The following is a 144,179-nucleotide window of genomic DNA, read 5'->3' as shown; positions in this document are numbered from 1 at the left end:
TGGATCCGAGTGTTGTGACTCACAACATACCCATGACATCGGATGCAACGCCGATCAAGCAGCGACCGTACCCCATGAATCCAAAGCACGCTCATATTGTGAAGGAGGAAATCGACAAGCTGATGAGAGCTGGATTCATTTACGAAATTGAGCACACAAACTGGATGTCACCCATAGTCATTGTGATGAAGAAGAACGGCAAGATTCGAGTGTGCATCAATTACAAGAAGGTGAACGCTGCTACAAAGAGAGACAACTACCCCTTGCCGTACACCGAGCACATGCTTGAGAGAGTGGTAGATGCTTATGTGCACCATATTCAAGGACATGCTTCGCAAGGAGTTGGAGGTCTTTGTTGATGACCTATGTGTCCATTCAACCTGGATTGAATATCTAGACAAACTCCCTACGGTCTTTGAACGGTGTTGCTTATATCGCCTCTCCCTAAACCCCTTGAAATGTCAGTTTTGGGTGAAGCACGGATGCATCTTAGGACACGTGGTGTCAAAGAACGGCATTGCCACGGATTGACCTTCCACCCCCAAGTAATTACAAGGGAGTTCAATGCTTCTTAGGTCACACAGGATACTATCGGCGGTTTGTACTGAACTACGTGCTGATCACTAGGCCATTGTACAAGCTACTAATCGTCTTTGAGTGGACCGAAGAATGTCAACGGGCGTACGAACAACTGAAAAAGGCTCTAACAACAGCACGATTCTACGAGCCGCGGACTGGACCACTACCTTCCACGTACACATTGACGCCTCTAAGTTTGCCGTGGGAGCAGTGTTGTGCCAACCGGGTGAGCATAACTTGGACTACCCAGTGAGCTTTGCTAGCAGGTAACTCAGTGAGATGGAGATGAATTATTCAACAACAGAAAGGGAAGGACTAGCCATGGTGTTTGCCGTGAAGAAATTTCGGCACTATCTACTGGCTACACCTTTCATTTTCTTCGTGGACCATCAAGCCGTGCTCTACTTGGTGAACAAACCTTGTGCTACAGGACGCATAGCTCAATGGCTCCTCCTGATCCTAGAGTTCGATTTCTCCGTGGTGGTACGAAAGGGAAAACAACATTACATGGCTGATCACATGTCCCGTATACCCACAGGAGAAGCAGCTGGACAAGGCATCATTGACGAGTTACCTGACGCCCACTTATTCCACCTGTCCAGAGAGAGAGACCTATTTAAGACTGATCTGATGCCATACTGGGCAGATGACATAGTCCAAGTGCTCGAGCACGGACTACCTGAGCGACCAATAGAAAAGGCACGACTCAAGCGCTTGATATTGAAGCTCCAGCCCTACCAGCTGATTGCAGGCCAACTCTATAGGTTGGGGCAAGATGGATTGCTGCGAAGGTGTGTGTGTGAACATGAGATGCATGATGTGCTCTCAGAAGCGCACAGCAACATTGCAGGTGGACACTTTAGCGGAGACACGACAGCACGGAAGGTGTTGTAGTCCCAACTATGGTGGCCCACACTTTTCCGCGACGCCAAGCGATTTGTCAAGCATTGTGACGAGTGCCAGCAGGCAAAAGTTCCGATTCGTAAGGATCAAATGGAGTTAACCCCAATTATTGCTCACCAACCCTTTGAAAATTGGGGAATTGACTTCATAGGACCAATAAGCCCCGCACCGCAGTACTCGCAAGCCAAGTACATCGTAGTGGCCACGGATTACCTCATGAAATGGGCAGAGGCAAGAGCAACACGAAAAAATGACGCTAGAACGAATGTCAAGTTCTTATGGGAGCAAGTGATCTCGCGCTTCGGTTGCCCCATCGAACTGGTTAGCGACCAAGGCACACACTTCATCAACGAAGTGATAGCACATCTCCTATCCACCTTTCTTATCATCCATCCCAAATCCTCACCATACTACCCTCAGGCTAATGGCCAGGCAGAATCAACTAACAAAATTCTTATTAACATCCTGAGTAAGGTGGTCTCAGCCTCGAGAAGCGACTGGGACAACAACTTGATGGCAGCCTTGTGGGCGTACCACACAGCGTATAAAATGGCCGTCGGTCAAACCCCCTTTAGGCTGACCTATGGGACTGAAGCAATTCTACCGGTAGAATACTTCGTCCCTAGCCTGAGAATAGCACTCCAAGAACGATGGGAAGGGAAGGAAGCATGGATGCAATGCTTGACCGAGCTGGAACGCATGTCAAAAACTCGTCTTCTAGCCACCCACGTGCTCATCTACGAGAAGGCTCGACGAAAGATGTAGTTTGACAAGCATGTCAAGCGGCAGGACTTCGAACAAGGAGATCTTGTTCTACTATACTCAGTGAAAGGACACAAACACAAGATGAAGTTCCGAGGACTAGGCCCTTTTAGAGTACGCATGATTGGTAGAACCGGGAATGTTGAGTTGGAGACACTTGGTGAAGGAGTAGGCTTTTTTAATGGCAGCCACATGAAGAAGTACTATCCTCCTTCCCATCCATTACATGAGCCACCCATGCTAGAAGCCCCGTTGAACATCCGAATGGCAACTGTACCGACCTTACGGATCAGGACGAGGAAGCAGTAGCATCGGCGTATCTACGAGTCACAGTCACAGTAGGCGTGGTGTATTCTTTCGACGCCTTGATTGATGAAGGGGCTGACTAGAACATCTTGACGCATGACCATTGGACACGCATTGGTCAACCAACGCTACAGCCCACTAATGCCAACCTCACCCCATTTCGGGGTGCTGCCTATTCACTCCTACGGAAGTGCAAGGCACTTGTTTCCATCGAAACTGAAAGTTTACCAGCCTTCTTCCATGTGTTGCCTAACACTAAAGAAGCCGGTAATGTGTCACTATTGGGTCGCACCTTCAAGAAGCTAACGCACTGTAATGTGGATTACAACCTAAACCGCATTCATCTTGCCATCGGCAACACCCATATAGTAACGACCTTCAGGAAGGGCTGTCATGATTCCTCCATCGTCACGACGCCACCGGTAGAAACCCGTAGGACCATGCCCCAGACCCAGTCTAAACGGGAGAAACCTATGGCTTCGTGCCACGCACTCGACCCAAGGCCCAAGTCCACCAAGAATTCTCACAAGGCCAAGGAGCCCAGACTTATGTGGGTGCCAAAACGGCAGGAACTGTATTCGGGTACACCACCCAAACGGGACCCTAACCGCCAGAAACGTCAGTCGTTCTGGCCTAAGAGGCAGTATAGATGCTATTGCCATAGATAAACAACCATGCTGCGATGGATTCGTAAGGATCTCTTGCGGACACATGGATACTACGAGGGCAACCCCTGCATTTGGGTGCCTAAAAATGGCCGGCTAAAAAGCTCATCTACAAGTGATGTCGCCCTAGAAAGGAAGGCTTGCACACGGGGTAACCAGCACATAATCAGCACGCCATTGCCAGCAACGGCTAGTAAGCCTCAACTTATCTATCGACCAAAGAAAATGCCACAATCCTTAAACCTGCTTAATCCAGAGGGCTTAAAAAGCCCTATGACTGCTCACTCAGAACCCAGCCCAACCCCCAAGCCCCCAGAGCTTCCTGCAGCACCTCCATGTGCTTTTGCGTACAAAGCCCAACCTATGACACCAAGGAAGGAGTCACCACTATCCAAGTCCAATTGCACCATCCCCACTAGCAGGTCTTAGACCCTCGTACGCGGTCCGACCTTTCCTCTCCTTGGCTAACGACCTTACTGCGACCTCTGGGGATGACTTAATAACCTGCATTAGGATGTTGGACGACGCTTTCACCACATTTGCTAGAAGCTATGAGAGGCTAGACCTCAGGCTCCTTGATAGAATCCTTGCTTCGGAGGTTCATGCATTACCATGCACATGGAAGGAATACGAACTTATAACTACTAAACCCCCCAAGATCGCTGCAGAACTCATAGCAAACGATGAAATCTCAAAGGGGCAAGCGAAGCTCAGACGCCTAGTCACTTCATATCGAAAGCCTCCCCGCTCTATTCCTGAACAAGAGATGCAGGAGCTCATGCAGATGGTAAGCTTGCCCTCCACGTTCTTACAGCAGTGGTTTGCTCTGCGAATCCAATGGGAGAAAAAAGGTTGCCGAATAATGACCAATGCTGAGCAACGCAGGGCAATTAAAACCATTGAATACGACCCCACTTATGTGGCACCCATCTCGTTTAGGGTCTTGGCCATCACCCGCAATCAGCAATTGGACGATCATGTGCTCGCCCACCCCTATATTGATCAACTCCTCACCAAAGAGGAATTACATGTCGCAAACCGCCTTAATACTAGGGATCTCTTTCATGATGTCTTGACCTACATCTCCCAGGTCTCTATCCAACCGGCTACTCTCGATTGTCATGCGCAACTAGAATACAACCCACGATTCTACACGTGGCTTCTTCATACGTAAATTCCTACCCCAACAGCACCAACGCCACCCTTTAACTCCCAATCCTAGGAAGGATTCTTCTCTCAGCCGGAAGAAAGGTGGTATGTACGTGGGAAACCCGGTAAAAAGAAAAGTGGGAAATACGGTGGAAGGAATTAGATAGGAAATGAAAAAAAAGGGAATATGGTAAAGTAAAAGTAGTGAAAGACATAAGCATTAGTATGAGAAAAATGGCTTCCAAAAATTCAGTTAAGAGTTTAAAAACATCAAAGTGCTATGTGGAAAACACTAACGGAAGTTATGAATTATGGCAGGAGCAGAAAATGTCGCAGCAAGACCGCGCCCATCGACTCCCATTCACTGACGAGGAAAGGGAGCTATATTGCATCCAATTGGAAAACTGCCCCTTCGACCAGTTGAAGTTCCGAACCATCCACAACATCTGAGTTGTGGTGGCGAAGGAGGAGGCAGCCAGAAGGGTGGTGGAACAGTGCAACCTGACAAAATATATTGAAAATTTCTCGCAGGAGCCTGATCGCTTCAAATGCGTGGAATTCCTCAGGACATACAATTTGGACCAGGAAGCGGGCATTGTAACAGTAGGCCGAGGAGAGGGCGCAAAGAAGGTACCGGTCCGATTGGACCCTGTCTTGGTGGAAAAAGCTCTGGGATTGGCACCTAGGACAGAAAGCCGACAAAAAAGGGATGTTTACGCCTTGCTAAAAATAAAGAAGAAAGAGGTACTTACGAACGACGGCGTAAGCATCCAGGACATCCCCGACACTGACGCCAGGCTGCAGGCCAAGTTGGTGCACGTGCTCTTCTCCAGCCAATGATACAACTCCTTAATGCATCGGATCAGTGTGCCCATGCTGGAGAATGTAGCAGCCCACAGTCTAGATGAGGTGGATTGGAATGGCTACGTGCGGAAGACTATCGATCAAGCAGCCAAAGCACTAGCTCTGGGAAGTGCAGGAGGAGATTCTCTTGCTTCTAAGGTGACAGAAAGGAAGAAATCCTCCTCCAAGGCCTCTTTCATCGGCTACGGAGGGGTCTTAACTGCACTAATTCAGGAGGCAATAAAGGCAACACAAGAGCCGGAGGAGGAAGAAGGAGAAACGCCGGAGAAGTCACCCCCTCGACAGGACAAAGACAGGTCTACCGACAGAACAGAAACAGAAGAAGAAGGGGAAGGACCAACTAGTAAGAGGGCAATCAGGACAACGAAGAAAAATGCAGCACAGGGGAAGAAAAAGGGTGATGAAGGCATGAAGAAAGAAAGGGAAGACTTGGAAAGGGCAAAGAAGGCATCCCTGAAAGAAGCAAAGGAGAGAGAGAGGATGAAAAAGCAGGAGGAGCAGAGGGAAAGAGAGGAGTTGCAGAAAGCCAAGGAGGCATTCAAACAAGAAGCTGAAGCAGAGAAAAGGAGGGAAAAAGAACAAAAAGGGAAAAAGTAGGAGCAGAAGAAAATGCAGGAGGAAAGGAAGAGGAAAGCGGAGGAAGAAGAGGAGGAGCTGCGAAGGAAAGAGGACCTGGCGGAGGCCACACGACGGTCCATCAAACAGCAGTGTCGAGCGGATGAGCTAAGGAGCCTGAGCCCATGCAGAGAAGATGGGCCTGGATCCAGCACACAGGTGCCAAAATTCGTGCCACCCCCAGTCTCCGAAGGCAAAGGCAAGGCCCCGCTTCATCCGATCTCTACCCTCCTGATACCTCCCGTGGAACTCACCACTGTCACCCCCAGCATTCCCACTAGTGCAGATGTGTCGAATTTCGTGGCATGGATGCAGTATTTTATCAACAAAGAAATGGGCCAGGGGCGGAGCACGGAAACTACGGCCACAGGACAGAAAAGGCTAACTCGGATGCAGAATCCAGGCAGGAACCCAAAAAGCAAAAAGTCGAAGCCTCCACCTCGCCTATTCATGCAACGATGATGCCACCATCTAATTACGATGAATACGTCGCCGAGCTGCTCTCCCAGTTGGAGAGAGTGAAGGCGGAATGCAAAATAGCCGTGGCTGAGTTGGCAGCCGAGAAGGAAACCATGGCTGCCTTCCAGTTGGACAAGACAAGAATGGTAGCCTTGCAGCAGCGCGAAATTGCAGAGCTGAAACAGGAGCTGAAGGCTAGGGATGAGAGGGAGGAACATTGGAGGCAGCTAGTTGAGAATGAGACACAAGAGTTAGTAACCATGCAAAGAGGGCACAAGCTTCTCATAGGGCAGTACCAGGAGCTTGCTGCAAAAGCTGCTAAGGTGGATGCACTCAGGGAGGAGCTAAGCGCTAGGGACAAAGAAAGGCAACGAGGCATGGAGGAGCAGGAGGAGGAGCTCAAGCGCCTAACCGATCAGCTGACCTCTGAATGACAAGAACAAGAGAGGATGGTCAGGGAACTAGAGGATTATGGACAGAAAATCATGATGTTGACCTTGAGACAAGGGGAAGGCCTAGAAGTGATGAACAAAAAGGCAGAGGAGTGGGCCGCGCATAACGAGAGGAGGGTGAAGACACTGGTGCGCCGCCTTGCTTTAATAGAAAAAGAGAAAATCATTGCGGAGAGCAAGACAGAGGCAGCCCAAGTGGCCTTCAATGCTCAACAGAAGATCTTCCTTGACAACATCTTGGACACCACCCACACAGCACAAGGGGAGCCACTGGAAGCAGTACAGAGGAAGCTTGGCATGGCAAGAAGAGCCCTACACGCTGGACTCCAGATGCCACCACTACCGGCGGAGGTTAGGCTGGGTCTGGAGGAACAATGGAAATACCTGACGAGAGCCGGCCTAACCTCCCAGGAAATAGATGCCCTCGGGTTCGAGGAAGAGGCAATACACGTAGAACGGCAGGAGGAAGAAGCCGAGCTGGAAATCGATGTGAATTGCTTCAGGGAAGATGTGGTCCCGCAACCCCCCTCGCCACAGGCCCAAGATCCACCACAAGTAGACCCAGCTGCAGAAAGAAAAGCCATCTCTAAAGAAAGGCGAAAAAAGCTGGTGGAGGAGGCCAGACAGAAGCTGAGAGCCAAACCAGCCGTGCTACCGTCCGTGCCTCTCCCTCCGTGCTCAGATGATCTCCCGGTGGGATTCCATGCAGAACTGGTTATGTGGGAGGTGCAGGAACTAGGAAAGGAGCCATTCTCCTTCAGTTTCCTCCTACCCAACAGTCTGCGGAGGGTCCTACCCCTCAAAGTGATGGACGAGGTGATCGCGGTCAGTGGCCGGTTGTGGAAAAGATGGCTGGAAGAGCGGGAAAAGACCCCAACCTCTTGGGGCACCGAAGCGGCCGACTACTGGCACGATAAAGTTTTTGAAATCCCCTACACTGTACAAAACTATAGGGACCAACCCTTGTGGAGGAGACGAGTATGCGATATAAGCATGCTCGCTTGGATGGCTTTTTGTAATACCCTGCCGTTCGAGCGGAATGACCCTACTTATATGGCGTACCCTCGAAGGGTAGGCGTTGTCAAGATTGTGGGAGAGAAGGAAGGAGTCTCACTTGTAGCTTTCTTGCTTGCACAATGGGGGAATACACACAGAGGTGGAGGTTGAAAACAGTTTTCCTCTTCTTAGTTTGTGTAAGCCACAAGAGCTCTCATACAAAGAAATAGAAGAACCCTATATATGGGTCTCAAACCAAACTCAAATAACTAAGGTGGCATACTAACTGAGCCACAAACTAGAGTAGATAAGGATAGCTGTCATCTAGCTATTATTCATGGGCGGTGTACCAACCGCATATGCAACTGACACGTCGGTGATATAAATGCACAATGGTCACCGTGGCATATCACGAGTGGAGCTCGATATCTCAACACTCCCCCTCGAGCTCAATCCCAATTCCTGCACACCAAGCAGGTCTTTGAACTTACGCAGCTTCTCTGCGCCCAATGCCTTCGTAAATATGTCAGCTACCTGATCCTCTGTGCTGACATAAACTAGATCAATAAGACCTAGTAAAACCCTCTTCCGCACATAGTGATAATGCACCTCAATGTGCTTTGTTCTAGCATGATAGACTGGGTTATTTGCCAAGTGTATACTACTCATGTTGTCACAATAAATGACAACTGGCCCATCTGTAGGCTCATGCATATCATAAAGTAGCTTATGCAACCAAGCTACCTCACATGCAGCCATTGCTGCACCCCTGTACTCAGCCTCTGTGCTCGACAAGGCAACTGTAGGCTGTTTCTTGCTGCTCCAACTGACTGTAGCACTCCCAAAAGAGAACACATATCCACTGGTAGATCGTCTATCAGAAATACTACCAGTCCAATCAGCATCAATGTATCCATGAAACTGTATCTAAACCCCAGTCTCATAAAATAGTCCATACTGCAATGTGGACTTCATATATCTGAGTATGCGTCTAGCTGCATCCAAATGCGGTTTCCTTGGAGCCTGCATAAACTGACTTACCAATCCAACAACATAGCTTAAATCTGGCCTGGTAATAGTCATATAAATCAAACTTCCTACTATGCGTCTGTACATAGTAGGGTCTTCCAGAGCTCACCTGCATTTGCGCTCAGCTTCACATTTTGCTCCAAAGGAACTGAAATAGGCTTACAGCCTATCATCCCATATTTGGACAGCATGTCCAATCCATACTACCTCTGCAAGAGCCGTATTCCACTTGGTGATCTAATCACCTCAATGCCCAAGAAATAACGCAGCTCTCCCAAATCCTTCATCTCAAACTTCTGCTTCAATAGCATTTTCACATGAAGGATATCTTCATCACTATCACCTGTCATAATCAAATCATCAACATAAATGACAAGTAACATAATACCTTTCTCTGTTTTTCTCACATAAAGTGAGAAATCTGCCTTGAAAATCTGAAAGCCAATAGTGACAAGATACTATCCTATCTTGTCAGACCATACTCTAGGTGCTTGCTTCAAGCCATACAAGGCTTTCTTCAACCTGCAAACAAACTCAGGATGAACAGCATGCACATAACCTGGTGGCTACTCCATATAGACCTCTTCTTGCAAATCACCATGCAAGAAGGCATTCTTTACATCCATCTGATGTAAAGACCATCCCTTTGATGCAGCCATAGCAATGACTGCTCTTACGGTTGCCATCCTTGCAACCGGACTGAATGTTTCTTCATAGTCAATGCCATATGTTTGTGCATACCCCTTGACTACTAATCTTGCCTTGTATCTGTTCACAGAACCATTTGCATTGTGCTTCACCTTATAAACCCACTTACAGCCAATTGGATTCTTACCTTTAAGCAAAGGTACCAATTCCCATGTAGCATTTGCTTCCAAGGCATCCATTTCTTCATCCATGGCTTTCTCCCATTTTTCTTTTCCCATGGCTTGCTCAAAAGAAGTGGGTTCTGGTTCCTGTATCACTTTGACCATATATGCATAGTGAATGGCTGTAAATCCATCATATTTCAGCCTATCCACAGGATACCTAGCTCTCATAGACCTGCGCAAAATAGGTTCACTCCCAGGTGCTCTCAAAACATCCCTGGTATTCCTTACTCCAGGTGTAACAATAGAAGGAATACCCAACTCATCATCAATGCTCTGTTCTGAGCCACTGGATTCACCATCCACATAAGAGTGACCTGCATTCACATCAAACATAGGCTGATCAACCTATCAGGATTATGGGAGAGAAGGAAGGAGTCTCACTTGTAGCTTTCTTACTTGCACAATGGGGAAGACACACAAGGGTGGAGGTTGAAAACTGTTTTTCTCTTCTTAGTTGTGTAAGCCAAAAGAACTCTCATACAAAGAAATAGAAGAACCCTATATATGGGTCTCAAAACAAACTCAACTAACTAAGGTGGCATACTAACTGAGCCACGAACTAGAGTAGATAAGGATAGCTATCATGTAGCTATTATTCATGGACGGTGTACCAACCGCATCTGCAAATTGACAAGTCGGTGACATAAATACACAACGGTCACCCTGGCGTATCACGAGTGGAGCTCGATATCTCAACACTCCCCCTCGAGCTCAATCCCAATTCCTACACACCAAGCAGGTCTCTGAACTTGCGCAGCTTCTCTGTGCCCAATGCCTTCGTAAATATGTCAGCTACCTGATCCTCTGTGCTGACATAAACTAGATCAATAAGACCTAGTAAAACCCTCTCTCGCACATAGTGATAATGCACCTCAATGTGCTTTGTTCTAGCATGATAGACTGGGTTATTTGCCAAGTGTATACTACTCATGTTGTCACAATAAATGACAACTGGCCCATCTGTAGGCTGATGCATATCATAAAGTAGCTTATGCAACCAAGCTACCTCACATGCAGCCATTGCTGCACCCCTGTACTCGGCCTCTGTGCTCGACAAGGCAACTGTAGGCTGTTTCTTGCTGCTCCAAGTGACTGCAGCACTCCCAAAAGAGAACACATATCCATTGGTAGATCGTCTATCAGAAATACTACCAGCCCAATAAGCATCAGTGTATCCATGCAACTGTATCTGAACGCCAGTCTCATAAAATAGTCCATACTGCAATGTGGACTTCACATACCTGAGTATGCATCTAGCTGCATCCAAATGCGATTTCCTTGGAGCCTGCATAAACTGACTTACCAATCCAACAGCATAGCTCAAATCTGGCCTTGTAATAGTCATATAAATCAAGCTTCCTACTACGCGTCTGTACATAGTAGGGTCTTCCAGAAGCTCACCTGCATCTGCGCTTAGCTTCACATTTTGCTCCAAAGGAACTGAAATAGGCTTACAGCCTGTCATCCCATATTTGGACAGCATGTCCAATCCATACTGCCTCTGCAAGAGCTGTATCCCACTTGGTGATCTAATCACCTCAATGCCCAAGAAATAACGCAACTCTCCCAAATCCTTCATCTCAAACTTTTGCTTCAATAGCATTTTCACATGAAGGATATCTTCATCACTGTCACCTGTCATAATCAAATCATCAACATAAATGACAAGCGGCATAATACCTTTCTCTGTCTTTCTCACATAAAGTGAGAAATCTGCCTTGGAAATCTGAAAGCCAATAGTGACAAGATACTGCCCTATCTTGTCAGACCATGCTCTAGGTGCTTGCTTCAAGCCATACAAGGCTTTCTTCAACCTGCAAACAAACTCAGGATGAACAGCATGCACATAACCTGGTGGCTGCTCCATATAGACCTCTTCTTGCAAATCACCATGCAAGAAGGCATTCTTTACATCCATCTGATGTAAAGACCATCCCTTTGATGCAGCCATAGTAATGACTGCTCTTACGGTTGCCATCCTTGCAACCGGACTGAATGTTTCTTCATAGTCAATGCCATATGTTTGTGCATACCCCTTGACTACTAATCTTGCCTTGTATCTGTTCACAGAACCATCTGTATTGTGCTTCACCTTATAAACCCACTTACAGCCAATTGCATTCTTACCTTTAGGCAAAAGTACCAATTTCCATGTAGCATTTGCTTCCAAGGCATCCATTTCTTCATCCATGGCTTTCTCCCATTTTTCTTTTCCCATGGCTTGCTAAAAAGAAGTGGGTTCTGGTTCCTGTATCACCTTGACCATATATGCATAGTGAATGGCTGTAAATCCATCATATTTCAGCCTATCGACAGGATACCTAACTCTGGTAGACCTGCGCAAAGTGGGTTCACTCCCAGGTGCTCTCAAAACATCCCTGGTCTTCCTTACTCCAGGTGTAACAATAGAAGGAATACCCAACTCATCATCAATGCTCTGTTCTGAGCCACTGGATTCACCATCCACATAAGAGTGACCTGCATTCACGTCAAACATGGGCTGATCAACCTTCTCTTTTCCTTTTCGTGATACCTGCATACCCCTATCTGTATTACTTTGAGAAGATTCTCCTGATCTCAATCTGCCTGTCCATGGCGAAGAATGTGAACCACTGCTAGAGGACGCTCCAGGTCCACTAATATTTTGTGACTGCTGCTGTGAATTCTGTGCAGCATTACCATTTTGTGCATCTACATCATCAATCACATTTACTGGTTTATACCAGCGAAGGGCGTCTCAACCTGAGACAATGCACTCCTGCAATTTCCGGCTGTGCTACCTGCAGAGATCTGCTCCCAAAACAGAAAATGAAAGCAACACTGCTCCTCTTACCAGAACACCGTGAGCTTGGCTTTCTTTCTTGAGCTCCTTACCATGAACAAGGATCTGATACCATGTCAGGATTGTGGGAGAGAAGGAAGGAGTCTCACTTGTAGCTTTCTTGCTTGCACAATGGGGAAGACACACAAGGGTGGAGGCTGAAAACTGTTTTTCTCTTCTTAGTTGTGTAAGCCAAAAGAACTCTCATACAAAGAAATAGAAGAACCCTATATATGGGTCTCAAACCAAACTCAACTAACTAAGGTGGCATACTAACTGAGCCACGAACTAGAGTAGATAAGGATAGCTATCATGTAGCTATTATTCATGGACAGTGTACCAACCGCATCTGCAACTGACAAGTTGATGACATAAATACACAACGGTCACCCTAGCGTATCACGAGTGGAGCTCGATATCTCAACACAACCTTCTCTTTTCCTTTTCGTGATATCTGCATACCACTATCTGCATTGCTTTGAGAAGATTCTCCTGATCTCAATCTACCTGTCCATGGTGAAGAATGTGAACCACTGCTAGAGGACGCTCCAGATCCACTAATATTTTGTGACTGCTGCTGTGAATTCTGTGCAGCATTACCGTTTTGTGCATCTACATCATCAATCACGTTTACTGGTTTATACCAGCTACTCATCTCATCAAAAGCAACATCTTTGCTCACTGTAAACTTACGAGTAGAAGGGTTATAGCATCTATACCCTTTCTACTGCAAAGAGTAACCAATAAAGATGCACTTCTCAGCTTTTGGATCCAACTTGGATCTCAAGTCATTTGGCACATGAACATAGGCAATGCAACCAAAGATTTTCAAATGAAAAATATCTGGTTTCCTACCAATATACCTCTCCTCTGGAGTCATTCGATGTATGGCTGCAGTGGGAGTGCTGTTCATTATGTAGACTCATGTAGCAACTGCTTCAGCCCAATAAAAATCTGGCAGGTCTTTTTCATTGAGCATGGCACGAGATACCTCTCCAATATGCCTGTTTTTTCTTTCTGCAATTCCATTTTGTTGTGGGGTATGACTGCATGAATATTGCTCCTTTATATCATGCTCCTGCAGGAACCTTGCAAACTCATTTGAGAGGTACTCTCCCTCTCCATCTGACCTTAGGCATATTATTTGCAGACCTGTTTCTTTTTCAGCCATAGCTTTAAGAGTTTTGAAATGCCCAAAAACTTCACTTTTCTTTTTCATAAAATACACCCAAACTTTTCTGCTATAGTCATCAATAAAAGTGACAAAATAATGACAGCCTCCAAGAGATGCAGCTTTACTAGTCCACATATCAGAGTGGATTAATTCCAATGGCTTCTTACTCTCTTGAACATGTCTAGGAAATGGTTTCCTTGCCTGTTTTCCAAACTGACAGGCTTCACATACCTTATGCATTTCTGCAACCTTGAATTTAGGCAATCCTGCAACAATATTTTGGGCCTGCATTGATTTAAGTCGCTGTACATTAACATGACCAATGCGTTTATGCCAGATATCAATATCTGCAACTACATCGGTCCCATGTGCAAACATTGCTGCACTCAATTCAGGCATGTCTGCATCCAACGTAAACATTCTGCCCTTCTTCTTTCCTTTTGCTGTCAAGCGACCTTTATTTTTCATATCCTCAACAAACATCCATGAGGATTAAATCTGACCTGCAAGCCCTGCTCAACCATTTGATCAACAGAAACTAGATTCTTGGTGATATTCAGGACATGAAATAGATCGGACATGTATTTCTTTTTCCCATCCTGCATAGACAAAGGAATTTTTCCAATCTATACAATAGGATGTGCAGTATCATCACCAGTCTCCACAAATCCTGGTTTTTCCATTTTCCTTGCATCCTCCATCCATTCTGCATGACCTGTCATGTGGTTTGATGCACGTGAGTCAACATACCATACATCATTGCTTTCTTCTACACTTGTCACAGAATTGTTCATGTGCTGCACCATAAACAAATGCAAAAAGTTCTTGGCATAGCTCATGATTCCCCTTTCTCAGGACATCCTGGCTATGCCAAGACTCTCAATGCAGTTAGGAAGAGCTACCATTGGGAGAGGCTTAAAGGTGACGTTCTCAAATATGTCACCGAGTGTTTGTCTTGTCAGCGTATGAAAGCCGAATATGTCAAGATGCCGGGGAAGCTGCACCGCTTGACATTCCCCAAATGAAATGGGAATTCATCAGTATGGATTTTGTTGTTGGCCTACTCCAAGTCCAGGGAGGATACAACTCCATCATGGTTGTGGTTGACATGTTGACTAAGGTTGCATACCTTATTCCAGTAAAGACAAACTATAAAGCCTCAGACATTGCAAGATTGTTCATCAAGGAGATATTCAAGCTACATGGACTACCAAGGAGAATCGTTAGTGATGGTGATTCTCTCTTCACATCACACTTCTGGAGAGCCATCTTTGAAGCCATTGGAACTAAACTCTTTTTAGCACAGCTTACCATCCCCAAATGGATGGCCAAACAGAGCGAGTAAATCAAGTCATCGAGGATATGCTTAGGGCATACTTCTGTCGTGAGCCGAAAGGTGGATTCAATACTTGCCTTTGGTTGAATTTGCCTACAATGCTTCTTATCAACAAAGCATTCAGATGACCCCTTTCCAAGCATTGTATGGTCATGACTACAGAAGTCCTCTAAACTTCTCAGATCCAACCTTGAGGGTTGAAGCTTCAAGGCAGATGTTGGAAGAGATGGATGACCAAATAAAGTCAATAAGATAGGACATCCAAGCTACCAAGGATAGACAGAAGGCATAAGCGGATTTGAAGCGTCAAGATAGAATCTTCGAGGAAGGAGATATGGTCTTCATTCACATACGCCCACAGAAGAGTTCCCTATCCTTAGGAGATTACAAGAAGCTAAGTCTAAGGTATTGTGGACCGTACAAGATCCTCAAGTGCCTAGGACCTAATGCTTATAAACTGCAACTCCCTGAGAACCTAAAGGTTCATAATGTATTCCATATCAGCCTATTGAAAAAGTATGTACCTAATCCTAACCATGTACTTGATGACCAACAAGTTGTAATGCCTAGTCAAGGAGTCCTTGAACTAAGGCCTGACAGGATCTTAGATATTAGGGAGAGAAAACTGAGATCCAGAACCTTGAGAGAATTCCTCGTCCAGTGGAAAGACTATCCCAAAGAGAATGCCACTTGGATAGATGAAGGCACTCTCAACCATCAATATCCCCAACTTATCTCGAGATGAGGACATCTCGATTCCTCCAAGGGGGAGAGAATATAACAACTCTGTAGTAGAAACACCCATTCCACATATGAATTCCCTCTTGGAAAGGGGTCATAAGGATAGTCATAGGGATACTATTTTTTTCGAATTAGATAATGGCAAAAATCTTTTTTTTTTTATTTTTCCTTATCCCCCCCCAGCCGACTGTCGTGTTGGAGGGGGAGGGGAATAGAAGGAATGACTAAATCTCCTCGGTGGAGCTTGCAGGAGACAAATGGCCATGGCCGCTGCCACGCACAAGAGGGAGGATTCCCCCTCCCCTTACCTATATAAATGGGGGGGGGGGTGCAAGCGGAATGAGGAAACTGTGTAACTGTGGGAGCTTTCGCTCAACCGCCAAGACCCACAGACCGCTTATTGTTTCAAGCATTCAAAGCGAGCTCTAATGGCTATCTCTCACCTAGCCGAGGCGCCGTCGATCCTACGAGTGAAGTGAGCTTACCTTGATGCTCGATCGAGTACCCTCCTCTCTCTTGCACTCCGGTAGCTCCACGATCCTAGATGGTAGCGCAAGGATCCTCAAGCCTCCTCCATCTCCAAGCTCCATCCTCCATAGCCGCGCGCGCAAGAGAAGAGAAGGGGAGAGAAGAGAAGAAGAGGAGAGGAGATGGTAAAGAGCTTCACCCTCTTGATCACTCACCCTCACACACACTCACTCCCTCACACTCATACTCCCTCTCTCAAGAGCACACACAAGTAAGAAGGAGAGAAGAAGAGAGGAAGAAGAAGACTCCTTTTGCCACACACCAAAGAATGAGCTTCTCATTCTCTTTTCAACTTTATATATAAAACCCTAAATCCCTTTCGGGCGGTCATCCCCTTTTCCCCTTTTACATGGCCGGCCGTAGCCTAGGCCCTCTTTCCCATTTCCCACTATTCTAATTTATCCTATTCCCTCTAATGCATACACTTTGCACAGGAGCGAGCCTGGCACTCTTTTTACACAGATTTGGGGGCGCTCCCACATTTTAATGGTGCGCCTTTTCCTCTTTCTTGCCGTGGCCCAACACCGAAGCCTCTTGAGGGTTGTGTCCGAACATTTGAATTTTTCAGGGATTGGTTGTCAGTCAAGGTGCCTTTTTTGCTCTTTTTCCTTCTTCCCAGTTTCCGCTCCTCTGTGCTGCGATAACGTGGTCGGAAACACGGTAACATTACCCCCTCCTAGCCAAGTGCCAGTCCCATGGCACTGTGGTGGGACAAGGGGGCAAGTGAGGTTGGCTGGTAGGCGGAACAAGTAGGTGGGTGGTTAGGGATGATGACCCGGAGCGAGTCCGGCATATGGTAAGCTCCATGGAGACACTCGGCATCTGTCCAAGGTTGTAGCCGTTTGTCTTGTGAGTAGGAGAAGTGCTTGAAGCAATGTAATGATGGTGTTGGGGGAATTTATTCTGGTAAAACTGCATGAACTCAATTTGTCTTGAACCTTGTGGCTTTGATTGAAGATTTGTGCCTTGGATTTGAAGGTCCTTGGGCCGGTGGAATCAATAAGCTATCCGTGGATGTTGAGGCATAGGGCATGGATCGTTGGACGATACAGTTCCAAGATCTATGCCAATGGCAGTCTCACCTTGAGCTGGTTCGATCATGGTGGCCATCATCACCAGGCGGGTGGCTGGAGGCCGGCACGCTTTGAGTCCTTAAAGGGTGCCAAGGGTGACGGTCTTCCACGGGTAACCCACCCCTGAGAGTCGATATAACCTGCAAGAAAAGTTGTGCCCTCCTTATGGGGTGTGCTGCTTGCCGTGTAGTGTGTTGTGCTCGTGTCAGTGGAACTGGGAGATGGGTCTAACCTTGGGCAAGCCCTTGGTAACGTCCCATACTTGAGGACCCAGCTTGTGCTTCGTTGGTGGTGCGGTGTGAGCCTTAGGGTGACAGGTCTGAAAGTCCTGCCCTTGATGTGTCCTAGACGTGGAGTGGAGGAGGGGGCTGTCAAGATTGTGGGAGAGAAGGAAGGAGTCTCGCTTGAAGCTTTCTTGCTTGCACAATGGGGGAAGACACACAAGGGTGGAGGCTGAAAACAGTTTTCCTCTTCTTAGTTATGTAAGCCAAAAGAACACTAGTACAAAGAAATAGAAGAACCCTATGTATGGGTCTCAAAACCAAACTCAACTAGCTAAGGTGGCATACTAACTGAGCCACGAACTAGAGTAGATAAGGATAGCTATCATGTAGCTATTATTCATCGGCGGTGTACCAACCGCGTCTGCAACTGACAAGTCGGTGACATAAGTACTCAACGGTCAGCCTGGCGTATCACGAGTGGAGCTCGATATCTTAACACTCCCCCTCGAGCTCAATCCCAATTCCTGCACACCAAGCAGGTCTCTGAACTTGCGTAGCTTCTCTGCGCCCAATGCCTTCCTAAATATGTCAGCTACTTGATCCTCTGTGCTGACATAAACTAGATCAATAAGACCTAGTAAAACCCTCTCTCCCACATAGTGATAATGCACCTCAATGTGCTTTGTTCTAGCATGATAGACTGGGTTATTTGCCAAGTGTATACTACTCATGTTGTCACAATAAATGACAACTGGCCCATCTGTAGACTGATGCATATCATAAAGTAGCTTATGCAACCAAGCTACCTCACATGCAGCCATTGCTGCACCCCTATACTCCGCCTCTGTGCTCGACAAGGCAACTGTAGGCTGTTTCTTGCTGCTCCAAGTGACTACTGCACTCCCGAAAGAGAACACATATCCACTGGTAGATCGTCTATCAGAAATGCTACCAGCCCAATCAACATCAGTGTATCCATGCAACTGTATCTGAACGCCAGTCTCATAAAATAGTCCATACTGCAATGTGGACTTCACATACCTGAGTATGCGTCTAGCCGCATCCAAATGCGGTTTCCTTGGAGTCTGCATAAACTGACTTACCAATCCAACAACATAGCTCAAATCTGGCCTGGTAATAGTCATATAAATCAAACTTCCTACTATGCGTCTGTACATAGTAGGGTCTTCTAGAAGCTCACCTGCATCTGTGCTCAGCTTCACATTCTGCTCCAAAGAAACTGAAATAGGCTTAAAGCCTTTCATCCCATATTTGGACAGCATGTCCAATCCATACTGCCTCTGCAAGAGCTGTATCCCACTTGGTGATCTAATCACCTCAATGCCCAAGAAATAACGCAGCTCTCCCAAATCCTTCATCTCAAACTTTTGCTTCAATAGCATTTTCACATGAAGGATATCTTCATCACTGTCACCTGTCATAATCAAATCATTAACATAAATGACAAGTAGCATAATACCTTTCTCTGTTTTTCTCACATAAAGTGAGAAATCTGCCTTGGAAATCTGAAAGCCAATAGTGACAAGATACTGTCCTATCTTGTCAGACCATGCTCTAGGTGCTTGCTTCAAGCCATACAAGGCTTTCTTCAACCTGCAAACAAACTCAGGATGAACAGCATGCTCATAACCTGGTGGCTGCTCCATATAGACCTCTTCTTGCAAATCACCATGCAAGAAGGCATTCTTTACATCCATCTGATGTAAAGACCATCCCTTTGATGCAGCCATAGCAATGACTGCTCTTACGGTTGCCATCCTTGCAACCGGACTGAATGTTTCTTCATAGTCAATGCCATATGTTTGTGCATACCCCTTGACTACTAATCTTGCCTTGTATCTGTTCACACAACCATCTGCATTGTGCTTCACCTTATAAACCCACTTACATCCAATTGCATTTTTACCTTTAGGCAAAGGTACCAATTCCCATATAGAATTTGCTTCCAAGGCATCAATTTCTTCATCCATGGCTTTCTCCCATTTTTCTTTTTCCATGGCTTGCTCAAAAGAAGTGGATTCTGGTTCTTGTATCACCTTGACCATATATGCATAGTGAATGGCTGTAAATCCATCATATTTCAGCCTATCCACAGGATACCTAACTCTGGTAGACCTGCGCAAAGTGGGTTCACTCCCAGGTGCTCTCAAAACATCCCTGGTCTTCCTTACTCCAGGTGTAACAATAGAAGGAATACCCAACTCATCATCAATGCTCTGTTCTGAGCCACTGGATTCACCATCCACATAAGAGTGACCTGCATTCACATCAAACATGGGCTGATCTACCTTCTCTTTTCCTTTTCGTGATACCTGCATACCCCTATTTGCGCTGCCTTCAGAAGATTCTCCTGATCTCAATCTGCCTGTCCATGGCGAAGAATGTGAACCACTGCTAGAGGATGCTCCAGGTCCACTAATATTTTGTGACTGCTGCTGTGAATTCTGTGCAGCATTACCATTTTGTGCATCTACATCATCAATCACATTTACTGGTTTATACCAGCTACTCATCTCATCAAAAACATCTCTGCTCACTGTAAACTTACGAGTAGAAGGGTTATAGCATCTATACCCTTTTTGCTGCAGAGAGTAACCAATAAAGATGCACTTCTCAGCTTTTGGATCCAACTTGGATCTCAACTCATCTGGCACATGTACATAGGCAATGCAACAAAAAATTTTCAAATGAGAAATATCTGGTTTCCTACCAGTATACCTCTCCTCTGGAGTCATTCCATGTATTGCTGCAATGGGAGTCCTGTTCATTATGTAGACTCATGTAGCAACTGCTTCAGCCCAATAAAAATCTGGCAAGTCTTTTTCATTGAGCATGGCACGAGATACCTCTCCAATATGCCTGTTTTTTCTTTCTGCAATTCCATTTTGTTGTGGGGTATAACTGCATAAATATTGCTGCTTTATGCCATGCTCCTGCAAGAACCTTGCAAACTCATTTGAGAGGTACTCTCCCCCTCCATCTGACCTTAGGCATTTTACTTGCAGGCCTGTTTCTTTTTCAACCATAGTTTTAAGAGTTTTGAAATGCCCAAAAACTTCACTTTTCTTTTTCATAAAATACACCCAAACTTTTCTGCTGTAGTCATCAATAAAACTGACAAAATAATGACAGCCTCCAAGAGATGCAGCTTTCGTAGTCCACACATCAGAGTGGATTAATTCCAATGGCTTCTTACTCTCTTGAACATGTCTAGGAAATGGTTTCCTTGCCTGTTTTCCAAACTGACAGGCTTCACATACCTTATGCATTTCTGCAACCTTGAATTTCGGCAAACCTGCAACAATATTTTGGGCTTGCATTGATTTAAGTCGCTGTACATTAACATGACCAATGCGTTTATGCCAGATATCAATATCTGCAACTACACCGGTCTCATGTGCAAACATTGCCGCACTCAATTCAGACATGTCTGCATCCAATGTAAACATTCTGCCCTTCTTCTTTCCTTTTGCTATCAAGCGACCTTTATTTTTCATATCCTCAACAAAGCATCCATGAGGATTAAATCTGACCTGCAAGCCCTGCTCAACCATTTGACCAACAGAAACCAGATTCTTGGTGATATTTGGGACATGAAATACATCGGACAGGTATTTCTTTTTTCCATCCTGCATAGACAAGGGAATTTTTCCAATCTGCACAATAGGATGTGCAGTATCATCACCAGTCTCCACAAATCCTGGTTTTTCCATTTTCCTTGCATCCTCCATCCATTCTGCATGACCTGTCATGTGGTTTGATGCACCTGAGTCAACATACCATACATCATTGCTTTCTTCTGCACTTGTCACAGAATTGTTCATGTGCTGCACCATAAACAGATGCTCATTTCTGTCATCACCCTGTCTACTAGAAGATGCATAATTCCCTTGTTGCAGTTTTCCATTCATGATGTCATTCTGCTTTTTATAGCAGTCTTTAGCCATATGACCCATTTTACCACAGTAGTAGCATTCAACATTACTGTTTGCATTTTGGCCTCTTTGCCATCCACCACGACCTCTTTGGCTCCCCCTGCCTCTAGAGTTACCACGTCCTCCTCCATAGGACTGGTTTTCTTGAGTTTGCTGCATATTCTGATTTCTGCCACGGCCTCCAAATCGGCCTCCTCTACCTCTGCCTCTACCTCTTCCAGCATTTGAGTAGAAGACAGCTTCTTTTGAAGTTCCTCCTGAAGAAGATGCACCACCATTTCTCTGCTCCTCAGAAATTAGAAGAGTAATTAACTCCTCAAAGTCAGGAAATCTTTCACGAACGGAAATGGATGTTCGAAACTGTGCATAATCCTTTCTTAGACCATTCAAGGTCACGGAAACTAAATCATCATCTTCCACTGGCAACCCAATGGAAGCAAGTGCATCTGCAATCTTCTTCACCTTCATGTGGTAGTCATTGATGCTCATATTTTCTCTTTGCACATTGTGCAACTCTTGCTTGAGCTATATTTTCCTGGCTTGCGTATTTGTGCTATACATTTTTGACAAAGTATCCCATGCCTCCTTTGGCGTACTTGCATCCTGAATATGCACAATCATAGAGTCTGAAATGCTGATAGACAGCCAGTACATAACTTTCCTGGCTCTCTCATGCCATGCTTTGAATGCCTGCATTTGCTGTTGATTGGGAACATCAGGAAGAACTGGTTCTTCTTCATTTCCTGCAACAAATTCCCAATATCCTTTTCCCATAAGGAAATTCGTCATTCTAAACTTCCATGCCTGGAAGTTGTTCTTGTCAAGCTTTTCAGTGACAATCTGTGAAAGAGAATCAGACGCCATTACAGAATACTGCAAGAAATTCTGTTACTGCAAAAAACACAGCTTCACCCTCACAAGGGCAAATCTGCAAAACTGGCGAAAGCGGTATTTGACCACACAGTCACTTCCTAGTGACGATTTTGCATAAACAGGAACCAAGGATGATTCTGAAACTCCCAATGTCTCTACGCACAAGCATACGATGCAATTTCTACAGTAACTTTTCACCGACCTGTAGAACAGTGGCTGCACAGCATAAAACTGAGCCTTTTCCTGAGTGCGTGCAGAAAACTTCCGTCTGCAAAACAGGCCCTGAAATGGCCTCAAATAAAAAAAACAAGGTCGCCGAGGCTAAAGCCCTATCCCGCAGCATATACTGCCCTCTTGCTTCACCGCGAAGGGCGTCTCAACCTGAGACAATGCACTCCTGCAATTTCCGGCTGTGCTACCTGCAGAGATCTGCTCCCAAAACAGAAAATGAAAGCAACACTGCTCCTCTTACCAGACCACCGCGAGCTTGGCTTGCTTTCTTGAGCTCCTTACCACGAACAAGGCTCTGATACCATGTCAAGATTGTGGGAGAGAAGGAAGGAGTCTCGCTTGAAGCTTTCTTGCTTGCACAATGGGGGAAGACACACAAGGGTGGAGGCTGAAAACAATTTTCCTCTTCTTAGTTATGTAAGCCAAAAGAACACTAGTACAAAGAAATAGAAGAACCCTATGTATGGGTCTCAAAACCAAACTTAACTAACTAAGGTGGCATACTAACTGAGCCACGAACTAGAGTAGATAAGGATAGCTATCATGTAGCTATTATTCATCGGCGGTGTACCAACCGCGTCTGCAACTGACAAGTCGGTGACATAAGTACTCAACGGTCACCCTGGCGTATCACGAGTGGAGCTCGATATCTCAACAGGGGCTAAGGAGATTCCTATGTGCTTTTTTTTTTTGTTTGGAGATGAGACATAGGTCCAAGTACGTTAGTCGGAATGAGGAGGAGAAGGTGGGCGGAGAGACTTGCTAAAAAATTGGCGACTCTGCATGTAATTCTTTAGGTTCATGCAGACATGTAGGGAGGTAGTGGAGAGGAAGGGGTGGTTGCATCTAGTGAACTGGCTGTCGTTCATGTCCTCGAGGAGGGCTAGGCAAAAAGAAGGGAGGAGAGTGGCCCTCATCATGAGACGAGCCATGGCACAATTATCTATAGCATTCGGGTCGAAGAATAGGGGAGGCAGGCCACACTCTTGTGGAGTCGAGTCCTGCTTAAGGAGTAGCCTAAGTAGCCTAAGATAGTTACAGGTGGTTAGGAAGGCAAGGTCAGGACATGAGGAAAAGTCCGCAAGGAAGCGCATCATAGATTCGTCTAGGCTTTGTGCGGTAAAAAGAAGGGCGTTGTCGAAGGACGCTATAGTGGAGTTATAAATGACGGGAAAGTCATAGCGCCCGTGGAGGGTGGCATTAAAATCTACACCTGTTGAGATATCGAGCTCCACTCGTGATATGCCAGGGTGACCATTGTGCATTTATGTCACCGACGTGTCAGTTGCAGATGCGGTTGGTACACCGCCCATGAATAATAGCTAGATAACAGCTATCCTTATCTACTCTAGTTCGTGGCTCAGTTAGTATGCCACCTTAGTTATTTGAGTTTGGTTTGAGACCCATATATAGGGTTCTTCTATTTCTTTGTATGAGAGCTCTTTTGGCTTACACAAACTAAGAAGAGGAAAACTGTTTTCAGCCTCCACCTCTGTGTGTATTCCCCCATTGTGCAAGCAAGAAAGCTACAAGTGAGACTCCTTCCTTCTCTCCCACAATCTTGACATGGTATCAGAGCCTTGTTTGTGGTAAGGAGCTCAAGAAAGCAAGCCAAGCTCGCGGTGTTCTGGTAAGAGGAGCAGTGTTGCTTTCATTTTCTGTCTTGGGAGCAGATCTCTGCAGGTAGCACAGTCGGAAATTGCAAGAGTGCATTGTCTCAGGTTGAGACGCCCTTCGCGGTGAAGCGAGAGGGCAGTGTATGCTACGGGAGAAGGCTTTAGCCCTTGGCGACCCTGTTTTTTTGATTTGAGGCCATTTCGGGGCTTGTTTTGGAGGCGGAAGTTTTCTGTACGCACTTAGGAAAAGGCCCAGTTTTATGCTGTGCAGCCACTGTTCTACAGGTCAGTGAAAAGTTACTGTAGAAATTGCATCGTATGCCTGTGCGCAGAGACATTGGGAGTTACAGAATCATCCCTGTTGCCTGTTGATGCAAAATCGTCACTAGGAAGTGACTGTGTAGTCAAATACCACTTTCGTCAGTTTTGCAGATTAGCCCTTGTGAGGCTGAAGCTGTGTTCTTTACAGTGACAGAACTTTTTGCAGTGTTCTGTAATGGCGTCTGATTCTCTCTCACAGATTGTCACTGAAAAGCTTGACAAGAACAACTTCCAAGCATGGAAGTTTAGAATGATGAGTTTCCTTATGGGAAAAGGATATTGGGAATTTGTTGCAGGAAATGAAGAAGAACTAGTTCTTCCTGATGTTCCCAATCAACAGCAAATGCAGGCATTTAAAGCATGGCATGAGAGAGCCAGGAAAGTTATGTACTGGCTGTCTATCAGTATTTCAGACTCTATGATTGTGCATATTCAGGATGCAAGTACGCCAAAGGAGGCATGGGATACTTTGTCAAAAATGTATAGCACAAATACGCAAGCCAGGAAAATGCAGCTCAAGCAAGAGTTGCATAATGTGCAAAGAGAAAATATGAGCATCAATGACTATCACATGAAGGTGAAGAAGATTGCAGATGCACTTGCTTCCATTGGGTCGCCAGTGGATGATGATGATTTAGTTTCTGTGACCTTGAATGGTCTAGGAAAGGATTATGCACAGTTTCGGACATCCATTTCAGTTCGTGAAAGATTTCCTGATTTTGAGGAGTTGATTGCTCTTCTAATTTCTGAGGAGCAGAGAAATGGTGGTGCATCTTCTTCAGGAGGAACCTCAAAAGAAGCTGTCTTCTACTCAAATGCTGGAAGAGGTAGAGGCAGAGATAGAGGAGGCCGATCTGGAGGCCGTGGTAGAAATCAGAATATGCAACAAACTCAAGAAAACCAGTCCTATGGAGGAGGACGTGGTAACTCTAGAGGCAGGGGGAGCCAAAGAGGTCGTGGTGGATGGCAAAGAGGCCAAAATGCAAACAGTAATGTTGAATGCTACTACTGTGGTAAAATGGGTCATATGGCTAAAGACTGCTATAAAAAGCAGAATGACATCATGAATGGAAAACTGCAACAAGGGAATTATGGATTTGTTTATGGTGCAGCACATGAATAATTCTGTGACAAGTGCAGAAGAAAGCAACGATGTATGGTATGTTGACTCAGGTGCATCAAACCACATGACAGGTCATGCAGAATGGATGGAGGATGCAAGGAAAATGGAAAAACCAGGATTTGTGGAGACTGATGATGATACTGCACATCCTATTGTGCAGATTGGAAAAATTTCCTTGTCTATGCAGGATGGAAAAAAGAAATACCTGTCCGATGTATTTCATGTCCCAAATATCACCAAGAATCTGGTTTCTGTTGGTCAAATGGTTGAGCAGGGCTTGCAGGTCAGATTTAATCCTCATGGATGCTTTGTTGAGGATATGAAAAATAAAGGTCGCTTGATAGCAAAAGGAAAGAAGAAGGGCAGAATGTTTACATTGGATGCAGACATGTCTGAATTGAGTGCAACAATGTTTGCACATGGGACCGGTGTAGTTGCAGATATTGATATCTGGTGATCCGGGTCTTTTACAACCCGGATTATTACCACAAAATTTTGGCCAAAGCCCCTATCAAGAGCTTACCATATTACTTTGGGTTTACTCTTCAAGCACTAGGTATGCTACATTGCTTCTCGATTATGATAACTCTAGCAAATGGAGGGAACAAGTTCTTAGAAGGCATGTCAATGTAAAGGGTAAAAGGGATGGTTATCTTAGTGAAGATGAAAATGGATTACACCTAGGAGTTGAGTGAATGCATAGATTTTTCAAAGGACTAGCCTCCAACTATATATGGGCTCCGTCTACATCACTAAGATTTGGAATCTATCACGATCATTAGAGGACACTCACCCTAGCACACAAGTCAATATCCACATCATGGTGTCATTTGGATCTTACACAAAAGCTTACAAGCATGGACCCCTTTTGTCACATGCTTATATGTATTTATATACATATGGGGGACTAAAGTCAAAGTAGCTTTTGAAAGCCATTTTTTATAATCTCAATAACTCCCAAGAAAAAGCGAATTTCAAGAAAATTCTCGCGAAACCCGATCGGTTTCGACCTGGTCTACAAAGTTGCAGAAGAAATTTTTTTCAAATTCCTCACGGATTTGAAGTTACGAAGGCGCAGACTGCTGGCTACATGCAATTTTCTTCTCTCTTTCACCACACCAACTTTTCACTCTATCCTTCTTGTAAATATATTATAATAATGTGCTTTGGGCACCCACCTCTTGTAATCTAGCTCCATTTCTCTATGTTGTCTACCACCTGTCAAGATTGTGGGAGAGAAGGAAGGAGTCTCACTTGTAGCTTTCTTGCTTGCACAATGGGGAATACACACAAAGGTGGAGGCTGAAAATCAGTTTTCCTGTTCTTAGTTGTGGAAGCCAAAAGAACTCACGTACATAGAAATAGAAGAACCCTATATATGGGTCTCAAACCAAACTCAACTAACTAAGGTGGCATACTAACTGAGCAACGAACTAGAGTAGATAAGGATAGCTGTCATCTAGCTATTATTCATGGGCGGTGTACCAACCGCATCTACAACTGACAAGTCGGTGACATAAATGCACAATGGTCACCCTGGCATATCACGAGTGGAGCTCCATATCTCAACACTCCCCCTCAAGCTCAATCCCAATTCCTGTACACCAAGCAGGTCTCTGAACTTGCGCGGCTTCTCTACACCCAATGCCTTCGAAAATATGTCAGCTACTTGATCCTCCGTGCTGACATAAACTAGATCAATAAGACCTAGTAAAATCCTCTCCCGCACATAGTGATAATGCACCTCAATGTGCTTTGTTCTAGCATGATAGACTGGGTTATTTGCCAAGTGTATACTACTCATGTTGTCACAATAAATGACAACTGGCCCATCTGTAGGCTGATGCATATCATAAAGTAGCTTATGCAACCAAGCTACCTCACATGCAGCCATTGCTGCTCCCCTGTACTCAGCCTCTGTGCTCGACAAGGCAACTGTAGGCTGTTTCTTGCTGCTCCAAGTGACTGCAGCACTCCCAAAAGAGAACACATATCAACTGGTAGATCGTCTATCAGAAATACTACCAGCCCAATCAGCATCAGTGTATCCATGCAGCTGTATCTGAACCCCAGTCTTATAAAATAGTCCATACTGCAATGTGGACTTCACATACCTGAGTATGCGTCTAGCCGCATCCAAATGCGGTTTCGTTGGAGCCTGTATATGACTTACCAGTTCAACAGTATAGCTCAAATCTGGCCTGGTAATAGTCATATAAATCAAGCTTCCTACTATGCGTCTGTACATAGTAGGGTCTTCCAAAAGCTCACCTGCATCTGCGCTCAACTTCACATTCTGCTCCAAAGGAACTGAAATAGGCTTACAGCCTGTCATCCCATATTTGGACAGCATGTCCAATCGATATTGCCTTTGCAAGAGCTGTATCCCACTTGGTGATCTAATCACCTCAATGCCCAAGAAATAACGCAGCTCTCCCAAATCCTTCATCTCAAACTTCTGCTTCAATAGCATTTTCACATGAAGGATATCTTCATCATTGTCACCTGTCATAATCAAATCATCGACATAAATGACAAGTAGCATAATACCTTTCTCTGTTTTTCTCACATAAAGTGAGAAATCTGCCTTGGAAATCTGAAAGCCAATAGTGACAAGATACTGTCCTATCTTGTCAGACCATGCTCTAGGTGCTTGCTTCAAGCCATACAAGGCTTTCTTCAACCTGCAAACAAACTCAGGATGAACAGCATGCACATAACCTGGTGGCTGCTCCATATAGACCTCTTCTTGCAAATCACCATGCAAGAAGGCATTCTTTACATCCATCTGATGTAAAGACCATCCCTTTGATGCAGCCACAGCAATGACTGCTCTTACGGTTGCCATCCTTGCAACCGGATTGAATGTTTCTTCATAGTCAATGCCATATATTTGTGCATACCCCTTGACTACTAATCTTGCCTTGTATCTGTTCACACAACCATCTGTATTGTGCTTCACCTTATAAACCCACTTACAGCCAATTGCATTCTTACCTTTAGGCAAAGGTACCAACTCCCATGTAGCATTTGCTTCCAAGGCATCCATTTCTTCATCCATGGCTTTCTCCCATTTTTCTTTTCCCATGGCTTGCTCAAAAGAAGTGGGTTCTAGTTCCTGTATCACTTTGACCATATATGCATAGTGAATGGCTGTAAATCCATCATATTTCAGCCTATCCACAGGATACCTAGCTCTCCTAGACCTACGCAAAATAGGTTCACTCCCAGGTGCTCTCAAAACATCCCTGGTCTTCCTTACTCCAGGTATAACAATAGAAGGAATACCCAACTCATCATCAATGCTCTGTTCTGAGCCACTGGATTCACCATCCACATAAGAGTGACCTGCATTCACATCAAACATGGGCTGATCAACATTCTCTTTTTCTTTGCGTAATACCTGCATACCACTATCTGCATTGCTTTGAGAAGATTCTCCTAATCTCAATCTGCCTGTCCATGGCGAAGAATGTGAACCACTGCTAGAGGACGCTCCAGGTCCACTAATATTTTGTGACTGCTGCTGTGAATTCTGTGCAGCATTACCATTTTGTGCATCTACATCATCAATCACATTTACTGGTTTATACCAGCTACTCATCTCATCAAAAACAACATTTTTGCTCACTGTAAACTTACGAGTAGAAGGGTTATAGCATCTATACCCTTTTTGCTGCAGAGAGTAACCAATAAAGATGCACTTCTCAGCTTTTGGATCCAACTTGGATCTCAACTCATCTGGCACATGTACATAGGCAATGCAACAAAAAATTTTCAAATGAGAAATATTTGGTTTCCTACCAGTATACCTCTCCTCTGGAGTCATCCCATGTATTGCTGCAGTGGGAGTCCTGTTCATTATATAGACTGCCGTAGCAACTGCTTGAGCTCAGTAAAAATCTGGCAAGTCTTTTTCATTGAGCATGGCACGAGACACCTCTCCAATATGCCTATTTTTCCTTTCTGCAATTCCATTTTGTTGTGGGGTATGACTGCATGAATATTGCTGCTTTATGCCATGCTCCTGCATAAACCTTGCAAACTCATTTGAGAGGTACTCTCCCCCTTCATCTGACCTTAGGCATTTTATTTGCAAACCTGTTTCTTTTTCAACCATAGCTTTAAGAGTTTTGAAATGCCCAAAAACTTCACTTTTCTTTTTCATAAAATACACCCAAACTTTTCTGCTATAGTCATCAATAAAAGTGACAAAATAATGACAGCCTCCAAGAGATGCAGCTTTAGTAGTCCACACATCAGAGTGGATTAATTCCAATGGCTTCTTACTCTCTTGAACATGTCTAGGAAATGGTTTCCTTGCCTGTTTTCCAAATTGACAGGCTTCACATATCTTATGCATTTCTGCAACCTTGAATTTGGGCAATCCTACAACAATATTTTGGGCCTGCATTGATTTAAGTCACTGTACATTAACATGACCAATGCATTTATGCCAGATATCAATATCTGCAACTACACCGGTCCCATGTGGAAACATTGTTGCACTCAATTCAGACATGTCTGCATCCAACGTAAACATTCTGCCCTTCTTCTTTCCTTTTGCTATCAAGCGACCTTTATTTTTCATATCCTCAACAAAGCATCCATGAGGATTAAATCTGACCTGCAAGCCCTGTTCAACCATTTGACCAACAGAAACTAGATTCTTGGTGATATTCGGGACATGAAATACATCGGACAGGTATTTCTTTTTCCCATCCTGCATAGACAAAGGAATTTTTCCAATCTGCACAATAGGATGTGCAGTATCATCACCAGTCTCCACAAATCCTGGTTTTTCCATTTTCCTTGCATCCTCCATCCATTCTGCATGACCTGTCATGTGGTTTGATGCACCTGAGTCAACATACCATACATCGTTGCTTTTTTCTGCACTTGTCACAGAATTGTTCATGTGCTGCACCATAAACAAATGCTCATTTCTGTCATCACCCTGTCTACTAGAAGATGCATAATTCCCTTGTTGCAGTTTTCCATTCATGATGTCATTGTGCTTTTTATAGTAATCTTTAGCCATATGACCCATTTTACCACAGTAGTAGCATTCAACATTACTGTTTGCATTTTGGCCTCTTTGCCATCCACCACGACCTCTTTGGCTCCCCCTGCCTCTTGAGTTACCACGTCCTCCTCCATAGGACTGGTTTTCTTGAGTTTGCTGCATATTCTAATTTCTACCACCGTCTCCAAATCGGCCTCCTCTACCTCTGTCTCTACCTCTTCCAGCATTTGAGTAGAAGACAACTTCTTTTGAAGTTCCTCCTGAAGAGGATGCACCACCATTTCTCTGCTCCTCAAAAATTAGAAGAGCAATCAACTCCTCAAAATCAGGAAATCTTTCACGGACGGAAATGGATGTTCAGAACTGTGCATAATCCTTTCCTAGACCATTCAAGGTCACGGAAATTAAATCATCATCTTCCACTGGCAACCCAATGGAAGCAAGTGCATCTGCAATCTTCTTCACCTTCATGTGGTAGTCATTGATGCTCATATTTTCTCTTTGCACATTGTGCAACTCTTGCTTGAGCTACATTTTCCTGGCTTGCGTATTTGTGCTATACATTTTTGACAAAGTATCCCATGCCTCCTTTGGCGTACTTGCATCTTCAATATGCACAATCATAGAGTCTGAAATGTTGATAGACAGCCAGTACATAACTTTCCTGGCTCTCTCATGCCATGCTTTAAATGCCTGCATTTGCTGTTGATTGGGAACATCAGGAAGAACTGGTTCTTCTTCATTTCCTGCAACAAATTCCCAATATCCTTTTTCCATAAGGAAATTCGTCATTCTAAACTTCCATGCTTGGAAGTTGTTCTTGTCAAGCTTTTCAGTGACAATCTGTGAAAGAGAATTAGACGTCATTACAGAACACTGCAAGAAATTCTATCACTGCAAAGAACACAGCTTCAGCCTCACAAGGGCAAATCTGCAAAACTGACAAAAGTGGTATTTAACTACACAGTCACTTCCTAGTGACGATTTTGCATAAACAGGAAACAAGGATGATTCTGTAACTCCCAATGTCTCTGCGCACAGACATACGATGCAATTTCTACAGTAACTTTTCACCGAAACGTAGAACAGTGGTCGCACAGCATAAAACTGGGCCTTTTCCTGAGTGCGTGCAGAAAACTTTCGCCTCCAAAACAGGCCCCGAAATGGCCTCAAATAAAAAAAACAGGGTCGCCCAGGGCTGCCCCTCCCGCAGCATATACTGCCCTCTTGCTTCATCGCGAAGGGCGTCTCAACCTGAGACAATGCACTCTTGCAATTTCCGGCTGTGCTACCTGCAGAGATCTGCTCCCACAACAGAAAATGAAAGCAACACTGCTCCTCTTACCAGAACACCGCGAGCTGGGCTTGCTTTCTTGAGCTCCTTACCACGAACAAGGCTCTGATACCATATCAAGATTGTGGGAGAGAAGGAAGGAGTCTCACTTGTAGCTTTCTTGCTTGCACAATGGGGGAATACACACAAAGGTGGAGGCTGAAAATCAGTTTTCCTCTTCTTAGTTGTGGAAGCCAAAAGAACTCACGTACATAGAAATAGAAGAACCCTATATATGGGTCTCAAACCAAACTCAACTAACTAAGGTGGTATACTAACTGAGCCACGAACTAGAGTAGATAAGGATAGCTGTCATCTAGCTATTATTCATGGGCGGTGTACCAACCGCATCTACAACTGACAAGTCGGTGACATAAATGCACAACGGTCACCCTGGCATATCACGAGTGGAGCTCGATATCTCAACACCACCACCCTTGGCTTCTTGCATGATGACCAAGGTGGGGACTTGTCCCATTCACTATGCTCCATATTTTCAAAGATGCCATACATCATCTAGGATTATATTAATCAAGAAGATTATCTTAATCTAATCCCTCATGGAGGCTATATAAAGAGCCCATGGATAATGAAGAAGGGGGAGGAAGGACAATGACAAGTCCATGAGAGCATTCTAGAATACCCTCATCTCTTTGAGGGAAGCTATGAGTGAGTTCTTTTATTATGTAGCATAATGGCAAGCTTCCTCTACCTCTTCTCCTATTATCTCCCTCTTTTCTCATCTTCTCATTCCATGTAGCATAATGGCAAGCTTCTTCTACCTCTTCTCCTCTTGTCTCCCTCTTCTCTCATCTCTCTCTCTCTTATATTTCAATATGGTGTCTAGTACATATATTCTCTCTTGTAAATTTGTGTCTTGGTTCTCTTGATCCTCTTTGAGAAAATGGATGTCCTAGCCCATCCTCCCTTTGGCTAGGTGGTGCCCCTCTTTAGTTCTCTTAGAGAGGATTGGAGGTTGGATGGGTAAGAGGCAACCCGTTTATCATTTCAGCCCTCATTTTTGGTGCCCCCGCTGAGGACATTCTCAACCACAATTCTCTACCTCCTTATGTGGAATGATACAACACATGGTAATGCATCCTCTACAACAAGTTCCCCAAGTGGCTCTTCCTCAACGCCTTCACCAACTATTTTTGAAGCTAGTCGAAGTCCACGACTCCCAGAATTGTCTCCTAAAGAAGCTCAAGAAAGAAAGTATGTCTATCGGATGACGGCACGCATGTGGGTAAAAGGTGTTCACTTTAGAAATTCCATTATCTCACAAGGGAAAAAAATATGTTGCCATCAATTGCTAGGTTCTCATAATTGTGGTGAGTGTTTTGCAAACAAAGTGAAAGCCCTTCCGAGAGGTCCTCGTCTCCAAATCATCAAATCCCTCTCTCTCTCTAGCCTAATCCACATCAAAGGAGGACAACTATGCATGAACGGTGTGGAGTTTTGTAGAAGTGCAAAGTATGGAGACTACCTTCAACTGTTGTTAGCTCGAAGGTTGGGTGTGGTTGAAAAAATGGCCATCACACCTTATGAAATATATGTCGCCGAGGATGGACACACCAAGGCAAGAACAATCACTGGTGAGCAAATTCTTCGTATAGCAAAGTTGGTGGGTTCCAAAAAGAAACACTCTGGGAAAAATCCTTCATAATTCAAGAAAGTGCATTTTCTCTACTCCCTTAAGTAGTCTCCACTCATGAATAATAATAATGGCCCGAATTTCTACACCTTCTACTCTGTACAAAACATCCGAGTTAATGTATGCATCAGTAGGAATATTTTCTTCCAGCAGCGTCTTGTCATGTACTTTGGGGCTGAAAGATTAAGGGAGATTCTTGTATCACCAGAACCTATAATCTTCCCAATGCTAGACTACAATGCATCCTTCAATGTACATGTATTTATCCTATTATAATAGTTTCTCATGAATCAGAACGAGTTGTATGGACCTATCCGTCCACTTGCTATGCAAACTGTGCATATTGTAGCTAGCACAAAGCTTAGATTCCAAGGTATTATTAGAAGCATAATGGGGCCTAGACGTCTTGCTGAAATCAATGCATCTGTGAACCCATTCATCCTTCCCCTTATAAAATACAACTTAAGTCTAGACGTTTTCATCTTCATACTCTACTAAGGCGACATGGCATTTCCAAGTTTTTTTGGGCACAAAGGGGAGAAAGCTCTAGACTTTTTGGATGACTTAGAAATGGCCTTCCTAGTCACAGGCCGGGATGATGAAGCAACCAAAGTACGGGCCTTCTCTTTAGTTCTAAAGGGTGATGCTCGAGTGTGGTATCAAGCTCTCCCGGAGGCTACAAGGGGTAATTGGGAGAATCTCAAGACCGCATTCATGCACAAGTACCAAGATACAGAGCCACCTGAAGATATTTGGAGACAACTCTTAGATCTTCGCCAAACCGTAGCAGGGGAATACCAAACCTATGAAGGCATATTTATAAAATTGTGGGATAAATGGACAGCATCTTTAGCCGAGGGAGAAAGAGTACCTGATTGCCTTAAGAAAGATTGTTTTCTGGCCGGACTCCATCCTCTACTAAGGGATAAGGTCAAAGGAAAGTTTCCCACATCCTATGAAGAATCAGTCACTTATGCGAGGGAGAAAGATAGAAAATTGAAGTATCAAGCCCAATTGAAGGGGGGAGTTGAGCCCATGCAGGTTTTACCAACCATGCCAAGGCCTAGAGAAATAGCAGAGGCCCCACCTGAACCGGAGATACCACAGCAAGAGCTCCTACAACGCATTACTAATCAACTCGAAAGCCTTTCATTAAATTTGGTGCAAGGAGTGCGGCCCCCTCTCCTCATAAATGAAGGCAATCGAGGTCTAAGAAGACAAGAAAGAGAGTATGTTTGCTATAATTGTGGGGAGACTGGCCATGATACGTATTTTTGCCCTCATCCTAGGCGTTTTCTAGGAAATGGGTTCCAACCAAGAAGGAGGGGACAACAAATGACACCACCTAGGGAAATGTTTGTTCCACCAAATCCAGGCCCTCCACCACCAGTTCAAGTTCTCCAGCATCCTCGACCACTTGCAGAGGTGCCGCCCTTGCCTGTTCAACCGCCAGAGAATCATGATGTTAGGATAATTAGTTTAGATGAGAGTGATGTCAAAGGGAAGGCCAAAGTAGTAGAGGTTGAAGCAATGCCGGTGAAGAAAGCCCGGAGAATTGAGAAAATGGAGCCTATACCACCAAAGGAGGTTGAAAACATGGAAGAGGAGGCAGAGTCGTCAATGGCTACAAAGACACGCAACAGTAAAAAGAGGAGGGCTCGCTCACGCCGACACATTGAGCCAGATGATTTTTCCCTGGGTAAAGGTACTAGAGCTTATGATTTGCTTGCTGATGTGAGGAATCAAGGGCCAAAAATTTCATGGCCACAATTACTACATCTATCTCCAACAGTGCGGCGACAATGGTCAAAGATGGTAAGCATTAGACCCATGAAGAATAGAATGTGAATGCAATCCAGGCTAGAAAGATGAAAGATATTGTGCCTCTAGTGGAAGTCGAAATCAATGGACAGAGAGTGTCAAAGACATATGTGGATGGAGGTGCAGAGATTTGTGTCATGACGGAAAAGTTGATGCATCATTTGGGATTACAGGTAAATGAAACTACTAAATTTGGGGCCAAAATGGCTAACAATTTAGTAATAAATTATTTGGGAGTTATAAAGGAAGTCAAGGTAAAGGTGTGTGGAGTGCAATTGGAGCTTGACATGTATGTGATGCCAGTGAAGGGGGACGGCTATCCGCTCATTCTTGGGCGACCATGGCTAATGGGAATGAAAGCCAGACAAGATTGGGAGACAGGGGCTTTAGAGCTAAGGCCACAAAAGGGGCTGCATAAAAAATGGAAGAGCACTATCTACAACATGAAGGAGGGCCGACAGGAGGATCTTGTGTTAGAGACCACCGCTGATGAATGGAGTTCCAGCGAGGGTTGGTCATCTATGACAGAGGGAGAGTCTTCTAATGAGGAGGAAGAAAGCTCTCTAGAAGTGATGGGGATTACATTAAAAGGGCCTTTTGGTAGTGAAATTCCGCAGCAGCTTCCAAAGGTCGAGAAGGAGGGCTTAGAAAAAATGTTGGCTAAGGATCTATCAGTTGAGGAGAAGGGAGCCTACATGGAAGTGGTGATAAAACACTCTGCACTTTTTATTTCTGATTATGAACACATCACAGGTATGACAGCAGTATAACATCACATTAATCTAAAAGAGGGAGCACGGCCAGTGGTGCAGCGACTATGACGATTGGGAGTAGTTCAACAAAACGCTCTACTCACTGAGGTGCAACGACTTTTAAAGGCAGGCTTTATCTATCCAATAGGGGATTCAGAGTGGGTTTCACCTGTGGTGGTGATACCCAAGAAGAATGGAAAATGGAGGATTTGTGTGGATTACAAGCCGCTAAATGCTGTAACTAAGAGAAATCACTTTCCTCTTCCCTTTCAGGATGAAATACTCAACGAGGTGGCCGGGCATGAGAGATACACTGTTTGTGATGGGTATTCACGTTATTTCCAGATCCGAATAGCTGAGGAGGATCAATAGAAGACCACCTTCATTACACCTTGGGGTTGTTTTTCTTACAAAGTAATGCCATTTGGATTACCCAGCTACCTTCCAGCGATTCACGAATTATGTCTTCCAGCCATATTTTCGGAAATCCATCAGGGTCTTTATTGATGATTTTTGTATTTATAGTTCTAAGGCTTTACATCTAGGAAAGGTGGATGAAGCTTTCAACCGCCTTGCACAAATGTGGGGCAATTAAACCATAAGAAGTGTCGCATTGGCGAAAGCAGTGTAACTTTGTTAGGGCATGTCGTAAGTGAGAGGGGCATTGAAGCAGATCCAAACAAAGTTAAGGCCCTATTGGCGGTGCCATCACCATCTTCTGTGAAGCAACTAACCTCTTTCATTCAGAAGGTGCGATATATGGGGCGGTTCATTCATCTCCTCTCCCAATTAATATTTCCACTACAACAGCTAACCCACTCTGAGGAGCTCCTGTGGAGTGACGAAAGCGAAAGGTGCTTTCACGAGGTGAAGAAGGCTCTTAGCACCCTTCCTAGAATTTTACAGCCTTGTTGGGATCAAGAGTTTTTTGTCAATCCGAGTTTTGGGGAAGATGCTCTAGGGGCAGCACTAATACAAAAAGATGCTAAAACTGGATTAATGAGACCGGTTTACTTTTCTAGTAGAGTAATGACAGCATCGGAACGAGGGTACAAGATGGTCGAGGTGATGGTTTTGTCTCTAATGTTTGCTATAAGAAAGTTTCATCCTTATCTTCTCCCTAGGCCATTCACAGTGATCACGACAGAAGAGCATTTTCCCTATGCCTTATAGCACATGGATGTTTCAGCTAGAATCGCTAAGTGGGTGATACAACTCCAAGAGTTTGACTACACCTTCAAGGTGGAGGATTCTACTCGAGCTTGCCTAGCTGATTTGTTGACACATAGATGCCATCAAAAGAAGGAAAAGGAGAAGGGAAAGGTAAAAGAGGAGACACCTCCTCTTGAGGAGCCGCCACGGGTGGAGAATGCCCATGCCCTCTACTTCGATGGGGCCTACAAGCGTATTAAAGACAGAGCGGCAGCAGGAATAGTTGTGTTCAGTCCCGAAGGTGACAAACTTTATGGAGAAGGTATCAGCTTGGAGGATGTCAACCATTCTAACAATGAGGCAGAATATCAAGCCTTGCTTTTAGGTTTGAGGTGGTGTCTTTCACATGGTGTCACTCGACTTAATGTTTTTGGGGATTCTATGCTAATTGTTAAGCAAATGAAAGGAATCTGGGCTTGTAAAAATGATAACTTAGTAGTGAAAATGAGGGAAGCTAAAACTCTCATGAGAAAGCTACAGAAAGCCCAAATCTATTTTGTGCCAAGGCGCACAAATGGCGACGCAAATGCTCTAGCAGCTGAAAAATTGAAAGAGGCAATGGTGGGCATTATTGCAGTAAAGCTTCCCTTGTTTCAGGGTAAGTTTCAACTACAAGATTTGCTTTATTTTCTCGAGCAAGGTGAGGCACCTACACATATGAGTAAAAGTGAGAAAAGGTGGCTAGCTACTAAGGCCACTAAATATCGCTTGATAAATGATGTGTTGTATTGCAAAGGAAAGGATGCAGTGCTTAGAAGGGTGCCAACAGCAAAGGAGATTATAGATGTGATTAAGAGCTGCCATGAAGGGGTTTGTGGTGGACATTTTGCTCAAGAAATAACCAGCAGGAAGATTCTCCAAGCCGGTTTTGTGTGGCCTAGTCTACATCGAGATGTGCAACATTGGTGCCGCACTTGTGACGATTGCCAAAAGGCCGAACCAAGGAAGCTAGTGCATGAGGAACAAAATCCCATAACTACATATGGTCCATTTGAGAAATGGGGGATTGATGCAATAGGGCCACTCCCACGAACTCAATCTGGCAAGGAATACATCATAATGGGAGTAGACTACATGACGAGGTGGGCAGAGGCTTCAGCAACTAGTAGGATCACAGCCCAAGAAGTGGAAAAATTTGTGTTTGAAAATATTTGTTGCAGGTTTGGTACACCTTTGGAAATTATCTCTGATCGGGGTCCTGATTTTAGGGCGAACCTAGTAGGGGAGCTAATGGAAAGGCTAAAAATCAAGCACAGGCATTCTACTCCCTACTATCCACAGTGTAATGGTTTGGTCGAAAAAGTGAATGGGCTGATTTGTAAGATAATTACCAAGCAGGTACACATGCACCCCAAGCACTGGGATAAAAAATTGAATGCAGCTCTTTGGGCCTACAGGACTTCATTCAGAACCTCACTTGGCTATACTCCATTTCACCTCGTCTATGGCCAAGAAGCTTTGCTTCCTATAGAGGTGGAACTGGCCAGTTTGCGTGTTTTAGTAGCCAGTCAAGAGAAGAATCAAGATAAGAAGTTAGAGGAAAGGATCTTGGATCTAGAGAGGATGGAGTTAGATAGAGAAGCAGCAGTCCAACACTATTCCATGCAGGCTGAAGAGAGGAGGAAGACCTTTAATAAGAAGTTGGCTAGCAAACACATAAGGGAAGGATCACTTGTGCTATGTTATGATAATCGCTTTGATAACAGAAAGAATGCTAAACTTGTGTTCAAGTGGGAAGGGCCATTCATGGTCATAAGGAGATATTCAAATGGCAGCTATAAGCTCGGTGACATGGATGGGAAGGTTCACAAGACAAGGGTAAATGGATGGCGATTGAAGCCTTATTTTCAAAGAAATATGAACACTTTGGAACAGTCATTCAATGAAGAGCCACCAATGAGGGGGTGCAGTCCTCCTTGCTCTATTGGACCATCATTATCAAGCTCGAGACATGAATACCTCTAGCCTAAGGGGAGGGCTAATGATCCGGGTTTTTTACAATCCGGATTATTACCACAAAATTTTGGCCAAAGCCCCTATCAAGAGCTTACCATATTACTTTGGGTTTACTCTTCAAGCACTAGGTATGCTACATTGCTTCTCGATTATGATAACTCTAGCAAATGGGGGGAACAAGTTCTTAGAAGGCATGTCAATGTAAAGGGTAAAAGGGATGGTTATCTTAGTAAAGATGAAAATGGATTACACCTAGGAGTTGAGTGAATGCATAGATTTTTCAAAGGACTAGTCTCCAACTATATATGGGCTCCGTCTACATCACTAAGATTTGGAATCTATCACCATCATTAGAGGACACCTCACCCTAGCACACAAGTCAATATCCACATCATGGTGTCATTTGGATCTTACACAAAAGCTTACAAGCATGGACCCCTTTTGTCACATGCTTATATGTATTTATATATATATGGGAGACTAAAGTCAAAGTAGCTTTTGAAAGCCATTTTTTATAATCTCAATAACTCCCAAGAAAAAGCGAATTTCAAGAAAATTCTCGCGAAGCCCGATCGGTTTCAACCTGGTCTACAAAGTTGCAGAAGAAACTTTTTTCAAATTCCTCACGGATTTGAAGTTACGAAGGCGCAGACTGCTGGCTATATGCAATTTTCTTCTCTCTTTCGCCACACCAACTTTTCACTCTATCCTTCTTGTAAATATATTATAATAATGTGCTTTGGGCACCCACCTCTTGTAATCTAGCTCCATTTCTCTATGTTGTCTACCACCACCCTTGGCTTCTTGCATGATGACCAAGGTGGGGACTTGTCCCATTCACTATGCTCCATATTTTCAAAGATGCCATACATCATCTAGGATTATGTTAATGAAGAAGATTAGCTTAATCTAATCCCTCATGGAGGCTATATAAAGAGCCCATGGAGAATGAAGAAGGGGGAGGAAGGACAATGACAAGTCCATGAGAGCATTCTAGAATACCCTCATCTCTTTGAGGGAAGCTATGAGTGAGTTCTTTTATTATGTAGCATAATGGCAAGCTTCCTCTATCTCTTCTCCTATTATCTCCCTCTTTTCTCATCTTCTCATTCCATGTAGCATAATGGCAAGCTTCTTCTACCTCTTCTCCTCTTGTCTCCCTCTCCTCTCATCTCTCTCTCTCTTATATTTCAATATGGTGTCTAGTACATATATTCTCTCTTGTAAATTTGTGTCTTGGTTCTCTTGATCCTCTTTGAGAAAATGGATGTCCTAGCCCATCCTCCCTTTGGCTAGGTGGTGCCCCTCTTTAGTTCTCTTAGTGAGGATTGGAGGTTGGATGGGTAAGAGGCAACCGGTTCATCATTTCAGCCCTCACTGGCATAAATGCATTGGTCATGTTAATGTACAGCGACTTAAATCAATGCAGGCCCAAAATATTGTTGCAGGATTGCCTAAATTCAAGGTTGCAGAAATGCATAAGGTATGTGAAGCCTGTCAGTTTGGAAAACAGGCAAGGAAACCATTTCCTAGACATGTTCAAGAGAGTAAGAAGCCATTGGAATTAATCCACTCTGATGTGTGGACTACTAAAGTTGCATCTCTTGGAGGTTGTCATTATTTTGTCACTTTTATTGATGACTATAACAGAAAAGTTTGGGTGTATTTTATGAAAAAGAAAAGTGAAGTTTTTGGGCATTTCAAAACTCTTAAAGCTATGGTTGAAAAAGAAACAGGCCTGCAAATAAAATGCTTAAGGTCAGATGGAGGGGGAGAGTACCTCTCAAATGAGTTTGCAAGGTTCCTGCAGGAGCATGGCATAAAGCAACAATATTCATGTAGTCATACCCCACAACAAAATGGAATTACAGAAAGGAAAAATATGCATATTGGAGAGGTATCTCGTGCCATGCTCAATGAAAAAGACCTGCCAGATTTTTATTGGGCTGAGGCAGTTGCTACAGCAGTCTATATAATGAACAGGGCTCCCACTGTAGCAATACATGGGATGACTCCAGAGGAGAGGTATACTGGTAGGAAACCAGATATTTCTCATTTGAAAATTTTTGGTTGCATTGCCTATGTTCATGTGCCAGATGAGTTGAGATCCAAGTTGGATCCAAAAGCTGAGAAGTGCATCTTTATTGGTTACTCTTTGCAACAGAAAGGGTATAGATGCTATAACCCTTCTACTTGTAAGTTTATAGTGAGCAAAGATGTTGTTTTTGATGAGATGAGTAGCTGGTATAAACCAGTAAACGTGATTGATGATGTAGATGCACAAAACGGTAATGCTGCACAGAATTCATAGCAGCAGTCACAAAATATTAGTGGATCTGGAGCGTCCTCTAGCAGTGGTTCACATTCTTCGCCATGGACAAGCAGATTGAGATCAGGAGAATCTTCTCAAAGTAATGCAGATAGTGGTATGCAGGTATCACGAAAAGGAAAAGAGAAGGTTGATCAGCCCATGTTTGATGTGAATGCAGGTCACTCTTATGTGGATGGTGAATCCAGTGGCTCAGAACAGAGCATTGATGATGAGTTGGGTATTCCTTCTATTGTTACACCTGGAGTAAGGAAGACCAGGGATGTTTTGAGAGCACCTGGGAGTGAACCTATTTTGCGCAGGTCTAGGAGAGTTAGATATCCTGTGGATAGGCTGAAATATGATGGATTTACAGCCATTCACTATGCATATATGGTCAAAGTGATACAAGAACCAGAACCCACTTCTTTTGAGCAAGCCATGGGAAAAGAAAAATGGGAGAAAGCCATGGATGAAGAAATGGATGCCTTGGAAGCAAATGCTACATGGGAATTGGTACCTTTGCCTAAAGGTAAGAATGCAATTGGCTGTAAGTGGGTTTATAAGGTGAAGCACAATGCAGATGGTTCTGTGAATAGATACAAGGCAAGATTAGTAGTCAAGGGGTATGCACAAACATATGGCATTGACTATGAAGAAACATTCAGTCCGGTTGCAAGGATGGCAACCGTAAGAGCAGTCATTGCTGTGGCTGCATCAAAGGGATGGTCTTTACATCAGATGGATGTAAAGAATGCCTTCTTGCATGGTGATTTGCAAGAAGAGGTCTATATGGAGCAGCCACTAGGTTATGTGCATGCTATTCATCGTGAGTTTGTTTGCAGGTTGAAGAAAGCCTTGTATGGCTTGAAGCAAGCACCTAGAGCATGGTCTGACAAGATAGGACAGTATCTTGTCACTATTGGCTGTCAGATTTTCAAGGCAGATTTCTCACTTTATGTGAGAAAAACAGAGAAAGGTATTATGCTACTTGTCATTTATGTTGATGATTTGATTATGACAGGTGATAGTGATGAAGATATCCTTCATGTGAAAATGCTATTGAAGTAGAAGTTTGAGATGAAGGATTTGGGAGAGCTGCGTTATTTCTTGGGCATTGAGGTGATTAGATCACCAAGTGGAATACGGCTCTTGTAGAGGTAGTATGGATTGGACATGCTGTCCAAATATGGGATGATAGGCTGTAAGCCTATTTCAGTTCCTTTGGAGCAGAATGTGAAGCTGAGCGCAGATGCAGGTGAGCTCTGGAAGACCCTACTATGTACAGACGCATAGTAGGAAGTTTGATTTATATGACTATTACCAGGCCAGATTTGAGCTTGTTGTTGGATTGGTAAGTCAGTTTATGCAGGCTCCAAGGAAACCGCATTTGGATGCGGCTAGACGCATACTCAGATATGTGAATTCCACATTACAGTATGGACTATTTTATGAGACTGGGGTTTAGATACAGTTGCATGGATACATTGATGCTGATTGGGCTGGTAGTATTTCTGATAGACGATCTACCAGTGGATATGTGTTCTCTTTTGGGAGTGCTGCAGTCAGTTGGAGCAGCAAGAAACAGCCTACAGTTGCCTTCGAGCACAGAGGCTGAGTACAGGGGTGCAGCAATGGCTGCATGTGAGGTAGCTTGGTTGCATAAGCTACTTTATGATATGCATCAGCCTACAGATGGGCCAGTTGTCATTTATTGTGACAACATGAGTAGTATACACTTGGCAAATAACCCAGTCTATCATGCTAGAACAAAGCACATTGAGGTGCATTATCACTATGTGCGGAAGAGGGTTTTACTAGGTCTTATTGATCTAGTTTATGTGAGCACAGAGGATTAGGTAGCTGACATATTCACGAAGGCATTGGGTGCAGAGAAGCTGTGCAAGTTCAGAGACCTGCTTGGTGTGTAGGAATTGGGATTGAGCTCGAGGGGGAGTGTTGAGATATTGAGCTCCACTCGTGATATGCCAGGGTGACCGTTGTGCATTTATGTCACCGACTTGTCAGTTGCAGATGCGGTTGGTACACCGCCCATGAATAATAGCCAGATGACAGCTATCCTTATCTACTGTAGTTCGTGGCTCAGTTAGTATGCCACCTTAGTTAGTTGAGTTTGGTTTGAGACCCATATATAGAGTTCTTCTATTTCTATGTACTAGAGTTCTTTTGGCTTACACAACTAAGAAGAGGAAAACTGTTTTCAGCCTCCACCTTTGTGTGTATTCCCCCATTGTGCAAGCAAGAAAGCTACAAGTGAGACTCCTTCCTTCTCTCCCACAATCTTGACATCCATCGAGAAGGATGTCTAGAAAGCTTTGCTCGGCACTCCCATGGAATGTTACAAGTTTTGCGATCTAGGAATTTCCGCATCTGCCACGTAGCGGAAGTATTCCGGCCGTTCCCACTTAGGACTGACCTGAATTAGGGTTTTGCTTATTATTCATTTCTTAATGGCAACTAGCATCGAACCCAAGCGAACTACTTTACGCAAAAATGCTAGGTCCGAAGCGGATTCATGCTGCACTTAGTTCAAGGAGAATGGGAAACAAGAGGGATGCAAAGCTCAACCTCTCTGCCATAAGGCATAGTCCCATTCTGTTCCCCTAAAATAGTGTAAATCGGGATTAATTATAACTCTAGGTCAACGCTTTAGTTGTTCATGTTCTTTGACGATCTGTCCATCTTGATTGAGAAAAGCTTCCGGCCAACTAGGACCACCCATTCGTAGGACGGACCTATGGCCACATCCACCGCACTCTCCACGGGTTGTTTTAGATATTTAATTACCTAATACATTTAATTGGACTTGTATCAATCAGCTTCCTTAGTTAGCCTGTTAGGCACTGGTTCTTTCATGTAACCATAGCACTTGACATATAAAAGCAACATCAAACAAGTTCCTTTTTAATAGGTTATCATATTTTATCTTTGAAATACATAAAGTCCAACCTGTATGCTTATCTACAATCCGCTCGAAGGCTATCCAGCAATCCACAGGGATCACTAATCCAAGATTCTGCCCATAGACTAGTATGCGGGCCTCGAGATGCAATCGCGAGTCATGTTAGCCTCTTGTGCAGGGCCCGGAAGGCGAGGGATTTATGGCCAGAGCCCCCCCTGGCACCCAAGCATCCTCCTGCTCCAAGTAGCGCTCAACGGAGAGTCCTCTCGTGGTGGGTTCGGTCCACCTTCCCGGCACGGTTAACAACCCCCTTGGTTAGGGTCAAGCAGGCAGTCGGGGGTAACTAAAGGTGCCTCTGCCTTCAGGCCTTCAACTTGAAGCATTAGATATCCATTTATCCTTTAATTCTTTGATCAAACAAAGAAAAATAGTGCTCTTAAATCTGTAACAAGCACAAACATTTTCCATTGGTCGTTGTTGTTGGCCAAATGCTAAGGAGTGAATCCTTCTTTTCGAATGCATCCAACACTCGATCCGGGATGACTTGCGACTCGGCAAGATCCCCTATATCCTGGGTTAGGGTCGTACCCTATTAACCCGAGTTGGTCAATACCTTAAGTTCATATGTTATTCCACTTTATTGGTTTGTCCTTTGCTCTAAGCAATTATCTTTACCCCAGAAAGATACTATATTAGGACGATTATTCATCCTCTTGCAAGATAACTTGCGTAAGAATGTGCCAACCTCATTCCGAGAATTGGCCATTCCCTTGTGATCCAATCACAAGATCATACGACTTTGCACTTGTTGCACAAGTGTCGCATCGAACTATGGGACTATTCTACCCATCAAATGGAGTCACAAAACAATCTGTTCCTGATTACATTAGGCTGACATTGTCAGTCCTAGGGTTCCAAGTTCCATCTTTTTAGCGAAATATCCTTAGGGACAAACCGTGGATCACTTCCCAGTTATGTTCTGCTATCCCTACATTCGGTGAATGTGGGCAAGTTTTTAGGGTATAGGAGTTTCAGTTTTAGCAATACGTGCGACTAGGTCACGTATTAAATCCTAATGAGATATTTGGAATTGAATTAACTCTTTCTAAAAACAAGTACTCTGTGGGTTTAGGTGTTTAGGTTTATGCCAATTTGATTAATTCTTGAAGATAATTACACTATCATTTCCATAACACATGACTCATTGTCTACGCGTAATTTGATTTTCAACCCTAACTTATCGATTTAAGATCAAGCATAGGTTAGGTTATAACCTAATTCCAATTAATCATCCTATAACTTGCGAACAAGATTCATGCTAAACAAGCAAACTTTTACTAATAATTATGCAGTTGAAAAATAATAATTGATCAATTTATGCAACTTAGGAATCATTTCATGCCTTGCACTTTCCTATGGATTCTTAGCACTTCCCATGATGACTCATTGCGAAGAAGATATGGCCTAATAATACGACATGATTTTATACTTCCATGCTTAAATGGAGTGCATTATCTAAATTCGGTTTTGTAAATATGGACAATAATCTAAGATCAATTCATTGAATGCACAAAAACTACTTGCTAGGAATGCATATCAATCTTCTGCTCACTTTATTTTGTTCATTTTATTAGAAATACTAATGACTAAATTCCTCCGTCGTGAGTTAATTTTTTTGTAAAGCATTAAGACAAAAAATGCATCCTATTTCCAAAAATCATCTACGCCCAATTGAAATGTAATGACGTAAAATAAAATTTGGAAGAAAAACCTAGACTTGTGGTGAGATGTCCACGTGGATGCTAGGAGACAATCCTCTTGCGGGGCTGCGCCTTGGGTTTTCTTAGGAGGCATCGGGAATGCAGCCTTTCCGTCGTGGATGCAGCTTTGTGAACTCTCTTTTTGAAATACCATCGTCCTTTATGAGTCTTCTCTTCTTTCCTTTCGTAGAAGCTCTTTGAAGGGATACTTGTGGAGGAGGGAAGAAACCACGGAAAGGGTTCAAAATCGGGAAGGGTGGGTTTCAAAATCCTCCGCGAATAAGGCCTATTAAAGCCATGGGAAAGGCTTAATGGCCTTTTAAAGACTCACAAGAAAGGGGAATAAAAGGTGTAGAAATCCTTATGAGGGCTTTTATATGGGGAAAGAAGGTGTGAAAAGACCCTTAACACCCTCTTTTCTTTTTTTACGGGGATAAAACAAAAGGGTATAAGAGGGTCCTTAGGGAGCCCTTAGGAGGGAATTATTGCTAGGGTAGAACAAAAACTTAAGGGTCCATATGAGGGCCCTTCACGGCAAAAGTCGGGGGGAAGAAAAAGGCCGTAAGGGATCCCTTAGGGAAAATTTGAGGGGGGGGAAGGCTTAAGGGCCACTTGAAAGCCCTTTAATGGCAAATCTAGGGGGGGGGAGGGGGGAAGGGCCTAAGGGAGCCCTTAGGGAGGAATTTTTGAAGGGGTGGGAGGAAGGCTTAAGGGTCATGTGAAGGCCCTTTTAAGATAAAGATTTCTTAAGGGGGGTAAAAGGGGGCTTATAAAGCCCCCCCTTAGAAGCTTTAGAAGCTTCTGGATATCACGTGGAGGGCCTTGACTATGTGATGGCGGCGGTGACGTGTCGAAAGGGAGGCTGACGGCAGCTGCTGGGACTGTGCGGCATGAGCAGCTGCTTCTCCGTAGTGAGGGCGTCTTCAATCTCTCCCTCCCTCACAGAGCCTCACTCTCTCCCTCTCTGAAAAGTCAACGACATTCCCTTAAGGCTTCACGGAAGCGCCTCTGTCCTCATTCCGCTTGCACCCCCCCCAATTTATATAGGTAAGGGGAGGGGGATCCTTCCTCCTCTGCGTGGCAACTGTTAGAAATGCGGGATCTAGAGCATGACATAACCGGAAGCTATGGAGGATGGAAGGAGAAGTGTAGACTCATGATGGAATGGACACTGTTTGTTACACAAGTGAATTAGGTTCCAAGATTGAGACTTGGACTCATAAACACAATCTTGTGTATGTGGACAATGACATTGACACTTTACTTAAATGAAAAGAGTACTATCATTGCATTAAGAAAGGAAGCAAGTACAATGCTTTATAGGAAAGTAGGAAACTGCAGTAGGCACTATTGTGCATATGGGATAAGTTACCTGCATATCCTTGACCCTGAGATTCCATACAAAGAGGCTGTTTGAGTGTGATTGCTGATTCTCAACACCCCTCCTCAATCACAACTAGGAAAGGCACAAAGTGTGTAGAGGCTGTAATGAGAACCACCTGCAAAGTGTGGGCATACCACAGACATGGCAAAACACCAGAGGCTGTTGCAGAAAAAGCTAAGTGTGGGTACCATAAACATGGTGGACATCCAGAGGCTGTAACAGGGGCCTCACAAAGTGTACAGGGACTGTAATGCCAAGTTACATAAGGAGTTTACAAAGCTTATGGCAGGAAACATTAGGGCAAGGAAAATACAAGGCTATTAAAACAGTCTATCAGAATTATGAGAGTACAAGGACTGATGAGTCTTGTCCTTCCGATCCTGGTGGTCTTCATCTTCATCTTCTTCCTTTGCTTCATTTTCTTCTTCTTCTTTGACTGCGACTAGATAGGCCTTTTGGGATCTCTTTCTTGCGTGGCAGAACTTCTCGGTGTGTCCGGTCCTTTTGCAGAAGTCACAAAAGAGCTGATCTTTCTTGCCTTTGTACCTGTTGCCAACATATAATGCATGCTCATCTCTAGAGGTACTTGGTTCTTCTTTAGTTTTTAGCTTCTTTTCTTCTTCTAACAGTGATGCCTGGATATCAACAAGTTCAGGATTTGGCATGTTGATTAAAGTTGTTGATACGTTATTATATTCAGGAGGCAAGCTCTTAAGTAGAACACCGATGCAAACATCTTCATCCATTTTAATGTTGATTCCTGCAAGTTGGGTTAGGAGTCCTTCCATGTAATTAAGATGTGTGGCAAGTGATGTGCTGGACTTCATTTCAAGCCTGAAGAATTCAATTAGGAGACCATACTTTGATGATTTAGATTGTGCACCGAACAGGGTGTCAAGTCTTTTCCATGTATCCTGTGAGGTCTCACAGTTATCCACGTGATGGATATAACTGTCATCTAGCTCCAATTTGATAATGGCCTGGGCTCTGTCATAATTCTTTTGCCAAGTAGTTGCAAGGTCCGCGTCCCGAGGTTTCTTTTCTTTGCCATTTGTGATGGCCCAGAGACCCTTCTTCATCAGGATGAGCTTGATACGGGTTTGCCAAGTGTGGAATCCGACTTCTTTGAATCGAGCATTTGGCGAGTCTTTGCCCATGTTAGATTTATGGGAACAGTAGCAAATCAACTTCAGACTTTATTAGATTTGAGCAACAGAAGAATTGATTGAGAGACACAAGTGCTAAAAAGCACTAACTGAGTGTCAATGAATACCAAATCTGCAAAAGTCTTTTACTCCAAGTGATCTTCCCCTTCTTGATTTGATGCTGATGTCGTCAGAACTGAGTGACAGTACTTTAACGAACTTCAGAGAGTATTGCTCAGTGATTAAAATCACTGTTGATAACTTCAGTGAGAGAAACAATGAAAAATGTCAAGATTTTGAAGCTTTTGGCTATGGTGGATTTAGGGTTTCTGAGACAGGGGCCTGGTTTTTTGCTTATTGCAGGAGCTACAGTGCATCATTTTTAAAAATTTTTACATATCTAGGAAGCTTATGTCATGGGCTACCAAAGCCCCATGAAGATTGTGCAGATCGTGGTCAGTATAAGGCGCGCAGGTGCCGCGGACAGCGTGGTCGAATTTCTGCAATGCTGGAGCCAGGGAGCATCAATGTCATTGATTGTTGTGCCAACATGAAACGCCTTGAGCAGAGGAACAACTCTCCAGAAGAAATCGTGGGCTGAAATGGCCTGGTTGAAGAGTTATGGAAGCTCCAAGCAAGGTAGGTCCTGTCTGGCTATGGCAGACACAGAACAGAGATTTGGGATTTTCACAATGCTGAGCTCCAGATGGTCCAATGTCCTGGATTGATGTGATACAGAGAAGCTTTATGAGTTGGGGAATACTTTTCCAGAAGGAAGCTGTAAGAGATTTGACCTGTGGAGTGAGATATAAGCAGTTCAATCTGATAGGGTGCTGCTGGCTATGGCTGCCATGGAAGCTTCAGTGAGAGTAGAGTTGGGAGATGAAGTCATGAGCTGACATTGAGCTGGATGGAGGTTCAGAAGAATCAAGAGAGGCTAGAGAAGCAATGCCATGCCCAACTGGGCTCTGATACCATGTTAGAAATGCGGGATCTAGAGCATGACATAACCGGAAGCTATGGAGGATGGAAGGAGAAGTGTAGACTCATGATGGAATGGACACTGTTTGTTACACAAGTGAATTAGGTTCCAAGATTGAGACTTGGACTCATAAACACAATCTTGTGTATGTGGACAATGACATTGACACTTTACTTAAATGAAAAGAGTACTATCATTGCATTAAGAAAGGAAGCAAGTACAATGCTTTATAGGAAAGTAGGAAACTGCAGTAGGCACTATTGTGCATATGGGATAAGTTACCTGCATATCCTTGACCCTGAGATTCCATACAAAGAGGCTGTTTGAGTGTGATTGCTGATTCTCAACAGCAATGGCCATGGCCATTTGTCTCCTGCGAGCTCCACCGAGGAGCTTTAGTCATTCCTTCTATTCCCCTCCCGCTCCAACACGACAGTCAGCTGGGACGGGATAAGGAAAAATCAAAAACAAGATTTTTGCCATTATTTAATTATAAAAAAATAGTATCCCTATGATTATTCTTATGACCCCTTTTGAAGAGGGAATTCATATGCGGAATGGGTATTTCTACTACGAAGTTGTTACACATTGGCTCTCGTTTTCATTCGAATGTATGTGGTCCCATGCTGTGCAAGTCATTAGGTGGCATGAAGTATCTTGTTACCTTCATTAATGACTATATGCATAAGGTCTGGGGATATCCTATTAAGAAAAAATCGGAAGTCTTGGCTAATTTCAGTGTTGGATTTCTTTGGTTGAGAATCAGTTGGGGTATAGGCTAAAATGCCTAAGGTCACATAATGGGGGCGGGTATGTCTTTAAATCCTTTGAGTTGTTTTTTGATGAGAGGGGTATTAACTAAGCGTCAATTGATTGCCCCGTACACCCCACCCTAAAATGGTATGGTTGAGAGTATGAATAGGAAAATTTAAGAGCGAGTACATTCAGAAGGTCCCCATGTACTGCTCTTAACTATCAAGTTGCAAAGAAGGTATGGCCTAGGAAACCCCCCTCATACGCACATTTGTGTATCTTTGGTTGTGAGGCTTTCTGCCATGTTCACAAGGACAAGCAGAATAAGATCGATCCTAAGTCTAGTAAATGCATCTTTCTTGGTTATGGTGATGCAAATGAGATGGGTTATTGCCTATGGGATCTGCATGCTCAAAAGGTTATCCATAGCCATGATTTTGTTTTCCATGAGGAGAAAATGCATAAGCAGCCTAAGCATGTCATTGAGGTACACATGGTAATATTTCAAGAGGGGCCTCTTGCTATTGTATAGCCAACTAGATAGTCTATAGCAATGGCTAATGCTCTAACAGCCCAAGTTCCTAATGCTCTATAGGATGTACAAGTCCCACATCCTATCTTGAGGCAATCTACTAGAGATAGATGACAACATGTGCAGCTTAAGCCCTCTATGGATTATGTTATGGTGACAGATATTGGTGAGTCTCTTACTTATGATGAGGCCATGTGCAGAGGTGATATTCACACTTGGGAGAGGGACATATAGTCAGAGTATGACTTACTCTGACTATATAGTCAGAGTATGACTTACTACAAAAAAAATCATACATGGGATTTGGTTCCTTCGCCTAGTGGAAGGCGTGCTTTGCCATGCAAGTGGGTATAGAAGTTGAAAAGTACCACTCAATACCCTAAGTTGGCATACAAGGCTAGATTGGTTGCTAAGGGTTTCAAACAAGAGCATGGTATGGACTTTGATGAAGTGTTTTCTCCTATTTTGAAGATGATTGCCCAACATTTGGTATTGGCTTTGGTTGCTTATCTTGACTTGGATCTTTATCAGATGGATTTCAAGAAGGCTTTTCTTCATGGGGACTTGCATAATGAGATTTACATGGAGTAGCCTAAGGGCTTTGCAAACCATGGCAATGACCACCTAGTCTGTAGATTGAGAAAGAGCCTTTATGACCTCAAGCTAGTACCTAGGGAATGGTACCATAAACTTGATGCTTTTATGCATTCACATGGATATTCCGGTAATGATTTGGAGCTATGTTTATACATGAAGTAGGCTTGTGATGGCAGCCTTATGATTTTGATCCTCTATGTGCATGATATGTTGATTACTGGGAGTGCTCATGATGAGCTAGATGCCTTGAAAGGTCAACTCAAGAAGAGCTTTGAAGGACATGGGACATGCCTCACATATTCTTGGAATGCATTATACACACTCACTCTAAGGGGCTCCTTTACTTGTTATATAAGGAGTACATTCAAAAGGTCCTTGAGTGATTTCATATGTAAGACGTTATGCCTGTTGGGTGCTTTTCCTCTACATTCACATATAAAGGCCAATTGTCTGCATTCTGATGTGAGCAGAGGACCGAGATGGCCAAGATCCCTTATGCATCTATGGTGGGCAACTTGATGTATGCCATGATAGCCACTCGTCCTAACGTAGCATTTGATGTGGAAGTTGTGTCAGGCTATATGGATACACTTGGAAAATGGCATTGGGATGCCATCAATGGTATCATGTGGTACCTAAAGGGCACAACAGTTATGTGCATATATTATGGTGGCCATGATACAAGAGTCATGGTGTACACTAACTCTGATTATGGAGGGACATGTAGATAGTAGTAAGTCCACCTTTGGCTATGTCTTTACTTTTGCTAGAGGTGTTGTTCCTTGGATGTCCAGGGTGTAGAAATACATAGCTCTATCTACTACGGAGGTAGAGTATGTTGCAACCATTAATGCTTGCAAAGAGGATCTCTCTGGCTAGGTTGTCTGGTGGAAGACCTTGGCAGCATTACTAATGTGGTCCCTCCACTTCATTCAAATTCTATGACTATTATTCAGTTGGCTAAGAATCCATCTTCCATTTCAAGACAAAACACATTGAGATGTGTTACCACTTCATTAGAAAGGCCATTGAAGACCTATCTCTTGACCTTGTCAAAGTCTCAACTCACCAAAATCTTGCAACTCTGCTCACTAAAAGTCTCAGAGGAGAGAATTATGCCTTTCTTAGGAAGTTGATGGGTGTTGGATGAGATGATGTTTTTCCTCATCTTGTTGTACTTATGTACATATGTACTTTGTCACCTTTTTCTCATTCTTTCCTCACTAGGGGCACATTCGCCTTTAAGTAGGAGATTGTTGGGGATAAAGACAGCAGTGCCTAGTTGCCCGTGTATTAGTTACATTGACAATACCTGCATATGTGCACACATATACACTACAACTGGTGGGCACCCATCACAGTCACTTCATTGTTTATTCTTTCAGTGACATTTGAATAAAGGGAAGGCTGATCACACATTGTGACTATTGGAGTTCCCACATCTAGTGTCTCTCTCTCTTTCTCTTACTCCTTCCATCATAGCTCTTGCTTCTGCTCCATGCTTCCACTTCAAGGAACACTTTTTTCATCTTCATTGTAAGTGTGTGTGTGTGTGTGTGTGTGTGTGTGCTCACTTATGATTCTTTTACTTCTCTTCTTTCATATTTATCTTCATAGTATTGGAGCCTTCCCATGGCTATGTGGAGCTCAATTAAAGGCTAAGATGAAGGTAATGGAGTACAAAAGTAAGCAAATAATAGGTAAGAATCTTTTTATCTTGTTCAAATTACTTTAGAATACAGCCACAACTCGGGGGGTTCACTATATGTAAACCCTTAATTCCACATATATTCAATGTCTAATTGTAAATCCCTTATTTATAGATTTATCTTAAATAAAACCCATGGCCAAGGCTATAATCTCCAATTGTAATGAAACTTATTGAGCATGAACAATGGTGGATGGACTATGAATGTGCTTTTCAAGGTTTTTAATTGTGATTTCTATCATTTCAAGTCCTTTTGGCCTCTGTTTTGGCCCTACAAGTGGATCAATAGTAGTTTTAGCATAATGTAGTTTCAATCATACTAGTTAGTCAATGGTGCAAAGGTTATACATTTTTTATTTGTATGGCTTCAAGTGTTTAATGGTTTGTAGCCATAAAAGGCATCTACATACAAATTACATATTGCAGCTATTATTTATTGTCCAATTAGTGGAAAAGCCTATGTGCTTCATTAAAATGTACCTACTATTAGTTGCTATATCATCTTGATTCTAGATTTTAGTTTTTATGTGTTTATTTCACTTTTTATAGTATGTTTGACAATATCAACTAGATTGTCACTAGGATGCATGATAAAAACAAATATCTTGCATGGAATTTTAGATAGCAAATATCTTGAAGAAAAAAGGTGTATGGAACTACATAGAAGGAGGCAATGTAATGTTACCCAAAGTTTCTTTGAGAAATACTACTACAAAACAAAGAAAGACTAATAAAGATTAGAAGCAACCATAGAGTAAAATAATGTATTTACTATCTATGAGTGTCACAAATCGCATGATGGGCCATTTGCTAGAATCTCAAATTCCCCCACCCCCCTCCTTCCCCCTTTCCCATTGTATAAAAGAATCTAGAAAGGCTATTTGAGGCTAGTACAAATGACAAAAAGTTAGAACTCAAGTCAAAGGTGACTTAGATTAAAAGAGGAAATCTATCTATCAATGATATGTAATAAAGATCAAGTGTATTGTGGAAGATCTTAGATATATCAATATAAAAATTGATAAAAATGATGTTGTCTGTATAGGTTTAGATGAAATTGGAGACAAATATATGAGCTCAAGTCATCTACGAATAGATATCCATGGCTTTGCATATTTGATTTCTATATTGATAGTTGAGAACAAAAATCATAGCCTACATTCCTCTTCTTCTCAAAGCAATAACAACTCTGAACAAGTATTGTAATCTATAAGTACAAGTAGAGATCTTTGATAAGGCCAAGGTGGTGTTTGTGGTCAAGGTTATGACACGTGACAATATGAAAGAGGAAAACTCCAAGAAAGGGGGAGCCAAAGATGGCAAGCTGTAGGATCTAATAAACAATAGAATTTTAGTGATAACAAGGAATGCTAGTATTATGGTAAAAAAGATCACATTTGCCAACAATTATTCACATTAGATATAGAGAAAGGTAGCAAGACAATAATGCTTCTACTGGTAGATACAATGACGATAGAGTGAGCTATTATTTGTTCGTAGCATTTCATCAATACTATGATTGGTGAAGATTCATCTAAGAATAATATATGGTACCAAGATTTAGGTATCTTTGAGCACATGACATCTCATGGAGAGTCTAGAGTCTCTAAGCTATGTGGAGACAAGGGATGATATAGCTTATACCAATAAGGTTATTTTGAGTATATAAGATTGTAGAATAAAATTATTCAAACATAACCAAGAACTTCATTGTTATTAGTCAAATTGTAGAATAAGGATTATAGGTTCGATTTATAAATGATGGAAGTTATATGTAGACTTTGGCAATGGTTACATGTGATGGAAAAAGATAAGTATACTAGCAAATTGTTTTCCCTTGATGTGAGTGTGCTTGGAATTAATGCTACTATGTTTATTAAAGTTCAAGTATCATAGGTGATATTGAAATTTGGCATAAAAATATTCATCATGTAAATATGCGACATTTGAAAAATATGCAAGAGAAAAAAATTATGGATGGCTTGCCAAATTTTAAAGTTGATGGGATGCATAAAGTATGTGTAGCATGCCAATTTAGAAAGCAAATAATATATTCATTTTTGCATGAAATAAATGTACACAAAATACTTTAATATGTGGAGACTACAACTATGTATGGATGCAAGTATCATGTCTCTCTTCCATTGTTGATCATGCTAAAAAACTATGGGGTTTTCTCATTAAAATTGTAACGTGTTCGCTCCTCAAATCACGGGACATGTCTTAGCAATCCATCGAGAGACATATCTAGAAGACGCTGCCCGTCACTCCCAAGGAATGACACGAGGTTTTGCCAACTAGGGTCTCTCGAGTCTGCCCCGCAACAGAACTTATCCGGCCGTTCCCACTAGGATCGACCTGAAGTCCAGGTTCATTGTAATCGGATCTTCCTAATAGCCTTCTAGCATCGGTCTGCAACTGCTCTACTTTGTGCAGATACAACTAGACCATACCGCACTTGGTTCAAAGAGAATGGGAAACAAAAAGATGCATCGCTTGACCTCTCTGCCCGTAGGGCATAGTCCCACTCTGGTCCCCTAAAACGGTATGAATCTGGTTTTTAACTTTCAAGTTCTAAGGTCCCTGTCTAACTAATGTTTGCATCAAATAAATTCCATTGAGGAAAGCTCTCGACTAATCGAGACCACTCTTCTATAGGATAGACCCATTAGTCACATCCACCATGCTTCCCTCGAGGGTTGTTTTAGTTCTCTATTTACTTACCACATTATGTTTGAAACATACAAGTAGCTTCCTTAATTAACTTGTTTATCAGAGGTTCCTTTACGTAACTTAGAGCACAGACATGAAGACAAGATAACAAGATCAAACACTTAACTTATCTTCAGATTGATATTTGTCTCCCACCTATATAGGAGAAATAAGTGTCCCTTTCTGCCTCCGCAGAAAATAATCCTTGCGTATCCTGGAATACATCAAGTATCATGCGTGAAGGCTGTCCTAGCAATCTATAGAATTGCTGCTCCAAGTTCTTCCCGTAGACTAGTACACGGGCCTCGAGATCCCATCTGGAGTCACGTCGGCCCCTTGTGCGAGATACGGAGGCAAGGAATTAATGGCCAGAGCCTCCCTTAGCACCCAAGCATCCTCCCGCTCTAAGGAGCACCCACGGAGAGACCTCTCACGGCGGGTTAGGTCCACATACCTGGCGCAGCTAACAACCCCCTTGGAAAGGGCCACATAGACAGTCAGAGGTAACTGTTCTTGCCTCTCCCTCCTGGCTTTTAACCTGAAGCATTAAGTGGTTTTTCTTGAATTAGTTCCTTGAACAAAGGAGATTAAATAATGTACCTAAGTGTACAATCACAAACATTTCGGAGGCCATTTTTACGACCAACTGCTAAGGTGTGATTCCTTTTTCTCGGATACTCCCAGCATCTGATCCTGGACCTTTTTTTCGGATGCTTCCAGCGTCTGATCTTGGATCGTTCACGACTTAGTGAGATGCCAATAATCTCAAACAAGATCATGCAAGCAAATGTTCTTGGTAAGTTAACTTATTTTGACTTACTCTTTTCCTTGGGTTTTACCTTATGGTATCTTAACCCTAACACAAAGCATTAACTGGTCAACAAAGGCAACAAACATGCCTTTATTCACAACCCAACCAAGGGTCTTTTGTTCTTCCAGTTCTAACCAAGTTCAATTAACACACTAGGCAATGCAGGAATCTTCATCTAGGCCTTCAGGATACAGTCTAGATGCATGCGTCCCTTCCATTTCTCCTAGAGTGGTACTAAGCAGAGTTTTCTAAACATCCTTACCCATCATGCACATGGTGTGTTTAGTATATTTGTACATCCTAAAGGACCTTTAACTTTGGCAACGAATACTTATTCCTAATGCACCGGATCACATGTGACTTGCATATATGGAAGTCTAGGTTTTTACCCATCGGTGCAATCGCATCCTACGAAGGGAAACTATCATTTCATGTGTTTCTTTTAGTCATGATCACGAAGCATGAATTCTAAATGACTATTCATGCACTGAACTGGTTTAAAAGCTATTATTTTATGTGAAATAATGTGAAAACCTTAACATGCTATGTGTGTAAAAGCTACCATTTCATGCATATAAACTTATGCAAACTCCATACTCTACCATTTCACACCTATAAGCTTATGCGAACTCCATACCCTACCATTTCACGCATGCAATCTAGCGCTTAGAGTAAACAAAAATCCTAAGACTCGTTCTTGTTCCATGCATGTAGCTAACCCCTTCATTTCTTCCACAAGAAATAATACAGAATTAATTATAAAGCTTAAAGAACCTGCGTTTGATTTGTGATTGTAGGGGCATTTGTTGCGTTGGTCGTTCTGCTCACCTCTCCCCGCATTACTGGTACCAATGGTAGATTTGGCACTTACGCTTCCTGTGACTTTCTTTTTTGGAGCCATTGGCCACGCGGAGTTTGGATAGACCGGACCTTAACGGCCTTGAAGATGATAGGCCCAGGTAGGAAAGGTTGTGAGAAGGTGCCCTTCGCCGATGAGGGGGGGTGGGCTTGGAAGAAATGGCTTCTCGAGCGCAACTCCTCAACACGGCCCTCGACACCTCCTCTACTCACCGATTCTCACACACTCTCTCTCTCTTTCTCTCTGTCTCTCTTCCTCTTCTTTCCCTCTTCTCCTTCTCTCCTATCTCCCTCTTCCTCTTCTTTTCTTCTCTCCTTCTCCTACTCTTCTTCTCCCTCTCTCTGCTTCCTCTTCTTCTTCTTTTTCTCTTCCTTCTTCTCCTACTCTTCTTCTCTCTCTCTCTCCTCTTCCTCTTCTTCTTCTTTTCTCTTCTTCTCCTTCCCTCTCTCCCTCCTCTTCTTCTCCCTCTCTTTCTTCTCTTCTTCTCCTCTCTCTCTTCCTTCTCTTCTCTTCACCCCCTTCTCTCCCTCTTCTTCCCTTCTTCTCTGCTCTCTCCCTCTCCTTCTTCTTCTCTTCTTCTCCCTCTCTCTCTCTCTCCCTCTCCTTGTCTTCTTCTCTCCCTCTTCCTCTTCTTTTCTTCCCTCCTTATCCTACTCTTCTTCTCCCGCTCTCCTCTTCCTATTCTTCTTCTTTTTCTCTTCCTCCTTCTCCTACTCTTCTTCTCTCTCTCCTCTTCCTCTTCTTCTTCTTTTGTCTTCTCCTCCTTCCCTCTCTCCTCCTTCTCTTCTTCTCCCTCTCTTTCTTCTCTTCTGCTCCTCTCTCTCTTCCTCTTCTTCTCTTCACCTCCTTCTCTCCCACTTCTTTCCTTCTTCTCTTCTCTCTCTCTCTCCTTCTTCTTCTCTTCTTCTCCCTCTCTCTCTCCATCTCCTCTTCTTCTCTCCCTCTCTTCTTCCTCTCCTTCTTCTTTCCTTCTTCTCCTTCTCTCTTCTCTTCTTCTACCTCTTCTTCTTCTACTTCCTTTTTCTCTTCTTCTCCTTCTTCTCTTCTTCTTCTCGTTCTTTCTTCTCTTTCTCTCCTCTTCTTCTTCTCTCTCTCCTTCTCTTCTTCTCTCCTTCTCCTTCTTCTTCTTTTCTCTTCTCTCTCTCTCTCTCTCTCTCCCCCTCTCCTTCTCTCCTTCTGTTCACGTGGCGAGGGGGGGGGGTTGTTAGATGAAACGAGGAGAGGGGGGGTTTCAGAAAAAATGAGAGGGGGGGGGAAAGATTGCTATCGAAAGCCTCCTAGGGGGGCACTGCAATCCACTGTGAAGCTGGGGGCATACTGATGGGGGCCCGGGGGGGTGCACTGATGCAATGGGAGGGGGGAAGAAGGTCTGCTTGCTATGGAATGAGAGGGGCGGGCACTCACTATGTGTCCACGGGGGAAGGAGGAGGAGGAGGGGAGGAGGGTGGCATGGCTGCCATCCCTCCCACTTGAGGGGCTGCATACCCCCCTATGACCGCACTTCACTCCCTCTCTCTCTCTCCCCGACATACTGTCAATGAGGAGAGAGAGGGGGAGTTAAAAATATTTGCACTAATTATAAAATTTTTTCATAAAGTGGAGGGGAGTTCCTATGGGGGAAAAGGCACAAGGGCACACAAGGGCGGGGGGGAGGATGTTACATCCTCTCCCCCTTAGAGGAATCGAGATGTCCTCATCTCGAGAAGAAACTGGGAAAGACAAGAACTACTGGACCTTAGAGCCTGTGGGTTAGGGCCCATCCCGCTTTCACTGCGCTACTTTGATTACTCAGATTGTCAACTTAAAATAACAACTTGTCACAACTCATAGGATTTAATAGGATCTATTCCAAGTACAAGACTTATTACCTCAAGAAGATCTTCCTAGGATATCTAGTCATCCTCAAAGGTTACAATAGCCTCCAAGCCTTCATCATCATATGATTCATAATATGAGCCAAAAGTAGAGTTTAGACGGCTTCGTTTGACCGCACGATCCTGATTCTTAGGGTCCAACTCACAACAATCTGTTTGGATGTGTCCTAGCTCATTGCAGTGGGAACATCGGTGGTTGGGGCATCTCTTATGGATGTGTTTTAGCAATCTTTTTTAAAAATTATTTCCCCTCTCCTCCAGCCGACTGTAGAGCTGGAGGAAGAGGGGAATAGCAAGAGAGGCAAGCTCCTTTCTGGAGCTTGCCTAGGCAGTGAGGCATGCCCGTCGACGCATGGGGGAGGGAGGATCCTATCCCCTCCCCCTATATAAACCATGACTGCTAGTGGCTATGGTAGCTTGGGGGAGGAGGACGAGAAGGAGCCGGAGACGTTGTGAGGAAGGGAGAGGTTGAGGCGTTGCCGCCGCTATGAGAGGGAGAGGAATAGTTGAGGGAGAGCGCTGCAAATCGACGCCAGGAGGGTGCTGTCTCCTATCCGCCGCACCTAGCCGCCTGGTCGTTGCCGCCATCTGAAGGCCTCCAAATCCCCCCCCACATGGAGATCTGAACCTCCCCCTCCACGTGGTCGTGAGTTTCTGGAAGCTTAGAAGCCTCCAAGGGGGGCTTCCTAAGCCCCACTTCCTTTGGGCTTTGGGGTTACCCCCCTCCCTCCAATTCTTTTTAGGCCCCTTTCCTATAGCTTTAAAGGCCACTTTTTTCCCCCATTAAAAACTCCTCCCTAAAGGCTCCCTTAGTGTCTCTTTTCCCCCCCTTGGAGTTTCTCCCTTAGGATTCTATAAGGCCCTTTTTTCCCCAAGAAAATTTTACCTTATCCCTTTTTCATTTCCCCCCTCAATTTTCCCCTTGGAGCTTTATAAGTCCTTTTTCCACCAAAAGATGTTACCTTAAAGTCTCTTCCTTCCCGAATCTTAAATCCCTTTAAGGGCCCCCTTAGGCCATGCAAAAATAACCCATCTAGCTCTCCCATACCTTGTTTTTTCCCCCACACTTAAAAGAAAGGAGAGTGTTGAGGGTCTTTTGACACCTTCCTTTCCCACTCAAAAGCCATCGTAAGGGATTCTACACCTTTTATTCCCCATTCATGCGAGTCTTTATAAGATCATTAAGCCTTTCCCATGGCTTTAACGGGTCTTATTTGCGAAAGATTTTGAAACACCCCCTTTCGAAATCCCTACTTCAAGGAGGAAGCCTTCTAAAACTACTTTCGATGGACGGTGCAAGTTATTACAAAAGGGAGTAACGGTGGAATTTCCAAAAGGAGTTGTAAAGATGCATCCATGATGGAAAGACTACAATTGCGATACCTCTTAAGAAAGCTCAAGGCGCAACTGCAGGAGGATCGTCTCCTAGCATCCACGTGGACATCTCACCCCAAGTCTAGGTTTTCATTCCTATTTTTTATTTGGTATTGTTATAATCGTGCGAGGATAATTGTTGGAAATAAGGATGCACTTTCTATCTTAAATGCTTTAGGAAATTGATAAGCATTTAGTCCATATTTACAAAAAAAACAGAATTAAGATAGCGTACTTTGTTTAAACATGGAAGTATAATCCACATATCGCATTATTAATCCATATCCTCTTTGCAATGAATCATCATGGAAAGTGCTAGGGATCCTTAGGAAAGTTCAAGGCATGAAATGATTCCTACGATGCATAACTCTAGGCAATTATCGTTTGTCAATTGCATAAATTATCAAGTAAAAGGTTGCTTGTTTAGCATGAATTTTATTCGCAAGTTATAGGAAGATTAGTTGGAATTAATCTAACCTATGCTTGACCTTAATCGATAAGTTAGGGTTGAAAAGTAATTTACGCGTAGACAAGGAGTCATGTGTTTATGAAATGTTAACGTAACTATCTTCAAGAGTTAAAAAAATTGGCACAAACCTAAACACCTAAACCCCGGAGTACTCATTTAGAATGAGTTAAATTCCAAGAAATTCACTAGGAATTAATACGTGACCTAATCGTACGTATTGCTAAAACTGAAACTCCTATACCTTACATACTTGCCCACATTCACGGAATGTAGGGACAATGAAACATATTTGGAAAATGAAGTAGGGTTTGTCCCTAAGAATCTTACGAGATGGAACTTGGAACCCTAGGACTAACAACGTCAGCCTAATGTAATCGGGAACAGATCATTTCGTGACTCCATTCAATGAGTAGTATAGTCTCATAATTTGATGCGACGCTTGTGCAACAAGTGTAGAGTCGTATGGTCGTCTGATTGGATCACAAGGGAATGGCCAATTCTCGCAATGAGGTTGGCAGGTCCTTACGCAAGTTATCTTGCAAGAGGCTGAATAATCATCCTAATATAGTGTCTTCTTGAGTACATATAATTGTTTGGAAGCAAAAGACGAGCCGATAAACTGAAATAATCTATGAACTTAAGGTTTTGACCAAGTCGGGTTAGTAGGGTACATCCTAACCCAGGATATAAGGGATCTTGCCAAGTTGCAAGTCATTGCGGATTGAGTGCTGAATGCATTCGAGAGGAAGGATTCATTCCTTAGCAGTTTGCCAACAAAAACGACCAATGGAAATGTTTGTGCTTGTTACAGACTTAGGAGCACTATTTGGTTTTGTTTGATCAATGAATTAAAAGATAAGTGAATATCTAATACTTCAGGTTGAAGGCTTGAAGGGAGTGGCAGCTTCAGTTACCCCCGACTGCCTGCCTGAACCTAACCAAGGGGGTTGTTAACGGCACCGGGAAAGTGGACCGAACCCGCCACGAGAGGTCTCTCCGTTGAGCGCTGCTTGGAGCAGTAGGAAGCTTGGGTTCCAGGGGGGACTCTGGCTGTAAATCCCTCGCCTTCCGGGCCTTGCACAAGAGGCTAACGTGACTCGGGATTAGATCTTGAGGCCCGCATACTAGTCTACAAGCGAAAACTTGGATTAGTGATCCCTGTGGATTGCTGGATAGCCTTCGGGTGGATTGTGGATAAGCCTACGGGCTGGACTTTTTGTATTTCAAAGATAAATATGATAACCTGTTAATAAGGAACTTGTCTGATATTGTTTTCTATGTCAAGTGATATGATTAAGTGAAAGAACCAGTGCCTAACGGGCTAATTAAAGAAGATGATTGTTACATGTTCAACTAAATGTGCTAGGTAATTAGATAATTAAAACAACCCAAGGAAAGTGCGGTGGATGTGGCCATAGGTCCATCCTACAGATGGGTGGTCTCGATTGGCCGAGAACTTTTCTCAAATCATTATGGACAGCCAGAAGATCGTCAAGAGCACGCACAACAAAAGCGTTGACCTAGAGTTACAATTGATCGCGATTTACACTGTTTTAGGGGAATGGAATGGAACTATGCCTTATGGCAGAGAGGTTAAGCTTCGCATCCCTCTCGCGTTGAACCAAGTGCACTGTGAATCCGCTTCGGACCTAGCGTTTCTGCGTAAAGTAGTTCGCTTGGGTCCGATGCTAGTTGCCGTTAGGAAATGACCAATAAAGAAAACCCCGAATTCAGGTCGGTCCTAGGTGGGAAGGTCGAAATACTTTCGCTACGCAGCAAACGTGGAAAGCCCTAGATCACAAATCTCGTAACATTCCACGGGAGTGCTGGGCAGAGCTTTCTAGTCATCCTTTTCGATGGACTGCTAAGACGTATCCTGAAGATACAAGTGGATACATTACACATGCGTCCCTTCCATTTCTCCTAGAGTGGTACTGTGCAAAGTTTTCTAAACATCCTTACCCATCATGCACATGGTGCGTTTAGTATATTTGTACATCCTAAACGACCTTTAACTTTGGCAACGAATACTTATGCCTAATGCACCGGATCACATGTGACTTGCATATATGGAAGTCCAGGTTTTTACCCATCGGTGCAATCGCATCCTACGAACGGAAACTATCATTTCATGTGCTTCTTTTAGTCATGATCGTGAAGCATAAATTCTAAATGACTATTCATACACTGAACTAGTTTAAAAGCAAATTATCCACTGGTTTACCTCCAATGTGCAAAAAGAGAATCCCGATACAATGGCTCTTTTGGATTCAATTCTAGAAGGGTTGGTTGATGGTGAGAGTGCTGCATTAAGGTCGTATTGGAAGGCATGCCCATCTTATTGTCCCTGATGTGAATCTTCTTCAAGTGTCTGAAACTAGTGGGTTAGCTTGGGATATTACAGACCAAGTCAAATATACTCTTCCGTTCAGAGATAATGGAGCGGACATCGCGATTGTGACTTCAAAAAGAGCTTGCTTTTCTTTAATGCGATAAATTGGAGGAGGAGTTTTTCCTGGGGCTGATTGTTTTGAGACCGACTAGCAGCTACTTTACAGGGCATGACGGGTCGATTTTAGGTAGGACGGCCTATTATTGTCGATTTTTCTCCTACACAAATGGCATGAACATTTTGAGGATTTTTATGAGGATATCTTTGAAGAGTTAAGAAAATATGGGGAGTTGGAGAGCTTGAATGTTTGTGAAAATCTGGCAGATCACTTGGTTGGCAATGTGTATGCACAATTCCAAGAGGAAGAACAAGCATCTGCTTATTGAGGGGAGGACGGAGATAGTGGAACGAGGAAGATGACGAGAGGCAGCAACAACTGGTCTTTGCACAAAGAGGCCAGCCTTCCTGTCTAAAATCGATCTCTTCTTTCTTTGCTTCTCAACTTCTGGAAACTCGACGTTCTGCTCCAGCGACACCAGCATTATGATGTGCTCTAGACGAGATATTGGAAGATGAAAGAACGGACAGTCTTGAAGAAGGCGAGGAAGCTTCATTGGCAGCTACAGGAAATGACACCTGGACCATGGACACTGCTGTTGGAGAGAAGTAACCGAGGAGTTTTGCGATATGGGAGAATGGGATGAGAGAAAGTCTCCATTGAATCATGCCAGGGGAAGGACATCAAGGCTTTCTGAGGATCCGAAGGCCCTGACACGACGTGCGAAAACTTCAAAACAGCACCTGCCGAAGGCCAGCAAAATACGGTGATCCAGCCGACACGCCTGTTTACTGTGGTGATTCCAGGAAGGAGCAAGATGATGTGCGCAACACGAAGAGCAAGAGAAGCCTAGGTTCTCAAGCAGACAGAAAATTGAAGACCAATCCAACTAGTAAGAGAAGAAAAATTAGCACTAGCTGGGTATACACTGGGCAAGAATTGATGATCTAGAAATGGATGAAGATGGGCGTTTGATTGTACCAGATAATGACATTCCAAAGCCAAAGCACTGGTGGTGATTTTATGGGAAGTGGAGGTTTGCAAACTGGTGGATTTGCTTTGGAATGGAGGGCAACCATACAGAGGGAGTTTAGGTGGAATATAGAGCAACCCTCCCAACACAATGGCTCCAATTGGTACGGCACCATACTCAGGCTCTGCAATGCCGGGTTTGATGACTAGTATTCCTGATGCATACTAGGGAGCTGCTCTTCTAGGGATGATGGATATGCAGAAAGTTGGCACCAACATGGGTTTGTTATAGCTATGCTACCGGATTATGCAACCGACTGCGCCTCTGAATTTGAGAATGGTTATGGACACTCATAATGATGCTGTGAAATCTTTGCAAGAGCGGCATTGAGGACAATTGCTATCCCACCCCGGGGGTATGATGCCAGGAAGCATATTCCATGGTGGATTCCGTGAGGTTTTACGGTGGATTCCATAAAATTTTATTGTTATTACCGGGGCTCATACACAAAGTGGATTCTTTGTGCGAGAAGTTGATGGGAACGCCTATCCTTTTCGGGTGTTTTGTTAATTTTATGTGTACATGGGTGATTCCATAGCGGGTGATTCCGCAAAATACATATTTAAATCAATAAACATTTATGAGTTTAGAGTGCACACTCGTAATAAATTAAGGTTAGGATTGATTTCTAACCAATTTATTTATGTAGCTAAAGACTGGTAGGTATTCACTTTTATTGGTTTAATTGTATTGTTTTTCTAATAATTGTGAATGCTTCAGTTGATGTGTAGAGCGAGCAGCGACGCATTGGGAAGCATTGGAGGATAGCATGTATTCAAATTATCAATAATTTTTTAGGGGCGCGTATCTTAGACATGGCGCCTATATTTTGTCGTGCTTATTTATTAAAGCGCTTGATATTTTTTTATTATTTTTATATGCGCATGGGCGCACGATTTAAATATTTATATTGGACATTGTATTTGGGTACCACCTGACTTCTTGGGCACCCATTAGCTTTAATTCTTTATTGGCACAAAAGCAAACTCAAAAGCTAAAGCGTGCTATTTTGTAAATTAGGCTATTATTTGAGCTTGAAGATGACTAATATATTAAATACATGCTTTGTGGAGCGTTCACAGAAGGCATGGGGAGAGATTGCACCCAATTGGTCTCTTGTTCATGTCGTGCAAGCTTTCTTCATTGGTTTTTGTGTAAAAAGTAGAGTCCTTTTGTTCTTGGGGACCTTCTGACGCTCACTACGCACGCATACGGCGACCGATTTGTGCACCAAATTTTTTCTTTTAGGGACCAAAAGATCAAGGCGTGAAGTCCCAGGATTAGGTTATTGTATCTAGGGAAGTCTAAGCAGTTGTTTACCTCCTATAAAGACATTATGAGGCACTCTAAGAGCTATTTTTGAGAGTAGTCCTCACTGAACCTATTTTGCTAGCCTACTAGGCAATTGTTTCGAGGAGCTTCTGTTCATTGTGAGGCAAATAGAGAAGCCTACCAAATAAAAGAAAGAGAAGAAATGATGAATATATATGAAAAACCCTATATGAAATATGGAGGTGTGTAAAATGGGGTTCTAACCCCCTAAAATATGAAACTAAAGCAAAAAAAAAAACAAGTGCATATAATCATTTCTTTGCAAAGGCTTGGTAGGTTCCTAAGGACAAGTCAGATAATGCCTCATCTTCCTAGGGGTAGCATTTAGCTGACAAAATAAATAAGGATAGTTGGAGCAACAAAAAGGGATTTAGTGTCACCTTGTGAGAGCTTTGTAGGTTTTTGGATAGTGAGTAAGGATCTAAGTTCGATGCCCTACTCTCTTTGGGTCACCATATGCTCAACTCCCTATTTTTTCCATGCCTGAGTATCAAGTCCTAAAGTTAAAAAAAAAGAGATAGATCAAAAGTATCTGAATATAAAAGACTAGACTATAGGATTCCTTGCCTAGTAGGAGTTCTTGGTCTAGTTGTCCTTGGTTAAGTAGGCAAGTAAGACTACCACTTAGGATGACTCCTTTGATAGTTCTTTTTAGCTAGTCTGTGTTGGAGGAGTTGGTTAGTTACTAGCTTTGGTTTTCTATTTGATTATGCTTAGCCTATCCCTTGTGGATCTTCATGCCTTGATTTTATCATCGTGGGGGAGGGAGGGTGTGGGGAGGGGGAGGAGGGGTGAGAGCTATTTTGTGTTTTGTTGTCTATTTTCATTAAAGCAACTTGATGCTCTTTATGATTTGTGCATGTGCAGATGAGTTTATGGAATCAAAGGACTGAGTCGCCCTATCAAATGGTCATTGCTCGATGAGAGCCGATTTTAAAATGAAAAGACGGCGGAGAGGCATAAAAGAGCAAAATTTCATGGAAAATGAAACGGTGTCATGATGCTGCGCATCCACCATTGCAAATCTGAGGGCATATTTTTCCGCCAAGAATTTGATCATATTAGTCAATGTCATTAGGATTTTTTTTTCTATTGTGTGCATGTGTATCTTTTATGTTTGCATTTGCATTATGCACGAGCACCTGTAGTTAGGCTACGCACATTCTCCTCAGTGCATTTAATCTCAAATAGCCAATTTATTTAGTGCAATTTTTTTATTACTTACCCCCTCCCCTCAGCCGATGCATAGCAGGGGGAGAGGGAGTGTGAGAGGGAGTGAGTTAAGTGGAGAAGCATATGGAGGTGAAGGCATGCAATCATGCCAGGGGGTGGCTATTTCCCCCCCCCCCCTTAGCCAATATAACCACCCCCTCCCTAGGCTTGTGGGAGGGGAGACAAGAGAGAGAGTAGAGGCTACCGTGAAGATCGCTGCCACGCCAGGACCTGCCGCCGTTGAAACGCCACGCTGTGCCACTTCACGACCTCATCATCATCACCATCATCCTAATCATCATCCTCATCACCTCCCCCTTCAATATTCTCTCTCCACGTAGCTTCTACTCAAAAGTATAGAATCTTCTTTAGAAGCTTCTTAAACAAGGCTTCTATAAGCCTTGTTCACCTCACCATTGTGGGTTAGCCAAAAATCACATTCTTTAAGGGCCGTGTCTCGCGCAGAATAGAAGATCCAGGGCAGAAAGGGATTCGATATGCGAAAGAGTCAAAGAGGAGTTGTTGAACCAGAATTCGACTCGTCAATGGCTCCCAAGAAAATGGCGAGAGGCGCTCACATGAGAGTTTCTACCCCAAGTCTACGCATGGACATCCCTACGAGTCCTCATGCCCAGGTTCTTAAAAGAATAATTCCGCATTAAAGCAATGCAGTAGGCACGTTTAATTTTTATAGGAAGAATACATTTACACATGTCTCTAATTCACGTAGTCAAGTTAAAATACATTTGGGAATTTATCTCCTTGGACGATTTACAAGAGATAGTGCATGTCGTGCATTTGGGTTTGCTTGCATTTCCAAGTTGCAAATCCTAAGCACATATTGCTTATGTTTAAAAAGATGAAATTGTTTAAATGCATCTTTGATTGGCAGCGGAAAAGAAAAGCACACAAGGCATTTAGGTAGTAATTTTCTACTTGTGGATTCGTATGAGATAATCGTTGTCGATGTTGTCCAAGTAGTTGCATTGCATGGAAATGGAACCATGAACTTGCCTGTTACATGCTAAGATGCTTGCATTTTAAGACGGACGTAGAACGGATTAAGTCAGCATAAGTCTTATGACATTCATCATACATGAACTTCATTTATCGAAGTTGTATCTAGAAAAGGTTGCATGTCATATTAAAGCCTGAAATTCAACTGCATGAAACGAAAAGTTTGTAGGCAAAGGTCTTGACATAAATCTATGTAGGTTTTATGCAAGTATTTCCCAAATTGTCAATCATCATGATTTTTGCAAGGAGAAGAAATGGTCTTTGCAAACCTTATAGTTGTATAGAAGTAAAAGTCTATGATTCACATACTTGCATGGAATGTTGCATCTTGAATTTATTTATTTGCACCTCTTAGGAAAAGTATTTGCATATTTTCTAAGCGAAGATCATTCTTGTCACAAGACAATTAGATCGTTTTAGGTAGATCACTTGTAATGGTATAACCCTCAAGGAATTTGTAAAAGCATAACTAGTTGGTATGATAAACACCTCAAAGTGCTAGGTAGGGTTTAGCACGTTAAAAATTTTGCCTAATATCGCACTTGGGACGCCAAGTCAAGACTTTCAAACCCAAAGGTCCTACCCACATTCATGGAATGTTTGGGTTAATTGGACGCCCATACAATAACGATCTAGGGTTTTTACCCTAAGGATCGAATGACCTAATACTAGACTTCCGATTGACTTAGAAGCCCTAGGGCCAAGCGTTGTGACCTAGCAAGGTTAGGGTTGGGTTGGGTCAAGAGGACTCCCAAACCCTACATCTTGACCAAACATATTTCTTGACCAAGAAATGCCATTTGATGGGAGAAATGATCCCACAAGTTAGGTGCAACATCTGTGCAACAAGTTGCAACGTCTCATGGTTTTGTGTTAAATCACAAAGTAGAGTTGCCACTCCTTAGATCAAGGTTTGGAAGTTCTAGTGTAAATCTAATTTGCAAGAGGATGAGTAGACATCTTGCTACATCACCTTTCCTTGGGCCGATTTTCCAAGTTAAGGGAAGTTATGTATTGCCTAGCAAGAAATTGACCAATCAAGTTAGGGCGACAAGGTTGCCCAGGATTTACTGTCTTAGTTTAAGGAACCTAAGGTGTTTGCTAATTTGGGTTGACAGGGTATAAACCCTAACCCAAGGATTAAAGGGGTAAACAAACAAACCCTTGGGGATCTTGCCAAGTCGCAATTGATCTCGAATCGAATGTTGTGTTAGAAGATAGGCATAGAAACCGAGTATAAGCAAGGGAGTATAAGGGTAGATGAGTGTGAATAGCCCTAGGGGCAGGGGAAACCCTGACCCTAGCTTGAAAAAGGCTATATAAATAGCCTATGGGTCACTATCATGTGTGGGAGAGTGTACCCATGTTGTACTCTAAGCAACTTAGTAAGCAAGATTTTGTTCTTTTACTTTGAGCTCTCTTCTCCCTCTTATGCACACATTCCAATGCTGCTTCTCTGATTTCCAACAAGGTATCAAATCCTCCTCTGATCCCCTCAGCTTCCTATACCCTCAGCTACTACCACTAAGTGCACATGAGCTGTCATCTCCCTCATCTTATCCTTCTTTCCTCCTTAGCTACCTACAACCTACCTCCATTGGAGGACTTGGGGAGGACAAAGGAGGCCATATCAGCTCCTAGTTCCTTCTGAGGAACTCTTCCACATCTCAGGGTATAGCTGCCTATCACCATAGACCATGGAATAAGGCGCGCACAAGGACGGCATTACGTTCTGAGTCAGAATGGTGTAGTTCTAGGCAGGTGACTACCTCGTGCTAAAATGTGGGCTATAGGAGGTGCATTAATGGTGGCTACCATAGGGCTTTTGTAGCCCCCCTAGTGGTCCATCTAGCCCTAAGAGGGCTCTGAGAAATTCAACCTTTGCTGGCTGCTACAAGCCAAAACCTAACTGTGTATTTTGTGGCAGCCGTAGCCAACAAGCTCTAAGCTTGACATTTTGTCATTTTTCACTCTAAGCTTCTTTAAGAGTGATTCTAATCACTGAAGCATAATCTCTAAAGCTTATTCCAGATTCAAAAGCCTTGGGCATGCTCAATAGACATCACTAAGTGCATTGGGAAGCTGACTTCCAATCGAGTTCCATTCAAGCACTTCACTAAGCTTGACATTAGTATTTCTAAACACTAATCATGAATCATCTAATAACACAATATTAGTGAGTTTGGGAGTCTCCCGATTCCCATTTTTGAATATTAAAAAGGTGGCACTAGGATAACACGCCTATAAGTTTCTCGAAACCATACTATGTGACCTATAATTGGAAAGCACTTTAAAAAAGGAATCCATTGAGCTATAGAGTGCTCAATTTGGAGTTATAGTAGTCAAGTTATGACAAATCCAAAGATTTGATCATGTGTCCCAAACTTATGGGAAATTCCCATATTCCCCAATATGGTGTTTAATCATTTGCTTGCTGGGCATTCACTAAAATCTAGTGAGTTTTTTATTTCTCTTCGTATATTGTTGTAAGGTTATATGTACAATTATAAACATATAGACCATCATACACTAGAAGTGTATTGCATACCGTGAGTGACTTTGTTTCAAGTACACTGGTCAATGAAATCAAAAGGATGAGTGTCATTGTACTCTCCTCGGAATCATTAGCAACAAGCATTGAGATCATAGACCAACCTTGTCCAACACAAGCTTCATCTACTAAGCCATACCACAAGGAGGAGCCTGAAGTCCAGTCTAGGTTTACTTCATTAAAACCTAAAAAGACTATTAAACCTCAGAAGAAGTTTGCATATAAGAAAGGACCACCACAGTCTTACTTTGAAATATTACATTTATATGATTTTCAGCCTTTCTCTTCATTGCAACTTTGATTTCAAATTGTCTGATTTGCTTCTGCATTCAGTGGAAAATTTGTAAGGGACTAGACACTGCCCTTGTCCTAACAAGTGGTAAGACCTTCTCAATGACCACAACATATGCTGATGTCCATCCTCAAATTCAAAATTTTGATTGCAAAGATTTCCACCCATGGCAGGTACTTATAAAATACAAAATGATGGAGAGAGGGTATTGGCCTATCATTCAAGGCAGTAGAGCTATAAACTCTGCAAATCTGGTTGATATAGAGGATGACCAACGTACTCAAGCAATCATAATGTTACACTTAGATGAATCCCTGATTCATCATGTTGATCAACTAAACAATGCTAAAGAAAAATGGGATCAGCTTGAAAAGCTCTATGGAGCCATTGGTAAAAATACTAAAATCTTCCTTAAAATTGAATTCTTTAGCTTGGAATATCGATTAGAGAAGATTTGGGAAAATTTATGGCACAGCTTGCCTCTGTATAAGCCCCAATACATGAAGAAGATACTATTGCTATACTCCTAAAAGTTGTAAAACAGGTGTTTCCTACTCTTGTAACCACTCTTACCAACATTCCAGATCCTACATTAGCAAGTACCATTCAATCCTGTTTGGATGAAGAAAAGAGGAACCACAAAGAAAGCAGCAACGGTCAGGCATCTTCAAATTCCCGTGATCAAGTATTGGTACATACAGCTCTCACTAGATGTTCTTTCTGTAAGAAAAAAGAACATCTTCTAAACAACAGCTGGAAGAAGTATCCCAAGAAGATGAAATGTAACAAATGCAAGAAGACATGGCATATCACTAGTAAATCCCCCAACACTCCTGATATACCCAAAGAATTGGTGGCCAATTATGCCTCCAATCCATCTGAAGATCGATTGTTTTGACTCTTTAAATCATCTACCTAAAACAACCTTGTAAGCCTGATTTATAAAGGCATCCCAAGAAGGGGGGGAACCTCTTACATGCTCTGTAATCCAATGCCACCCTGCCATTGAGGGGGGGTGTTAGAAGGTGGGCATAGGAACCCACTATAAGCAAGGGGATATAAGTGCAGATGAGTGTGAATAACCCTAGGGGCAGGGGAAATCCTAACCCTAGCTTGGCAAAGGCTATATAAACAGCCTACTAGTCACTATCATGTGTAGGAGAGTGTACCCAAGTTGTACTCTAAGCAACTTAGTAAGCAAGATTTTGTTCTTGTACTTTGAGCTCTCTTCTCCCTCTTGTGCACACATTCCAATGCTGTAACTCTGATTTCCAACATGTTGGATGCATTCGGAGAGAAGGATTCACTCCTTGGTAGTTGGCCAAATAAACGACCATTGGATTGATTGTGTTTGTACAGTTTAGGAGCATTATTTGTATTGCTTTGCTCAAGGAACTAAAGATGGAAAAATAATTAATGCTTCAGGTTGAAGGCCTAGAGGGAGAGGCAGCATCAGTTACCCCCGATTGTCTACCTGACCCTATCCAAGGGGGTTGTTAGCCATGCTGGGAATGTGGACCAAACCCACCGTGAGAGGTCTCTCCATTGGGCGCTACTTGGAGCAGGAGGACACTTGGCTGCCAAGGGGGGCTCTAGTTGTAAATCCCTTGCCTTCGAGTCTTGCACAAGAGGCCAACATGACTCGGGATTGGATCTTGAGGCTTGCATACTAGTCTACAAGCGGAAACTTGGATTAGTAATCCCTGAGGATTGCTGGATTGCCGTTGGGCGGATTATGGAATTGCCTTTGGTTGGATTATGGAATTGCCTTCGGGCAGATTATGGATTGCCTTTGGGCAGATTATGGATTAGCCTACGGGCTGGATTATTATGATGTGTTCCAAAGATTGATAAATAAGATCAATTGTTGAAAAGGAACTTGCTTGACATTATTTTTCTTTGTCAGTGCTAAGATTACGTGAAGGAACGGGTGTTTCATTGGCTAATTAAGGAAGCTGTTTTTGCATGTCAAACTAAATGTTGTAGGTAATTAGATAACTAAAGCAACCTCGAGGAAAGTGCGATGGATGTGGCCATGGGTCCGTCCTACGAATGGGTGGTCCTGCTTGGCCAGGAACTTTTTTCAATGGAATTGATAGCAATGAATGATGACCTAGAATCTAGGAAAGTAGAAACCCGATTTATGCTGTTTTAGGGGAACGGAATGGGACTATGCCTTATGGGCAGAGAGGTCGAGCTGCCCATCCCTCTCGTTTTTCATTCTCCTTGAACCAAGTGTAGCATGAATCCGCTTCGACCCTGACGTTTCTGCGTCAAGTAGTTCACCTGGGGTTCGGCGCTAGCTACCATTCTAGGAATTTCACCACTAGGAGAACCCTAATTCAGGTCGGTCCTAAGTGGGAATGGCCAGAATGCTTCCACTTCATGGCAGACTCGGGAAGACCTAGATCGTAAACCCCATGACATTCAGTGGGAGTGTCGCGTGACACTTTCTAGACTCTCTTCCGATGGGCTGCTAAGACGTGTACTACAAGTGAAGAGGTGGACATGTTACAATTAGTATCAGAGAAAACCAACGAGAAACTAATATTTATAAGAAAACTTAATGAGGTGAAGTAGAGCAAATGTTGTTGTTAAGAACATTTCCTTACTCACTTATCGATGCTGACTTGCAGAATCGTGAAGCATGGAACAGATTCTTGGTGTTCCAAGTTATGTTTATGACCGCGATGCGTGCCTAAGATTATCGACGGAGGATCGATATGATGAATATCCTAGACCGCATGTACAATCCTTCACCCCTGTACGTGGAACAGAGATGGACGGGTGATTCAAGAATCTATTACATAGCTACCCACCGATTTGCATACCTTCGAACCTCAAGTGCAGATTCCTAGTCCGACCCCTACACCAAGTATGACCGTGATTCAGGAGAAGAAGTTTCTTCTCAAGCAAATCAAGCCACCAGAATTCGATGGTAAAGGAAGAACCATCCAAACTGATGCCGAGATCTACATTGAATCCATGGAGGACTATTTCGAAGCGACCGGTACTGCACCCGCTAACCAAGCAATGCTCACCAAGCTGAAAATCACCACTGAAGCGAGACTTTGGTGGAAACAATGGTGCAGAGACCAAGGGATATCAGAAGGGTAAGTTACTTGGGAGAAGCTTAAAAGAGCTGTGCGAGGAAGATATCTACCACCTGTCTACCGCACGCAGAAGATGAGTTCTATGAGCTGAAATAGCTTGGCTTATCTCTTGATGCCTACTATTCAAAGTTCATCTCTCTTTTGAAGTATGCGCCACAAATGGATATGACACAACAGGTGTCGAAGTTTTGTGTCGGATTAAACCCACCTGTAAACAGCCATCTCAAATCAATGTGCCCGATAGATCTTCAAGATGCGCTCATTCAAGCTACACCCATAATACAGGAGGTGCAGACAAGGCCAAGAAGTAACAAGACTTGGTCTTATAAGGATCAGAACAAGGGAGTGTATAGGTCCCACGCGAAGAGAGTTCAAGGTCAAAACCAGTGACAAAGGAAGAAAGATAGGACCAATAATGCCAATAATTTTGTTCCTACCCAAGGTAATGGCCGCAGCCTCCGTTGCTTCCATTGCAAAGAGCCGGGTCATTTCAAAAGGCAATGTCCCAAGCTCGACAGAGGACAACGTCAACGACCATCTCAAGGAATCATCCATGGCCAAGGAGCCACCACTCGATCCATGGGGGAGGATCGACACTGTTGCCAATAGGGAGATATGCGATGAAGAAGACCCGACCATGGAAGCTGACTTCGAGAGGGCAACAGTCCATGCCGCTCTTCACAAGAAAGGCCCGAATCACTAGTTTTCAGTGATTTAGACACCATCGGATTATCAAGGTAAAGGCTTCAAAACCTTGATTGATTGTGGCAGTACGCATTCCTTTATTTCACCAGCTTGTGCAAGAAGACTAGGAATAGCCACAACAGATGCAGCTACCTTACTTGTGGAGTTAGCAAATGGTCATGAGGTCACTTGTACCAGGCAAACTGCTAAGGTGGAATTCCTGCTGGGTGGAAAGTCGACTTCGGTCAGATTCAGGGTTATGAACCTAGGTATCCATGAGTGTTTGCTCGGAATGGATTGGCTTCAACCTGATGATGCCCACATTCATTGTGGAAAGGGCCAAGTTTCCTTTCGAAACTCTGAAGGGGAATTGGTCACAACTCAAGGAGAGGCTGGAAAGCCAAAAATTCAATTGGCCAAATCATCTTGGATAATAAAGGGAGTTAGAAAGGGACTACCTGTCTATTTGATTAAGCTTAATAAGCTAGATCAGAATCAGGAGTCTAGTGAAGAATCTTCATGGCTAAAGGAATATGCAGACATATTTTCTCAAGAGCTGACAGAACTTCTGCCTCAAAGGGAAGTTGATCATGAAATCAAGCTAGTGCGAGGAGCTGCACCAATTGCAAAGAGACCTTATAGAATGCCCATCCCGGAAGCGATTGAGCTGAAGGAGTAACTCAAACAACTGTTAGATCAAGGCTACATGGGGAGCTCCAGTGCTGTTTCAGAAGAAGAAGGATGGAATGCTTTGGCTATATATTGATTACAGAGGGTTGAATCAATCAACCATTAAGAACAAATATCCCATTCTAAGGATAGATGAACCTCTTGACCGTCTTCAAGGTGTGAAGATCTTCTCCAAGATTGATCTCAGGTCTGGATATTATGAGATAAGGATCAAGGAAGAGGATATCCCAAAGATGGAATTCAACACAAGATATGGACACTTTGAGTTCCTAATCATGTCATTCGAGCTGACGAATGTACCTGCCACCTGCAATAGGTTAATGTACGATATCTTTAGGCCCTATCTTGATGATTTCATACTATTCTTCTTCGACTATACCTTAGTCTAGTCCAAACAGGAAGAGGATCATGAGCCCCAGCTTTGCATCGTCCTTGAGACAATGAGGGCAAACAAGCTTTATGCTAAGAAGAAGAAGTGTGCATTCTTCAAGCGACAAATTGAATATCTGGGATTCATTGTATCAATGGAAGGAATTTCAGTAGACCCGGCCAAGGTCAGAGACGTTCTAGAGTGGCCAACTCCAACAACTATCAAAGAAATACGTAGTTTTGTTGGATTGATAGGTTGGTACAGGGTTTTTATCAGAAACTATGCCCTTATTGCAGCGCCTCTGATGACAGATCTACTAAAGAAGCAAACATCAATTATATGGTCAACTACTGAACAATCTAGCTTTGATAAACTAAAGCAAAGCTTAGTAAGGAGTTTGAAGTGATAATTGATGCTAGCACACTTGCCTTAGGATGTGTGCTTATGCAAGAAGGTCATCCTGTAGCATACTCTTCAAGGAAATTGAAGAGCCATGAGAAGAATTATACTACCCACGATCTGGAGTTGTTGGCTGTCATCCATGCTCTCAAGCTTTGGAGACACTACCTGCTGGCTAACAAGTTTACCCTAGTGATGGATCATAAAAGTCTTAAGTGGATCTTTACCCAGAATAAGCTCAACATGAGGTAATGTCGATGGATTGAAGTGCTGGAGGAATAGGATTTTGAGATCAAATACCGGCCTGGAAAGGAGAATGTAGTTGCCGATGCACTTAGTCGCAAGGCCTTTCTAAATTCTCTAATCTTGCAAGATCCATCAGCAGCTAGATCTCTAGCCACAAAGGTATCCATGACAAACAACCCAATACTTGAGCTAGCTAAAGAAGAGGCATGCCATGATCCAACCTATTAGAAGATGCTAAGGGAAATCCCCATCAGGGATCAGGACCCGAAACTACAGGCAAAGTATCTAGAATTCTCTTTCAATAGTGGACTTGTCTACTATAGAATGAGATTATGTATACCGGCACGCTAGTCACTCAAGCAAAAGATACTTTGGGAAGCTCATGACTCCCCTTTCTCAGGACATCCTAGCTATGCCAAGACCCTCAATGCAGTTAGAAAGAGCTATTACTAGGAAAGGCTTAAAGATGACATTCTCAAATATGTCACTGAATGTTTGTCTTGTCAACGCATTAAGGCTGAACATGTCAAAATTCCAAGGAAGTTACAACCACTTGACATTCCCAAAATGAAATGGGAATTCATTAGTATGGATTTCCTTGTTGGCCTACCTCAGGTTTAGGGAGGTTACAACTCCATTATGGTTGTGGTTGATATGCTAACCAAGATTGCACATCCTATTCATGTTAAGACAAACTATAAAGTCTCACACATTGCAAGGTTATTTATCAAGGAAATATTCAAATTGCGTGGGTTACCCAGAAAATCATTAGTGATCGTGACTCTCTCTTCACATCACACTTCTGGAGGGCTATCTTCGAAGTCATTAGGACTCAACTCTGTTTGAGTACAGCTTACTATCCCCAAACTGATGGCCAAACAGAGTGAGTCAACCATGTTATTGAGGATATGCTAAGGGCACATTTCTGTCGCGAATCCAAAAAGTGGATCCAATATTTGCCACTAGTTGAGTTTGCCTACAATGCTTCTTACCAACAAAGCATTCAGATGACCCCTTTTAAGCATTGTATGGGCACGATTGTTGTAGTCCTTTGAACTTTTCAGATCCAACCTTAAGGGTTGAAGCTTCAAAGCAGATGCTAGAAGATATGGATGACCAAATGAAGTCAAAAAGACAGGACATCCATGCCGCCAAGGATAGAAAAAAGGCTTACACAGACCTAAAGCGTCAAGATAGATCCTTCGCTAAAGGAGATATAGTCTTCATTCGCGTACGCCCAAAGAAGAGTTCCCTATCCTTAGGTGAATGAAAGAAGCTCAGTCCAAGGTATTGCGGACCTTACAAGATTGTCAAGTGCCTAGGGCCTTATGCTTACAAATTACAACTCCCTGAGAACCTAAAGATTCATAATGTATTCCATATCAGTCTATTGAAGTATGTACCTAACCCTAGTCATGTACTTGATGATCAACAAGTTGTAATGGCTAGCCAAGGAGTCCTTGAGCTACGGCCTGACAGGATCTTAGATGTTAGGGAGAGGCATTTGAGATCTAGAACCTTGAGAGAATACCTCCTCCAATGGAAAGATTATCCCGAAGAGGATGCCACTTGGATGGATGAAAGTACTCTCAACCAACAATACCCCCAGTACTTCTCGAGATGAGGACATCTCAATTTCTCTAAGGGGGAGAGAATGTAATATTTCTGCTCTAAATATTAAGTCTAACTTAAACCCCGCATACTGCGTGCAATAAGGCCCCCCAAAGTGATCTCCCACATCGTAAAATGTTGGCAGTTAAATGCTTACCCCGTGTGCGCGTTAATAATTGTGCAAAAAAGGATTAATAGATAACTTTAGAGATTTTTTTAAAATTAATTATCCCCTCCCCTCAACCGATGCATGGCAGGAGGAGAGGGAGTGTGAGAGGGAGTGAGTTAAGTGGAGAAGCATGTGGAAGAGAAGGCATGCAATCATGCCACGGGGGTGGCTATTCCCCCCCCCCCCCCCCCCCCCCCCTTAGCCTATATAACCACCCCCTCCCCAGGCTTGTGGGAGGGGAGAGAAGAGAGAGAGTAGAGGCTGCCATGAAGATCGCCGCCACACCAGGACCTGCCGCCACTAAAACACCACGCTGTGCCACTTCACGACCTCATCATCGTTGCCATCATCCTAATCGTCATCCTCATCACCTCCCTCTTCAATATTCTCTCTCCACGTAGCTTCTTCTCATAAGTATTGAAGCTTCTTTAGAAGCTTCTTAAACAAGGCTTCTATAAGCCTTGTTCAAGTCACCATTGCGGGTCAGCCAAAAATCACATTCTGTAAGGGCCGTGTCCTGCGCAGAATAGAAGATCCAAGGTAGAAAGGGATTCGATACACAAAAGAGTCAAAGAGGAGTTGCTGAACTAGAATTCGACTCGTCAATGGCTCCCAAAAAAATGGCGATAGGCGCTCATGCGGGAGTTTCTGCCCCAAGTCTACGCGTGGACATCCCTACGAGTCCTCATGCCCAGATTCTTAAAAGAATAATTCCGCATTAAAGTAATGCATTAGGCACGTTTAATTTTCATGGGAAGAATGCATTTACGCATGTCTCTAATTTACATAGTCAAGTTAAAATACATTTGGGAATTTATCTCCCTGGACGATTTACAACAGATAGTGCATGTCGTGCATTTGGGTTTTCATGCATTTCTAAGTTGCAAATCCTAAGCGCATATTTCTTGGGTTTAAAAAGATCAAATTGTTTAAATGAATCTTTGATTGGTCGTGGAAAAGAAAAGCGCATAAGGCATTTAGGTAGTAATTTTCTACTTGTGGATTCGTAGGAGATAATTGTTGTCGATGTTGTCCAAGTAGTTGCATTGCATGGAAATGAAACCATTAACTTGCCTGTTGCATGCGAAGATGCTTGCATTTTAAGACGGATTAAGTGCCATAGAATAGATTAAGTCAGCATAAGTCTTATGACATTCGTTATACATGAACTTCATTTATTGAATTTGTATCTGGAAAAGGTTGCATGTCATATTAAAGCTTGAAATTCAATTGCATTAAACAAAAAGTTTGTAGGCAAAGTTCTTGATGTAAATCTATGTAGGTTTTATGCAAGTTATTCTCCAAATTGTCAATCATCATGATTTTTGCAAGGAAAAGAAATTGTGTTTGTACAGTTTAGGAGCATTTTTTTGTATTGCTTTGCTCAAGGAACTAAAGATGGAAAAATAATTAATGCTTCAAGTTGAAGGCCTGGAGGGAGAGGCAGCATCAGTTACCCCGACTGTCTGCCTAACCCTATCCAAGGGGGTTGTTAGCCGTGCCAAGAACGTGGACCGAACCCCCCGCAAGAGGTGTCTCCATTGGGCGCTACTTGGAGCAGGAGGACGCTTGGGTGCCAGGGGGGCTCTGGCCGTAAATCCCTTGCCTCCGGGTCCTGCACAAGAGGCCAATGTGACGGGATTGGATCTCGAGGCCCGCATACTAGTCTACGGGTAGAAACTTAGATTAGTAATCCTTGAGGATTGCTGGATTGCCTTCGAGTGGATTATGGAATTGCCTTTGAGCGGATTATGGAATTGGATTTAGGCAGATCATGGATTGCCTTCGAGCGGATTATGAATTAGCCTACGGGCTGGATTATTATGATGTATTCCAAAGACTGATAAATAAGATCAATTGTTGAAAAGGAACTTGCTTGACATTGTTTTTCTATATCAGTGCTAAGATTACGTGATTAAGGAAGCTGTTTTTGCATGTCAAACTAAATGTGGTAGGTAATTAGATAACTAAAGCAACCTCGAGGAAAGTGCGTGGATGTGGCCATGGGTCTGTCCTACGGATTGGTGGTCCCGGTTGGCCGAAAAATTTTCTCAATAGAATTGATAGCAAGGAACGATGACCTAGAATCTAGGAAACTAGAAATCCTATTTATGCTATTTTACGGGAACGGAATGGGACTATGCCTTATGGGCAAAGAGGTCGAACTTTGCATCCCTCTCGTTTTCCATTCTCCTTGAACCAAGTGCAGCATGAATCTGCTTCGACCCTGACGTTTCTGCGTAAAGTAGTTCTCTTGGGGTTCGATGCTAGCTACCGTTCTAGGAATTTTACCACTAGAAGAACCCTGATTCAGGTCGGTCCTAAGTGAAAACGGCCGAAATGCTTCCGCTTCGTGGCAGACTCGGGAAGACCTAGATTGCAAACCCCATGACATTCTGTGGGACTGCCGGGCGGCGCTTTCTAGACTCTCTTCTCAATTCGCTGCTAAAACATGTCCTGCAAGTGAACAGGTGGACACGTTACAATCACCTATGCAAGAAGCCACTTGAATTGACACATTGTGATGTGTGGGATCCTATAATGATTGTAACTTTGAGTGGTTGTAGATATTATGTTTCCTTCATTGATGATCATACTCACATATTATAGGTTTACTTTATGCATGAGAAAAGTGAGATATTCACTCACTTTAAAAGCTTTAAGGCTTTGGTTGAGAAGGAGACATAATTGCATATTAAATACCTAAGATTGGATGGAGGGGATGAATATCTCCCCAATGAGTTTTTTGATTTTTTGCAAGAAAAAATTGTATACAAAGATAGTATACATGTACGTATACTCTGTAGAAAAATGGAGTTGCTAAGCAAAAACATGCACATTGCAAAGTGACTCGTGCATTAATATAAAAAAGAAACTTGTCTTATTAGTATTGGGCAGAGTTAATTACTATTGATGTATATATTATGAACATGATACCCATAGTTGTTGTACATGATATGACATCTAAAGAGAAGTTTTCTAAAGAGAAGTTTATAAGTAAAAAGCCAAATCTATCCCATCTAGAAGTATCTGGATGTATTCCTTATGTGATATTCCTCATGAGTTGTGTAGTAAATTGGATCCCAAAGCAAAAAAATATGTACTTATGGGATATTCTCTTGAATAGGTGGGATATAGATGTTATAACCCTATTACATGTAAGCAAGAGTTAGCAATGATGTTGTTTTTTATGAAATGAGTAACTAGTATAGTAATGTGTAGAATGCCATTGGGGCTGATGAGCATGAGAGTGTGGTTTTGCAAAAAATAGGTCAACAATCCATAGACAATGAGTGGACACAAGAGTCTCCTAGTCATGGTTCTATTGATAGAACTTGGAGTGATAGATTGAGGTCACATGTTACTCGATCAAGTACATCATAGAAATCAAGAAAAGATAATGAGAAAGTTGGAGACTCACCTATTATGATAGATATATCATCAGATTTCTCTCATATTAATGTTGATTCAGATGGCTTTGAGCAGAGCTTGGATGAGGAGTTTAGAACTTCTCTAAACACTTGGTGTGTGGAAAGCACAAAAGAATGTTAAAGCACCTAGTAACAATCTAGGTCCACATAGGTTAAGTAGAGTAAGAAAGCCAATGCAGTAATTGACATATGATAGCTATGTAGCTCATCACTATGCATACATGGCTAAGGTTGTGGAGGATGAGGAATTCACTTATTTTGAGGATATAGTGGGTAATGAATATTGGGATCATGCTATGGATGAAGAAATGGTTGCACTTAAGGATAATGATACATGGGAGTTGGTGCCTTTTCTTGAAGGCAAGAAAGCTATTGAAGCTGCAAATAGGTTTGCAAGGTCAAATATAAGCTAGATGAATCTAAGGCTGAAGGGTATACATAGACTCATGGTATTGATTATGAGAATACTTTTGCTCTAGTGGCTAAAATCACCACTATACAGATTGTCAAAATAGTGGTTGCATCAAAGGGTTGGATCACACATCAAATGGATGTAAAGAATGCCTTCTTACAGGGGGAGTTGCAAGAGAAAGTTTATGTGTAGCAACCACCTGGTTATGTAGATGAAACTCATCCAAATTATATATGTAGACTTCATAAGGCCTTGTATGGGCTGAAGGAAGCACCCAAGGCATGGCGTGATAGGATTGCACAATACCTTTCCGGCATTGAATTTCATAGAGAAAAAGCTAATCACTCACTCTATATATGTGAGAGTAATGCAGATATTGTGGTCATTACTATATATATGGATGCTTTGATCATTGTGAATGATAATGAGATAGAGATTGATAATGTGAAGGGTCTCCTCCATAATGAATTTGAGATGAAGGATTTGGGAGAGCTGCATTATTTTCTCGGCATAGAGATATTCAAGACTCCAATGATTATATGGTTGTCACAGAGGCAATATGCATTGGATATGTTGAAGAAGTATGGTATGGTTGATTACAAGCCTATTTCTATACCTTTGGATATTAATGCTAATCTTTGTGCACATGAGGGTGACTTGATTAAGGATGTTAATATGTATTGAAAGATTATGGGAAACATTATCTATTTGATGATCACTAGGCCAAGCCAAAACTACACAATTGGTTTGGAGAGCCACATTTAAATATAGTGCAACACACATTAACATTATATTATGGAATTTGGAAATTTCCATACACTTTGGGAATCCCAATACCTTTGTTATTTGACCACATGGTCAAATCTTAATGTCTTACTTCAAGGTGGAGTCTATCCTCAATGCTATATAAGATACCTTCCCAAATTTCACTTTCAAATATGGATCAATATTTATCCACGTGGTTAAATATTTATCACTTATTTGAAATTGAGACTTGGAAATTTTTTGAATTCTCTAATATGGTGTTCATTGCACTATGTCAACTCTACATGGGATTTTGACTTATTCTATGATACATGCATACCATTGGACTTGCATGGTTACACAGACGTAGATTGAGTTGGTAGTATTTGAGAAAGGAGTCTACCAAAGGTTTTTTGTTTTCCTTTGGTAGTGCTATTGTTAGTTGGAGCAATAGGAAACATCGAACAATTACCTCGTCTAGTATAGAGGAAAAGTCTAGAGGTGCTACAATTAGAGTATCTGAGGTAGCTTGGTTACATAAGCTACTTAGTGATTTGGGGATGTTGGTGGACAAGAAGACTATCATCTACCACGATAACCTTAGTAGGATTGAATTGGCTAGGAACCCATGTATCATACATAAACTAAACACATAGAGGTCTATTACCATTTTATTTGGGAATTGGTTCTAGTAGGTGATATTAACTTGATTTATATTAGCACATAGGATCAAGCTATTAACATTGTCACCAAGTCCTTGGAAGTTGAGAAGCTTCAATGCTTCTAGACTATACTTAGAGTTCATGAGATCATATTGAGCTCCAGGGGGAGTGTTGAGATGTCAAGCTCTACATGGGCTAGCATCCATTGTGTGCATTGGTGATGTGGTTAAATATTACGCATGGACATAGTAGGTGACAAAAATGAGGATACACAAGTGATTCTATAGTTGGACTACACTCGCATAGTCCACTCTTGATTTTGGCACATTTATTATGCTATCTCTTCTTTCCTTAGTTGGTTCACACTTAGTGACCGCATGTACATATGTTGTGGTACTTTCATATTGGTCTTTTATCATACTGTAGACTTGGTTCTTTAGTATGGAAGAAGAAGAAGATTTCAACCCTATCTATTTATATTCTCAAGTCTCCATTGCTTTTGTGTGTGTGCACTCTCGAGGAAGTTACTATATGTATATCCTCTACATCACATTGTTACAGGAGCAGTGATCGAGAGCAAGCCTCACTTACAACCCAATAATGAGACATTAAGGAGTGCCGATTGAGGTAATTTGACTTTGTTGGATACACAACACAACACAAAAATTTCAATGTTTTGATACACACCGCACAAACCACACACGAAAAACAAAAAAATAAATAACGCCTCTTGTAGCTCAAGATAATTCAAACCCAAATTCAGGTAGAGCATCACACAACCATAACACAACAAAAAAACCAAAAATTTGAAAATAAACCAAGTGAAATATATTCTCATACCTTAACAACCTTGAGCCGATGCTCGACGCTTCAACATCCAAAAGCTCCAACTTTAAATTGGCACAACAAGGGCTCACTCTAGCAGGCGACCCTCACACTCCTCTCTCACAAAATACAATTGCAATCAAGGGGGAAGGCCCCTGATGCTTCCTTCTCCTCTCCTTATATGTATTTTTTTGGTTACATACATTGAGTGTGTTTTTCTAAAAGCATAAGTGTTTTTTTCAAGATGTAGGCTTTTTTAAGCTTTGCTTTCTTTTAAGGCAAAAAAAGAAACGTTCAAAATCAAATCCTTTGGGCTCATTTCTAAGTGGAAAGCCTTAAAGGCTTTTAATAGTCTAATTGCATTTTTGAAACGCTACCCTGCGCTCGTCAGAGAATGCTGCCGTCTGTACTCATGACCAAAAAGTGTTTTCAAAAAACCTTGGAACCCTCACTAGCTCTTGTGTTAATTTCTGCACGTGTGCATTAAACTCTTGATGAGATACATGAAGCTTTTGAGCATTTGCCTGTGCTCTCTGTAGTTCAGCCTACAAGGGCCAATATTCCGCAAATTTACTTTCATCTTGGCAATGGCTTCTTCTCATTCCGCCATCCGTCTACCTTTGAATAGCTTGTTCAATATTCCTCCTCTCAAAGCACTTAACTTTCCAATATCGAAGTGCCATCTTCTGTTCAAGTTCAACACGTGCATGGAGTTTAGCTTGCTTCTTCAAATATTCTAATCTCTTCTATTGAGCATTATTTACCTCCACTTGGAAAACATTTCTAAGAAAGTGCTTAATGGAATGGATTTGATTTTTTATAAACATGATCTTGACCTTCTTCTCCCTATCTCAGTGGTACACCCCGAAGCCTCTGTTGCTAGCACTGGCTCCCTTTGCAAAAGAGGAGGATGAGAGCGGAATCCCTGCCTTCCAGTTTAGATGTGACTTCATCTGTAGTTGAAGCATTTCTTCGAAGCACATTGTGTGTAGCTGTTGAAGGAGAACTTGAACCTTCAGATCCTGTCTCTATAGATGCAACTCTTCCATCCCCATCAGACGACTCTTCATATAAACTATCCAGTCTAATGATGTGTTGCCATTTGATGAAGTCTTCTGAGGCTTTATTGCAACCATCCTTTATGTATACACTTTCTAGAAGAGGACAGTTTCCTCCCCGTCTTCCTACACTTGCCATAGCCTTTGTGAGCCATACACTCTTGTATTCTCCTCCTCATCTTCATATCCCACTTGAAGGATTCTAAATCCATTCACTGCCCACAATGCCCTACATCCACCCTCCTCTCAAGGCTTCAAGTAGTTCCTCAAACTTCTGCACAAATAGACCTTGTAATTTGTCTAACTCTTAAACCTATAGCAAGCACCTGGCTCCAGCTTCTAACTATGTCAAATTGGCAAGCAACATGACCTATAGCGTGTTTATCGATTTTTCCTGGTCTTGGTTTGTTGATCCTAGCTTTGTCTTTTTCTTTTCGCAGTGGCTTTGGCTTCATATTTTGATCATCATGCTTTCTTTCTTGGTAGATTTCATGGTGCTCTTCTTTGCCTGCTTGGTCTGTGTACTCTTCTTGATCTTGATGTTCTTCATCTTTACTTGGGCTTAACCTTGCATTTATATTTTCAAAAAATAGAAGGATCCACTTTCTCTATATTCCTTGTAATGAAAAACATAGATGACATCAAGAAAAGGACTCTTCTCTGGTGATTGCTTGCAAATAATACACATCACCATAAAAGAACACTTTAACATGCTCCTCAAGTCTTCAATAACTAATAATTTATTTTATAAGTTCCTGGCTTTTGTTATGCTTTGAAATAGAACTTTTTGCCCATACATGCATGATTTAAGAAGATATGAAAACTGGAATTCATGCTATGCAAACACTCAAACGATGCTCACATGAAAAAATATGGATGCACTTGAAGATGTTGTGCTTAGCCTATCTACTCATGCTTGTGCGTCATGCAAAATGCAAACAAAATCCCTGGATTATTTAAATCCTTATCCTCACCTCTCAATTCTCTTCAAAAAGATATAACATACTCTGCTCCTCCCGCCCATGATCTCACCAACACTCAAGAAATGATGGTCCTCAAGATGTTGACCAGATATGAACAACCCATCTCTTAATTGGTGGGATCCTTCACGACCCTCTAGCTCACCCAACCACCTTACACACTCAACAAGAGGTTTCTAAATTTGTGATGAACATCCCAAATATCGTGCATGCAAGTAATATGTGTGCTCAATGACAGGTGCTCTCTCATGTGCGTGTGCATCATATATTTGCAACAGACCTCATGCCGTGCAAGTGCTCAACGATGGTGCAAAATGTGCATAATCCCAACCCATGGCATGGAAGTATTTGATAATAACAGGAGACAATCCCCAAGTGCAGTGCATCAATAAGTGCAATGTGAAGTGCTCGTGAATCCATTATCCCCATGATGTGGAAGAGTCTCAACAAGAAAACAAACCTTGCTCCACAATGTTCGGTAGCTAATAGCAAACTCTAGCATCAACCTATCCAAAAAAATACCAAGCTCGACCAAGGCTATCAAGTTTCATACTCAACAAATCAAACAAAATGTCAAAAACAAATCCTAAGCTAGACAAACACAAGAAATCCAATCATGAAATGACAAAACAAACTGTCACGCAAACAACTAAGCTAGCAGAAATCAAACCTAACTACAGTTTGACTAGGGGTCTTCAATTTTCAAAAAATTTCTTGACAACGTGCATTCAAGGTCTATTTATAATATCATTATATGTACTTTAAAAAAAAATAAAATATAACCCTTTTCTATTCAAACCCCTTTATATTACACCCTTCTATATGTAAAAAATGTATAAAAATGGTATTTTAAAAATACCTTATTTTAAACCCACGTGATGCATACAATATTCATGAGTAACTTACTCAAGTGTGCACTCTTGGATTCTTCACCTCTCTTCCCTCTTGTTTGTTTTCAAGCAAGACAAGAAAAACCCCTAAAAATGTGCTATAAATTGTGGGCTATTCCCTTGGGCTTGTTCCTATTGTGGGTGACCTTCCAAGGTCACATGCTACTGATTGAAGGTGCCCTAGATGTTGGAAAACAACTTGGAGAAGGAGTGGAGTTGCTATATACTCAATTGGAAGAAGATGTGGCTACCATGGAAGCTTAGTTAAAGCTCTCTTTCTCAAGATGAAGAAGAAAGGATGAAGCTCCTAGAATACCTACTCTAATACCAATTGAAAGGGTGAGTATGAGTGTGAGTGATAGAACAAATCAAGTGGAAGTAACAGAGCAATGGCTATGGTGGTTTGAACTCAAGAGACCAAGATGAGTATGTGGGAACTCTAGCAATCACAATGTGTAACCTACCTTCCTTATATTATTCCATAGTAAAGAATAAATAATAAACATGACAGTGATGGGTAGTTTCCATCTACAGTGTATAAGTGTGTGGGCACTAAGTATAAGATAAATATAGTTGGCTAGGCACAAGTAGCCTTTAAACCCTAATATTTCTCGTGGAAACTTTTTTATTGGGGATGTTTATATACATACATGAGATGCCTCACTAATCTACCTATTTTCCTTGTTTGATACATACATGAGATGCCTCACCAATCTTCTCTTCTTAAGGCACCTTAAGATTATGTGGCTAGGTTTGCCATAATTTCAACATGTAATCTCTTTGCAATAATCAAGAGATAAAGTGCACTTCTCAAGTGGTCTAGAGATTTGCATAGGTTTTATTAGCACTATCTTAATCTAATTACCTATCCTGGCATCATGAGAGGGTAAGAAGACCCACATTATGGAGAAGAGAGCCTACGGAGGGACTAGGAGGATAAGGTCATGGAAGAGCCTAGAATGTTTATCAGAAAATGTTGGTTTTGCAGTGATTTACATGCTTTATTTAATTCCCCTAAATCCGAAATGTGGGTTTTAGGTGGCAAAATGGTAGTTTTTCCATTTCGGGTGGGAGAAATATGTTCCCATGGAGGGAATATGGAAGATAAATTGAATATTAGTAAACTAGAAAATAGTATATTTTATTGATAAATAAATCAAAGAAAATGAAAAAAATAAGGGAAAAAATACATCTTGGAAAAATAAGGAAAAATATAAGAAGTGTTTGTGGATGTATGGATTCCGTGAGATTTTGCGATGGATTCCGTAAAATTATATTTGTTGCCAGGGGGATAGTGACGCTAGTAGCCATGGTGGTACTAGCGAGGATGTTTCCTCTTCAGATTCGTAGAGGAGCACCATACCTCCTCCTCCTCGCTATGCTCCACATCCAGGTTTGCCTACACACACAAAAGATCAGGGTTGCTTACATAGACAAGGTGGAGAAAAAGTTATAATTAGTTATACTTTTAATAGGAAAGTAAGAAAAACATACCTCCTCTGGCTGTCGAATCCTCATGGCGTGGTTGTATTGGTCCTCAGTGATGAAACCCTCCTCATAAAAGTGAATCCATGTCGCTGCACGGTTATGGCCTCGATGGTAACCTACCTCTCTAGGGGTAGGTGTCCTACCAATGATGGTAGTCTGCAAAACATTTAGAGATATACAAACAATTAGACGTCACAATATATTAAACTAAAATATATAAAGAATTGAAAGAAATATAAATTTAAAAAAACTAGAAATCAAAATATACTTACAAACTCTGCCTCCCACGACTCTCTGTCGCCCGATCCGTAATGCGACGATCCCATGGTTTCCATTTGGATCCGTCGCGCCTCTGCGTGCTGGCGACTCTTCACTTTCTCAGCTGCTTTCTTCTTGGCTTTCTTCCACTCTATGCGGTGGCACATAGGTGGTTGGCTGTAGGCTCCACGCCCCTCCTCGAGCCTCCGCAGTGAGTCCCTGGCCCGTGTCATGAGGTGGGATCTTTTGTTGTGAAGCATATCTCTCACTTTTGTACGTCCCCAATCATCCGAGAATCGCTGACCCTCAGGATTTGGGTACCTCCTATGGACTACCCTCAACACCTCCTGCCACAAGCCGCTTTTCTGATTTTTGAAGACAATGAAACATTCTTTATACGTTGTATGCATGATGCTCCTCATGTATGCCATTACATCCCTTCCCAGCTCATCATCATGAAAGATGCCACCAGCATCTGTAACTCTATAGTAATGGCGTACAACCTCCTCTACATGATCTACTAGTGAGGGTGATCGCTCGTGATCGCTCGCCACCTCCTAGGCAACCCCCACACAACCCTCGTCCTCCCCCTCGACTCTCCCTCCTCCCTCTCTGTCGACTGCCCTCTGCCTTGCTGGATGCACGAGCTTCTGCAGATGCATGTGCTTCTGCAGATGCTTGTGCTTCAGCCGATGCACGTGGAGCACATGGAGTATCTGCAAATGGAGTACTTGCATATGGAGTACCTGCATATGGAGTACATGTATGTGGAGTACCTGCATGTGGAGTCTGGGAAGTAGTGCCAGGAAAAGACACCAGAGGCGTCCCAGACATGACACTGAATACCTTATCCACTGTGGGAGAGCAGCCAAGGTGTCTGGTCATCTCTCCCATGAAGTCTTCCCTACTAGGAAAACCTCCAAAAAATGCATTGACCCCCCTGCCAAAGGAGGCCAATGTATCATTCATGCGATCCACATCTGGGTCATTGCTAGATGAACTAGGATACGACATCTACAAAAAAAACACAGGAAAAAGACAAATTTATTTGCATACAAAAAATCATATATTGCCTACATTTTCAAAGAGCTTTCTTTAGACATTGAGCATAACACTGAAGTGCTAATGCTTCTCTTAAACAAGAAAACTGATAAACACAAACATGGGATTGGTCACATTCATCATTGCAAAAATATATTATTTAATATTAGAACTGGGAGACCTGGCGCGTGTATCCCCGTGTCTATTTATGCATCTAACATGCAGCACAGACGCGCTGCCAGATGCGCATCTGAGGTCAATTTCTGTCCAGCGCGTCTATCTGTGCATCTAACATACAGCACAGACGCGCTGCCAGACGCGCACCCTAGGTCAATGCGCGTGTATAATCGCGTGTAGATTGCAGGTCAACCTTCTGTGCAGCGCGTGTATCATCGCGTGTACATTGCAGAGCACACGCGCTCTAAGACACGCCCTCAGACGCTCTGAGAGGAAACATTTTTTCGCGTCTATGTCTGCGTCTACCCTGAGATGTAGACGCGATAGCAGACGTGCTCGATCGGCCCATTTTAGGCCGACGACCGCCATCGAGGATTTACATAATGCAATACATAATGGAATCACAAATCCTAACTACACGGACAGAGCAAAGAGAGGAAGAGAGAAACAAAGAGAGAGAGAGAGAGAGAGAGAGAGAGAGAGAGAGAGAGAGAGAGAGAGAGAGACTCACCTTGGGTGTTTGGTGTGGCGGGTGGTGGTGCTTCTCCTTCTCCTTCTTCCTCTCCTTCTTCCTCTCCTTGGTAAGTTACCCTCCTTTGATGCTTGTTTGCTTGCTTGCTGCTTCTTCTTGTTCTCCTCTTTCTTGTTCTCTCTTTCTTCCTCTCCTTGGCTTTCCTTTTTCCCTTCTTGTGTGTTTGAAATGAAAGAAGAGGTGAGGCATGAAGAGACTAGGTGAGGCATGAAGAGACTGCATGTCGGCTAAACTCAAGCTTCAGAACCGCAAAAAACGCAAGAAAGGAAAGGCGCAGTTTGAAAAGAAATGATTTAAGTATGGTTTGAATTTTGACGTGTGCGTCTATTTTCGCATGTATATGTGCGTCTATTGTTCAGATAGACGCAAGTATAGATGCGAATATAAACGCATAGTTAAACGGGGATATAGACGCGCATTTGGGATTTATCATAATTTTTTGTTTTTAAGATAAGTTTTGATAGTGAATTCTTATCATAAGTTTTAATGTATTTATGATGATTTTTGTGTATTTAAAATTAAGATCTTATGTAAACATATGAATGACAAATATTTTGATGTTGTCATGAATTAGGTTTAATCATGTTGATGTCGTCATCACCTAGTGCGGTGCAAGCTAATGAGTCAATAAGCACATCCTCAAGTGAGGATGAAACATTGTGTCTTCATAATCGAGATGCATGGCTAAGATGAAAAATTAAATGCATGTGTGATCATTGTCGAGGGTGTATTTTTTGAGCACGTCGAATTGCAATATCACACCTTAGCTTGTATGGAGAATGGGACCAATAAAAATCACCGGTATTCGTAGTCTTTTTTTACCACTAAGATTGCATGTATATGTTACGAGAATTATATATCAACGTACATGAAACTCCCTTTTGTGGTTGAGCAGGATGCGGTGCCACATCCTCAGATGCTCCCTCCCAGGCGTCGAGAGGCTGCAAAACGTCGACACGAGGAGGTAGAGTCTTCAAGAAGAGTAGAGACTGACGAACATGATAGTAGCCCTCATGAAATGCCCCATCAAGTCGTAGAGGATCAGATTTTGGACAACATGGTACACCATCTATTTTTGCAACCGGTTCAGGGAGAAGGTCACTCTACGAAGCCAGATGATCCACTATATGTAGCATCATCTACTCCGTTGTATGAAGGTTGTACGTACTTCATTCTTCGTGCGTCCCTCGAGATACTTAACTTGCAAACAATTTATGGATGGAGTAATGTCAGTTTGGATGTGTTATTGAAGTAGGTATCAATTTAGTTTGGCTTATATATGAATCATAATATTAATTGTTAATTCTATTTTGAAATCAGACAGAAATATATGTTGGTGGTTTTTTAAGTCACTTTTAAAAATATATGTAGGTTATTATCACAAATGCTTTCAAAAGGAAACAAATTGCCAACTAAGAGAGAGCAAGCAAGACATTACTTGATATCTCTGGGAGGCCTCGATTATGTTAAGATCCATACATGTGTCAATGATTGTGTCTTATTTTGTGGGATTCATGAGTTCGCACGAGAGTGTCCTGTTTGTGGCGAATCAAGATACGAAGTGGAGATGAAGTCAATGGATGTGCCTCGTAAGGTTTTGCGACATTTTCCGATTGTTCCACGTATAAAACTTATGTTCAAGTGTAAGTCTATTGGAAAGCTCATGTCATGGCGTGCTAGTCATCGTTCAAGTGATGGAAAATGGAAGATCCCTGCAGACACACCCGCATGGCAACATATAGATAATTTGTGCCCTGTTTTCAAAGAAGAGCCAAGAAATTTGAGATTTGGTTTAGGTATGGATGGAATCAATCCATTTGGCATCAAAAGCACATCATATAGTGTATGGCTAGTGGTATTGGTGAACTATAATATTCCTCCATCCATGGCAATTAAAAAGGGACATGTGATGTTGTCCCTTCTAATTCTTGGAAAGCACAAGGTAAAAAAACGTGGACATTTACTTAGAGCCTTTGATAAGTTAGAAATGTTATGGGAAGGTATTGAGGTGCAACATACAACTGCATCTGCATCCTCTAGAGATTTCACATTGAAGGCCATGTTGTTGTGGACCATGCACGACTTTCCAGGATACGGAGAGTGTTCAGGTACATGTATATAACTCTATATTTGAAATTCAAGACTTAAATCAATTGCATTTTATTAATTCACTTATTTTTTCAGGTTTAACCACGTTAGGATATCATGCATTTCCTATTTGCAGTCCCTCTCTAGTTTCCTCTAGGCCGGCACGTTTAAAGAAGGTTATCTACTGTCAAGATTGTGGGAGAGAAGGAAGGAGTCTCACTTGTAGCTTTCTTGCTTGCACAATGGGGGAATACACACAAAGGTGGAGGCTGAAAACAGTTTTTCTCTTCTTAGTTGTGTAAGCCAAAAATAACTCTAGTACATAGAAATAGAAGAACCCTATATATGGGTCTACCAAACTCAACTAACTAAGGTGGCATACTAACTAAGCCACAAACTAGAGTAGATAAGGATAGCTGTCATCTAGCGATTATTCATGGGCGGTGTACCAACCGCATCTGCAACTTACAAGTCGGTGAGATAAATGCTCAACGGTCACCCTGGCATATCACGAGTGGAGCTCGATATCTCAACACTCCCCCTCAAGCACAATCCCAATTCCTACACACCAAGCAGGTCTCTGAACTTGCGCAGCTTCTCTATGCCCAATGCCTTCGTGAATATGTCAGCTACCTGATCCTCTGTGCTGACATAAACTAGATCAATAAGACCTAGTAAAACCCTCTCCCGCACATAGTGATAATGCACCTCAATGTGCTTTATTCTACCATGATAGACTGGGTTATTTGCCAAGTGTATACTACTCATGTTGTCACAATAAATGACAAGTGGCCCATCTGTAGGCTGATGCATATCATAAAGTAGCTTATGCAACCAAGCTACCTCACATGCAGCCATTGCTGCACCCTTCTACTCAGCCTCTGTGCTCGACAAGGCAACTGTAGGCTGTTTCTTGCTGCTCCAAGTGACTGCAACACTCCCAAAAGAGAACACATATCCACTGGTAGATCGTCTATCAGAAATACTACCAGCCCAATCAGCATCAATGTATCCATGCAACTGTATCTGAACCCCAGTCTCATAAAATAATCCATACTGCAATGTGGACTTCACATACCTGAGTATGCGTCTAGCCGCATCCAAATGTGGTTTCCTTGGAGCCTACATAAACTGACTTACCAATCCAATAACATAGCTCAAATGTGGCCTAGTAATAGTCATATAAATCAAACTTCCTACTATGCATCTGTACATAGCACGGTCTTCCAGAAGCTCACCTGCATCTGTGCTCAGCTTCACATTCTGCTCCAAAGCAACTGAAATAGGCTTATAGCTTGTCATCCCATATTTGGACAGCATATCCAATCCATACTGCCTCTGCAAGAGCCGTATCCCACTTGGTGATCTAATCACCTCAGTGCCCAAGAAATAACGTAGCTCTCCCAAATCCTTCATCTCAAACTTCTGCTTCAATAGCATTTTCACATAAAGGATATCTTCATCACTGTCACCTGTCATAATCAAATCATCAACATAAATGACAAGTAGCATAATACATTTCTCTGTTTTTCTCACATTAAGTGAGAAATCTGCCTTAGAAATCTGAAAGCCAATAGTGACAAGATACTGTCCTATCTTGTCAGACCATGCTCTAGGTGCTTGCTTCAAGCCATACAAGGCTTTCTTCAACCTGCAAACAAACTCACGATGAACAACATGCACATAACCTGGTGGCTGCTCCATATAGACCTCTTCTTGCAAATCACCATGCAAGAAGGCATTCTCTATATCCATCTAGTGTAAAGACCATCCCTTTGATGCAGCCATAGCAATGAGTGCTCTTATGGTTGCCATCCTTGCAACCGGACTGAATGTTTCTTCATAATCAATGCCATATGTTTGTGCATACCCCTTGACTACTAATCTTGCCTTGTATCTATTCACAGAACCATCTGCATTGTGTTTCACCTTATAAACCCACTTACAACCAATTGCATTCTTATCTTTAGGCAAAGGTACCAATTCCCATGTAGCATTTGCTTCCAAGGCATCCATTTCTTCATGCATGTCTTTCTCCCATTTTTCTTTTCCCGTGGCTTGCTCAAAAGAAGTGGGTTCTGGTTCCTGTATCACTTTGACCATATATACATAGTGAATGGCTGTAAATCCATCATATTTCAGCCTATCCACAGGATACCTAGCTCTGGTAGACCTATGCAAAGTAGGTTCTCCTAGGTGCTCTCAAAACATCCCTGGTCTTACTTACTCTAGGTGTAACAATAGAAGGAATACCCAACTCATCATCAATGCTCTGTTCTGAGCCACTGGATTCACCATCCACATAAGAGTGACCTGCATTCACATCAAACATGGGCTGATCTACCTTCTCTTTTCCTTTTCGTGATACCTGCATACCACTATCTGCATTGCTTTAAGAAGATTCTCCTGATCTCAATCTGCCTGTCCATGGCCAAGAATGTGAGCCACTGCTAGAGGACACTCCAGGTCCACTAATATCTTGTGATTGCTACTGTGAATTCTGTGCAGCATTACCATTTTGTGCATCTACATTATCAATCACATTTATTGGTTTATACCAGCTACTCATCTCATAAAAAACAACATCTCTGCTCACTGTAAACTTACGAGTAGAAGGGTTATAGCATCTATACCCTTTTTGCTGCAAAGAGTAACCAATAAAGATGCACTTCTCAGCTTTTGGATCCAACTTGGATCTCAACTCATCTGGCACATGAACATAGGCAATGCAACCAAAAATTTTCAAATGAGAAATATTTGGTTTTCTACCAGTATACCTCTCCTCTGGAGTCATCCCATGTATTGCTGCAGTGGGAGTCCTATTCATTATGTAGACTGCTGTAGCAACTGCCTCAGCCCAATAAAAATCTGGCAGGTCTTTTTCATTGAGCATGGCACGAGATACCTCTCCAATATGCCTGTTTTTCCTTTCTGCAATTCCATTTTGTTGTGGGGTATGACTGCATGAATATTGCTGCTTTATGCTATGCTCCTGCAAGAACCTTGCAAACTCATTTGAGAGGTACTCTCCCCCTCCATTTGACCTTAGGCATTTTATTTGCAGGCCTGTTTCTTTTTCAACCATAGCTTTAAGAGTTTTGAAATGCCCAAAAACTTCACTTTTCTTTTTCATAAAATACACCCAAACTTTTCAGCTATAGTCATCAATAAAAGTGACAAAATAATGACAGCCTCCAAGAGATGCAGCTTTAGTAGTCCACACATCAGAGTGGATTAATTCCAATGGCTTCTTACTCTCTTGAACATGTCTAGGAAATGGTTTCCTTGCCTGTTTTCCAAACTGACATGCTTCACATACCTTATGCATTTCTGCAACCTTGAATTTAGGCAATCCTGCAACAATATTTTGGGCCTGCATTGATTTAAGTCACTATACATTAACATGACCAATGCGTTTATGCCAAACATCAATATCTGCAACTACACCGGTCCCATGTGCAAACATTGCTGCACTCAATTCAGGCATGTCTGCATCCAATGTAAACATTCTTCCCTTCTTCTTTCCTTTTGCTATCAAGCGACCTTTATTTTTCATATCCTCAACAAAGCATCCATGAGGATTAAATCTGACCTGCAAGCCCTGCTCAACCATTTGACCAACAGAAACCAGATTCTTGGTGATATTCGGGACATGAAATACATCTGACAGGTATTTCTTTTTCCCATCCTGCATAGACAAAGGAAATTTTCCAATCTGCACAATAGGATGTGCAGTATCATCACCAGTCTCCACAAATCCTAGTTTTTCCATTTTTCTTGCATCCTGCATCCATTCTGCATGACTTGTCATGTGGTTTGATGCACCTGAGTCAACATATCACACTTCTTTGCTTTCTTCTGCACTTGTCACAGAATTATTCATGTGATGTACCATAAACAAATGCTCGTTTCTGTCATCACCTTGCCTACTAGAAGATGCATAATTTCCTTGTTGCAATTTTCCATTCATGATGTCATTCTGCTTTTTATAGCAGTCTTTAGCCATATGACCCATTTTACCACAGTAGTAGCATTCAACATTGCTGTTTGCATTTTGGCCTCTTTGCCATCCACCACGACCTCTTTGGCTCCCCCTGCCTCTAGAGTTACCACGTCCTCCTCCATAGGACTGGTTTTCTTGAGTCTGCTGCATATTCTGATTTCTACCACGGCCTCCAGATCGGCCTCCTCTACCTCTGCCTCTACCTTTTCCAGCATTTGAGTAGAAGACAGTTTCTTTTGAAGTTCCTCCTGAAGAAGATACACCACCATTTCTCTGCTCCTCAGAAATTAGAAGAGCAATCAACTCCTCAAAATCAGGAAATCTTTCACGAACTGAAATGGATGTCCGAAACTATGCATAATCCTTTCCTAGACCATTCAAGGTCACAGAAACTAAATCATCATCTTCCACTGGCGACCCAATGGAAGCAAGTGCATCTGCAATCTTCTTCACCTTCATGTGGTAGTAATTGATGCTCACACTTTCTCTTTGCACATTATGCAACTCTTGCTTGAGCTGCATTTTCCTGGCTTGCGTATTTGTGCTATACATTTTTGACAAAGTATCCCATGCCTCCTTTGGCATACTTGCATCCTCAATATGCACAATCATAGAGTCTGAAATACTGATAGATAGCCAGTACATAACTTTCCTGGCTCTCTCATGCCATGCTTTAAATGCCTGCATTTGCTGTTGATTGGGAACATCAGGAAGAACTGGTTCTTCTTCATTTCCTGTAACAAATTCCCAATATCCTTTTTCCATAAGGAAATTCGTCATTCTAAACTTCCATGCTTGGAAGTTGTTCTTGTCAAGCTTTTCAGTTACAATCTGTGAAAGAGAATCAGACGCCATTACAGAACACTGCAAAAAATTCTGTCACTGCAAACAACATAGCTTCACCCTCACAAGGGCAAATCTGCAAAACTGGAGAAAGTGGTATTTGACCACACAGTCACTTCCTAGTGACGATTTTGCATAAACAGGAAACAAGGATGATTCTGTAACTCCCAATGTCTCTGCACACAAGCATACGATGCAATTTCTATGGTAACTTTTCACCGACCTATAGAACAGTGGTCGCATAGCATAAAACATGGCCTTTTTTTGAGTGCGTGCAGAAAACTTCCGCCTCCAAAACAGGCCCTGAAATGGCCTCAAATAAAAAAAACAGAGCGACCAAGGGCTAAATCCCTAACTCGCAGCATATACTGCCCTCTTGCTACACCGCGAAGGGCGTCTCAATCTGAGACAATGCACTCTTGCACTTTCCGGCTGTGCTACCTGTAGAGACTTGCTCCCAAAACAGAAAAAAGAAAGCAACACTGGCCCTCTTACCAGAACCCGCGAACTTGGCTTGCTTTCTTGAGCTCCTTACCACAAACAAGGCTCTGATACCATGTCAAGATTGTGGGAGAGAAGGAAGGAGTCTCACTTGTAGCTTTCTTGCTTGCACAATGGGGGAATACACACAAAGGTGGAGGCTGAAAACAGTTTTTCTCTTCTTAGTTGTGTAAGCCAAAAAGAACTCTAGTATATAGAAATAGAAGAACCCTATATATGGGTCTCAAACCAAACTCAACTAACTAAGGTGGCATACTAAATGAGCCACGAACTAGAGTAGATAAGGATAGCTGTCATCTAGCTATTATTCATGGGCGGTGTACCAACTGCATCTGCAACTGACAAGTCGGTGACATAAATGCACAACGGTCACCCTGGCATATCACGAGTGGAGCTCGATATCTCAACATCTACAACAATCATCATCGATTTCTTCCTATTGACCATCCCAAATATGTTCTCCCTACTAATGGAATGACTCCACAATCTCTAACCATTCGAGATTGGAAGGAGAGATGGATTAATGTCGACAGCCACCCTCCACTCGGCATGAGTCGGTAAGAAGTGCATTTCTCTCGATTGACTTTAAAGTATTTAGCATGATGAATTTTTTACATAATATATTGTTTGTTTGTTAGGTTCTCTATATTCTTTCGTCTTCTGTACTGGAGTGAACTCAAGATCAATCACCTGTTGGACCCCATGCACATATTCAAAAATGTTATATCTACATTATGGGATCACTTGATAGGGGCTCGTGATTCAGTTAATGTAAGGGAGGATTTACGTAACATTGGTCACATGAGACGAGAGTCACCACGCATTGGACCCAGAGGAAAGATTGAGCTACCCCATGCACCTTGGATATTGTCAAAGAACGAGGAAAAAATAGTGAAGGAACAAATATATAGCTTTCGAACACCCACAGGATGTATGAGATGTCTCAAGGGAGCCTTCATAAAGAAAAAGAAAAGAGGTGTGGAGCAACTATCTGGTTTGAAGTCCCACGATTGGCACAAAATGATTCAAGTAAGGGTATCTCTAATCATGAATATAGTAATTAGTGGCGTAACTATGTGTAAACTTTGGGGTATGATGACTTTTTCCTCAACTAATCATTTGATCTATGAATATTGTTTACATTCAGTTCGTACTTCCTACTAGCATATCCCATTGTGCCTCCAAAGATGTACGTGATATCATTTACAAGATGGGAGATCTTGTGAGATGTGTATACATTGCATTTTTTCATTATATATCTTTGAATTTCTACACAAAAATAAACAATTCTCAAATACATCTTGACAGATACGTGAGCTCGAAGGAAATTGATCAAAACACATTGCAAGATGCTCGAGTATTATCTGTTGAGGTGGTTTGTTTGGTGGAGGAAATTTTTCCTCGATCCATTTTGACTACTCAATTACATTTACTCGTACATTTGATTGATGAGATCGCACTTTGTGGGGCAGTTCATGTAAGGTGGATGTTTCTTCTTGAGCGCTTCATGAAAATCTTGAAAGATTTTGTGAGGCAAAAAGCACGGCCTGAGGGAAGCATGGCTAAGGCTTGGTTAGTGCAATCATCCCTTGTTTATATCTCTGAATATCTTGCTGAAGTCGATCCCTCTCAACCACGACTATGGAAAGATGATGAAGACTTAAGGATGACCTCTATAGTACCTCAAGGAAAAGGAATGAGTAAAGTGCTAACAAAAGAAGAACTTCGTAAGTTAAATAGTTTTTGTGTGCTCAATAGTGATGTTATGAGTAAATGGGTGACACTATATAATGAAGCAAGGGCAAGAAGAAAAAGCGAAAGACAAGAATTTCGCACTAGATATGGACGTAATGTCTCATTTTCAGATAATCTAAATGCGCTCCCACGTCATATTGACATAGATTGGTTACATGAGGAAATGGAGAGAATGAAAAAAGAGGAGGAAATTAATATATCTCAAGAAGAGTGGGAATACGCACGAGGTTGCTTATCAAATGTGAGACATACTATCAATTAATTTGTTTCTATAAGTTTTATTTTACATAAATAATTGACATGTTTGATCTTTTATCTTTTACTACTAGTGCACATTATTCAATGCACTTTGGTGTGAGGGTAAACATCTTCGAACTCAACGTATAGATGAACCCAAGATTGTGGTGTCCTTGCTCACTTTGAGGCTGCCAATGGTACCATGGAAGGTTATTGTGGCTTGATCCAAGATATTCTGAAGCTTGACTTCAGACGATTCCTTATATATGTACTGGATGTGAAGTGGTTTAAAGAAGTGGTAACAAATGGTGAGCATTGCACAATCAGACGCCATCCGAGTGGTTTTGTAATCATTGACTCTACAAAATTTCACCAAAACAAGAATGACACATTAGTACTACCTCAACAATGCGAGCAGGTATATATGCAAAGGCTAATTTTTTTATATGTATACATGTGATACATATATACAATATAATAAGTACTTAAGTTTTTTGCTTTTGTTTTTCAAATACAGGTTGTGTATCATCCAATGGTAAACAATAACCGATGGTGGTATGTCATCCCTATATCTAATCGTTCAAAACCAATATATGGTAATATTACCGACATGGAGATAGCAGATGATAATCCAACAATTAATGATGATGTGCATGATGACACCATAATGGATGATATGCGTGATATAGTACAAGATGAACCTTGCAAGGATGTTCAAGGAAACACAGAAGAAGACAATAATGTGATTGTTGATGATATTGATGAAGTTATTGAGCAATATAGTAACACATATGATAGTGGGATAGACTTATTTGTTTCGTTACCTCTTGGTAACATAGACCTAGAAGTAGATAGTTTAGCAAGGGCTGATCTCATTGAAGATGAGATGGATTATTCATTGTAACATACTTAATTTGCTTATTGATTCAATGTGTATTCCTAATTCTATGCTTGTTATCATGCGCACACGTGCATACTCAAGAATCAATAGTCAATTTTAAAGCAAGCATTGAATTTTCCATAATAAAAAGGAAGTATCTTTTATCATCTTCAAGTACATAGAGAAATTACGAGATACATATTGCAATGCTTGCTACTAATTGTAAGGTTTCTGTCGCTTGCCGCTAATTACTTATATCAGGCTTGTCAACTGGAGGAACTGCCATTCATTAGAGAGCAATGAAAAAGTAATTATTAACTCTATTTTTTAAATTCAATGATTCAATGTGTATTCTTAATTCTATGGTTTTTATCATGTGCACATGTGCACGCTCAAGAATCAATTTCAGGTGGTTAAATAATTATTAACTTTAGTTTTTCCATCATGTGAATTGCTAATTTTAGGTGGTTAAATAATTGTGCATCTGCTGGCGCATCTATATTAGCATCTATTTGCGCGGATATATAGACGCAAAATTTACATCTATTTACACGCATGTTTACACGCATTTATAGACGCTCTGATAGACGCGCCCGACTTTGCTCGTCTAACGTGCGCATCTATGCCTCGTTTCTGTTGTAGTGGGTCTGAAGCTAGTTACTATAACTCACTGCTCCAACACGGCCAAACTAAAAAGAACTATCAAAGAGGTCGCCCTAAGTGGTGGTCTGAACTACGTGCCTAATTAAGGACAACACAACCAGGAGCTCCTACTAAGCGAGGACTCCTATAGTCTAATTAAGAAGTATTTCCTTTTAACACATTTCTTTTTTTAGGTTTTTATTTTTCCATACTCGGGCATGTAAAAAGGAGGGAGCTGAGCGTATTGACCCAAGGAGAATAGGGCATCGACCTCAAGTCCTGTCTCGGTACCCAAGAACCTACCAAGCCCTCGCAAGGCGACACTTAATCCTTATCTGACACTCACTTTTATTTTCGCTCCAACCTTCCTTACTTTCTTCTTTTCCAGTGAGATGCCACCCCTAGGAAGACAAGGCCTCGGCCCCGGGTCTAACTTGTCCCCAAGAACCTACCAGGCCTTCGCAAGGTGATGATCAACTGCTTATAAATTTTCCTTTCTTTTCTTTTCTATTTTTATAGGGGTTAGAACCCCTTTTTACACAGCATTATATATATTGATTGTCTTTTGAGATATTCAGGGTTTCTATCATCATCATTTTTCCTCTGGAAGGCTTCTCTAACTGCCTCACAACTAACAAGAACTCTTAGAACGGCTGCCTAGCAGGCTAGCAGAACAGGGTCTCTAGAATTGCCTTCTAAAACAGGTCTTTTGATACCTGGCAATGTCTTTACAGGAGGCAACAACTACTCAGACCTCCCTCAGACATACCTAACCTAAACCTGGGACTTCATGCCTTGGACGCCGGTCCCCAATCAAGAAAAGAAAATGCCCTACAAGTACACAGACACATATAGCATAAAATCTCGTTACTCGTAAAGGAGAGATATCACCTAGATAGGGCCATGAGAAGCTTCCACACAAAAAAGGTTCCTTCCAAGCTCTTCTTTGAACCTATCTAGCATAGGACTAAAACAAGAAACCATTAACTGCACCTATACTAAACAGACGACTGGCCCTCTTGGCCTAATGAAATAAAGCATTTCATTAAAAAAAACTGATCGGCCCTCTTGGACTAACGAAATAAAATAGAATAGCACCTACACATCCCTCCCTGAAATAGTACAGATATACAATAATATGCTCCTGTCCAAGGAGAAAAAACAGGGCTCACAACCCTAAAATAAATGCATAAGATTATGACCCATCCCTCTTGCATATAAAGCAAGAGGCGTACGCATAACATGTTGTCTAATCAACCTATGGGTCCCAGATAACAATGATAGATCGGTCTCAGCTACTCTTTGCATCACCCATATCAACCATCGCCTGCCATATATTGCATGCTTTGATAACATTCCTCACAAGCGACCGGGTCCTATCTCATTATTGATAGCAATATCTAAACTAGGACCATAGTTGAAGAAAATGTCTTCTTCATAAGCAAGGTTTGCCAGTGAATCCGCAAACTGATTCCAGTAGCGGGGAATCAGCTGAAAAGATACTCTCTCAAACTCCTCAAGTAGGGTCATAGCAGTTCGATGATACATACAAAGGATGGGATTCTGCACTGTGTACATCCCATCTAGTTGATTCAAGATCAACTGGGAATCCCCTTTTACTAACAACCGTCGAATACCACCTTGTATGGCAATATGCAGTCCCATAATCAAGGCTTTATAATCCACCATATTGTTAGTGAATCCTACCCTGAGATAAGTAGCTAACATCATCTAACTCTACGTCGGGGATCTCTATTACTACTCCAATACTTCCTTTTTTATTAGGGCCCCTGGATGCTCCATCAAAATATAATGTGTACATCCACAATGGGTTTACACAGCCTACCATCACGAACTCCTCTATTCGTAATTATGATAGTCAAAATTTAGCATGTTTAGAGGATGAACTAACGGCTCCATCCCACCTTTTTCATTAAACTTAATAGGGATACTTGTCAACATTCGTAAACAGTGATGGCAGAAGGCTTTGATCTCCCACACAAAGGTTCCGTCTTCTTGCTTAATCACTTTGTATCCTTTGCTCCACTAGATAATTTTCCCCTCATGGTATCTCTACTCCAGATATGGGTGCTCCAAATAAGGAATTAACCACCCCATCAACCAGCTTTAAGCTCTTTTGCAGGTCTCAAATCAACCCCAGCATGGACCTGCAATGCATTGCTCAGTGTTAGCATACTTAGAAATAATAAGGTTTAATCTTATTGAGATTAACCTTATTTTTAAATTCTACTCCCTGCAAATCAGCTAATAGAGCTGTAGACCTATTTTTCCCTATCCTGACAATCTTGTAGGGGCCATCCCATCTAGGTTCCAACTTCCCTGGAAACAGCTCCCTACGCGCATCATAATATAGAACTAATTGCCCTTTTTTAAAGGTATACTTCTTTGGTTTAAGATCGTACAACTGCTTCATCTGACATTTAGCTACCTCCTGGTGTAATAAGCTCTGCAATCTCAGTTCATCCAGGTGGGCTATGGTCGTGAAACGTTCAAAGAGTGAATCCTCATCTCCCAAGGAGTGGTTAATTGCAAACCGTATGGTTGGCAACTCGATTTTGAGGGGTAACACACAATCTTCCCCATAAACTAATTTAAATGGAGTATGGCTGGTAGCTCACTTGAACGTTGTATTATACGCCCATACTACCACATACAACTTCCTGTCCCAGTCTCGTTTCTTCTCCGAGACTATTTTAGACAAGATACCCACAAGCTGCTTATTAGTGCTTTCGACTTGCCCGTTAGCTTGCAGACTATAAGGGGTCGTTTTATTGTGCTTTATTTGCCAAGCTTCAGTCAGGCTTTTGATCATCTTATTCAAAAAATGGGTTCCACAGTTCAACACTAGTTCCTTCGGTGGACCGAAACGGCAGATAATCTGCTCTAAAAGGAAACTTGCAAGCTCTTTTGCATTGTGTTGCCACCTCATCGCCCGCGCTTCTGACCATTTTGTGGAATAATCAATTGCTACTATAATGTACCTCTTCTGGGTAGTAGACAATGGGGTGATAGGACCCACAAAGTCAATGCCCCACTTCTCAAATGGAAGGATAGCCATAATAGGCGTAAGTGGGTGTTTCCTATTCTCTCTGTTGTCATGTCTTTGACAGGTATCACATCTCTTAACATACTCAAAGGAATCTTGGAAGATGGACGGCCACCAATATCCAGCTCTTAAAGCTTTCTGTGCCATCAACCGTCCAGCGAAGTGCCCTCCACACGCAGAGTCATGGTACTCTTCCAAGATGAAAGAAACCTCGTCAATCATCACACATCGGCAGTAGATATCATCAATACCCTGCCGATATAGTGTTCTTGCGATCAAGGAAAACTTCAAAGCCTGCTATTTAATTTTTCTCTTTTCTGATTTTGATAAATCAGCTCCAGTCTCTCCTGTTGATAGATAATGCGTGATAGCAGTATACCAAGCTGGAATAGAAGCTGTGTCAATTTTAAACATTTCTTCAATATCACTTCCTTCAGCCAAAGTCTCTTTTGGCTCCCCGAAATCCACAAGGTACTCCACAATATCCTGCAACCTCGGTGGCTTACTCTTAATCTCATAATCGAACTCCTGCAAAGTGATTAACCACTTTGCCAGATGATCAGGCGGTTGTAGCTTATTCATAAGCAATCTAAGTCCTTCCGCCTTCGTATAGAAAACTACCTTCTCATAGAGGATGTAGTGCCTGAAGTTTTTAGTCGCAAAGACCATCGCAAGGCACAACTTCTCCATGTAGGTGTAGTTAATTTCTGATATGCCCAATTTTCGACTAGCAAAAGCTATCAGATGATACCACTTTTCCTCCCAGATTGGGGCTAAACAGCAAACTGATACTATGCACGGTGGCTCTGAAAATATGTAAAATACCTCGCCTCTTTTAGGTGCTTTTAAAACTGGTGCTTTTACTAGCTCATGTTTCACATCCTCAAAGGCTACCTTACAAGGGTCGCTCCATACAAGTAGACAGCTAAAAGATAATAAGTTTGTTAATGGAAATGTCCTTTCTGCCAAGGCATTTATAAACCTTCAATAATACCCTATCGATGACAGAAAGCTGTGTACCTCTTTCGGAGTGCGTGGTGGACTCATAGCGACTATAACCTTGATCTTTTCAGGGTCAGTTGCTATCCCTACTGAACTGACCACATGGCCTAGCAATAGCCCATAAGGCACTCCAAAGACACACTTCCGTGGATTAAGAGTGATACAAAATTGTCTGCAGTGCTCAAAGCACTTTCTTAAGATAATCAACATCCTTTCGCTTATAGTGGCTGCCCCCAGGTCATCGATAAACACTTTCAACTCATCTGGGGAGATGTCACCAAAGATCTTTTCTGTTGTTCGTTGCCATGATCCAGGTGCATTGCACAAACCAAAGGCCATCACATGGTATACAAAAGTACCAAAGACAGTAATTAAAGTTGTTTTCAACTTATCCTCTTCTGCAATTGCCATCTGATTATAATCCGCAAAGCAATCCATAAACGAATATATTTCCCTACCCGCTAATTGATCCAAAATCTGGTCAATAAATGGCAATAGGTAGTAATCCTTAACCGTCTGCTTATTCAAATCTCTAAAATCTACACATAGTCAGATCTGGTTGTTTTTCTTTTTCTTAATGACAACTAGTGAACACCATTCTGTGTGTTGTACAGGGAAGATTAAACCAGCTTTCCTTAACTTCTGTAACTCCTCAAACAGCCCGTCCCTCAATTCAAAAGGCATATGCCTTACCTTCTGATGTACAGGACGACTGCCTTCTTTTACAGGAATAGTATGAACAGCCATGCTGGGAGGAATGCCTCTTAGCTCATCATAACTCCAAGCAAAGATGTCGCGGAATTCTTAAATCAAGGACACATAGTCCTCCCTTTCCGTTGAATTGAGCATGGAACCTAATTTAATTGGCCACGAATCATTCGGCGTGCCAAGGTCTAACTCAATCACATCCGCATCTCTTATCCAATCTTGCGGCTCTATCAGCTCATTTAGAGTTATCTGATAAATATCCTCTGTAGTGGACCCCTCTGTAGATTCATCGCTGGATGATATCTCACTACCAGATGGATCATCTGCTGTTTCTAATTCAGTAGAGGTTAAAGGAGATCTCTCACTCTAAGGAGACTCGGGGTAAGCATCGACTATTACTCGATTAGCACCTCTACCTAGAACCACTCGACCTGTGGGTATATCGACTTGACAGTCTGTTCGTAAGATCCAAGGCCTACCTAGCAAGACTCGATAGCTAGGACGTCCTGCAAATCTTGTCACTCTAAAGTCCAAGAAGCATTCTACACTTGCAACTGTAACATGGACTTTAGTAACGCAACCTTCTAGTTGCCTTAGGCTATCATCAGCCATTCTAAGAAAGGTGGAGCTATCTTTTTGGATGCCTAGACCTAACCTCTCCATCAACTCTGAAGTCATGATATTGACAAAGGACCCAGTGTCTACGATAGCATGCTCTACTAATATTCCATCCACGTATGTTGGAACCCTAGGGCAATTCTTTTCAGCATGATCAAACCAATCTTCCCCTACTCATGCTATGCCCAAAGATTCTACAATATACCCAATACAGAGGATCTTCTTGAATTCCTTGCGTACTCCTGGAGATAGTTTAATCAACTTTAAGACGTTTACATCTGGTTTGACTTTGCAAAGAGAACTTGCTAAATAAAAATCATGATAGGTAGCCAAAGCTCTCTTTTCTCACCAAACCATCCTTTCTTTTGGTCTCAGGACCAGCTTTGGTGCTTCTATTTTAGCTCTTGCCTTCTTTCTTGGCACTTCCTCATCCTTCTTAAGATCAACTTTTCCATCAATAGGCCTTAGAGGTCCACCTTCCACGCTAGGATTTAGGACTTGCGTCCCCTTATCCCCTTTCTTAGGGTTTCCCTTGACCAGTTTTACATTATCTTTATCACCCTCTTTAGCCTTCTGGCCTCTTGTCACGGCTCATAGGTTAGAGGTTTCAATGCCATTGATGCGTATAGCCTCGATCAGACTGACTCCATTGCCTTGTGGCAACTCTTCGATAGTGGTCTTTCCCCTTTGCAATATTTGTCTTGGTCCATCATTTTTCTGGAGGTTATTACCTTGCGCTCTATGATTAACTGGACCTGGCTGTTTACTCCCTTGTTGGAGGGAACTAATCTTACTCCAACAGGTAGCGGCTAAGTAGCCCGACTTCCCACAAATATCACATTTCACATTTGGACAATTTCTAGGGAAATGTTGTCCGCCACACCACTTACAACTGAATCTTGAGGGACTACGCTCTTCAGGGCGTCAACTTCCTATCAGATTCTGCTGCTTCTTCAAGAAATTTACGTCAACAGCTATTTGCTGATATTATTCAGAAATCATGTCAGTGTAGTGCTTCATCATATCCTTAACTTCACCAAGGACATTAGATGCACTTGACTCATAGCCTTGATCATCTATCTGTCGCTCCATTGGCCTAACAATTTGATTGGGCATTGGTTATTGACTCATAGGAATGACATTAGGGTTTAAAACTTGGCCTCCAACATTTGGTGGAGCCAACTAACTAGCCATAGGCATAGTCACACTGGGAGGAGCTAGCAGCAAAGGTACATTTTGAACCATGCTTTCTCTTCCATTAGGGTTATTCATAGGCATCCCTTGACTTCCATTTATCAATGGTAAATTGCCTCCAAGTACTAAACCGGCATTAATATTTATTCGAGAGGAGTAGGCCGTTTGTAATCGTGACTCTACTCCTTTTGCCCGCACGATGGCAGTGTCTATATCAGCCAAAGCCACACTGCTCAGTTGTACCTGAATATTGAAATACAATCCATCCAAGAAGTATTGCAATTGGGTAGTGGCATGTTACATTCAAAACACGCAACTAGTATTGGCCACCTCTTTCAAGGGCATATTCTCCTCGAAAAGCTGCATAAAATTGGTCGATTGTAGTTATGGTTCCAGTCTCTATGCTACGATACCATAGTGCAGCCCTTCCTTTTAATGTCATATTAAGAACATCATAAGATGTCCCTCATCTTGGATGCGGTAATTAAACATTAGTCTTTGGAATTCACAAATATGAAACTCCGTATCTTCTTCGGCTAACCCATTAAAAATGGGCAAAGGAACTCTTAAAGCTGGCAGATTCGGCGTCCCTGCAGGAATTGCAATGGGTTGTGCCATGACGACAATCGGATTGATAATAGGAGTTTGGACTAATAGGATCACACCTCCACTTGAAGTGGGTTGACTTGGTGGAAGAGAGGAAGAACTTGTGCTTCCTCTTGCATCTAAAGGACTATGTGCAGTAGTTGGGTTACTAAGACCATTGCTTTTTATGCATATGGGGCTACTCCTTTGAGGAGAATAGCGACTTACGATCTCCAACCGCCATCTAGCTCTCTCAAAACGTTCTGCTTTTTGTATTTCGGCTTGACGGTCCTTGTTAGAGGACATAAACCAAATTTTGGTCCCTAAAAACCCTAGATTCGAGAACCACCACTTGTTGGCAACTTCCGGCAGACGCACCACTGATGGGACCTAAAATGGGCCGGCATTGGCTATGGCACTAGCCGGACCTCATACTCATAACAAACAAACACACCCTCATGACCTCGCGGACTAGAAGCATCAATCTGCTACTAAAGGACAAACTGCCCTAAAGCCTAATCTATGCGTTTATAGTTTTGTAGTTTTGTAGTCCAACGTTTCCCTTTCTATAAACTCCTCAGAGGGAGAACCCATACACATTGGTAATAAATACAACGCTAATCACATACACGGGATGCAACCTCTCGATAGAAACACCACAGCTCCATTGCAGCTCTCCTACATCGCAAGGATTGGCCCCTTGATACGCTGCTCAATATATAAAATAAATGAACGAACTCCACTCTTTCACTTCAAACGTCTCCAGGAGATATGTCATGTGTCCTTACTAAATAATCCCCCAAGAAATGAACGTCTATCCTATGGCTTGGGATGCCTTTTCACACTCAAACGTGGGTCATTGTAAACGTGGGTCATTGTCATTGAAAACAGGTGCTATGCATCCAGTCATTTTATTCCGATACCATGATCGACTTGCACGTGCAAAAGTGAATGATTCTATAGTGCTCAAACATCAGTTTAAATCAGAAACATGTGGTGCACAATCAGGCTTTCTATGCATTTCACTAACCCGTTGTGGCAATGTAAGGATAGCACCGAGACAACACTCGTGCTACTATCCTCTTAATAAACATACCACGAACTCTATGATATGATGTGCATTAGAAAATCAACAACAATCAACACGCCAATCACACCATCCAAACATCCCAACCCCCTACGTTTAGGTATTACTTTCGTTGCATAGGTGTAAAGTTTCATTTTGTCATGTTTTGATGTATAAAAAGCGATAAATCACAAACTTTGACAAGGATATAGGGCAAAGTGAGGCCAAACCTCATGATTTTCCACTACCATATATCCACAAACACTTCTTATATTTTTTCTTATTTTTTCAAGACGTATTTCTATTTTTTCCTTATTTTTCTCATTTTCTTTGATTTATTTATCAATAAAATATACTATTTTCTAGTTTTTCTTGTTCCAATCACTTCAGCATACTAACTTTTCAATTTATCTTTCATATTTTCCCCATGGGAACATATTTCTCCTACCCGAAACGGAAAAACTACCATTTTGCCACTTAAAACCCGCATTTCGGGTTTACGGGAATTAAATAAAGCATATAAATCATTGCAAAACCAATATTTTCTGATAAAAAGCAATTAACCATGGTACAAACAACACTCAAACAAATTTTCATTCAATAAGAACAGAAGTACAATCATAAACTATAAAAAATCCTTCATTTTCCCTCATAAAAATGGTCATACCGTGTTTTTACATAACCTAAGACGCCTTGAATGCATGCATAATCAGCAGACAGAGCCACCATTGCTCTCAATCCAATGCTGTATTTCAATCTTCAGCATCTCCATCCATCTTCATCACCATTTCCTTCATTCTCCTTCCCCAATTCCTTCTTCAAGAGGGTACACATGAACAACCCATAGAGAAGAGAGAGAGGGAGGAGAGAGAAAGACTAGAATCTATTCTTTCCATCCGGGCAGCCATTCCTCGTGCAAAGGGTGTGATAGGATTAGCCAAGAAGGAGAAGTTCAGGGGTAATGTCGGTTGCATGGGTTCTTCACAGTCCACAATCATGAGGAGAGAGGATGATGGCGAAATTTGCGTCGTTTCTATCCACGCCATGCTCTCCTTCTGTCTCCACGATTTGTTGCATGAAAAATTGTGGGGGGGGGGGGGGGGGGTTAAAACTCCAAAGGGCACCCCCCCTTTGGTCCTCTCAAATGTCCACCTCTTCAAATCTTGCCCATCTTGTGGCCTTTTCCTTGTCTTGGCTCCGATTCGAGCTCTGAAAAATCATGGGCGTCCAGCTTGACATCCCGCACACTGGAAACTCCTGACATCCCGATACAAAGATATTTCACTTGAAAGAATAGTTGGAGTCTCATGGATCCATTTAAGAAAGCACCACATTAGGATCATATGCCCTTTCTTTTATGAATGAAAGAACATAGCAAGCCCAATGATCCACTTTGATACATCCCAACTTATCCTGCAATGAAGACTGTTGGATCAAAATGAAACAAATTTGTGTTTGATAAGAGAAACATACACTGTCAGAGTGTTGCTATGTGTGATGGGGACATCCAAAGTAATGCTGAAATACTTGATGACACTTTTGAGTACAATGAGACCAATGTAGCATAGTACATAGTGTTTAGAAAACACAAGCTGCGCTTACTTCAAGAAAACAAGTAGGTCCCCTACTTTCCCACTTAAGCTAACCTTTTGCTTTCGTGTGCTCAAGTAGCCTCCCCCATGGTCACATATATCAATACATGTACCTAAAAAACTTTTTGAGCAATCCAAAACTAACTAGAATACCTTGAATCTAGCCATTATTGTGTATGTAAACACTTTGATATTAGACTGTGGAAGCCCCATGATCTCGCATAAGTTGCTATATGTATATCCTCTACATCACATGCGTTCAAGGCCTATTTATAAACATCCTTATCTGTGAATTTTTCTTGAATAAAACGTCAATCTATAAATAACCCCATTATATTACACAATTCTTTATGTAAAAAATGTATTAAAATTGTATTTTAAAAATACATTATTTTGAACCCACGTGATACACACATATATTTATGAGTAACTTACGTGAGCCCAAAACTAAGTCTCAATTTCTCCCTTAATTGAAAATTGAGAGCTCAGTGTGATAGGATTTGTACCTCCTTCTAATCTAGATAGCAAGCATGAACATGACAATGAAGCTTTAGTCCTTTTACTTGTAGCAAAGCTTGACTCCTCAAGCTCCTCACTTTAACCACAATCTCCTATAGATATAGCTTTTATATGAGGAAGCAATGGTGGAAGTCAAGGCAATGTGTGTGTGTGTGTGTGTGTGAATACAATGAGTTTTTGGTTGGTACTAAGATACCCTTATCCTTCATTATCTTTGCTATATATAACTATATAGCGTATTGTGTAAGGGTGACCACCCTACCTTTGACAATTGGCCTTTACCCCTACAAATCTCTTTTTTGACATACTACTAGCCCAATCAACATCCACGTAATCTACAAGCCCAACAATACACATGTAGCATAAAACAAAGCATACTTCGGTGTAGATCTGGCATAACACAATCATGACATTCAAATGTGGCTTCTATGCAAGTTGCAAGAATTCACTCTCCAAACCAATTGTGTGGTTTATTTTTGGCTTATAATTGTCAATTAGATAAGTCTACCCATAATCTTTCTATATATAGTGACATCCCCAATCACACCAACATTATGTACATTAAGCTTAGCATTGATATCATTTAGAGGGATAGAGATTGGCTTAGACATACCATACTTTTAAGAATACCCCAAAAATATTATCTTTTTGAGAGCCATATCCACTCTAAAGTCATTATTATCTCAATGACAAGAAAATAATGCAACTCTCTTAAATCCTTTATTTCAAACTTGACCTTGAGAAGTCCCTTCACATGATCAATCATTGGCTCACTAGTAGCCTGTGAAATACGTGGGATCTAGAGCATGGCAAATGTGAAAACTATGGAGGTTGAAAGAGGAAAAAGAAACTCATGAAGACATTGACCCTGACTAGGACAAATTGTTACACAAGTGAATTAGGTTCCAAGATTGAGACTTAGACTCATAAACACAATCTTGTGTATTGATAGTAACATGACACTTTACTAGAAAGAAAAGAGTATCATTGCATTAGAAAAAGAGTGCAAGTACAATGCTTTATAGTAATTGAGTGGTGGTACTTTCTCCTATTGTGCATATGGGATTCTGGTCGTGAGCCCTCAAAAGGGACTAAAGTAGGTGTGATTGCAAATATCTCAACACCCCTCCTCAATCACAACCAAAAGTACAAAGTGTGTAGAGGCTTTAGTGAAAGCAACACCTGCAAAGTGTGGGTACACCATAAACTTGGCAAAAACACTAGAGGCTATCACAAAAAAGGCTAAGTGTGGGCACCACAAACATGATGGACATCTAGAGATTATAGTAGCAGGGACCTCACAAATTGTACAGAGGCTATAGTACAAGGATAACTGAGGAGTTTACAAGTTTATGTTTGAGGCATTAGGGCTAGGAAATACAAAACTAAAAAAGTCTATCTGAATAGAAGGACTGATGAGGTTTGTCCTTCTCCTGGTGGTCTTCTTCTTCTTCTTCTTCTCCTTCCTTTGCTCCATTTTCTTCTTCTTTGTTGACTGCAACTAGATAGGCCTTTTGGGACCTCTTTCTGGCGTGGCAGAGTCCTTTTGCAAAAGTCACAGAAGAGCTGATCCTTCTTGCCTTTGTACCTATTGCCAACATATAATGCATGCTCATCTCTAGAGGTGGATTTGTAACATGGGTTGTACCTACATAGACATAGATCACTACTTGCTACCTTAGCATCCTCTTGTGCCTTCCTCACACTATCTTAATAGTTGGAATCCCAACCTCTTCATCCAAGGTTTATTCAGAGCGATCTGAATTTGCATCAACATGAGAAAAGCCTAATGATACATTAGTCATAAAGGGCAATTCTTGAACCTTCTCCTTATCTTTTCTCTAAATTTTTGATGTAATTGATAGAGTGACCTATGATCACAATCTACCACTCCAAGCTATATCAATAGACCCATAAATGAGAGGCTCACATGGCCCACTTAGTGTCGATATACTTCTCCTTAACTAAAACACCATGCACAATAATTGCATGTGTTGGTCATAATGTATACAATAGTAGTTTCAATGCAATCATAATGTGGCAAGTTTCTTTCAGACATTAGTGGATGAGCCATCTATGCAATATTTATTTTTTTAACAATTTCAAATTTTTGGTGGAGTACATCTATATATAAACTAGCTCCACATGCCATTTTTCTACAAAAATTTAGAAAACTCATTAGAAAAGTATTCTCCCCTCTATTTGAAATTAGACATTTTCTACAAAAAATTAGAAAACTCATTAGAGAAGTATTCTCCTATCTATCTGAAGTTAGGCATTTTATTTGCAAGCTTCTCTTCTAAATCGAATCTTTAATGCTTTTAAAGTGAGTAAACACCTGACTATTTTTGTAACACCCCCCCCCCCCCCCCCGCGGGTGCCCCCATGCCTTTGCCCCAATAGGAACTCCCCTCCCCTTTACGAAAAAAAATTATAATTAGTGTAATTTTTTTAAATTCCCCCTCTCTCCCTGCCAACAGGACGTCAGGGAGAGAGAGAGAGAGGGAGTGAAGTGCAGTCATAGGGGGGCATGCATCCCGTTACGTGGGAGGGGTGGTGGCTATGCCACCCTCCTCCCCCTCCTATAAAGAGAGTCGCCTCCTCCCTCCCTCGTGGACACACACAGAGCACCCCCCCTGTCATTCTGCAGGCAGGCCTTCTTCCCCCTCCCCCCCCCCGGCCCTCCCCGTTGCGTCAGTGCGCCCCCCCAGGTCCCCGTCAGTATGCCCCCCAGCTCCACGGTGGACTACAATGCCACCCTCGAAGGCTTCCAGCAGCAATCTCCCCCCCCCCCCCCGCGTGAACAAAAGGAGAGGAGTGGGGGAGAGAGAGAGAGAGAGAGAGAGAGAGAGAGAGAGAGAGAGAGAGAGAGAAGAGAGAAGAAGAAGAAGGAGAAGAAGGGGTAGAAGGAGAGAAGAGAGAAGGAGAAGGAGAAAAGAAGAGAAGGAGAGAGAGAAGAGGAAGAGGAGAGGGAGAGAAGAAAGAAGGAGAAGAAGAGAAAAAGGAAATAGAAGAAGAAGAGGTAGAAGAAGAGAAGAGAGAAGGAGAAGAGGGAAAGAAGAAGGAGAGAAAGAAGAGAGGGAGAGAAGAAGAGAAGGAGAGGGAGAGAGAGGGGGAGAAGAAGAGAAGAAGAAGGAGAGGGAGAGAGAAAAGAAGAAGGGAAGAAGAGGGAGAGAAGGAGGTGAAGAGAAGAAGAGGAAGAGAGAGAGGAGAAGAAGAGAAGAAAGAGAGGGAGAAGAAGAGAAGGAGGGAGAGAGGGAAGGAGAAGAAGAGAAAAGAAGAAGAAGAGGAAGAGGAGAGAGAGAGAAGAAGAGTAGGAGAAGGAGGAAGAGAAAAAGAAGAAGAAGAGGAAGAGGAGAGAGGGAGAAGAAGAGTAGGAGAAGGAGGAAGAGAAAAAGAAGAAGAAGAGGAAGAGGAGAAGAGAAGGAGAGGGAGAGAGAGAGGGAGAAGAAGAGAAGAAGAAGGAGAGGGAGAGAGAAGAGAAGAACGGAATAATAGGGAGAGAAGGAGGTGAAGAGAAGAAGAGGAAGATCAGAGGGAGGAGAAGAAGAGAAGAAAGAGAGGGAGAAGAAGAGAAGGAGGGAGAGAGGGAAGGAGAAGAAGAGAAAAGAAGAAGAAGAGGAAGAGGAGAGAGAGAGAAGAAGAGTAGGAGAAGGAGGAAGAGAAAAAGAAGAAGAAGAGAAAGAGGAGAGAGCGAGAAGAAGAGTAGGAGAAGGAGAGAAGAAAAGAAGAGGAAGAGGGAGAGAAGAGAGAAGGAGAAGAGGGAAAGAAGAGGAAGAGAGAGAGAGTGTGTGTGAGAATTGGTGAGTAGAGGAGGTGTCGAGGGCCGTGTTGAGGAGCCACGCTCGAGAAGCCATTTCTTCCAAGCCACCCCCCTCATCGGCAAAGGGCACCTTCTCACGACTTTTCCTACCCAAGCCTATCGTCTTGAAGGCCATTAAGGTCCGGACTATCCAAACTCTGCATGGCCAATGGCTCCCAAAAAGAAAGTTGCCGGAAGAGTAGGTGCCAAAGCTACCATTGGTATCGGTAACGTGGGAGAGGCGAGCGGAGCGACCAATGCAACAAATGCCCCTGCGATCACGAATCAAACCCAGGTTCTTTAAGCTTTATAATTAATTATGTATTATTTCTTGTGGAAGAAATGAAGGGATTAGCTACATGCATGGAACAAGAACGAGTCTTAGGAGTTTTGTTTTGTAACATGTCCACCTGTTCGCTGATAGGACACGCCTTAGCACCCCATCAGAAAGAGAGTCCCGAAAGCGCTGCCTGGATCCCATGGAATTTCACGGGGTTTGCAATCAAGGTCCTCCCGAGTTTTCCACGAAGCAAAAGCATTCCGACCGTTCCCACTTAGGACCGACCTGAATCAGGGTTTTCCTAGTAGTCAAATTCCTAGAACGCTAGCTAGCGTCGAACTACCTTACGCAGAAATGTCAGGATCGAAGTGGATTCATGCTGCACTTGGTTTAAGGAGAGTGGAAAATGAGAGGGATGCAAAGCTCGACCTCTCTACCCATAAGGCATAGTCCCATTCTGTTCCCCTAAAATAGCATAAATCGGGACTCAAGTATCCTAGATTCTAGGTCATCGTTTCCTTGTTGTCAATTCTGTTGAGAAAAGTTCCCAGCCAACTGGGACCACCCATCTGTAGGACAGAGCCATGGTCACATCCACCGCACTTTCCTCAGGGTTGCTTTAGTTGTCTAATTACCTACCACATTTAGTTTGACATGCAAAAATAGCTTCCTTAATTAGCCTTTTAGTCACTGGTTCCTTCACGTAATCTTAGCACTGACACAGAAAAACAATGTCAAGCAAGTTCCTTTTCAACAATTGATCTTATTTATCTTTGGAATACATCATATAATCTAGCCCGAAGGCAATCCAGCAATCCTCAGGGATTACTAATCCAAGTTTCCACCCGTAGACTAGTATGCGAGCCTCGAGATCCAATCCCGAGTCATGTCGGCCTCTTGTGCAGGACCCAGAGGCAAGGAATTTAGGGCCAGAGCCCCCCCTAGCACCCAAACATCCTCTTGCTCCAAGTAGCACCCAACGGAGAGACCTCTCACGGCGGGTTCGGTCCACGTTCTGCGCACGGCTAACAACCCCCTTGGTTAGGGTCAGGCAGACAGTCGAGGGTGACTGAAGCTGCCTCTCCCTCCAGGACTTCAACTTGAAGCATTAATTATTTTTCCATCTTTAGTTCCTTGAGAAAAGCAATACAAACAGTGCTCCTAAATTGTACAAACACAATCAATCCAATGGTCATTTCTTTGGCCAAGTGCTAAGGTGTGAATCCTTCTCTCCGAATGCATCCAGCATTGGATCTGGGATCAATTGCGACTTGGCAAGATCCCCAAGGGTTTGTTTGTTTACCCTTTTATCCTTGGGTTAGGGATTATACCCTGTTAACCCAAACACCTTAGGTTCCTTAAATTAAGACAGTAAATCCTGGGCAATCCTCGTTGCTCTAACCTGATTTGTCAATTACTCGTTACCCTAACTTGGGAACTCAGTAGCAGGATGATTACTCATCATCTTGCAATTTAAGCTTGTACTTGGAACCTCTGAACCTTGTTGGAGTGGCAATTCTATCACAAAGCCATGCGACGTTGCAACTTGTTGCACAAGTGTTGCACCTAACTCGTGGGATCATTTCTCCCATCAAACGGCATTTCTTGGTCAAGAAATACGTTTGGTCAAGATGTAGGGTTTGGGAGTCCTCTTGACCCAACCCAACCCTAACCTTACTAGGTCACAACGCTTGGCCCTAGGGCTTTTAAACTTAATCAAAAATCTAGTATTAAGTCATTCGATCCTTAGGATAAAAACCCTAGATTGTTATTGTATGGGCATCCAATTAACCCACACTTTCCGTGAATGTGGGTAGGACCTTTGGGTTCGAAAGTCTCGATTTGGCGTCCCAAGTGCGATACTCGGCAGAATTTTTAACGTACTAAACCGTAGCTAGCACTTGGAGGTGTTCGTTGTACTAACTACTTATGCTTTTAAGAATCCCATGTGGTTATGTCATTACAAGTGATTTAGCTAAATCGGTCTACTTGTCTTGCGACAAGAAATGATCTTTTCTTAGAGATGTTAAATTTGTTCTAAGATGTAAATAGTTGCAAGACATCACATTACGTGCAAATATGCGATTCATTATTTCTATGCAACTACAAGGTTTGCGTGCAACAATTCTTTTCCTTGATAAAATCATGATGATTGACAATTTGGGGAGTAACTTGCATAAAACCTACATAGATTTACATCAAGAACTTTGCCTACAAACTTTCATTCAATGCAATTGAATTTCAGGCTTTAATATGACATGCAACCTTTTCTAGATACAACTTCGATAAATGAAGTTCATGTATGAAGAATGTCATAAGACTTATGCTGACTTAATCAGTTCTATGACACTTAGTCCGTCTGAAATTGCAAGCATCTTCGCATGCAACAGGCAAGTTCATGGTTTCCTTTTGATGCAATGCAATTCTTTGGACAATATTCTAATGGATGTTAATGATTATTTCTTATAAATCGTATCTAGGAATCATTGCCTAGATGCATTATGCGCTAGTTCTTTCATGCGAGAAAGACAAGGATGCATTTAAACAAATTTTCATCCTTTTAACCTATGCAATATGGAATTGGGATTTCACTTTGGAAATACAAGCAAAGAGCAACATGCAATTAAAACTTGTAAGACAAATGAGTAATTTGTATTCATAACTTCCTCATGAAATTTAAACTTTCCCAATGCATTCCTTTAATGCGGAATTAATCTTTTAAGAACCTGGGCTTGAGGATTCGTAGGGATGTCCACGCATATGCTTAGGGTAGAAACTCCCGCGTGAGCACCTCTCGCCATTTTCTTAGGAGCCATTGACGAGTCGAATTCTGGTTCAACAATTCCTCTTTGGGTCTTTTGCGTATCAAATCCCTTTCTGCCCGAGATCTTCTATTCTGCGTGGGACACGGCCCTTACAGAATGTGGTTTTAGGCAAAATCCACAGTGATGAGGATGAACAAGGCTTATAGAAGCCTTGTTTTTAGAAGCTTCTATGCTTCTGAGTAGAAGCTACCTGGAGAGAGAAGAAATTAGTTGAGTGGGTGAAGATGCCGATGAAGAAGATGGAGATGATAATGAGGATGGTGATGGTAAAGTGGAGGCGGCAGTAGCGCTGCAACAGGCGGTAGCTCCCTGGCGTGGCGGCGATGGCAGGCTGGCAGCACGATAGTCTCCTCCCTTTGCTCTCTCTTCGTGCCCCCCTCCCAAGCTCCAGGGGGGAGGTTATATAGCCTTTAAGGGGGGGGATAGCCACCCTCGTGGCACACTTGCATGACTTCTCCCTCCCCCATGCACTCCACCTCTCATGGACTACTCACCCTCCCTCTCACACTCCTCTCCCCCGCTATGCATAGCTGAGGGGGGGAAGGGGATAATAATAAAGAATTTTGCCTAAATTTTTACCATTATCCTCTTTTTCCCTTTTGGAGAGGTGTTCCTGTGTGACTTGCCGTCTTCAAAGCCCGGCCTCTTTTGCATGACACAGAGCCATAATTTAACATTGTGCATAGAGGGAACACTTAGCCACCGACATTAATCAACGTGGGAGATTATTTTGCACTGCTTTTGTGCAAGATGTGCGGGATTTTCTTTAAAGGTCGATTAATATTTCAGGTGGAAATATTACATGTTTACTCTAAGCGCTAGGTTGCATGCATGAAATGGTAGGGTGTGGAGTTCGCATAAGCTTATAGGCGTGAAATGGTAGAGTATGGAGTTCGCATAAGTTTATATGCATGAAATGATAGCTTTTACACACATAGAATGATAAGGTTCTCGCATTATTTCACATAAAATAATAGCTTTTAAACCAGTTCAGTGCATGAATAGTCATTTAGAATTCATGCTTCGCGATCATGACTAAAAGAAACACATGAAATGATAGTTTTTGTTCGTAGGATGCGATTGCACCGATGGGTAAAAACCTAGACATCCATATAAGCAAGTCACATGTGATACGGTGCATTAGGAATAAGTATTTGTTGCCAGAGTTAAAGGTCGTTTAGGATGTAAAAATATACTAAACGCACCATGTGCATGATGGGTAAGGATGTTTAGAAAACTCTGCATAGTACCACTCTAGGAGAAATGGAAGTGACGCATGCATCTAGACTGTATCCTAAAGGCCTAGATGAAGATTTCTGCGTTCCCTAGTGTTTTAACTGAACTTGGATAGAACTAGAAGAACAAAAGACCCTTGGTTTAGTTGCGAATAAAGGCATGTCCATTGCCTTGGTTGACCACTTAATGCTTTGGGTTAGGGTTAAGATACCATAAGGTAAAACCCAAGGGAAAGAGTAAGTAAAAATAAGCTAACTTACCAAGAACATTTGCTTGCATGATCTTGTTTGAGATTATTGGGATCTCACTAAGTCGTGAAAATCCAGGATCGGATGCTGGGAGCATTTGGGAAAAAGGTCGAGGATTGGATGCTGGGAGCATCCGGGAAAAAGGAATCACACCTTAACAGTTGGTCGTACAAACGGCCTCCGAAATGTTTGTGATGCTGTGATGCTACACTTAGGTACATTATTTGATCTCCTTTGCTCAAGGAACTAATTCAAGGAAAAACACTTATTGCTTCAGGTTAAAAGCGTGGAGGGAGAGGCAGGAACAATTACCTCCAAATGTCTGCTTGGCCCTATCCAAGGGGGTTGTTAGCCGTGCTAGGTATATGGACCTAACCCGTCGTGAGAGGTCTCTCCGTGGGTGGTGCTTCGAGTGAGAGGATGCTTGGGTGCCAGGGGAGGCTCTGGCCGTAAATTCCTTGCCTCTGGATCCCCCAGAAGGGGCCGACGTGACTCGAGATGGGATCTCCAGGCCCGTGTACTAGTCTACGGGCGAAACTTGGAGCAGTAATCGTGTAGATTGCTGGGACAGCCTTCGAGCATGATACTTGATGTATTGCAAGATACGGAAGGATTATTTTTGCAAAGGTAGAAAGGGATACTTAATTCTCCTGTATGGGCGGGAGACAAACATTAATTCGAAGATAAGTTAAGGAAGTGTTTGATCTTGTTATCTTGTCTTCGTGTCTGTGCTCTAAGTTACGTAAATGAACCTATGATTAATGAGTTAATTAAGGAAGCTACTTTTATGTGTCAAACATAATGTGGTAGGTAATTAGATAACTAAAAAAACCCCCGGAGGGAAGCATGGTGGATGTGACTAATGGGTCTATCCTACGGAAGGGTGGTCTCGGTTAACCAAGAGCTTTCCTCAATGGAATTTATTTGATGCAAATGTTAGTTAGACAAGGACCTTAGAACTTGAAAGTGAAAAGCTTGATTCATACCGTTTTAGGGGACCGGAATGGGAATATGCCCTACGGGCAGAGAGGTCGAGTGATACATCCCTCTCATTTCCCAATCTCTTTGAACCAAGTGCAGTATGAGTCTACTTTGGTCCAGTTGTATCTGCGCAAAGTAGAGTAGTTGCAGACGCACATTAGAAGGCTGCTAGGAAGATCCGATTACAAGGAACCCGGACTTGAGGTCGATCCTAGTGGGAATGGCTAGATAAGTTCCGTTGCGGGGCAGACTCGAGAGACCCAAGTTGGTGAAACCCCGTGTCATTCCTTGGGAGTGCTGAGCGGCGTCTTCTAGATATGTCTCTCGATGGACTACTAAGATGTCCCGCGATGCCCCGCGATGCGGACACATTACAATTGGTATCAGAGAAAAACTTCATAATGATACATGATTGATTAATGTTTGGTTCAGAGACATATCCTAAACAGAAATAACCTAAGTGGTATGGCTTCATTTTCAGGCACCTTCTGCACCCACAAATGCTGACATGCAAGAGAAGAAATTTCTTTTTAAGCAATTTAAGACACTCGAATTTGATGGCAAGGGAAGGACTGTTCAAGCTGACGCCGACATCTGGATTGAGTCCATGGAGGACTATTTTGAGGCAGTATGAACTGCACCTGCTAACCAAGCCATTCTCGCCAAACTTATGCTTACAGGTGAAGTGAGACTTTGGTGGAAACACTGGTGCAGAGACCAAGCGATCTCGGAGGGGACAGTCACTTGGGATAAGATTAAGGAAGCTGTGCGAGGGAGGTATTTGCCACCTGCCTACCGCACACAAAAGATGAATGAATTCTATGGCTTGAAGCAACTAGGATTATCCCTTGAAGCATATTATTCGAAGTGTTTTTCACTCCTAAAGTATGCACCACCAATGGATATGACACAATATGTGTCAAAATTCTGTGTTGGGTTGAATCCACCTATGAACACTCGATTGGAATCTATGCGCCCAACGGACTTGCAAGACACATTACTCCGAGAGAATACAATCGTCCAATAACTTAAATCAAGCAACTATGATGAAGATGACTCATGAGATCAAGATAAGAGGTGCCACAAGTCCTGAGAGATAGGACACATCCGTAAGAGATGCCCCAACCGCTGATGTTCCCACTCCAATGAACTAGGACACATCCAAACATATTGTCATGAGTTGGACCCTAAGAATCAGGAACGTGCGGTCAAATGAAGCCATCTAAACTCTACTTTTGGCTCATATTATGAACCATATGATGATGAAGGCTTGGAGACTGTTGTAACCTTTGAGGATGACTAGATATCCTAGAAAGATCTTCTTGAGGTAATAAGTCATGTACTTGGAATAAATCCTATTGAATCCTATGAGTTGTGACAAGTTGTTATTTTAAGTTGATAATTTGAGTAATCAAAGTAGCACAGTGAAAGTAGAATGGGCCCTAACCCACAGGCTCTAATGTCTAGTAGTGCTTGTCTTCCCCAGTTTCTTCTCGAGATGAGGACATCTCGATTCCTTTAAGGGGGAGAGGATGTAACATCCCCCCCCCCATGTGCTCCGTGCCTTTCCCCCCATAGGAACTCTCCCCCCCTTATGAAAAAAAAATCTAATTAGTGCAAATTTTTTTAACTCCCCCTCTCTCTCCCCTCAGACAGGACATCAAGGAGAGAGAGAGAGGGAGTGAACTGCAGTCATAGGGAGGCATGCAGCCCCTCAGGTGGGAGGGGTGGCGGCCATGCCACCCTCCTCCCTCCTATAAAGGGAGCCTCCTCCTCCCTCCCCTATGGACACACACAAAGCGCCCCCCTGTCATTCCACAGGCAGGCCTTCTTGTCCCCCTGTTGCGTCAATGCGCCCCCACGCCTTCGTCTGTACGCCTTGCAGATCCGCGGTGGATTGCAGCACCACCTTGGGAGACTTCAAGTAGCAATCTCCCCCCCCCCTCCTCGTTTCATCTGAAACAGCCCCCCCTCATGAACAAAAGGAGAGAAGGAGAGGGAAAGAGAGAGAAAGAGAGAGAGAGAGAGAGAGAGAGAGAGAGAGAGAGAGAGAGAGAGAGAGAGAGAGAGAGAGAGAGAGAGAGAAGAAGAAGAAGAAGGAGAAGAAGGGGTAGAAGGAGAGAAGAGAGAAGGAGAAGGAGAGAAGAAGAGAAGGAGAGAGATAAGAGGAAGAGGAGAGGGAGAGAAGAAAGAAGGAGAAGAAGAAGAGAAGAAGGAGAAGAAGAGAAGAAGAGAAGAGAGAAGGAGAAGAGGGAAAGAAGAAGGAGAGGAAGAAGAGAGGGAGAGAAGAGATGGAGAGGGAGAGAGAGGGAGAAGAGGAGAAGAAGAAGGAGAGAGAGGGATAAGAGGAGAAGAAGAAGGAGAGAGAGAGAGAAGGGAAGAAGGGAAGAAGAGGGAGAGAAGGACGTGAAGAGAAGAAGAGGAAGAGAGAGGAGAAGAAGAGAAGAAAGAGAGGGAGAAGAAGAGAAGGAGGGAGAGGGGGAAGGAGAAGAAGAGAAAAGAAGAATAAGAGGAAGAGGAGAGAGAGAGAAGAAGAGGAGGAGGAGGAAGAGAAAAAGAAGAAGAAGAGGAAGAGGAGAGAGGGAGAAGAAGAGTAGGAGAAGGAGAGAAGAAAAGAAGAGGAAGAGGGAGAGAAGAAGAGAAGGCGAGGGAGAGAGAGAGGGAGAAGAAGAGAAGAAGAAGGAGAGGGAGAGAGAAGAGAAGAACAGAAGAACAGGGAGAGAAGGAGGTGAAGAGAAGAAGATGAAGATCAGAGAGAGGAGAAGAAGAGAAGAAAGAGAGGGAGAAGAAGAGAAGGAGGGAGAGAGGGAAGGAGAAGAAGAGAAAAGAAGAAGAAGAGGAAAAGGAGAGAGAGAGAAGAAGAGTAGGAGAAGGAGGAAGAGAAAAAGAAGAAGAAGAGGAAGAGGAGAGAGGGAGAAGAAGAGTAGGAGAAGGAGAAGAGGGAAAGAAGAGGAAGAGAGAGAGAGGGAGAGAAAGAGAGAGTGTGTGAGAATCGGTGAGTAGAGGAGATGTCGAGGACCGTGTTGAGGAGCCACGCTCGAGAAGCCATTTCTTTCAAGCCACCCCCCCATCGGCGAAGGGCACCTTCTCATGACCTTTCCTACCCGAGCCTATCATCTTGAAGGCCGTTAAGGTCAGGACTATCCAAACTCCGTGTGGCCAATGGCTCCCAAAAGGAAAGTCACGGGAAGCGTAGGTGCCAAGCTACCATTGGTACCGGTAATGCAGGACAAGCAAGCGGAGCAACCAACGCAACAACTGCCCCTACGATCACGAATCAAACCCAGGTTCTTTAAGATTTATAATTAATTCTGTATTATTCCTCGTGGAAGAAATGAAGGGGTTAGCTACATGCATGGAACAAGAATGAGTCTTAGGATTTTTGTTTACTCTAAGCAATAGGTTGCATGCGTGAAATGTAGGGCATGGAGTTCGCATAAGCTGATAAGTGTGAAATGGTAGAGTATGGAGTTTACATAAGTTTATATGCATGAAATGATAGCTTTTACACATATAGAATGATAAGGTTTTTGCATTATTTCACATAAAATAATAGCTTTTAAACTAGTTTAGTGCATGAATAGTCATTTAGAATTCATGCTTCATGATCATGACTAAAAGAAACACATGAAATGATAGTTTCCGTTCGTAGGATGCGATTGCACCGATGGGTAAAAAACCTAGACCTCCATATATACGAGTCACATGTGTCAAGATTGTGGGAGAGAAGGAAGGAGTCTCGCTTGAAGCTTTCTTGCTTGCACAATGGGGGAAGACACACAAGGGTGGAGGCTGAAAACAGTTTTCCTCTTCTTAGTTGTGTAAGCCAAAAGAACTCAAGTACAAAGAAATAGAAGAACCCTATATATGGGTCTCAAACCAAACTCAACTAACTAAGGTGGCATACTAACTGAGCCACGAACTAGAGTAGATAAGGATAGCTATCATGTAGCTATTATTCATGGGCGGTGTACCAACCGCGTCTGCAACTAACACGTCGGTGACATAAATGCACAACGGTCACCCTGGCATATCACGAGTGGAGCTCGATATCTCAACACTCCCCCTCGAGCTCAATCCCAATTCCTGCACACCAAGCAGGTCTCTGAACTTGCGCAGCTTCTCTGCGCCCAATGCCTTCGTAAATACGTCAGCTACCTGATCCTCTGTGCTGACATAAACTAGATCAATAAGACCTAGTAAAACCCTCTCTCGCACATAGTGATAATGCACCTCAATGTGCTTTGTTCTAGCATGATAGACTGGGTTATTTGCCAAGTGTATACTACTCATGTTGTCACAATAAATGACAATTGGCCCATCTGTAGACTGATGCATATCATAAAGTAGCTTATGCAACCAAGCTACCTCACATGCAGCCATTGCTGCACCCCTGTACTCAGCCTCTGTGCTCGACAAGGCAATTGTAGGCTGTTTCTTGCTGCTCCAAGTGACTGCAGCACTCCCAAAAGAGAACACATATCCACTGGTAGATCGTCTATCAGAAATACTACCAGCCCAATCAGCATCAGTGTATCCATGCAACTGTATCTGAATCCCAGTCTCATAAAATAGTCCATACTGCAATGTGGACTTCACATACCTGAGTATGCGTCTAGCCACATCCAAATGTGGTTTCCTTGGAGCCTGCATAAACTGACTTACCAATCCAACAACATAGCTCAAATCTGGCCTGGTAATAGTCATATAAATCAAACTTCCTACTATGCGTCTGTACATAGTAGGGTCTTCTAGAAGCTCACCTGCAACTGTGCTCAGCTTCACATTCTGCTCCAAAGGAACTGAAATAGGCTTACAGCCTGTCATCCCATATTTGGACAGCATGTCCAATCCATACTGTCTCTGCAAGAGCTGTATCCCACTTGGTGATCTAATCACCTCAATGCCCAAGAAATAACGCAGCTCTCCCAAATCCTTCATCTCAAACTTTTGCTTCAATAGCATTTTCACATGAAGGATATCTTCATCACTGTCACCTGTCATAATCAAATCATCAACATAAATGACAAGTAGCATAATACCTTTCTCTGTTTTTCTCACATAAAGTGAGAAATCTGCCTTGGAAATCTGAAAGCCAATAGTGACAAGATACTGTCCTATCTTGTCAGACCATGCTCTAGGTGCTTGCTTCAAGCCATACAAGGCTTTCTTCAACCTGCAAACAAACTCAGGATGAACAGCATGCACATAACCTGGTGGCTGCTCCATATAGACCTCTTCTTGCAAATCACCATGCAAGAAGGCATTCTTTACATCCATCTGATGTAAAGACCATCCCTTTGATGCAGCCATAGCAATGACTGCTCTTACGGTTGCCATCCTTGCAACCGGACTGAATGTTTCTTCATAGTCAATGCCATATGTTTGTGCATACCCCTTGACTACTAATCTTGCCTTGTATCTGTTCACAGAACCATCTGCATTGTGCTTCACCTTATAAACCCACTTACAGCCAATTGCATTCTTACCTTTAGGCAAAGGTACCAATTCCCATGTAGCATTTGCTTCCAAGGCATCCATTTCTTCATCCATGGCTTTCTCCCATTTTTCTTTTCCCATGGCTTGCTCAAAAGAAGTGGGTTCTCGTTCCTGTATCACCTTGACCATATATGCATAGTGAATGGCTGTAAATCCATCATATTTCAGCCTATCCACAGGATACCTAACTCTGGTAGACCTGCGCAAAGTGGGTTCACTCCCAGGTGCTCTCAAAACATCCCTGGTCTTCCTTACTCCAGGTGTAACAATAGAAGGAATACCCAACTCATCATCAATGCTCTGTTCTGAGCCACTGGATTCACCATCCACATAAGAGTGACCTGCATTCACATCAAACATGGGCTGATCAACCTTCTCTTTTCCTTTTCGTGATACCTGCATACCACTATCTGCATTTCTTTGAGAAGATTCTCCTGATCTCAATCTACCTGTCCATGGCGAAGAATGTGAACCACTGCTAGAGGACGCTCCAGGTCCACTAATATTTTGTGACTGCTGCTGTGAATTCTGTGCAGCATTACCATTTTGTGCATCTACATCATCAATCACATTTACTGGTTTATACCAGCTACTCATCTCATCAAAAACAACATCTCTGCTCACTGTAAACTTACGAGTAGAAGGGTTATAGCATCTATACCCTTTTTGCTGCAGAGAGTAACCAATAAAGATGCACTTCTCAGCTTTTGGATCCAACTTGGATCTCAGCTCATCTGGCACATGTACATAGGCAATGCAACCAAAAATTTTCAAATGAGAAATATCTGGTTTGCTACCAGTATACCTCTCCTCTGGAGTCATTCCATGTATTGCTGCAGTGGGAGTCCTGTTCATTATGTAGACTGCTGTAGCAACTGCTTCAGCCCAATAAAAATCTGGCAAGTCTTTTTCATTGAGCATGGCACGAGATACCTCTCCAATATGTCTGTTTTTTCTTTCTGCAATTCCATTTTGCTGTGGGGTATGACTGCATGAATATTGCTGCTTTATGCCATGCTCCTGAAGGAACCTTGCAAACTCATTTGAGAGGTACTCTCCCCCTCCATCTGACCTTAGGCATTTTACTTGCAGGCCTGTTTCTTTTTCAACCATAGCTTTAAGAGTTTTGAAATGCCCAAAAACTTCACTTTTCTTTTTCATAAAATACACCCAAACTTTTCTGCTATAGTCATCAATAAAACTGACAAAATAGTGACAGTCTCCAAGAGATGCAGCTTTAGTAGTCCACACATCAGAGTGGATTAATTCCAATGGCTTCTTACTCTCTTGAACATGTCTAGGAAATGGTTTCCTTGCCTGTTTTCCAAATTGACAGGCTTCACATACCTTATGCATTTCTGCAACCTTGAACTTAGGCAATCCTGCAACAATGTTTTGGGCCTGCATTGATTTAAGTCGCTGTATATTAACATGACCAATGCGTTTATGCCAGATATCAATATCTGCAACTACACCGGTCCCATGTGCAAACATTGCTGCACTCAATTCAGGCATGTCTGCATCCAATGTAAACATTCTGCCCTTCTTCTTTCCTTTTGCTATCAAGCGACCTTTATTTTTCATATCCTCAACAAAGCATCCATGAGGATTAAATCTGACCTGCAAGCCCTGCTCAACCATTTGACCAACAGAAACCAGATTCTTGGTGATATTTGGGACATGAAATACATCGGATAGGTATTTCTTTTTCCCATCCTGCATAGACAAGGGAATTTTTCCAATCTGCACAATAGGATGTGCAGTATCATCACCAGTCTCCACAAATCCTGGTTTTTCCATTTTTCTTGCATCCTCCATCCATTCTGCATGACCTGTCATATGGTTTGATGCACCTGAGTCAACATACCATACATCATTGCTTTCTTCTGCACTTGTCACAGAATTGTTCATGTGCTGCACCATAAACAAGTGCTCATTTCTGTCATCACCCTGTCTACTAGAAGATGCATAATTCCCTTGTTGCAGTTTTCCATTCATGATGTCATTCTGCTTTTTATAGCAGTCTTTAGCCATATGACCCATTTTACCACAATAGTAGCATTCAACATTACTGTTTGCATTTTGGCCTCTTTGCCATCCACCACGACCTCTTTGGCTCCCCCTGCCTCTAGAGTTACCACGTCCTCCTCCATAGGACTGGTTTTCTTGAGTTTGCTGCATATTCTGATTTCTACCACGGCCTCCATATCGGCCTCCTCTACCTCTGCCTCTACCTCTTCCAGCATTTGAGTAGAAGACAGCTTCTTTTGAAGTTCCTCCCGAAGAAGATGCACCACCATTTCTCTGTTCCTCAGAAATTAGAAGAGCAATCAACTCCTCAAAATCAGGAAATCTTTCACGGACGGAAATGGATGTCCGAAACTGCGCATAATCCTTTCCTGGACCATTCAAGGTCACAAAAACTAAATCATCATCTTCCACTGGCGACCCAATGGAAGCAAGTGCATCTGCAATCTTCTTCACCTTCATGTGGTAGTCATTGATGCTCATATTTTCTCTTTGCACATTGTGCAACTCTTGCTTGAGCTGCATTTTCCTGGCTTGCGTATTTGTGCTATACATCTTTGACAGAGTATCCCATGCCTCCTTTGGCGTACTTGCATCCTGAATATGCACAATCATAGAGTCTGAAATACTGATAGACAGCCAGTACATAACTTTCCTGGCTCTCTCATGCCATGCTTTGAATGTCTGCATTTGCTGTTGATTGGGAACATCAGGAAGAACTGGTTCTTCTTCATTTCCTGCAACAAATTCCCAATATCCTTTTCCCATAAGGAAATTCGTCATTCTAAACTTCCATGCTTGGAAGTTGTTCTTGTCAAGCTTTTCAGTGACAATCTGTGAAAGAGAATCAGACGCCATTACAGAATACTGCAAAAAGTTCTGTCACTGCAAAGAACACAGCTTCAGCCTCACAAAGGCAAATCTGCAAAACTGGCGAAAGTGGTATTTGACCACACAGTCACTTCCTAGTGACGATTTTGCATAAACAGGAACCAAGGATGATTCTGTAACTCCCAATGTCTCTGCACATAAGCATACGATGCAATTTCTACAGTAGCTTTTCACCGACCTGTAGAACAGTGGCTGCACAGCATAAAACTGGGCTTTTTCCTGAGTGCGTGCAGAAAACTTCCGCCTCCAAAACAGGCCCCGAAATGGCCTCAAATAAAAAAAACAAGGTCGCCGAGGGGTAAAGCCCTTTCCCGCAGCATATACTGCCCTCTTGCTTCACCGCGAAGGGCGTCTCAACCTGAGACAATGCACTCCTGCACTTTCCGGCTGTGCTACCTGCAGAGATCTGCTCCCAAAACAGAAAATGAAAGCAACACTGCTCCTCTTACCAGACCACCGCGAGCTTGGCTTGCTTTCTTGAGCTCCTTACCACAAACAAGGCTCTGATACCATGTCAAGATTGTGGGAGAGAAGGAAGGAGTCTCGCTTGAAGCTTTCTTGCTTACACAATGGGGGAAGACACACAAGGGTGGAGGCTGAAAACAGTTTTCCTCTTCTTAGTTGTGTAAGCCAAAAGAACTCAAGTACAAAGAAATAGAAGAACCCTATATATGGGTCTCAAACCAAACTCAACTAACTAAGGTGGCATAATAACTGAGCCACGAACTAGAGTAGATAAGGATAGCTATCATGTAGCTATTATTCATGGGCGGTGTACCAACCGCGTCTGCAACTAACACGTCGGTGACATAAATGCACAACGGTCACCCTGGCATATCACGAGTGGAGCTCGATATCTCAACAACATGTGATACGGTGCATTAGGAATAAGTATTCGTTGCCAGAGTTAAAGGTCGTTTAGGATGTACAAATATACTGAACGCACCATGTGCATGATGGGTAAGGATGTTTGGAAAACTCTACATAGTACCACTCTAGGAGAAATGGAAGGGACACATGCATCTAGACTGTATCCTGAAGGCCTAGATGAAGATTCGTGCGTTGCCTAGTGTTTTAACTGAACTTGGATAGAACTGGAAGAACAAAAGACCCTTGGTTTAGTTGCAAATAAAGGCATGTCCGTTGCCTTGGTTGACCAGTTAATGCTTTGGGTTAGAGTTAAGATACCATAAGATAAAACCCAAGGGAAAGAGTAAGTCAAAATAAGTTAACTTACCAAGAACATTTTCTTGCATGATCTTGTTTGAGATTATTGGGATCTCACTAAGTTGCGAATGATCCAGGATCGGATGCTGGGAGCATCCGGAAAAAAGGTCCAGGATCGGATGCTGGGAGCATCCGGGAAAAAGAAATCACACCTTAACAGTTGGTCGTACAAACGGCCTCCGAAATGTTTGTGATGCTACACTTAGGTACATTATTTGATCTCCTTTGCTCAAGAAAATAATTCAAGGAAAAACACTTAATGCTTCAAGTTAAAAGCCTGGAGGGAGAGGTAGGAATAGTTACCTCCTACTGTCTGCCTGGCCCTATCCAAGGGGGTTATTTGCCGCGCCGGGTATATGGACCTATCCCACTGCAAGAGGTCTCTCTGTGGGTGCTGCTTGGAGTAGAAGGACGCCTCGGTACAAGGGGAGGCTCTGACCATACATTCCTTTCCTCCGGATCCTGCATAAGGGGTGACGTGACTGGAGATGGGATCCTGAGGCCTGTGTACTAGTCTATGGGCAGAACTTGGAGCAAAAATCTTGTAGATTGCTGGGGCAGCCTTTGGGCATGATACTTGATGTATTCTAGGATATAGAAGGTTTATTTCTTGCGGAGGCAGAAAGGGACACTAAATTCTCCTATATGGGTGGGAGACAAACATTAATCTAAAGATAAGTTAAGGAAGTATTTGATCTTATTATCTTGTCTTCGTGTCTATGCTCTAAGTTACACAAAGGAACATGCGATTAACGGGTTAATTTAGGAAGCTGCTTTAATGTGTCAAACATAATGTGGTAGGTAATTAGATAAATAAAACAACCCGCGAGGGAAGCATGGTGGATGTGACCAATGGGTCTATCCTATGGAAGGGTGGTCTCGGTTAGCCGAGAGCTTTCCTCAATGGAATTTATTTGATGCAAATGTTAGTTAGACAGGGACCTTAGAACTTGAAAGTTAAAAACTTGATTCATACTGTTTTAGGGGACCGGAATGGGACTATGCCCTACAGGTAGAGAGGTCAAGCGATGCATCCCTCTTATTTCCCATTCTCTTTGAAGCGAGTGTGGTATGAGTCTGCTTTGGTCTAGTTGTATCTATGCAAAGTAGAGCAGTTGCAGACCGACACTAGAATGCTATTAGGAAGATCTAATTACAAGGAACCCGATCCTAGTGGGAATGGCTGGATAAGTTCCGTTGTGGGGCAGACTCGAGAGACCCAAGTTGGCAAAACCCCATGTCATTCCTTGGGAGTGCCGGACGGCATCTTCTAGATATGTCTCTCGATGGACTACTAAGACGTGTCCCGCAATTCGAGGAGCGGACACGTTACAGTTGTTATCAGAGCAAAACTTAATAATGATACATGATTGATTAATGTTTGGTTCATAGACATATCCTAAACAGAAATAACCTAAGTGGTATGGCTTCATTGTCAGGCACCTTCTGCACCCATAAATGCTTACATGCAAGAGAAGAAATTTCTTCTCAAGAAAATTAAGCCACTCGAGTTTGATGGCAAGGGAAGGACTGTTCAAGCTGACGCAGAGATCTTGATTGAGTCCATGGAGGACTATTTTGAGGCAGCAGGAACTGCACCTGCTAATAACCAAGCCATGCTTGCCAAACTTAAGATTATAGGTGAAGTGAGACTTTGGTGGAAACACTGGTGCAGAGACCAAGCGATCTCAGAGGGGACAGTCACTTGGGATAAGATTAAGGAAGATGTGTGAGGGAGGTATCTGCCACCTACCTATCGCACACAAAAGATGAATGAATTCTATGGCTTGAAGTAGCTAGGATTATCCCTTGAAGCATATTGTTCGAAGTTTGTTTCACTCCTAAAGTATGCACCCCCAATGGATATGACACAAATGGTGTGAAAATTCTTTGTTGGGTTGAATCCACCCATACACACTCAATTGGAATCAATGCGCCCAATGGACTTGCAAGATGCATTACTCCAAGCGAATTGAGAGTGGAGTTTTGAGCCTAGGATGTGCCTAAAATTTGCCAAAATTTCTAGAATTTAGGAGAAAAATATTCGATATAAAAGGTGGCGGCTGCAGCTAGGACGATTTTAAGTACGAAGTGAAAGACAGCTTTTAAAAGGCGCCCGAGCGACACTTGCAGACTTTTGATAATTTTTGCGACTGTCATACGGGATGCCGGGAGCTGCGAGTCAGTGCGGGATGCTGAGAGGGACGCGTAGGATTTTTCAAAGGCTGAAACGGAGCTCGGACGCAGAAGAGGCAAAAAATGGGCCAAGATTTGAAAGGGTGGACAAAACTTAGGACCAAAGGGGGAGTGCCCTTTGGGAACTTGACCCCCCCTCCCTCATTTTTCATGGAGATATGGCGGCACCTTCACGCAGACAATGCGGCGCAAATTTCGCCCCCCTCCCCTCCCCTCACAAATCATGAATGGAGGCTGAATGCAACCCATGGAACAGAGATTGCCCGGTAACTTTTCCCTCTTTCTTGATTCTATCGCTGGTCCTCGCGTGAGATATGGCTGTCTGGATGAAGAGATCAGAATCTAGTCTTTCTCTCTCCTCCCTCTCTCTCCTCTCTATGGGCTATTCATGTGCACTATCTTGAAGGAGGAATCAGGAAGGAGATTGAAGAAAACGGTGATAGAGATTGATGGAGATGCTGAAGATTGATGTGCAACATTGGATTGAGAGTAATGGAGGCTCCGTCTGCTGGTCATGTAGTCATTTAATGCGTCTTGGGTTTCGTAAAAAAACAGTATGACCATTTTTATATAGGAAAATGAAATTTTTTGATAGTTTATGATGGTAATGATGTCTTTATTAAATGAAAATTTGTTTGAGTGCTAGTTGCACCATTATTAATTGTTGTTTATCAGAAAATTTAGATTTTGCAATGATTTACATGTGTTATTTAATTCCCGTAAATCTGAAATGCGATTTTTCAGTGGTAAAATGGTAGTTTTTCCGTTTCGGGTGGGTGAAACGTATTCCTATGGGAAAAAAATGGAAAATAAATTGAATGTTAGTATGCTGAAGTGATTGGAACAAGAAAAATCATAAAATAGCATATTTTATTGACAAATAAATCAAGAAAAATAGGAAAAATAATGGAAAAAATAGAAATACACCTCACAAAAATAGAAAAAAATATAATGATTGTTTGTGGATGTATGATAGTGGAAAACCATGAGGTTTAGCCTCAGTTTGCCCTATCTCCTTGTCAAATTTTGTGATTTATTGCTTTTTACACATCAAAACATGACAAAACAAACCGCTACACCTATGCAACGAAAGCAATACCTAAACATAGGGGGGTTGGGATGTTTGAATGGTGTGATTTGCGTGCTGATTGTTGCTGATTTTCTGATGCATATCATGACATAGAGGTTTTGTATTTTAATTAAGAGGATAGTAGCACAGGTGTTGTCTCGATGCTATCCTTACGTCACCACAACGAGTTAGTGAATGAGTATTGTAAAGCTTGGTTGTGCACAACACGTTTCTGGTTGAAAATTATGTTTGAGTACTTTAGGATCATCCGCTTTTGCATGTGCATGTCAACCATGGTATCAGAATACAAAGAACTGGATGCATAGCACCTATTTTTGATTATGATGACCCACGCTTGAGTGTGGAAAAACAACCTAACCCGTAGGATAGACATTCGTTTCTTGGGAAATTATTTGGTAAGGATACATGGTATCTCTTGGAATATTTTTAAAATGAAATAGTGGAGTTTGTTCATTTGTTCTATATGTTGAGCAGCGCATCAAGGGGCTAATCCCTGCGATGTAGGAGAGCTGCAGTGAGGCCGCGGTGTTTTCACTGAGAGGTTGCCTCCCATATATGTGATTATCGTGGCATTTATTGCCAATGTGTATGGGTTCTCCCTCTATGGAGTTTATAGAAATGGAAACATTAGACTAAAAAACTATAAACGCATAGATTAGGCTTTAGAACAGTTCGTCATTTAGCAGTAGATAGACGCTCCTGGCCCGCGAGGCCGTGAGGGTGTGTTTGTCTATTATGAGCATGAGGTCCGGCTCGTGCCATAGCCAGTGCTGGTCCATTTGAGGTCCCATCAGTGGTGCATTTGCCGGAAGCTGCCAACAAGTGGTGGTTTTCGAATTTAGGGTTTTTAGGGACCAAAAAGTTGGTTTCTGTTCTCTGACAAGAACCGTCAAGCCGAAATACAAAAAGCCAAACATGCTGAGAGGGCTAGACGGTGGTTGGAAATTGTAAGTCGCTATTCTCCTCAAAGGAGTAGCCCGATACGCATAAAAGGCAATGGTCATAGTAACCTAACTGCTGCACATAGTCATTTAGGTGCAAGAGGAAGCGCAAGTTCTTCCTCTCTTCCACCAAGTCAACCCACCCCAAGTGGGGGTGTGATTCCATCTGTCCAAACTCCTATTATCAATCCGATTGTCGTCATGGCACAACCCATTGCAATTCCTGCAGGGATGCTCGATTTGCCAGCTTTAGGAGACTCCAACACATTTGTGAATTCCAAAGATTAATGTTTAATTACCGCATCCAAGATGAGGGATATCTTATGATGTTCTTTAATATGACGTTAAAAGGAAGGGCTGCAGAATGGTATCATAGCATAGAGACTGGAACCATCACTACAATCGACCAATTTTATGCAGCTTTCCAAGGAGAATATGCCACTGAAAGAGGTGGCCAATACTGGTTGCGTGTTATGAATGTAACATGCCAAGACCCCCATGAGAACGTGAAAGCCTATGCTATGAAGCTTAAGGAAGTGTTTCATAAGTTACAAACTTACATCCCTATTCCGTCGGCTGCCCAATTGCAATACTTCTTACATGGATTGGATTTCAATATTTAGGTACAATTGAGCAGTGTGGCTTTGGATGATATAGACACCGCCATTACGCGGGCAGAAGGAGTAGAGTCACGATTACAAACGGCCTACTCCTCTCAAGTAAATCTTAATGTGGGCCTAGTACCTAGAGGCAATTTACCATTGACAAATGGAAGTCAAGGGATACCTATGAATAACCCTAATGGGAGAGGAAGCATGGTTCAAAATGTACCTTTGCTGCCAGCTCCTCCCAGTGTGACTATGCCTATGGCTAGTCAGTTGGCTCCACCAAATGTTGGAGGCCAAGTTTTGAACCCTAATGTTGTTCCTGTGAGTCAACAACCAATGCCCAATCAAATTGTTAGGCCAATGGAACGACGGATAGACCATCAAGGCTATGAGTCGAGTGCATCTAATGTCCTTGGCGAAGTTAAGGATATGATGAGGCACTACACTGACATGATTTTTGAACAATATTGGAAAATAGCTGTTGACGTCAATTTCTTGAAGAAGCAGCAGAATCTGATAGGGAGTCGACGCCCTAAAGAGGGTGGTCCCTCAAGATTCAGCTGTAAGTGGTGTGGCGGACAACATTTTTTTAGAAACTGTCCAAACTTTAAATGTGATATTTGTGGAAAGTCGGGCCACTTAGCCACTACCTATTGGAGTAATATTAGTTCCCTCCAACAAGGGAGTAAACAGCTAGGTCCAGTTAATCATAGAGTGCAAGGTAGTAACCTCCAGTAAAGTGATGGACCAAGACAAATACTGCAAAGGAGAAAGACCACTATAGAGGAGTTGCCACAAGGCAATGGAGTCAGCCTTATCGAGGCTGTACACATCATGTTGAGATGACAAGCTCAACACATGCGGGCATTGATGATGGACCGTCTGGTTAGATGGGTCCACACGTCTACACTTAGTATGTTGGTGGTCATTATGACTCTCACATGGCCACTGACTTATTACTTATTATATTCAGGTTGTTACACCTATTTATAGCTAGCATAGTTATAGCACCAGTCGACTAGTGTAGTCGGTTATGTAGTGTTTGACTTAGTAGGCCACTTTCCTTTATGTTGTATCTTATCTATACTTTGTGTACATTGTAAAATTGTGTGGAAGAAGAAGAAGAAACCAACAAGAAAACGTTTTGGCCTCCATCTCTCTTCTTGTCTCTTGAGTGAGCTTCTCCTTGTGCATTCTGTGTGTGTTCAGCGCATCATCTCGAGCAAATCCCCCCACCACGCGATTCTGAGGCCATTTCAGGGCCCGTTTTAGAGCCGCAAGATTGCGGACAACAGTTTCAGGGTACGCTGCGACTTCGAATGTATTGACCAAAAGTGGGTGCGCAGGTTACAAATTTCAGATCTGTAAGTTCAAAGGTATTTACCAGTGAGTAAACACAAGGTTTATCAGCAAATAGGTTGCAGATTGCATGTATTGTTGAGCAGACAGTGAAAAAGGCTGTCTGGTGTATTACTGTGCACTACAGGTCCAGGGTTGTAGAAGATTTGCTTGCTGTTGGTATTAATTTTGTGATAATGGCAAAGAACAGTGGAAGCCCCATCATTGAGAAGCTCGACAAGAACAACTACCCTTCATGGAAGTTCCGTGTCACGAACTTTCTTATTGGAAAAGGCCTCTACGAGTTTGTTTCATGTGAAGAAAAGGAGCCGGAGGTGAGTGATCCTCCAACTGCAGAAGAGACAAAGACACGGAAGGAATGGAATGCAAAGGATAAAAAGGTCATGTATTGGTTGTCTGCAGTAATTGACAATAATATGCTGGGACACATTAGAAATGCAGAGAATTCATATGCAGCTTGGACCATACTTGAAAGTATGTTTTTCTGTAAATACAAAGGCACGAAAGATTCAACTCAAGCAAGAGTTGAATACATTAAAGAAAGGGAAGATGTCTATCAATGAGTATGCCTTGAAGGTAAGAAGCATTGTAGATGCATTGGTAGCGATTGATGCAATGCCTGATGATGATGATTCCCAGTCTATCATGCTAGAACAAAGCACATTGAGGTGCATTATCACTATGTGTAGGAGAGGGTTTTACTAGGTCTTATTGATCTAGTCTATGTCAGCACAGAGGATTAGGTAGCTGACATATTCACGAAGGCATTGGGCGCAGAGAAGCTGCGCAAGTTCAGAGACCTGCTTGGTGTGCAGGAATTGGGATTGAGCTCGAGGGGGAGTGTTGAGATATCGAGCTCCACTTGTGATATGCCAGGGTGACCGTTGTGCATTTATGTCACCGACTTGTCAGTTGTTGCAGATGCGGTTGGTACACCACCCATGAATAATAGCTAGATGACAACTATCCTTATCTACTCTAGTTCGTGGCTCAGTTAGTATGCCACCTTAGTTAGTTGAGTTTGATTTGAGACCCATATATAGGGTTCTTCTATTTCTATGTACTAGAGTTCTTTTTGGCTTACACAACTAAGAAGAGGAAAACTGTTTTCAGCCTCCACCCTTGTGTGTATTCCCCCATTGTGCAAGCAAGAAAGCTACAAGTGAGATTCCTTCCTTCTCTCCCACAATCTTGACATAGATTTTAGAGAGTTGAATAAGCAGACGGTTAAAGATTACTACCCGTTGCCATTTATTGGCCAGATTTTGGATCAATTAGCGGGTAGGAAAATATATTCATTCATGGATTGCTTTGCTGGATATAACCAGATGGCAATTGCAGAAGAGGACAAGTTGAAAACAACTTTTATTACGGTCTTTGGTACTTTTGTGTACCATGTGATGGCCTTTGGTTTGTGCAATGCACTTGGATCGTGGCAACAAACAGCAGACAAGACCTTTGGTGACATCTCCCCAGATGAGTTGAAAGTATTTATCGATGACCTGGGGGCAGCCACTGTAAGGGAAAGGATGTTGATTATTTTAAGAAAATTCTTTGAGCGTTGCAGAAAATTTTTCATCGCTCTTAACCCACGGAAGTGTGTCTTTGGAGTACCTTATGGGCTATTGCTAGGCCATGTGGTCAGTTCAGTAGGGATAGCAACTGACCCTGAAAAGATCAAGGTCATAGTTGCTATGAGTCCCCCACGCACTCCAAAAGAGGTTCATAGCTTTCTGTCATTGATAGGGTACTATCGGAGGTTTATAAATACCTTGGCAGAAAGAACGTTGCCATTAACGAATTTATTATCCTTTAGCTATTTATTTGAATGGAGCAACCCTTGTAAGGTAGCTTTCGAGGATGTGAAACAGGAGTTAGTAAAAGCACCCGGTTTAAAAGCACCTAAAAGAGACAAGGTGTTCTACATATTTTCAGCGCCACCATGCATAGTACAGTTGTTGTTTAGCCCAAATTTGGGAGGACAAGTCGTATCATCCGATAGCTTTTGCTAGTCGCAAATTGGGTATATCAGAGATCAACTACATCTACATGGAGAAGTTGTGTCTTGCGATGGTCTTTGGGACTAAGAAATTCAGGCACTACATCCTCTATGAAAAGGTAGTGCTCTATACGAAGGCAGAAGGGCTTAGATTGCTTATGAACAAGCTGCAGCCGCATGATTGTTTGGCAAAGTGGTTAATCACTTTGCAGGAGTTCGATTATGATATCAAGAGTAAGCCACCGAGGTTATAGGGTATTGTGGAATGCCTTCTGGATTTCGGGGAGCCGAAAGAGATCTTAGCTAAAGGAAGTGATATTGAGGAAATGTTTAAAGTTGATACAGCTTCTATCCCATCTTGGTATGCTGCTATTACACACTATCTATCAACAGGAGAGGCTGGAGCTGGTTTGTCAAAGTCTGAAAAGAGGAAAATCAAACAACAAGCATTGAAGTTTTCCTTGATCGCAGGGACACTATATCGGCAAGGTGTTGATGATATCTATCACCGATGTGTGATGCTGCCTGACGAGGTTCCTTTTATCTTGGAGGAGTGTCATGACTCTGCACATGTGGAGGGCACTTCGCGGGACGGTTGACGGCGCAGAAAGCTTTACGAGCTGGATATTGGTGGTGGCCATCCATCTTCCAAGATTCTTTTGAGTATGTAAAGAAATGTGATACCTGTCAAAGACATGACAGTAGAGAGAATAGGAAACGCCCACTTACGCCTATCATCATGGCTATCCTTCCATTTGAGAAGTGGGGCATTGATTTTGTGGGTCCTATTACCCCATCGTCTACTACCCAGAAGATGTACATTATAGTAGCCACTGATTATTTCACAAAATGTTCAGAAGCGCGGGCGACAAGGCAGGACAATGCAAAAGAGATTGCAAGTTTCCTTTTAGAGTAGATTATTTGTCGTTTTGGTCCCCCAAAGCAACTAGTGTCGGACCGTGGAACACATTTTTTGAACAAAGTGATCAAAAGCTTGACGGAGGCTTGGCAAATCAAGCATAATAAAACGACTCCTTATAATCTGCAAGCAAATGGGCAAGTTGAAAGTACTAATAAGCAGCTTGTGGGAATCTTGTCTAAAATAGTCTCTGAGAAGAAACGAGACTGGGACAGGAAGTTGTATGTGACAGTATGGGCGTACAATACAACGTTCAAGCGAGCTACCGACCATACTCCATTTAAATTGGTTTATGGGAAAGAGTGTGTGTTACCCCTCGAAATCGAGTTGCCAACCATACGGTTTGTAATTAACCACTCTTTGGGAGATGAGGATTCCCTTTTTGAACGTTTCACGACCTTAGCCCACCTGGATGAGCTGCAATTGTAGAGCTTATTACACCAGGAGGTGGCTAAATGTCGGATGAAGCAGTTACATGACCTTAGGGTGAAGAAATATATCTTTAAAAAATAGCAATTAGTCCTCAATTATGATGCGCGTAGGGAGTTGTTTCCAGGGAAGCTGGAACCTAAATGGGATGGCCCCTATAAGAATGTTAGGTTAGGGAAAAATAGGTCTACGGCCCTATTACTTGATCTACAGGGAGTAGAGTTTAAAAATAAGATTAATCTTAATAAGATTAAACCTTATTATTTCTAAGTGTGCTAATACAAAGAAAATGCAATGAAGGGTCCATGCTGGGGATGATTTGAGACCTGCAAAAGAGCTATAAAGCCGGTTGATAGGGTGGTTAATTCCTTATTTGGAGCACCCATATCTGGAGCAGAGATACCATCAGGGGAAACTCATCTGGTGGAGCAAAGGATACAAAGTGAGTGAGCAAGAAGACGGAACCTTTGTGTGGGAGATCAAAGTCTTTTGCCATCACTGCTTACGATTGTTGACAAGTATCCCTGTTGAGTTCAATGAAGAAGGTGGGATGGAGCCATTCGTTCATCCTCCTAACATGCTAAACTTTGATTATCATAATTACGAATAGAGGAGTTCGTGAGGGCAGACTGTGTAAACCCATTATGGACGTATACATTATATTTTGACGGAGCGTCCAAGGGCCCTAATAAAAAAGGGAGTGTTGGAGTAGTAATCCGAGATCCCCGACATAGAGCTACGATGAAGTTAGCTGCTTATCTCGGGGTAGGATTCACTAACAATATGGCGGAGTATAAAGCCTTGATTATGGGACTGCATATTGCCAAACAAGGTGGTATTCGTCGGTTGTTAGTAAAAGGGGATTCCTAGTTGATCCTGAATCAGCTAGATGGGACATACACAGTGCTGAATCCCATTCTCTGTATGTATCATTGAACTACGATGACCTTACTTGAGGAGTTTGAGAGAGTGTCTTTTCAGCTGATTCCACGTTACTGGAATCAGTTTGCAGATTCATTGGCAAATCTTGCTTATGAGGAAGACCTCTTCTTCAATTGTGGTCCTAGTCTGGATAGTGTTATCAATGATGAAACAGGACCTGGTTGTTTGTGGGGAATATTATCAAAGCATGCAATATATGGCAGACGATGGTTGATACGGGTGATGCAAAGAGTAGCCGAGACCAATCTACCGTTATTATCTTGAACCCATAGGCTGATTAGACAACATGTTATACGTACGCCTCTTGTTATCTATGCAGGAGGGATGGGTCATAACCTTATGCATTTAGTTTAGGGCTACAAGCCTCTTTTTCCTCCTTGGAAAGGAGCTTATTATTGTATATCTGTACAATTTTAGGAAGGGATGTGTAGGTGTTATTCTGTTTGATCTTGTTAGGCCAAGAGGGCCCGTTTTGCGAGGTTTTGAATGTTTTATTTCGTTAGGCCAAGAGGGCCGATTAAGTTTTGTGGTGAAGTGCTTTATTTAATTAGGCCAAGAGGGCCAGTTATCTGTTTAGTGCAGGTGCGGTTAATGGTTTTTTGTTTTAGTTCTGTGCTAGACAGGTTCGAAGAAGAGCTTGGAAGGAGCCTTTTGTTGCGGGAAGCTTCTCATGGCCCTATCCAGGTGATATCTCTCCTTTATGAGTACTGTGGTTGTTATGCTACATGTGTCTGTGTACTTGTTAAGGGGGTCTTTCTTTCTTATTGGGGACTGGCGACCAAGGCATGAAGTCCCAGGTTTAGGATAGGAATGTTTGAGGGAGGTCCGAGTAGTCATTGCCTCCCGTAAAGCCATTGCCAAACATCAAAAGACCTGTTTTAGAAGGGAGTCCTAGTGACCCTGTTCTGCTAGCCTGCTAGGCAGCCGTTCTAGGAGTTCTTGTTAGTTGTGAGGCAGTTAGAGAAGCCTGCCAGAAGAAAAATAATGATGATAAGGGAAATAAAACCTTGAATATCTGAAAAGACAATAAATAAATACAAAGGTGTGTAAAAAGGGGTTCTAACCCCTATAAAAATAGAAAAAGAAAAGAAAGGAAAATTTATACGCAGTTGATCATTGCCTTGTGAAGGCCTGGTAGGTTCGTGGGGACGAGTCAGACCCGGGGCCGATGCCTTGTCTTCCTAAGGATGGCATCTTGCTGGAAAAGAAGAAATTAAGGAAGGTTGGAGCGAAAATAAAAGTGAGCGTCAGAAAAGGATTAAGTGTCGCCTTGCGAGGGCTTGGTAGGTTCTTGGGTACCGAGACAAGACCTGAGGCCGATGCCCTGTTCTCCTTGCGTCACTATGCTCAGCTCCCTCCTTTTTACATACCTGAGTATGGAAATGTAAAACCCTAGAAGAAGAAATGTGGTCAAAGAAAATACTTCTTGATCAGGCTATAGGAGTCCTCGCCTAGTAGGAACTCCTGGTCGTGTTATCCTTCGTTAGGTAGGTAGTTCAGACCACCACTTAGGGCAACCTCTTTGATAGTTCTTTTTAGTTTGGCCGTATTGGAGCAGTCGGTTGGTGACTAGCTGCGGACCTTCTATTAGATTATGCTAGGCCTACTCCTTGTGGATGTCATGCCTAGGTTCTGTCAGGGGGTAGGGTGCGCGTTGTGCTGTGTTTAGTATGTATCTATTTTGTATCAGCTTGATGCTTCCTTTGGTTGTTTTGTGCAGATCTGGTGTGGGATTCGACGGGCTGAGTCGCCCTATCCCGTGGTCGCCAATGAGAGCGGAGTTTTGGTGCCGAGAAGTGCTTAAAAATAGCTAAAAATTACAAATATCAAGGGAAAAATATTCAACATCGAAGGCGGCGGCTCTAGCTAGGACGATTTTAAGCATCAAGTGCTTAAAAGACGCTCGAGCGACACTTGTTGATTTTTGATAATTTTTTAGACTGGCGTGTGAGTTTTCAGGAGTTACCAGCCAATGCAAGATGTCAAGCCGGATGCGCAGAAATTTACAGCACTCGATTTGGACATCGAACGGGGAAATGGCTACAAAATGGTCAAGATATGAAAAGGTGGACACTTGGGAGGCTAAAATTGGGCATGCC

This window comes from Lygodium microphyllum, chromosome 26, assembly GCF_053477565.2.
Source record: "Lygodium microphyllum isolate KBCC chromosome 26, Lygodium_microphyllum_v1.1.10, whole genome shotgun sequence".
Lineage (NCBI taxonomy): Eukaryota > Viridiplantae > Streptophyta > Polypodiopsida > Schizaeales > Lygodiaceae > Lygodium > Lygodium microphyllum.
The sequence above is the reverse complement of the archived record's forward strand: the minus strand, read 5'-3'. Positions refer to the sequence as shown.